The sequence below is a fragment of the Vigna unguiculata genome, chromosome 11 (genome assembly GCF_037176805.1).
Source record: "Vigna unguiculata cultivar grain cowpea cultivar isolate G323 ecotype 2 chromosome 11, ASM3717680v1, whole genome shotgun sequence".
Classification (NCBI taxonomy): domain Eukaryota; kingdom Viridiplantae; phylum Streptophyta; class Magnoliopsida; order Fabales; family Fabaceae; genus Vigna; species Vigna unguiculata.
In genome coordinates, this window is record NC_140802.1 from 4,984,063 (window position 1) to 5,094,248 (window position 110,186).

General features: G+C 30.7%; 6 protein-coding genes, 2 long non-coding RNA genes and 3 pseudogenes across 10 annotated transcripts in view; 3 read left to right on the top strand and 8 right to left on the bottom strand.

The window, feature by feature from the left end:
• LOC114168857 (MLP-like protein 43) overlaps positions 1 to 1,295 on the bottom strand; it is a 6,669-nt gene extending 5,374 nt beyond the window's left edge. The window contains exons 1-2 of the mRNA XM_085669052.1: positions 1,038 to 1,295; positions 575 to 594 (exon numbers count right to left, since the gene is read on the bottom strand). Coding sequence (XP_085525178.1) covers positions 575 to 594; positions 1,038 to 1,224 — 207 coding nt within the window. The 5' untranslated portion in view covers positions 1,225 to 1,295. The remainder of the gene's footprint in view (positions 1 to 574; positions 595 to 1,037) is intronic.
• Positions 1,296 to 15,446: 14,151 nt separating this feature from the next.
• Positions 15,447 to 17,246, top strand: LOC146880905 (zinc finger BED domain-containing protein RICESLEEPER 2-like). Its single transcript, XM_085668918.1, has 3 exons — positions 15,447 to 15,538; positions 15,655 to 17,181; positions 17,237 to 17,246. The coding sequence occupies exons 1-3, from the start codon at positions 15,447 to 15,449 to the stop codon at positions 17,244 to 17,246; spliced, it is 1,629 nt and encodes a 542-aa protein (XP_085525044.1).
• A 36-nt stretch (positions 17,247 to 17,282) lies between these two features.
• Positions 17,283 to 18,212, top strand: LOC146880906 (uncharacterized). Its single transcript, XR_014986201.1, has 2 exons — positions 17,283 to 17,675; positions 17,770 to 18,212. It is a non-coding gene; the product is annotated as an uncharacterized LOC146880906 (long non-coding RNA).
• Positions 18,213 to 23,593: 5,381 nt separating this feature from the next.
• LOC114170657 (MLP-like protein 43) lies at positions 23,594 to 24,346 on the bottom strand. The gene is made up of 2 exons (XM_028056180.2): positions 24,097 to 24,346; positions 23,594 to 24,003 (listed from the first exon to the last, which is right to left on the bottom strand). The coding sequence occupies exons 1-2, from the start codon at positions 24,281 to 24,283 to the stop codon at positions 23,711 to 23,713; spliced, it is 480 nt and encodes a 159-aa protein (XP_027911981.1). The 5' UTR covers positions 24,284 to 24,346; the 3' UTR covers positions 23,594 to 23,710.
• An 852-nt stretch (positions 24,347 to 25,198) lies between these two features.
• LOC146880907 (uncharacterized) lies at positions 25,199 to 38,181 on the bottom strand. The gene is made up of 2 exons (XM_085669482.1): positions 35,391 to 38,181; positions 25,199 to 26,159 (listed from the first exon to the last, which is right to left on the bottom strand). Exon 1 carries the CDS (start codon positions 36,697 to 36,699, stop codon positions 35,539 to 35,541), a length of 1,161 nt encoding a protein of 386 aa, XP_085525608.1. The 5' UTR covers positions 36,700 to 38,181; the 3' UTR covers positions 25,199 to 26,159; positions 35,391 to 35,538.
• A 138-nt stretch (positions 38,182 to 38,319) lies between these two features.
• LOC114169158 (MLP-like protein 43) lies at positions 38,320 to 40,727 on the bottom strand. The gene is made up of 2 exons (XM_028054197.2): positions 40,499 to 40,727; positions 38,320 to 38,779 (listed from the first exon to the last, which is right to left on the bottom strand). The coding sequence occupies exons 1-2, from the start codon at positions 40,683 to 40,685 to the stop codon at positions 38,499 to 38,501; spliced, it is 468 nt and encodes a 155-aa protein (XP_027909998.2). The 5' UTR covers positions 40,686 to 40,727; the 3' UTR covers positions 38,320 to 38,498.
• Positions 40,728 to 44,062: 3,335 nt separating this feature from the next.
• LOC114169030 (MLP-like protein 43) lies at positions 44,063 to 45,825 on the bottom strand. Its single transcript, XM_028054041.2, has 2 exons — positions 45,573 to 45,825; positions 44,063 to 44,531 (listed from the first exon to the last, which is right to left on the bottom strand). The coding sequence occupies exons 1-2, from the start codon at positions 45,757 to 45,759 to the stop codon at positions 44,242 to 44,244; spliced, it is 477 nt and encodes a 158-aa protein (XP_027909842.2). The 5' UTR covers positions 45,760 to 45,825; the 3' UTR covers positions 44,063 to 44,241.
• A 1,154-nt stretch (positions 45,826 to 46,979) lies between these two features.
• On the bottom strand, positions 46,980 to 50,958 carry LOC114169040 (MLP-like protein 43; annotated as a pseudogene). The gene is made up of 2 exons (XR_014986260.1): positions 50,732 to 50,958; positions 46,980 to 47,450 (listed from the first exon to the last, which is right to left on the bottom strand). The product of XR_014986260.1 is annotated as an MLP-like protein 43 (transcript).
• A 25,790-nt stretch (positions 50,959 to 76,748) lies between these two features.
• LOC114169457 (uncharacterized) lies at positions 76,749 to 78,268 on the top strand (annotated as a pseudogene).
• A 4,080-nt stretch (positions 78,269 to 82,348) lies between these two features.
• LOC114168997 (uncharacterized) lies at positions 82,349 to 84,657 on the bottom strand. The gene is made up of 2 exons (XR_003600808.2): positions 84,125 to 84,657; positions 82,349 to 82,676 (listed from the first exon to the last, which is right to left on the bottom strand). It is a non-coding gene; the product is annotated as an uncharacterized LOC114168997 (long non-coding RNA).
• Positions 84,658 to 86,637: 1,980 nt separating this feature from the next.
• On the bottom strand, positions 86,638 to 87,840 carry LOC114169095 (MLP-like protein 43; annotated as a pseudogene). Its single transcript, XR_014986393.1, has 2 exons — positions 87,605 to 87,840; positions 86,638 to 87,109 (listed from the first exon to the last, which is right to left on the bottom strand). The product of XR_014986393.1 is annotated as an MLP-like protein 43 (transcript).
• Positions 87,841 to 110,186: the final 22,346 nt, after the last annotated feature.

Here is a 110,186-nt window from a genome sequence, read left to right on the forward strand (position 1 = left end):
AGAACAATAGAGTCAGAATACACTGAAAGCCCTAACACATAGAGGGAGAGGTAGAGGGAAAATTCTGTTCACGTTTTTCATAGAGCTGTCGCAGTAAATTCGGCGCTGCGGATTCGTTCACCGTTGGATCGGGCTGAAATTTTTACAGCAGGTTCGGAACTCATTGCTCTTCATTCTGACCGGTCGGATCTTTGATACGAGGTCTGAGTTGGGAGATATTAATTTCGCACTGCAGCAGTGATTTGTAGAGGTTTTCCTCTCTTGTTCTTCTCTATTTGAAAGCTTTGTTGCTTTGTTATTTGGTTGGGTGTTGGCACTAATTTGTGCTATTGATTAAGACTCTTTTGTACTCTTGTTGATCATAGTGAAGCTATTTCTTTGGTCTGGACGACTCGTGGTTTTTACCCTTGATTTGAGGGGTTTTCCACGTTAAAAATCTTGGTGCCTTTATTTGTGCTTTTGGTGGTTTATTATTGCTGCTCTTTGATTATTGCTCCTCATAGATTCTTGCAAGTTAGGGGAAATTATATCCGCTGCATTCTCTGGTATATTGTTTGTTATTGTTTTCCCCATCACATGTTACTGTCTTACCGTCTGTTGTTTCACAAGCAACCACAACATTATGTAAGAAACCAAAAGCAACATGATACAGTAGTTTCTAATTTATTGACAAATATATATATTTTACATATTTGGAACAAATTTGCCTAGATATTACCAATATGAACAAAATACAAATACTAGACATGGAATAATATAACAACTTAAAAAGCAAAGTATGAATAATCCACACAACTTCTTCGTATTTTTTTTCTTCAAACAAAGTCGTAAAGGGTCATAATAACTTTAATACTAATTTTTGAAAAAGCATGACGACTTCACAATGAAGTTGTATAAAATTCTTGTGACTTTGCTTTTGAAATCGTCATTTGTCCACACGACTCATGACCAACAAACACTTTTTTTACTTGTCCATTTTTATAATATTTGAGTGAATTTGCCCCAATAAAAAAAAACTTAATCATAAACTTAATTACCGACGATATAGGTCCAGTGTTTGACGGAATCATTGGCATGCCAATCATCACCTTGATGGAGTTTGGCTCCATGAATTTTATGAGTAACGTGTTGAATATGGTGAAGTTGGTTTGTGTAGGTGTGGAACCATTTTTCTGCAGTTGCATGGACTGGAAGTTCAGTGCTGAGTTTTCCAGCAAGTGACATTGTGAAGATTTGAAGAAACAAATAAGAGAGGTAAGGAATGAGATAATGTGGAGAGGGATGAGAAACTCACCTTAAATAGAACAATCTCTTACCATTAATGCCTCCAACTGCAAAATAATGGAATTAATTATGATAATTTTGAGCTTTTGAAGAAAGCAATTATGCCTTGCCAAATATAGTTGATTTTTAGCATGGGGAAGTAATATTAATGGTTTCAGGGTTAAGTCGATATAACTTAGGAGAATGCTAACCGGTGCTCTAAGGACACTGGTTAAAGAATTATTAATGTGTATTGGTACTATAATTTTTACATTGAAAACTCAAATAATTAAATACATTAATTAAAATAGTATAAATGCATATTATAAATTTTTTAAAGACAAAAACATCCTTTTAATTTTTAGACAATATTTTTTTGATACAAAACAAAGACTTTGGAATTTTTAAAGTTTCCACTCAAAATTTACACTTTAATTATTATTTTTTATAATTTTTGATGTTCAACACTATTTTTTTTTCATGATTTTTTGTTAATTTAAACTTTCTTATGTTTAATTAATTTAAACATTAAAATATATTTATTTTATTAATTAATTATTTTTTAATTTTTATTGATGAATATTAAATAAAATATTAAACACACATGTACAACATTTATAGACATTTTTGTCCTTTAATTTAAATAAAATTACATTAATAGTTGTTAAGTCAGATTTTAGTTAATATCATATTTAACTATGTACTTTTGTAAAATTTCGTGTATATTAACTATTCTTAACCGGTGTACAGCAGTTAGCAAGACTCTATAACTTATTAGGTAACAATAACCTCTTACCATTTTCTACAAAGCCAACTACCTAAACTAATAATAGTAAAAACACTTTCGATTATAAATAATTTTTATTTATTTTGTAAATGATTTTTATTTATTTAATTTAAAAAATGGTTAAACTTAAAAAGAAACCTGTAAGTAAGTAAATAGTTAAATTAAAAAAAAATCATATAAAATTAAAGAAAATATATAAACATTAAAAAAAATTTATATAATTAAAAAAAACTATGATAATATTATCTATTAATTTGCCAAAAAACAGTAAGAAATTATCAAAAGTAAAAAGATGAAGTTAGTACTGACTTAACCAATTTAATTTTATTTAAGTTTAAAATACATATTAAGTGACAAAATAAACCTAAAATGATACTAGAATTATTTATTCAAATTAATATTGATCTATGAAAGTTAATTTTGTTTGTTTTTAATATGTTAAAATTAATCTTAGTTTTTGTTGACCGTAATTTCGTTTTAATTTTATATTTATCTTTATTTAACAGTGTGTGTCGACTAATATAAAATTAATACAATTTATTTTTAATATTTATTAAATTTAGTATAAATTTAGTTAATATTAATTTTTATTTTTTTAATAATTATATTAATTTAAATTAGTTTTGATTAAATTAATACAATCTTATTTATTTTTAATATTTATTTAAATTATGTTAATTGAAATAATATTATTATATTTTTTTAACATTTCTTTTAGATTGTGTTAGTTAGATATATACTTTTCTTAAACGGAATGCATAATATTTGTTTCTTAACAATACAAATTTCTTGCCATCCACTCTAATTAATTGAAATTCTGAACTACAATTTCCATTAGCCACACAGACTGATTGTATTCCCTCAATAAAATTATTCCATTTAATTATCACTTATTTTAATAAAAATAAAATAAATGCAGGAATTTAATTTTTCTTAAACAGTGGCACAAGGACAAGGGCAATGGCATTCGCCTCAATACTTTCTACTAAATATATATCATATCCTTTTATTTACCTTTAATTATCGGTTGTTTTAAAAATGAAATAAATAAATAACTAAATATGATATAATTTAATTTTCGCTAAACAGTTGCCCTGTCATTCTCCATACTTTAATTCAAGACATGTCACTTTATCATAATAAATGAAACAATACAAAACTATTTCTATCAAATAGAAAATGCATGGAGTATGTTAAAGCCTTGAGACTTTTGCTTCACGTGAAATTATTATTTTTTTAACTTTATCTTCTTTTTCCTTTTATTATTATATTCTTTTCCTCCATCCCTGAAAGCATGCTTCTATTTGTCTTAACCTTCTTTTATATATTCTCTCTAAAACTTTAACTCTTCGATGAATCTCTTTCAAAGCCGACCTGTTAGCAATTTGGATTATATATATATATATATATATATATATATATATATATATATATATATATATATATATATTAGTAAATAATTAAATGTATTAAAGCCATTATATTATTAGCTAAAGTATTTAAGTGATCTATTTAATTAAATTTATAATTAGGGAGATAATAAAAATTCGTACTCAGGAGTATATGTGGATAAAACCTACAATAGGTAGTAAATGAATATTGTAAATGGATACCCGCGGATAACGGGTACGTGTATTTTTTATACTCACATGTTAACGGGGCGGGTACGGGTATCATAGTATCCGTACCCATGGATACTCGTACCCGCTATACTCTAATTTAAATTATAAAAAATAAAAAAGTATGATTAAAATTACCATATTGATTTTGAATGAGTTATTTTTTTATCAATTGGTTTTAAAAAAATTTCATTACTTTGTAAACTGTCATTCAACACTATTTAAATGGGTTATTTGGACATTTTTTAAAATTTATGAATGTTATGTATTGTATTTTATTTGAATTTACGATTAAAATATGTTATTAAATATTTATTTTTATTTTTTTGTAAATACCCATGGATATTAAAAAATTATGTGAGTATCCATATAATGGATACTCGACGGATATAGGTACGGGTACGGAGAAAATATTTACCCGTTGACATCCCTATTTATGGTTAAGAGCATATACATGTTATGATATTGTTAACTTATTGGCAAGTGTACCAATTCGTTTCAAGTAGTAAAATGGTAGTCCAAGTGTCGTTTTTTCAAGGGATTTGTGTTTGTTAATCTACTTGTGATTATTTACTAGTTTTAGCAATTGTGAAAAACATTTTTAATTCAATGTAAAATAAAGCATGCAAAATTATAAAAATGAAGATGTGATTCGGTAAAAGGCATCATTAGGACTGGATTTAGTACACAATATAAACATCTCTATGTACTCACATTCATGTTAAAAGCACACTTACTCTAATCCCTTAGAAGCAAGTTCTAAATCATATGTTAAAACTTTAATTCCTTAGCCATTTTAGCATACAATTTGCATTAAGATCACATTTCTAGAATGACCAAGAGATAATGTCTATTCCTAGATCATAACTCTTGGGATGTTCTATCCATGTCTAGTTCCAAATTCATTTTCCAATGATTTAGTAACAACAAATAACATGATATTCCTATCATACACATTAATAATCAAGATAGAACAATTGAATACGAAGGAGATTATATTGCATAGGAAAAGTCACATAGTGTATGAATTCATTACATCCAATCCTAATGAAAATAGAGATTAGCTACTCCTAATCATCTAGAACATACAGATTTGATGAATTCGCACGAATAGATGGAAGAATTCGTTGTAATTTCGTCCATAAGGTGCCTTTGACCGAAGCTTTCGAGTTTTTTCGCGTTTCCACAACAAAAGAACTATCTCTTTTCCTTTGATTCTCAAAACTTAACCAACCAGAACTGTTTGCTCGCTGGGTGAGCCCTATCTCTCGCTGGGAGAGAGATCACTAAACTGCCACACAACTGCTATGTCTCGTTGGGCGAGACAAACTTCTCGCTGGGCGAGACAGACTTCTCGCTAGGCGAGTAAGGGGGCTCTGGCTGGGCGAGATGGTCCTGACAGACAACTTTGTAGTCTTCCATTTTCCTATACAATTACCTATACAATAATCTAATAAAAGAAAAATACTTCTAAGTAAACAAAACACAAAATACTAATAAACTACCTAAGAAATAAACACCAAACACATGAAATAAAGACAAATAAGAGAGGTTAATAAGCTTAAATACCAAGTATTTATCAAGCTTATAAGATATATTAAATGTGTAGATGGTAGCAATATTCTAATTTGATGAATGGGCCAAATTATGAATATTGAGATTAAGTAAGTAATTGATAGAAGTTACATAAAGGGTTATGGTCCCCATCTGTGAGCACGTTGCGTATTTATTCCTGCTCCTTTCTCTCCCTCCGATCAGAAGAGAAAATTAGAGGAACCTTCAAGTGCTCTATAGTTGGAAGACCAAGTACCATCTTTTCCATCTAATGTTCCTAATAATAAGGTACACTTTTGCTTCTAGTCTTTTGAGGGTTTGGGAACTATTTAATTATTTAGAGGGTTTATTATTTTGATGTTTTCATAAACCAACATATCATGCCACAAGAATTCCGATTTGAGACATGATTTTATTCTTTATTGGGTTTGGCAAGGGCTAGAGTAGAACCCTAAAGCTGGGGTTTCCTCCATGAAACCAAGTGAAACAAAGCAAGATAATCACTGCAATAGGAGGGAAAAAACCAAAATCGAAGAGTGGAAGAAGAAAACAAGTAAGATCTGAAACTGTTTGTTCATTGATTAAGAGCAAAGAAAAATCCCTTTGTGTTTACAAGAGAAAAACACGCGTCTTACAGGAGAAAGGAAACCTATCTTAAATAGGTTTCACATTAACAGAAGATAACCACAAAACGATTACCTTGACTAACCCTAACCTACTCTAACATCCCCCCTCAAGTCGGACTATGGATGTTCAGTAGTCCAAGCTAGGAGGTGATGGTGTGATACTAATGCCGATGAAGAACCTTGGTGAAGTCGTTGGCAAGTTGCTCTTCAGAATGGATGGGAAGGAGACGAAACAGATTAACTTGCACCTTTTCATGAACAACGTGGCAGCCGATGTGAAGGTGCTTTGGGCACTCATGGAAGCTCTAGTTGTGAGCGATGTGGTGAGCGGATTTGTGACAACAGTGTGGGTTGGTTGGATGTGGAGATCGTGAAGAAGATAACTACAACATTGGATCTCGCAGGCTGTAGTGGCAAGGGCACGATATTCTACTTTTGTAGACGACCTAGAATCAATTTCTTGCTTCTTGGATTTCCAAGATATAAGAGAGGAACCTAGGAAAATGTAGAATTCGGTGGTGGATTTCCTTGTGTATGGGCATGTCAGAATCACTGAAACCTTTCAGTTGAATGTTGTTGTCAACAACAAAGAACAACCCCTATGAAGGGTTGGTCTTGATGTACCATAGGATGTGCTGAACATCAGAGTAATGGTTGACATTAGGAGCCTACATAAATTGGCTAAGAAGGTGAATTGGAAAACACAGGCCAGGTCTAGTATTTATGAGATATAAAAGCTTCCCTATGAGTCTTCTATAGATGGTAGGTTCTTTTAGAGGTTCAACAACAGTATCATATAGAGCTTTTGTGTCTTTAAGGTAGGGGGTTGAGCATGGTTTGCAACCCAACATTCCAGTGTGACTCAAAATATCAAGAGCATACTTACATTGCATAGGTGTATGCCTTTCTTAGATTTTGCAACTTCAAACCCGAGGAAGTATTTGAGATTTCCTAGATTCTTTATCTTAAATGATTTGTGTAGGAGAGCTTTGATGTGTTCAATAGTTCCCAAAGAGTTTCCTATTAAAATGACATCATCTACATATACAAGGATAGTTATAAAACTACCAGATTTATTCTGTATAAAGAGAGAGTGGTCAGATTGAGATTGAGTGAAACCAATAGAAATTAGAAAGGATAAGAGTTTGTCAAACCATTGTCTACTGGCTTGTTTTAGCCCATGGAGTGATTTTCTCAGTCTACATACACGTCTATGCGTCTCTAGGCCTGGTGGATGAGTCATATATACTTCCTCATTTAGATCTCCATGAAGAAAGATATCGTCTACATCTAATTGATGTAAATGCCAATTTTTGGTTGCTGCAAGAGCAAGAAGGAGCCTAACAGTTGTCAATTTTGCAACTGGTGAAAAAGTGTCTAAGAAGTCTATCCCTTTGAGTTGGGTGTATCCCTTTGCCGTTAGTCTTGTCTTGTGTTTGACTTTATATACCCATTTGCAGCCTATAGTAGTCTTTCCATTTGGCAATTGAGCCAAATCCCAGGTTTTATTGATTTGTAAGGCTTAGATTTCGTCTTCCATGACCTTGATCCATTCAAGCTGAGTGCAAGCTTCAACATAAGATTTTGGTTCATTAGTAAAGGAAATGGCAAGAGTGAAATTTAGTTGTATTTCAGATAAAGAATGGTAGGAAAGAACAATTGATATGGGATACAAAGTTTTGAGATTATTTTTGAAGTGTACGGAATTGTGAATAGAGTCAGAACAATTGACCTGATGATGATAATATTTAAGAGAGTTTGGAATGCGTCTGGCTCTTTCAGAGCTTCTGATCTGAGTGGCGTTTGTGGTGATCTCTAAAGGTTGTTTAGAAGCATTGGCAGGATTACTCTCAACATGTATGTCAAAATCAGTTTGGTCAGTAGAAACAATATCATTCTCAGTGCTAATGTAGTCATAAAAATCAATGTTGTTGGGTTCACTGTTTCCAGTTTGGTTTGTGCTTTCACTATTTTTGTAAGGAAAAATGTTTTCATAAAAGAAAACATTTATATTTACGAAAATTTCTCTAGTCTTAATATCTAAGACTATGTAGCCCTTAATGCCAGTTTCATATCTAATGAAAACACCTTTTCTAGCCCTAGCATCAAACCTGGTCCCATTATTTTCCAAAGTAGAAGTATAACAAAGACAACCAAAAACCTTTAGATGAAGAAAAGTAGGGGGTTCATTATGAATGATTTCATATAGACATTTGTTTTTCGAAATAGGAGTATGCAGTTTATTAATTAAATGAATGGCATGAGTGATAGCATATGTCCAATAGGATTTAGGCAAGTTAGATTGAAATATTAGACTACGGGCCACATTTAAAATGTGTCGATGTTTTCGCTCAACAATGACATTCTGTTGTGGGGTTTCCACACAACTACGCTGATGAGTGATGCCATTTTCGTGGTAAAAATTAACACAGTTAAACTCAGGCTCATTATCAGACCTTATGGTTTTAACAATTTTCCCATACTGGTTTTTAACATAGGCAATAAAATTCCACAGTAAAGTGCTAGCTTCACCTTTTGAATGTATCATAAAAGCCCAAGTATGTCTATTAAGGTCATCAACAATTCTTAGGAAATTTTTGTGACCATGGACAAATATAGCAGACATGGGACCCTATATATCTACATGTATAAGGTCAAAAACAACAGTAGAAGTAGTAGAGTTGTGAGAAAAAAGGAAGTTTCTGATGCTTAGCATGATGACATATATCATAGGTAGTTTTATTCAAAAATTGTATCCTAGTCTAAAGTGCCACAAATCAATATTGTTCTTGATACAGTTTAGAGCTACATTAGGAAAAACAAAATCCTTATGATTGGTAATAAGAGTTTGCAGATAGTAAAGACCATTAATGAACTTAGCATGTCCAATCATCCTCAAGGTAGAATTGCTTTGAATTTGGCATGTCTTGATAGAGAAAGTTAGAACACAATTCAAGTCCTTAATCAAGGTTTGGACATATATCAATTTAAAAGTAAAATTAGGGATATAGAGAACATTAAAGATAATCAAATTTTCTGAAAATTGCACTGTTCCAACAAAGTGTGCAGTAATAATGGAAGAATTAGGTAATTTTATGCATATAGGCTTGATTCTGTGAAAGGTAACAAAATGATCTTTGGTGTATGTGACATGGTCAGTAGCACCAGTGTCAAGAATCCATAAATGTTTACCTTGTTAGGCAACATGATTATTCACACCAGAATCCTTTCTCTGTAGTTGATTAACATTGTGTCCTGGTTTGTATGTGTGCTCAATGATTTGAATGAGTTTTTGTATCTACTTAAGAGTGAATCTAGCATAATCAAGTTTAGCATTCTGAGTCACATTTTGTGTGGAATCCTCTTTGATGTTAAGATTGCATGCAGATTGATTGTTGCCTTCCTTATCTTGGTTAGCAAGATCTTGTCTTTGTTTGATCCAGAGTGGATACCTATGTTTGGAGTAACATTCGTCAATTGTGTGGTTCATCTTATGGGAATAGGAACATTGTTTTCCAACATTGGGATTTCTCCCTTTCCCTCTATTTTGTCCTCTCTAGCCATTTCCACGTCCCTGCGATCTCCAACTACCATGTTCAGACTGCTTGTAGCCACTTTGATCTTGTTGTCTCCAACCATTCTATCTATCAGCAACATTAACAACAGTCTTATTTTCATTGTTGTATCCAGGACTCCCAGTAATCTATCTTTCTTGTTGTATTATAAGGGAGAAAACACAATTGATGTTAGGGAGAGGTTCCATCAACAATATTCGAGTCCTCACATGATTATAGTTATCATTCAATCCTTTCAAGAAGGAAATTACATACTGTACTTCCCTGTATTTCACAAAAATTCTAGAAAGATCACATTTGCATTGAATATCGCAATTGCATTGTGGTATGGGTCTCAAAGAGTCCAACTCCTCCCCATAGAATCTTCAAATCTGTGAAAAATTGAGTGATTTCCTTTCACCTTGACGAATGGAGTGGATTTCTTACAATAGGTCAGAGATTTTGAAATAATCTCCTTTAGAAAATCTCTCTTTTAACTCTTCCCAAAGGTCCTTGGCGCTCTCAACGTAAATCACACTCTCAACTATGTGTAGATAAAGTCTTAGTGATCGAAGATAGAACCATCATGTTGGCTATTTCTCATGCATCATACATTGGATCCTTCCTATTAGGAACCTTGATATTGCCATCCACAAATTTAATCATGTTTTTGGAGACAAGACCACATTTCAAACTTCTGCTCCAAAAAGAGTAATTTGTCTCATTGAGCAGCTGACTAACAAGAACTAAACCAAGGTTTTCTCTTGTATATAGATAGTAGGGACTGCAAGGATTTAAAATCTGATATGCTACCTTTTTTTGTGCAGAATCTTGATCTTTGTAACTATTGTCTGCCATTGTTCAATAAAGCAACAAGATTGCAAGAAGGTGAAAGAGAAAGCAACGGAAACCAAGGTAGGTCATGCACCTGATGCCATATTGGGTTTGGTAGGGGCTCAAGCAGAACCCTAAAGCTGGGGTTTCCTTCATGAAACTAGGTGAAACAGAGCGAGAGAATCACTACAATAGGAAGGAAAAAACCATAATCAAAGAGTGAAAGAAGAAAACAAGTAAGATCTGAAATTGTTTGTTCATTGATTGAGAATAGATAAATACTCCTCTTTGTTTACAAGAGAAAAACATGCATCTTACGAAAGGAAACCTATCTTAAATAGGTTTCAAACTAACATAATGTAACCACAAAACGATTACCTTAACCAGAGGCGGAGCTATGTGGGGGCAAGGAGGGGCCCCAACCCCCCCAAAATTTTGATTTTTTTAATTTATATATATACATATATATAATATAAAAATATATTTAAAATTTATTAAAATTTTTAAATTGAAGATAATATATATTTGAAATTAATAAAAATTAAATTTTTTAATTCTTTTATTTAAACATAACATTTAATGTAAATATATAATAAAATATAAAATTAAATATAATAAAAAATAAAAATATTTATGTTTCATTTTTCTTTTGGTTCCTGTTTTTATTTAAAAATTAACACTAGAATTAGGTTAATTACACCAACAAAGCAAATCATTCCTATTAAGAATCTCAATTTTAATAAAAAGATCATTGATCTGTTTCGAGAAATTTAACGAAACTTATCGTAAAAGACCGAATTACATCCGTTTTTCAAAAATCGAGACCAAATTGAGACTAAAAAGAATTGGAGGACCAACTTAACATTTTTAAATGAAAACATAAATAAAAAGAGTAATTAAACCAAATATTTATTAACATAATTTTTATTTTCCTTTTCATTGTCTTTTTAGTTTTTTCACAAATTGTAATAATCTTCCACTCTCATATGTCTTCTTTTTGTTTTTAAAGAAAAAGAGTTAGAGATAAACTCATTATATTTCTCATTTATCCTCTTTTTTTCCGTCTTTTGTCTTACTTGATAATGAAAACGTTATTTTTTTTACTCTCATGAGCTTTTTGTATATTCTTTTTTTTATGAATATGGAAAAAAATAATAGTGTATTATGTATTAATAATAATGAATATATATATTTTTTTAATAATTATGTGTCTTAATTTTTTATTAGATTATGATCAATTATTTTTTGGTATTATTTACAAGAAAGGTATATTGATAAAGAATGAAAGAATAAATTAATCGTTTAAGAATGATGAAAAGGAAATTAATTATTGACTAAAACAAGATATATTCAACTTCACATATTTTAAAGCATTATACTAATGATAAAAAATGTTCAGTTAAAGAAGTTATCTTTTGAAGCATTATACTAATGATTGAATCTAATGATCTCAAAATTATATTAGTTTGACCCCTCCTACGTTTTTGGTCAAGATCCGCCACTGACCTTAACTAACCCTAACCTATTCTAACATTCTTGAAGAATATATGAGAACTCAAGGAATAATATTAATTAAAAATGACGTGAAATTATTAGATTTATTAGATTTATAGACAGTTAATTTATAAAACAAAAAAGTCAAAGGAAAGAGATTTTTTCAAAATTAATATTAATATTAATTCTTTCTTTAATAATAAATACATATAATAATCACAATAACTATATGTTTAATTATTTATTAACCGAGTTTAAATAAAAGTAATGAAATTAATTTTTTTTGTATTAATATTAGCTTTTTATTGAACTAAAAAGTGAAATATTTTAGTACTTATTAAAGCTAACTATATTTTGACCCTAATCTTACTAGAAAAACATTTACTAATTGAAGGTGTAAGTGTGATTCATTGATTAAACATCGAAAATCCCTAACTTTTCTCTCATGACATGTATAATTTCCACACTTTCATCCACGATTCTTATACAACTCTCACCGTAAAGTTGATTTTATTTACAAAAGAATTATCATAGTTTTTTCAGTATCATTGGAAAGCGTTGTAAATAACTCCTTTTGTATTAGTGTACTTAATATTCGTATTTAACCTTTAAATTGCTTCTTAACAAGGTGAACATTCACTTAGTGTAGTGTTTTTGAACTATAATCGATTTAAAGGTTATTTACATCCACGATTATAGTTCCATTAGCCACACAAACTGCACAAGACATTGTAAATAATACAAAATTCTATGATGTAGATGTTAACTATTTTTTTCATCCTTGTCATATGTGTGAATTTTTTCTATCAGTAAATAAACAAAGCATTTAAAATAAGGCCAGCTAAATACAAATATAATCGTATAAGACAAGGCAATTTACTGAGTTTAAATTATCTGTTGAGTTTTTAATATTTTAAAATATAATAATATTGATATATTAAAAAAAATTAATGTATTTTAAAACATTAAAATTATAGTACATAAATATATTTTAAAAAATCAAAAAAATAAAATAAATAACACATAACATAAAATAGTATCTAGATTAATTAATGATAATGATTTAATTTTCCTCGCCACATAAGGGCACTAGCCTTCTCCATATACTTTTTAATGAAAACATATCAATTTATCACACTAAATGAAACCATCCAAAACCCTTACCATCAAGAGGAAACATTAATGATGACGACATGTGTGGTTATTAGAAGCCTACTTCTTAATAATTTTAATGAAATTCATCAAAACGATGACATATTCTAATAAAAGAGATCAGAACACAATGTGACTGTGCTCGAATCTTTCGATATGGGATGCATCAATGAACTCGAGCTTAATTTATATATAAAAAATTAACACTATTTTTAACACAAAATTTTAAGATAATAAATTTATTAATTTAAGACGATAAATTTATTAATAAATTTATTAATTTTGATGGTTTATTTTTATTTAATACCAAACTTTGTCCATATTCAGCTGTGTCATATCTATATGTCTCTTTTCTTACTCTCTCTCAGTGCGCCTTGTGCTTTTATTAGCAAATTGTAAATAGTTAGCAACTTTATCATATAAACCCTTAGTCAGAAAATTCACGCATTTATGAACTACAAATTGATTCGGTGCTGATAAAAAAAAAAGAAAAATTGATTTGGTGGTGCGGTTTTCGGTGGTTCTTTCGGTTTCTCAACACCCTTATCTTGAAAACATTGAGGTAAGAGAAACCAAATCTACCATTTATTTTATTAGATAAGGACGAATTTAAACCACTTGTAGTCCTTTTCTTTTTCTGTTTGTTCTCTCTATTAAATCTAAAATTTCATAAAATATTATATGATGTGATTTGTTTTTATGTTTCTATTTGTTCCCTCCATATTTAAGTTTATGTTCGATATCATGTATGTTAATTATATGTATTGTTTTTTCTTTATATATGAATGTTTTGTCTTCAAAATTTTGTTAAAGATATTCTTTTATTGGTAAAAATATTGAATAATATGAGTGCCGTGATCCATATACAAAAAGTAATATATATATATATATATATATATATATATATATATATATATAAAATATTTCTTAGAGACTATGTCTTGTAAAAAACTCTTGAAATATTTTCTAAATATCGTATAATAAGAACAAGAAGTAATACTTTTAATCAAAGTGGAATTATATATAAGTATATATTTTTTTCAAAATTTTATTCTAGATACATAATACTCTTTCTGTTTTTATTTATAGGAGCCTGATGGGAAAACAACAACAAACAATATACCAGAGAATGCAACGGATATAATTTCCCCTAACTTGCAAGAATCTATGAGCAATAATCAAAGAGCAGCAATAATAAATCACCAAAAGCACAAATAAAGGCACCAAGATTTTTAACGTGGAAAACCCCTCAAATTAAGGGTAAAAACCACGAGTCGTCCAGACTAAAGAAATAGCTCCACTATGATCAACAAGAGTACAAAAGAGTCTCAATCAATAGCACAAATTAGTGCCAACACCCAACCAAATAGCAACGCAACAAAGCTTTCAAAATAGAGAAGAACAAGAGAGGAAAACCTCTACAAATCACTGCTGCAGTGCGAAATTAATATCTCCCAACTCAGACCTCGTATCAAAGATCCGACCGGTCAGAATGAAGAGCAATGAGTTCCGAACCTACTGTAAAAATTTCAGCCCGATCCAACGGTGAACGAATCCGCAGCGCCGAATTTACTGCGACAGCTCTATGAAAAACGTGAACAGAATTTTCCCTCTACCTCTCCCTCTATGTGTTAGGGCTTTCAGTGTATTCTAGGGGTGGCAATACGGGCTTAGCCCGACGGGCCAGCCCGTCAGCCCGTTATTAAAGGAACGGGTTGGGTCAGAATTTTTAGCCCGTGGCCCGTTCTAACCCGGCCAATCTGGCCCGTAAATATGTCAAGCTGCATGACGGGCTGGCCGCAGGCTGGCCCGTAACCCGTGTGTGATGAAAGGCTGGCCCGTGTGATGAAAGGCTAACCCGTGTGTGATGAAAGGCTGGCCCGTGAGACTAAAGTTTTGTTTTGTTTCCTTTTGACGTAGGGTTTTTTCTTTTCCCCCAAATTAGTGACCCACTCTCCACTTCGCGTTCGCACCACTGAACCACCCCAAATCACACCACCACGCACTCACCACCGAATCGGTCTCGCACCACTGACTGGCGACGACGACGACGTGAACCATGGAGGATGACGGCGACGCGCCCCAAATCAGTGACCAGACGCACACCACCAAGCACTCACCACCGATCCACCTCGCACCACTGACTGGCGCCGCGACGACGACGACGTGAGCCATGGAGGATGACGGCGACGGCGCCCCAAATCAGTGACCAAACGCACACCACCACGCACTCACCACCGATCGACCTCGCACCAGTGGACCACCTCGCACCACTGGACCACTCCGACGCGACCAACAAGCAAAGCGAAGAACGTTCTCTCCCACTTCGCGAAGAACCAACAGCGATCATCTCCGACGCGAGCAAGGATCATCATCACGATTGACGACGACGCAGGTTCGTTCCCGATTTTCAATTTTCGATTTTGTGCCCTAATTTCTGGTTCTGCTACTGCCATGGTGATTTTCAATTTTCGATTCCCCTTTCTGCCCTAATTGTTGTGTTCTTTTGCTATTGCCATGGTCTCTGTTTCTAGCAAATATTTTTCGATTCCTCAATTCTGCCATGGAATTGGGTGGTGGCGGCACTGCGTGCAAAGGATCAGATGGGAAAATATTGCTATTGTTATTTGTTTATTGCATTACTGTATCAGTTTGGTTTGGACAATTATCGATTGTGGCAGTGTGTATTGTAATGCTTACAATTGTTGTGTTGTGTTGTGTTATATTGTATATGTCATCTTCAGTTTTTCAGTTTGGGTTTTGTGTGATAGGAACCTCATAAAAATAATGGAAGATTCAGTTAGCAAACCTAATGATGGGGATGTCCATGAAAAATCAAATACTGTAACCGATAGTGTGACTGAGGATAACAAAACTGGTGAAACTGATAAGAAAAAGAAGAATTTATCATCCTCTGATGTTTGGAAATTCTTTACTAAGATTGGGGTTTGTGAGGATGGAAAAGAAAGGGCAAAGTGTAATGGGTGTAACCAAAAATATATAATTGGTGGTGTAAGATATGGTACTTCCCATTTAAAGCGTCATATTGAAAGGTGTACCAAATGTAGATTTGATGATGTGGGTCAAATGATGGTGGACATGCAAGGAAAATTGAAAGCCAAAAAAATAGACCAAATGGTGTCTTGTGAATTGTGTGCTAATTTAATTATTCGACATGGTTTACCATTCAAATTTGTTGAGTACCCTGAACTTAGGACTTGGATAAGTTATTTGAATCCTGAAGCAACTCTTGTTTCTAGGAATACTATTAAGAAGGACATATTGAGAATATTTAAGAGAGAAAAGATCAAGTTAAAGGGTGAGTTGCATAACATTACAAGTAGGATTTGTTTAACCTCGGATCTATGGACATCTTGCATTACTGAAGGTTATATAAGTTTAACAACACATTATGTTGATTCAAATTGGAAGTTGAGGAGCAAAATTCTTAACTTTTGTCATTTCCCTCTACCTCACATTGGATTTGAGTTGTCTAAGAAGATAAATGCATGTTTGCATGATTGGGAAATTGAAAAGCGAATATTTTCTATCACCTTGGATAATGCTTCTAGCAATGATGTATTGGTGAAAACTTTAAAAAATCAGTTGGTTTTAAATAATTCATTGGTTTGTAGTGGAGAGTTCTTTCATGTGCGTTGTTCTGCTCATATTTTAAATTTGATTGTACAAGAAGGGTTGAAGGTACTTGGTGATGCTCTTGATCAAATTAGAGAGAGCATCAAGTATGTGAGAGGTTCTGAAGCTAGAATGATTAAATTTAAAGAATGCCTTCAACAAATAGGGAACATTGATTCATCAAGTGGATTGTGTCTAGATGTTCCTACAAGGTGGAACTCAACCTTTTTGATGCTTCAAAGTGCTGTTAAATACCAACGGGTTTTTGAAAATTTACGCTTAGTTGATGAACATTACAAGTATTATCCATCTGAGGAGGCATGGAAAAGAGCAGAAAAGATCACTGTTTTCTTGTCCCCATTTTATGAAATTACAAATTTGATGTCTGGCTCAAGTTATCCTACATCCAACTTGTATTTTTTTCAAGTTTGGAAAATTCAATGCCTTTTAATAGAGAGTGTGCAAGATGGAGACGAAGTTATAAGAAATATGGCTGAAAAGATGATGGTCAAATTTGACAAATATTGGGATGAATACAGTATTGTTCTTGCATTTGGGGCAATTCTAGACCCAAGGATGAAATTAGTTACATTGGGTTTCTGTTTTGAAAAGGTTGACCCTCTTTGTTGGGAACAAAAGGTGGAGAAGATAAAGGACAAATTGTACATTCTATTCTCTCAGTATTCTTCAAATACTTCAACTTCAAATGCTCAAAAGCGTTCCTTGAGTGATGTGTTATCCTCATCAAACCTATTTGATGTAAGTTATTTACTTTCTTCTAATTTTATAATAATTATTGTTCATATTAATATTCTTTTATTTTGTTTATCATGTTAGGAATTACAACAACGTAAACTTCAACTAGTGGCTAAAACGGGAAAGAATCAACTTGATACATATTTGGATGAGCCAACATTGGATATTCATTTTTCAGTAGCTTTAGATGTTCTTGAATGGTGGAAGAGTAACAATGAACGTTTTCCAGACCTTACTTTGATGGCTAGGGACTTGCTAAGCATCCCGATTACTACTGTCGCATCTGAATCAGCATTCAGCATTGGTTCTAGGATTCTTAATAAGTATAGAAATTGTTTGTTGTCAACAAGTGTGGAGGCAATTATTTGTACTTCTAGTTGGAAGCATGGTTTTTGTGATGGTAAATTGTTTATTATAGATGTCTTTAGTTCCTTTTTATTCTTATACACAATTTTTTATATCGTAATTTTTTGTTTACTTTATTTTGTTTAAAGATTATGAAGACGATGACAAAGACAGAAAAGTAGAGCAGACTTGTTCCATGCTGCCTCTAATGATCCTGGAAGTGATACAGAATGACAATTGGTATTTGTTTCTAATTTATTGAATTGTCTTTTCATTATAAAGCATCCTCACTTATTGAATTGCCTTTTTTTTTAACAGATGTTAGATTGAGTTCAGATTTGTTGGGTTGGAATCAGATTACTGGCCTGTGAATTTTGAATGAGAAGGCTGATTGCAATTGTTCTAAAAGAGTTCCAGCTGAACAGATTACTGGCCTGCTTGTTTCAGCATTGTTTTAGATTTTATTTTGTTTCTTGTAAGGCAAAATTTGTAATTTCCTTTGGATAGTCAAATTAGTTAGTTCAGATTACTTTGTTAGGAGCTTTATTTGTGAAACTACTCTTCAATGCATGCATTTCTGTTCTATTTTGAATCACAGGTATTGCCATTTTTTTTCAAATCACAAGTATACGGGCTGGCCCGTTAGCCCGTTAGCCCGTAACGGGACGGGACGGGCTGTTATTTCTGGCCTTTTTTCTCTTAACGGGCTGGCCCGTTTTCAACGGGCCAAAAACGGGCCGGGCTGGCCCGTTTTGCCACCCATAGTGTATTCTGACTCTATTGTTCTGCCTCTCTCTTTATTTTATAGCCTCCTCTCTACTAGGTTTAAGTGAGACATGGGCTTCTCAAATGTTGGGCCTTTTCTCCACATAGGAAGGGAGCCCAATACCCAACAAATCTCCCCCTCATAACTATATGGAGATAACCGCCAAACCGGCGATCTCACAACAAACTTCAAACTTTCCTCTTGGCAATGCTTTAGTCATCATATCAGCACCATTATCATCTGTATGAACTTTTTCCAACTCCAACAACTTAGCATCCAAAGCATCACGTATCCAATGATACCTCACATCAATATGTTTGGATATAGAATGAAAAGTTGGATTCTTACCAAGATGGATAGCACTTTGGCTATCAACGAACAATGAATAGTTATCTTGCCTAAAACCAAGCTCCTGCAAGAATTTCTTCAACCATAATAACTCCTTGCATGCTTCAGTAATAGCAATGAACTCTGCCTCTGTAGTAGACAACGCTACACACCTCTGTAGTCTTGATTACCAAGCCACAGCTCCTCCTGCAAACTTTATCAAATAGCCCGAAGTGGACTTTCTGGAATCAATATCCCCAGCCATATCTGAGTCTGAGTAACCCATCAAAGTAGGTTTATCACCTCTAAAACAAAGCTTCATATCAATTGTACCATGAAGATACCTCAAAATCCATTTCACAGCATTCCAATGCTCTCTACCTGGGTTTGACAAAAATTGACTAACTGTACCAACAACATGTGCAATATCTGGTCTTGTACACACCATCGCATACATCAAACTGCCCACCGCAGATGCATAAGGAACTCTACTCATATTGGTCTTCTCAACTTCATTTGAAGGACTCTGTTTAACACTCAGTTTAAAATGAGTAGCAAGAGGAGTACTCACAACTTTAGCATTTTCCATCTGGAATCTCTGCAACACCTTCCTAATGTATTGCTCTTGTGATAGATAAATCTTCTTTTCTCTCCTATCACATGAGATATGTATGCCAAGAATCCTTTTAGCAGCTCCCAAGTCTTTCATGACAAAAAACTTGCCAAGTGTCTTCTTTAACCTGTCAATTCTGGAAATATCTTTCCCAACAATAAGCATGTCATCAACATATAATAACAGGATAATAAAGTCATCATTAGAAAACCTTTTAACAAAGACATAATGATCAGAAGTAGTCTTCATGTAACCCTGCTCACACATAAAAGACTCAAACTTCTTATACCACTGCCTTGGAGCCTGCTTCAAACCGTATAGACTCTTCCTTAGTCTACACACATAATCTTCCTTGCCTTTAACAAGAAAACCATCAGGTTGCTTCATGTATATCTCTTCCTCCAAATTACCATGAAGGAAAGCTGTCTTCACATCCATCTGCTCAACCTCCAAATCAAGAGTAGCAGCTAAACTTAGCACAGTTCTGATGGATGACATTTTCACCACAGGTGAGAAAATCTCATTGAAATCAACACCCTTTTTCTGTCTGAAACCTTTCACCACTAATCTGGCCTTGTACCTTGGAAGCGTAGAATTTGAATCTTGTTTCACCCTGAAAATCCACCTAGTTTCCAATGCCTTTTTTCCCTTAGGCAATTTCACCAAGTCGTAAGTGTGATTATCATGCAAAGATTTCATCTCATCTTGCATTGCATCCAGCCACTGTTTCTTCTCTTCACTATCCAAAGCCTCTTCAAAACACTCAGGTTCTCCACCGTCAGTCAAGGTTATGTACTCATCACAGGAATACCTTGTAGAAGGTTGTTTCTGTCTATTAGACCTCCTGAGTTGGACTTGAGGTGATTCAGGTATATCACCAAGATCGTCATCATCATCATGTTCCTCTTGAGCATCATCAATTGGAACCTCTACTCCACTTCCAAACTGTTGATCATCAACATCACCATGTTGCTCATTGTCTTGAGCTTCCGTTTCAACATTCTCCAAATTGTGAGCGGGCAACCTCATCGGATTACCATCAGTGAGATTACTATCTTTCTCGGGTGTGGTCTTCTCCACCTTATCAATGTCTTCAATGGTCTGGTCTTCCATGAATTGTACATCATGACTTCTAACAAGCTTCTTCTCAACAGGATCATAAAACCTGTAGCCAAATTCATCCTCACCATAGCCAATAAAGATACATTGCCTTGTCTTTTTATCTAACTTGGATCTTTCATCCTTAGGAACATGAACAAATGCCCTGCAACCAAAGACACGCAAATGATCATAGCTAACATTCTTACCAAACCAAATTTTGTCTGGCACCTCAGTATTCAAAGCAACTGCGGGACTGAGATTAATAACATGCACAACTGCAAGCAATGCCTCTCCCCAAAAGTGCTTAGGCAACTTTGCTTCCGAAAGCATACATGTAACCCTTTCAACCAAGGTTCTGTTCATCCTCTCCGCTAGACCATTCAACTGAGTAGTTTTAGGAGGAGTCTTCTCGTGTCTAATACCATGCTACCTGCAATAAACATCAAAAGGTCCATGGTACTCACCACCATTATCACTACGGATGCATTTCAGCTTCTTGCCTGATTGCCTCTCAACCATAGCATGAAATTCCTTGAACTTTTCAAGTACTTGACCTTTCCGCTGAAGAGCATAGACCCATAGCTTCCTGGAACAATCATCAATAAAAGTAACAAAGTAAAGTGCACCACTAAATGACTTTACCTTTAATGGGCCACAAACGTCAGAATGCACCAATTCAAGCAATTCTGACTTCCTTGAGGGTGGATGCTTCTTAAAAGATACTCTGGTTTGTTTACCAGCCATGCAATGAGAACATTTCTCCAATTCTGCATTTCTCAATCCCATAAGCACATCCTTTTTAGCTAAGCAGTTAAGCCCTTTCTCACTTATATGACCAAGCCTTCGGTGCCACAAAGATGCCTCCATATACATAGCATTTACACTGTCTTTAGCAACCAAAGCTTTAGTCCAATACAATTTAGATTGTTTCTCCCCTTTGGCCATAACCAAGTTACCTTTAGTGAGCTTCCATTTACTAGAACCAAAGTGATTGTCATAACCACAATCATCAAGCAACTGCACAGAGATTAAATTAAAACGAACATCTAGAGCATGTTTGACTCCTTTAAGCAACAACTGCAATCTCATGTTGGTTTGCAGGCAAACATCACCAACACCAATCACTTTAGACTCACCATCATTACCCATCTTCAACACTCCAAAATCACCAGAAGTGTAAGATGTGAAGAACTCCTTCCTAGGTGTAACATGCAGTGTAGCACCACTATCAATAATCCACATGCTCTCATCAGATACAAGATTAACGGACTCAAAGTCACGAAGAAGAACAAGATCACCATCTGTAGCAGTAGTGACACGATCATCATCATGATCATTCTCTCTCTGTTTGCCCTTCTTGTCTTTGTTCTCCTTTTTCCACTTAAAACAGTATTTCTGAATGTGCCTAGTTTTATGACAAAAATGACACTCTAAATTCTTGTATCTTGACTTGGACTTGTTCCTACTCTTCTCTCTACCACCTTTATGTTCCTTTTTCTGACTTCTCCCCCTAGCTTCTGTAACAAGCATCTCAGACTGAGATGAAGAACCATGTGCCTTCCTTCTCATCTCTTCATTAAGAGCACCGCTCTTTGCCATCTAAAAAGAAACAACACCATTCGAGGCAGAGTTCGTAATTGAAACCCGAAATACCTCCCAAGACTCTGGTAGAGTATTAAGCAACCATAATCCCATAACTTCGTCATCAAACTTTATGTCCATTCCTGACAATTGATCTAGGAGCCCTTGAAACTCATTTAAGTGATCAGAAATAGAAGAATTCTCCCTGTACCTCAAATTCATCAAGCAATTTAACAAATACAATTTATTATTGCCCGACTTAGAAGCATACAAAGACTCAATCTTCTCCCACAAAGCTTTGGCATGTGTCTCATTAGCAATATGATTATAAACATTATCTTCAACATATTGCCGAATAAAACCACATACCTGTTGATGCTAAAAGTCCCATTCTTCTTCAGACATAGAATCTGGCTTCTGTGTAGTAAAGACCGGAAGATGCAATTTCTTGACAAATAATAAATCTTTCATCTTGCCCTTCCACAAATGATAATTTGTACCATTCAAAGCAACCATCTTTGCATTTGCCTCCATCATTCAAGCAAGTAAATATAGCCCAACCAAGAGCTCTGATGCCACTCTGATGGGGAAAACAACAACAAACAATATACCAGAGAATGCAGCGGATATAATTTCCCCTAACTTGCAAGAATCTATGAGGAGCAATAATCAAAGAGCAGCAATAATAAATCACCAAAAGCACAAATAAAGGCACTAAGATTTTTAACGTGGAAAACCCCTCAAATCAAGGGTGAAAACCACGAGTCGTCCAGACCAAAGAAATAGCTCCACTATGATCAACAAGAGTACAAAAGAGTCTCAATCAATAGCACAAATTAGTGCCAACACCCAACCAAATAGTAACGCAACAAAGCTTTCAAAATAGAGAAGAACAAGAGGGGAAAACCTCTACAAATCACTGCTGCAGTGCGAAATTAGTATCTCCCAACTCAGACCTCGTATCAAAGATCCGACCGGTCAGAATGAAGAGCAATGAGTTTCGAACCTGCTGTAAAAATTTTAGCCCGATCCAACGGTGAACGAATCCGCAGCGCCGAATTTACTGCGATAGCTCTATGAAAAACGTGAACAGAATTTTCCCTCTAGCTCTCCCTCTATGTGTTAGGGCTTTCAGTGTATTCTGACTCTATTGTTCTACCTCTCTCTTTATTTTATAGCCTCCTCTCCACTAGATTTAAGTGAGACATGGGCTTCTCAAATTTTGGGCCTTTTCTCCACATAGGAAGGGAGTCCAATACCCAACAGAGCCTAATTAGAAGTCATACTTGTTTATTTTCAAAAATTTAATGTATAAAATCTTTGCAATTAATTAATTATTTCCAGTCAGATATCATTAACTGAAAAGGTATACAAACAATTAAAAGATTAAAAAAGATAGTAAAGGTGGCAATGATAAGATTTAGAAAGAAATACAAACTTATAAGTAGCTGTAATAATAAATCAAATTAACAACTTTTAAAATTTGAAGGGGATGATGATATGTGATTTTGAGTATATTATAAATAGGAAAATATATAGAAGAGTATTATTAATCATTTCACGATCATAATTATAATTCAATGAAAAAAAAAAAACAGACCAAAGATATCCTTTTTATTCAACCCACATCAAACTTCATACAGCAACTCAAGAGTTATTACATACATGAACATTATCTTTGGCCACATCCATCTCTGAGTTCTTATTTTCTGGCATTTTTCTCATCAGCCTTGAGAAGATGAGCATCAACATCTTCAGTGAGATGGTCATAGAATTCCAAGTACATATATGGGGGCTGAACATCCTCACTCACCTTCTCATATTCAACACTCCATTTAATTGCACCACTTCCATCATCCTTCTCAATGGCTTCAAAGATTAGCTTATAGACCTTATATTTAGCATCAATGGCTTCACCAAAGATCTTGAATGCAATTCTTTTTTTCTGCTCATCAACGGATTCAATTCTTTCATGACATGTTTCTACCCTACCGTCTGTTGTTCAACAATAGTAATTAACCAAGATCGTTAATAAAAATATATTGTGAAAGAATATTTAAGCATAATTGAATTTAAAAAGTTAATTACCTACTGTATAAGTCCAGTGTTTGACCGAATCATTTGCACGCCAATCATCACCTTGATCGAGCCCGGCTCCATGAACATCACCAGAAACGTGTTGAATATGGTGGAGTTGGTTTCTCACCGTGTGGAACCATTTCTCTGCGGTTGCTTGAACCGGAAGTTCAGTGCTAATTTTTCCACTAAGTGACATTACGAAGAATTCAAGAAACAAATAATAGAGAAAATGAACGGGATGATAATGTGGAGAGGGGGTGAGAAACGTTCCTTAAATAGAACAATCTATTACAATTATCTACAAGTGACTAAATTTTTTCTTTATATTTATATTTAGATTTTTGATTCGTTTTGATTTTTTGATTTTTTTTAATTTAATTAAGTCTCTAATTTTATGAAAAATATTTAATGTGATCCTTTTTATTAAATTGTATTAAAATTTTGTTTAATTAAGTCTCTAATTCTTTCACATAATTTGGGTTAAATATGTTTTTGGTCCCTCAAGTTTCAGTGAATTTTGGAATTAGTCCCTCTTCGAAACTTTATACCAATTTAGTCCTTCATCTTTAGAAATGCGTGGATTTAATCCTTTCTACCAAATTTTATGAAGTTTATTTGACATTTTAAACGCATTTTATGATCATATTTGAGTTAATATTGAAGCAAAAATGTGTCAAATGATGTAAATAATTCAAATACGATCATGAAATGTGCTTGAAACGTCAAATAAACTTAACAAAATTTGGTTAAAAGGACTAAATTCATGCATTTTTTAAGATGAAGGACTAAATTGGACAAAATTTTTGATGAGGAACTAATTTCAAATTTCGCTGAAACTTGAGGAACAAAAACAAATTTAACCCATATAATTTAGAAGGGTCACGTCTCAAAATTTTGTTTGTGAAGAAAAGAGTTATCTGTTTTTTTAAGGTGCCTCATGTGAAAATTAGTGATTTCAAGATAGAAAGACAATTTAGATTTTAACACGTTATATACTTAAATTGTTGACACGTTAAACCTCCTAATAATGTTATCAATTTAAGAGAATGCATCATATTGAATAGTTAAAAAAAGTTCAATTAAGTAAAAATAAATATAAGTATGGAAACAAATCAAATAGGTGAACAAATTTCCTAAGTTAAGTCTTAAAATTTCTAATAACAGTATAAGTTTTTAAATAAATGTAAATTTTATATTATAAGTCGATATAGTGGATATAATATTTATAAGGTTGAATCAGATTTAAAGTTTATTTTCGTTTAACTACGATCGTATCAATTAAATTCATCAAACTAATTACATATTCTAGTAAATTCATCAAACTTAAGAGATTTTAGGAAACAATGGGTGTGCTCCACTTCATCCATATTCTGTTGTTTCGTATCTATCTGTCTCTTTTCTTTCTCTCAGTGTGCCTTATATATAGTATTAATATTATCAGCAAATTGTAAATAGTTAGCAACTTTATCATACAAACCCTTAGCCAAAAAATTCATGCATTTCTACAACCCGATCATTCAGTGGTGCGGTTTTCGGTGGTTCTTTCGGTTCCTCAATACCCTTATCTTGAAGGTAAGGAAAATCAAATCGATAATTTATTATAAGATAAGACAAACCAGTTCTATCTTTTTCTGTTTGTTCTCTTTGAGAAATCTAAAATGTCATCTATAATACTCTTCTTTAGTTTTTAGTTATAGGAAGTGATACTTGTTTATTTTCATAAAATTCAATCTACAACATCTTTGGCATTAATTATTTATAGTCTAGATATCATTGACCAAAAGGGTTCTATAAACAAACAATTAAAAGATTAAAAAAAAATAGTATAAATGTCAAATGTAAGATTTAGAAACAAATACAAACTTAAGTAGCTATAATAATAATGTTAGAAATTCAATTGTGAGTTTAAGTCTCATATTGGTTAGAAATGAGAAAATAGAGTGCTATATAAGGATAAAGACCCATAAATCCATTGTCTTAAGATTTTGGATTGAAAGTGGTGTCAATACCTTATGTGGTTAGGCTCAAGTCTCATTGGTATTTGTTTTCCCTAGTGAAACCTTTATGTAAACCTAACAAATAATAAATCAAAGTATCAACTTTTAAAATTTCAAGGGAATAATGATATGTGATTTTGAGTGTTAGTTTTGATGCACCAATATTTCACAACCAAGAGGGGGTGAATTGATTTTAACAAATTTTGCCCAGTTTTAGCACTTTCAAAATTGTTTTGATAAATCCTTTGCTTGTTGAATCAATTGAAATAGTGTGATTTGATGCTTAATATTTGGAGCATTTATACCATGACAAAATAAAGAGAGGAAGAGATAAAGCACACAAAGTTTTTAACTGGTTCGATTCCTAAGAATCTACATCCAGTTTCACCTAGCAAACCACTGTAAGACCCGCAAAATTTAATTAATTAATAAAGGCGGGTGGGAAGATCATTTATGACATTAATTTTTGATTGATATAATGTGGAAAAGTACTAGCTTAAATGGTTGAGTGTACTTTAATTATATGAAAGGACTTGGGTTCGAGTCCTATGTATGCCAATTGTGTGTTATTTAATTTTTAGGCACCCTTTAAATGTTCTGTGTGTTATTTAATTGTGTTATTTAATTGTCTTCTTCAGCAGCGAATTCATCTTCCTCATCAACAATTTGATGATGCTTCAACAGTTTTGTGACCTTTGCGTCCAGACGGGCAACTGAAAGAGTGAGAGCATCCTGGAGAAGGATCATCCTTGAATGTCCACTCATTGTCAGTGAATACAAAACCCATGTGATAAAGAGCATTGAGTTCAATGAAGTTGGTATGAGTGAGCGGAACAAAGATTTCATCAGCCAAATCAAGATTATAATACTCAAATACTTTTGACAAGAATAATGCATAAGGTAAGGGATACATCGGCAATTTTGTGATCTTGATGATGGTGTCACACACAAGGGCAGACCAATTGATTTTGACCCTGGAGTTTATGGCATGCATCAGAAAGATATCCTCTGTTAGAAGTTGCCCATGATTTCCAGCTCTTGGAGCTAAAATCCAACCTATAATGAATGCCATAACACAATCATCCCTCTTCATACCACCAGCTTTGTAGAAGTTACATTTCTTTGCACTAGAAGGATTACACAGTAAGGATTTGTATATCTCCATTTTTCGTAGATTTGGGGAACCAACATACAACTTTTCTCCCCCTAGTTGAAAGCCAACAATAGTGGTCCAGACAGTGTCATCCAAGATTATATTGACCCCTTTCACCCTTGATACCACCGTACCATTATCCTCTCGAGCATTGGCATAGAAAACCTTAAGAAGGTCAGGATAGTAGATACCTCGAAGTTGTACAAACTTTTCCAAGCTTTGATAGGCAAAGTGCTCTTGGAACTGAAACCCATTGTCGCGAAAGAAATCTATGTCGATATATTTCGGATTGATAATGTTGTGATCCTTCCAGTTCTTGACAAAGTTGGCTTGGTTCTTATCATCATTGATCAAGCCATCGAGTTCAGTAGGACGAGAAGTGATTTTGACAGTTGTGCGCTTTATGCGTTTGGGATGCGAGGATGACGAAGCCATTGATGAAGGTGTAGAGATTAGGGTTTATGTGTGGTGGAGAGAAGATGAGAGAAAAATGGGGTTTTAGGGTTCTGAACAGATTTGGAAATTTTAGATTTTGTAGAGAAATGAAGTTTTAAATGAGAAGAAAAGTTTACCAAACCACTTTTGTGCCATACGTAGTTAACTAGGGTACTAATGTAGTCGACTACTTTCGAAATATGCCACAGGAAATATGAAAAATGTGTTGGAAGGGGAAGCCTTTCATCCTTAAATGAAGAACAGTTTTGATGATGTCTACTGATCTAGGATAAAACATAGCTTGGTCCAGTTAGGATATGAATTAGGCAATTAGCTTCTCTTTATCAAATGTATTTCAGGCCTGCTGTGTAATTATGCATATGATTAGTTTTTTAACTAATGGATTAGCTGTGAGTATGGTACAAAGTAAGTGAAAATATACTCACGATAATCGATTAGGTAAATTGCTAATCGAATTAGTGACAGCAAAAACCTTTGTATAAAAGCTGTTTTTGGAATCTGTTTTGGGTTTGGAAAAATTAGAAAGATCACGCAGTTTTCATCTGAGATAGAGCCATCTGAGAGACACAAAGTTTCAGAAGATTCTGCAAGATAACTCAAGTACAGATCCAAGAAGAATTGATGGTTGATTCTACCATGATGGATCTTGCTTGATTCAAGGAGCATCAAGTCAAATCTGCACAACTTAGGTGTATTCGTTTCTTGTTTTGTTTTCTATATTTTTGATTACAGTTGCTTCAGTGTTTGAAGTGTGGACCTAGGTGCAATTGTGTGGATGCATTGCTCCTAGGGGGAGTTCTTGATTGTTGAATCAAGTTCTTGGGTTTTGAGGGTTAGAATTACATAGGTGTGCTTGTAATTCTTGGAACCTTTCTGTTTAGTGGAATCCTCCTAAGTGTGTTACTTAGGAGAAGACTGGATGTAGATTCGCCTTGAATTGAACCAGTATAAATTGTGTGTCTTGCTTCTTTCTCTTCTCTCACAACTTTTCTTAATTGAGTTAAAATAGTCCATTAACCTAGAACTGCGAAATTGATTAATTGAGCTTTAAAACCTAAAGATTTCTTCAAGATTCATCTTAAACCAGATAAAAGCGTGTTAATCAATTCTGATCCCCTTGTGGTTAAGAGTATTAGACAGATCTGTTTTTAACAATTGGCACCAGAGCTGGTTAATCACACGCTAATCATTAGAAAGATCCTGTTATGTCTAATACATCTCAAACCTTTGCTGAAGGGGCATCCATTAACAGGCCCCCTCTGTTTGCTGGGGAAAACTATCCCTTCTGGAAAATTCGAATGAAAATCTTTCTTGAATCAATAGACAAAGGGGTATGGAATGCTGTAGTTAATGGACCTTTTCAACCCATTAAAGTTGTGGAAGGCAAAACTGTTCTTAAAGAGTTCTCACAGTGGACTCTTGATGAAAATAAAAGGGCACACTATGATGTTAGAGCCAAAAATATTATATCCTCTGCACTAACTTTGGATGAATTTTACAGGGTATCTGTGTGTGAATCCGCCAAAGAGATGTGGGATGTTTTGGAGGTCACCCATGAGGGCACGGATGAGGTAAAAAGAGCAAGGAAGAATACTCTCATTCAAGAGTATAAAATGTTCAGAATGAAGGCTGGAGAAAGCATATGTGATGTACAGAAGAGATTTACACACATAGTAAATCACCTCTTAGCTCTTGGCAAGATCTTTGACAAAGAAGAACTAAATATCAAAATCTTGAAGAGCTTAAATAGGACATGGCAGCCTAAAGTTACAGCAATTTCTGAATCTAGAGATCTCACTAGCATGAACATAGCCACTCTCTTTGGAAAATTGAGGGAACATGAATTAGAGCTTGGAAGACTCAAGGAAGAGGAGGATGGAGAAAAGAGGCACACTATAGCCTTGAAGAGTGCTGTAAAATCTGCAGCAAAACTTAAGAGAGCAGAATCTGCAGATGACTCAATTGATGGAAATTTTGATAGTGAAGCCTTGAGTTTAATGGTAAAAAGGTTCTCTGAATTTTTGAAGCTTAAAAATATGACTAACAACAGTTGTGCAGGCAATAAGAGACAGTCCAAAAAGCAGGAACGTTCTCCAATCTGCTATGAGTGTGGCAAAACAGGACACATCAAACCAGATTGCCCTGTACTCAAGATGAAACAAAAACCGGAAGAGAAAAGTGAGGCAAACAAGCATAAGAAGAAAAGGAAAGCTTACAACAGTGACTCTAGCTCATCCAGTGAATCTGACAGAAGCATTGAGGAAGAAACCAACCTCTGTCTTATGGCTGGAACAAGCTCTTCTAAGAGCAGTGTGAGTAGTTTTAACTCCAATGATGATGAAAATAACTATTATGAATTACTTGATGCTTTTAATGAATTGCATAAGGAAGCCACAAAATTGCAAAAGTCAAATAATAAGCGTAGAGGAGAAATTAAATGGCTTGAAGGTAGAGTAAAACAACTAGAAGAGGAAAATGAAAATTTGATAACAAGTCTTGAAAAACTAGAGAAATCTAAGAAACACTCTAGGTCCAAAGATGACACAAGCTCTCCCCAATGTGAAAAATGCCCAGGACAGCTAGAAAAGATAGATTACCTAATGAAAACTCTCTCAAAATTCACTTTGGGAAGATCAAACCTTGATGCGGTGTTAGGATCTCAAAGGAGTGTGCTTAATAAAGAGGGAATAGGTTACAGTGGCAAATCTAATCCATTAGGCACCAGAAGTTTTCTAGATATGAGTAAACCAACATCTATTATCTGCACTTACTGTTCTGAACCTGGCCATTTTTCTAATTCCTGCTACTTTAAAAATTGTGGGGTTCCTAAAGGAGAGTACAGATGGGTACCTAAAGGAACACCTCAAACCACTAACATGAAAGGACCCAAGTTTAATTGGGTACCTGCATCTTCTCTTTAATCTTTGTTTCAGGTGTGTCTTGATGCAAGGAAAACAATGTAGCTTTTATATAATGGATGCTCAAGACACATGAAAGGAGAGGTGAAGAACTTCTGCAGGATATCTTACAAGCCAATTATTGGTCATGTTACAAGAGGTGATAATAACAAAGGTCAAATTTTAGGCATTGCCAAGGTGAAAAGTTCCTCTTCTATTTTATGGCTGTCTGCACTCTGATGTTAACCTGTGCTACTGATTTCACCTGCTGCGTTGTTAGTATTGTCATACTTTGTATGCCTACTGTGTTCAAACTGTGTAGCTGTTTGCCTAACCTTGGCCTTAATCCATTATCGTGTTATGTCTGAAGCTTAGTCTGTGTTAAGTTCTGCATCTTTTACTTTGCTGCGCTATTTAGTTGTTTTCTTTCCCTGTCCCATATTGAATATGTCTTTTTGCTACTGTCCAAAAAGGGGGAGATTATTTTGCCACTGCATTGATAGGCTATACTGATAGGGGGAGCATAAAATGAAAGTGATATCTGTTATATGCTTATGTTGTTGTTTGCCTTGTGTGCTTGTACTGTGTCCTGCTGTTGTTGTTTGCTTAATGTGCTGCAGGTAGGCTTATCTCAGTCCATGTTTTGGACATCATCAAAAAGAGGGAGATTGTTGGAAGGGGAAGCCTTTCATCCTTAAATGAAGAATAGTTTTGATGATGTCTACTGATCTAGGATAAAACATAGCTTGGTCCAGTTAGGATATGCATTAGGCAATTAGCTTCTCTTTATCAAATGTATTTCAGGCCTGCTGTGTAATTATGCATATGATTAGTTTTTTAACTAATGGATTAGCTGTGAGTATGGTACAAAGTAAGTGAAAATATACTCACGATAATCGATTAGGTAAATTGCTAATCGAATTAGTGACAGCAAAAACCTATGTATAAAAGCTGTTTTTGGAATCTGTTTTGGGTCTGGAAAAATTAGAAAGATCACGCAGTTTTCATCTGAGATAGAGCCATCTGAGAGACACAAAGTTTCAGAAGATTTTGCAAGATAACTCAAGTACAGATCCAAGAAGAATTGATGGTTGATTCTACCATGATGGATCTTGCTTGATTCAAGAAGCATCAAGTCAAATCTGCACAACTTAGGTGTATTCGTTTCTTGTTTTGTTTTCTGTATTTTTGATTATAGTTGCTTCAGTGTTTGAAGTGTGGACCTAGGTGCAATTGTGTGGATGCATTGCTCCTAGGGGGAGTTCTTGATTGTTGAATCAAGTTCTTGGGTTTTGAGGGTTAGAATTACATAGGTGTGCTTGTAATTCTTGGAACCTTTCTGTTTGGTGGAATCCTCCTAAGTGTGTTACTTAGGAGAAGACTGGATGTAGATTCGCCTTGAATCGAACCAGTATAAATTGTGTGTCTTGCTTCTTTCTCTTCTCTCACAACTTTTCTTAATTGAGTTAAAACAGTCCATTAACCTAGAACTGCGAAATTGATTAATTGAGCTTTAAAACCTAAAGATTTCTTCAAGATTCATCTTAAACCAGATAAAAGCGTGTTAATCAATTCTGATCCCCTTGTGGTTAAGAGTATTAGACAGATATGTTTTTAACAAAATGCGTGACTAGTTAACTAGCAAGTTGACTATGTTATGCAGAATGAGAAAAAACTGGTACAGTGGTGACAATTCTGATGCAGTATAAAAGAAATAATTAACTACAGAGTTGACTACGTAATGCAGAAACAGAAAAACTGGTGCAGTGGTGATAATTCTGGTGCAGAATAGTTAACTGTATTTACTGTAGAGTGCAAAATGTGAGGTAGTAGCTATGTAGTACATGTAAAATCAAATATCCCAAGTTCATTTCGAAGAACATAAAATCTTTCTCTAGCGAAAGGTTTAGTGAATATGTCAACCAATTGATTATTTGTGTCAATATATTCAATTTTGCATTCTCCTTTTGCAACATGATCCCTAATAAAATGATGTCTTATTTCTATATGTTTGGTTCTAGAGTGCATGATTGGATTCTTTGTGAGATTTATAGCACTAGTACTATCACACCTAAGAGGAATGTTGTCTAAATGAATACCATAATCTTCTAAGTGATGCTTGATCCAAATGGATTGTGCACAACAGCTTCCTACAGCAATATATTCTGCTTCCGTGGTGGAAAGTGCAACACATGCTTGGTTTTTAGAATGCCATGACACTAATGAACAACCTAATAAATGACATGTTCCATTAGTACTTTTTCTATCCACTTTACAGCCACCAAAATCAGAGTCACTATATCCCACCAATGATATGTTAGCCCCTCTAGGATACCATAATCCTAGACTTTTAGTGCCTTTTAAGTATTTCAAAATTCTTTTTATAGGAGTTAAGTGAGACTCCTTAGGATATGATTGAAACTGTGCACAAACACACACACTATGCATGATATCCGGACGACTAGCGGTTAAGTAAAGTAGAGAACCAATCATACCTCTATACTTTGTTTGATCAATACACTTACTTGATTCATCAATATCTAAATAGCAATTAGTGGCCATAGGTGTTGAGGATTCCTTGCAACTGTCCATAGAGATTTTCTTTAATAATTATGCAGAGTACTTGGCTTGGTGGATGAATATACCATTCTTAACTTGCTTGATTTGTAGTCCAAGAAAGAAGGTTAATTCTCCCATCATAGACATCTCAAACTCTTATTGCATATTTGTAGAGAATTCATTGCAGAAAGAAAGATTAATGGATCCAAAATTGATATCATCTACATAGATTTGTACAAATAAGAGATCTTTATTGGATTTTTTGACAAATAATGTAGAGTCAAAATTACCTCTATGGAATTCACTCTTAATCAAGAATAGACTAAGTCTTTCATACCATGATCTTGAAGCTTGCTTTAAACTATATAGAGCTTTCTTTAGTTTGTAGACATGATTTGGAAATGGAAAGTCTTGAAAACCAGGAGGTTGTTCTACAAATACTTCTTCCTTGATGTATCCATTCAAAAAAGCACTCTTCACATCCATTTGAAAGAGTTTAAAGTCCAACATTGATGCAATGGCTAGAAGAATTCTTATGGCTTCTAATCTTGCCACCGGTGCATAGGTTTCATCATAGTCAAATCCCTCTTCTTGACTATATCCTTTGGCTACAAGTCTTGTTTTGTTCTTCACAATGCAGCCACTATCATTTAGCTTGTTTCTAAACACCCATTTGGTTCCAATAACTTGTTGATTTTGGTATCGAGGAACTAGATCCTAAACTTCATTCCTTTTGAATTAGTTTAGCTCTTCTTGCTTTGCAAAGTACCAATTCTCATCCTTGAGTGCATCATCTACTGTCTTTGGCTCTATTTGGGATACAAATGCCACATTTAAACATAACTGACTGAGCTGCTTCCTTGTAGAGATTCCCTTTGACATGTCTCCTATCATATTGTCTAGTGACATGTCCTTTGGTGTAGTCCATACTTTTGGCAGATCATCTAGTTGACTTTGTAGTTGACTATCTATGGCTGTATCAACAGTTTTCTCTTCAATCTGAACATTTTGAGGCTTTTTTGCTAAATCTCCCTCTGTCTCAAGAAATTCATCGCTTTTTCTAGGTTCATGCATGTTAGTACATGTTTCCAAACATTCATCAAATGCAACATGTATTGATTCCTCAATAGTTAAAGTTCTTTTGTTGTACACTCTATACACTTTGCTAATGAGAGAGTAACCCAAGAATATACCTTCATCAGCCTTTGAATCAAATTTGCCAATGTTAGATTTGTCATTGTTTAATACAAAGCATTTGCATCCAAAAATTTTCAAATGAGAGATAGTTGGTTTTCTTCCTTTAAAAAGTTCATAAGGTGTTAATTTCAAAACGGGTCTTATCAATACTCTATTGAGCACATAACATGCAGTACTTACTGCATCAGCCCAAAAATATTTTGGCAAATTATTTTCATTCAACATGGTTCTTGCCAATTCTTTCATGGACCTATTTTTCCTTTCTACAACACCATTTTGTTGTGATGTTCTAGGTGCAGAAAAATTGTGTGAGATCCCATTTTCTTCACAATATGTTTCAAAAATAGCCTTTTGAAATTCACCTTCATGATCACTTCTAATGGATTTATATCTTAAATCTTTCTCATTTTGTATAACATTGGCAAATTTTTTAAAGACTTTGCATGTGTCATTCTTAGCAGAGATAAAGAATATCCAAGTGTACCTTGAGTAGTCATCTACTAGAACTAAAGCATAATGATTTTCCCCAATGCTACTAGTTCTAGAAGGTACAAACAAATCCATATGCATTAATTCTAATGGATTAGATGTTAGAAACAATTTGCTTTGATTTGAAAGAGGTTTTGACTTGCTTTCCTTTTTGACATGCATCACATAGCCTATCTTGCTCAAATTTAATGTCAGGCAAACCATTTACCAATTTCTTTTTAGCTAGTTTGTTTAGATGTGCCATGTGAATGTGTGCAAGTCTTTTGTGCCAAATCCATGGATCATCTTTTTTAACAAATAAGCAAAGAATGGATTTGAAATCAGAATTTTCAAAATCAACCATGTAGATATTTTGAATTCTTTTTCCAACAAGTACTACTTCATTTGATGATGCACAACATATCAAACAATGATTTGATTCAAAAATAACCTTCAGCCCTTTATCACACAATTGACTTATACTAAGCAAGTTATGTTTCAGCCCTTCAACTAACAGTACATTTTCAATGACAGTGGAAGAAGAACTTGTTACCTTGCCTACACCTAAAATTTTACCTCTGTTGTTATCACCATAGGTAACATGACCACTTGCTTTGTATGATATTTTGCTGAATTTCTTTGCATCACATGTCATATGTCTTGAACAACCACTATCCAAATACCACATTGATTCCTTGGCTCCAAGACTTATCTGCATAACAGTTTAAAGAGATGATGCAGGTACCCAATTGAATTTGGGTCCTTTCATGTTAGACAAAACATTTGAATTCTTGGCTATCCATTTATATTTACCTTCAGGAACACCATGATTCTTAAAGTAGCATTTATTTGATGTATGACCAGGTTTGTAACAATAAAAGCATACAATAGAAGATGGTTTACTCATGTTAATGAATTTCCTTGACTCTAGTCGACTACCTAGTTGATTTTCGTGTTCTGCATATCTTTTGCCTTCTCTGTTCGGTACACTTCTTTGGGAACCTAGTATAGCATCTAGATAATTTCTTCCTAGAGTGAATCTAGTTAATGTACTCATTAGATATTTGATTCTCTCTAATTGTTTAGAACAATTTTCACAATTAATCACACTCTTTTTGCAATTACCACTTTTATGCTTTTCAATATTTTCAAGCTCAGTTTTCAACTCTTCATTTTCTGTTTCAAATTGTTTTAATCTATTTTCAAGCCACCTATTTTCACCTTTATGTCTATTATTAGAGTATTGCAACTTTCTAGCCTCTTCATGCAACTCATTACATACATCAAGTAGTTGATAGAACCTATTTTCATAGCTTTCATCAGTGGATTCAAGATTACTTACACTGCTGGTAGAGGATTTTGTATTAGCCATCAAACACAGATTTGTTTCTTCTTCATGGCTTTCACTTGAATCACTAGAGGTGTTGGAGTCATTCTCCTCCCAAGAAATATATGCTTTCTTCACTCCCTTGGACTTGCTTGTGGCCTCACTTTTTTCCTCCAATTTCTTTTTGATCTTGAGAATTGGACAATCAGGTTTGATATGACTAGATTTGCCACACTTATAACATGTTGGAGTGCTAGGTGATGACTCTTGCCTCTTGGAAGAGAATTTTCTATTTCCTGCAGCGGTAGATTTTGCATTAGACTTATTTTTATACTTCAAAAATCTTGAAAAGCGTTTTACCATCAGATTCAGTGTTTCAGAGTCAAAATTTTTATCTTCCTGATCTGCCTTTTCTTCAACTCTATTGGTTTTGCTTTTGCTGATATTTTTTGCAGCAGCTTTTAAAGCAATACTTTGCCTTTTCTCTCCTTCCTCTTCCTCTTTTAGACGTCCAAGTTCCAATTCGTGTTCTCTTAATTTTCGGGTTGCCATACTCATTGTGGTGATATCTCTTGATTCAGAAATTGTAGTAACCTTAGGCTACCATGCTCTATTCAGACTCTTCAGTATTTTGATATTCAGTTTTTCCTTTTCAAAGACCTTTCCCAAGGCTATGAGATGATTCACAATATGAGTGAACCTTTTTTGCACATCATAGATTGTTTCTTCAGCCTTCATCCTAAACATTTCATACTCCTAGATTAATGTGTTCTTTCTAGCTCTCTTGACTTCATCTGTGCCTTCATGAGTTACCTCTAATACATCCCACATTTCTTTGGCGGATTGACAAATTGATACCCTGTAGAATTCATCCAATGTTAGTGCAGATGAGATTATATTTTTGGCTCTCACGTCATAATGAACACATTTATTTTCATCAGGAGTCCAAGATAAGAAATCTTTAAGTATAGTTTTCCTTCCTCAATTTTTGTAGGTATGAATGGACCATTAACAATAGCATCCCATACACCTTTATCAACTGATTCTAAAAAGATCTTCATTCTGATTTTCCAGAACGGATAATTAACTCCAGAAAATAAGGGTGGTCTGTTTATTGAAGCCCCTTCAGAAAATGTTTGTGAAATATTGGCCATCTGTCAGGATCTAGTCAACTATGTATTCGACTAACCAGCTCTGGTGCCACTTGTTAGTTTTGATGCACCAATATTTCACAGCCAAGAGGGGATGAATTGGTTTTAACAAATTTTGCCCAGTTTTAGCACTTTCGAAATTGTTTTGATAAATCCTTTGCTTGTTGAATCAATTGAAATAGTGTGATTTGATGCTTAATGTTTGGAGCATTTATACTATGACAAAATATAGAAAGGAAGAGATAAAGCACACAGTTTTTATACTAGTTCGATTCCTAAGAATCTATATCCAGTTTCACCTAGCAAACCACAACTAGAAATTTTTACTATATCTCAAGAATTTCAAGATTTACAAATAGACTTGATAAATCTAAACTCTAAGATAAAGGAACACACACGCAAGGATTCCACACACTTGCTCAAACAAACACAACAACAAGGCTATCACACACACTTGCTTTAGACAGAAAATAATAGAAACAAACAGTTTCAAACTGTATCAAAACACAAGAACAAAGCCTATAAAATGGATTGAGTACACCTTTTCCAAGATTGAAATTTCTTCATCTTGCCAAGTCAAAATTGGATGTGTCTTGATGGAATTCTTCAAGAGGACCTTCCAAGATAGCTCCAAGAACCTGTTTCACACTTCTCTTCCTTTCTTTTGGTTGAACAACTCGATTTTTAGAAAGTGCAGAAACTGTTTTTATATAACAGCTGCTATTAGGCACGAACCTAGTTGACTACATTAGTTGGCTAGTCAACTATATTATGACAGAGTCCAACACCAAGTTCCAGGATATACGTAGTTAACTATATTAGTAACTTAGTCAATTATTGGGACAACAAATTGATATTTTCAAGATATTACATACATATCATATTAACCAATGTCATGCTATTATGGACATCATAAAAAACTTAACACATCACACATGCATACATTTAATAGCAATATTGAGTACATTATAAATAAGAAAATATTTAGAAGAGTATTACTAATGATCTCATGATCATAATAATTCAATGAAAAAAACAACAGACCAAATATATCCTTTTTATTCAACACCTTATATATTTAACATATATAACACCCACATCAAACTTCATACACCAAACTTCACAGTTATTCTACACCTTATATAACATAACACCCATATCAAACTTCATACACCAAACTTAAGAGTTGTAGTACATACATGAACATTATCTTTTCTCGGCCTTAACAAGATGAGCATCAACATCTTTAGTGACATGATCATAGTATTCCAAGTACCCATATGGGGGATGAACATCTTCACTCACCTTCTCATATTCAACACTCCATTTAATTGCAGCACTTCCATCATCCTTCTCAATGGCTTCAAAAGTTAGGTTAAAGACTTTATATTTATGATCTATAGCATCACCAAAGATCTTGAATGCAATTCTTTTCTTCTGCTCATCAACAGATTCAATTGTTTCATGACATGTTTCTACCTTACCGTCTGTTCTTTAACAAGTAACCATGATCATTAACAAAAAAATGTGTAAGAAATATAAAAGAATATGTATTGATGACCCGTTTACTATATTAGTGAAAAATTGTAGTAAATAGGACAGATATTATAGTTGTTATTGATAATTTTATTAATCACTTTGACAGTTTCAATATTTTAGTAAGGGCAAGCATAACTACATTCATACACTTTTTCTGACAGTTATATCCGTTGACGATTATTCATGGATTTCTAATTCATTGGTAGATTTTATCCGCAGATTAATTATCAATGAATTTTATCTATTGAAAAAAAAGTTTAAATATGTTTTTGTTCCTCAAATTTTAGTGAAATTTGAAATTAATTCCTCTTCAAAAAATTTAACCAATTTAGTCATTAGAAATACATAAGTTTAGTTCTTTAAACTAAATTTTGTTAAGTTTATCTAACATTTTAACTCAAATATTATCATAAAACGCGTTTGAAATATCAAATAAAATTAATAAAATTTGGTTAGAATGACTAAATTCACATCTTTCCAAAGATGAATGACTAAATTGATCAAAAGTTTCAAAGAGGAACTAAATTCAAATCTCCCTGAAATTTGAGGGACCAAAAACATATTTAATCCTTGAAAAAATGATAAAACCAATATATTTTCGTGATTACACACAAAAATAACCGTAAGTAATATACAATTTTTTTTTGTAGTGATATGTAATTAAGGACTCATTTATTGTTGTGACAAATTGTAATAGACCTTGTACATAAATATTATTTGAGAAAAGACCAGAAGGTTTTACACACATAGGACAATTATTATAACAGTTGTTCAAAGTTCTAATAATTATTTTGACAATTTTAATATTTTATTAGGGCAAGCATCACTTGTACATAAAGTTTTGTTTTTCTTAAAAGGATTAGAACACTCTAAATATTCTACTATTATATTTATATTTTCTTGTTAAAAAGAAAATAAGAAAAATAAAAAATAAAAAAAGGTAAGAGAAAAATACACTACTGCTGGATCGAAAATTGAAAAATGGAGAGACTAATTTCTCACAGTAACTTATAAGTTCTCGTGAACAGAATTTAGTAGTACTTACCAGTTTATTTGTATTACAAATACATTTGTATATGTTTTCTTTATTTTTTTTGTCTCTAAACAATAGTACTTTTCATATTTCATCTCGCTATATCAGCTTCATTTAGACTCTACTTTGGGTTAATTTTTGAATGAAGGCTTCATATAGAAAAAAAAAAGTAAAACAATAATTAATTACATATATAGGTGAAACTGAGTTTGAACTAATATTAAACATTATTAATTTAGATTCATTTTATGTGGATAAATACTTTCGTGATTAAACACATATAATATGAGAAAAGGAACTAAGGCTTTTTTATAAACTTCTCAATAGTTTCTTAAAAATTGCTTTTCAACAATACTATTAAAAAATAAAAAATAAATTATATTCATAATATGTTAGCTTATTCAACAATTGAGTTCACTCTAGGATAGCTAATTTCGGCAGATATCATGAGAATTACATAACTTATTTATTTTTGTTCTTTAAATACCTGTTGAGGAGCTTAATTCAAATAAGATAATAAGTTTGTTCCGATAAATTAAAATTAACTAATGAATAGGAGTTAGATTATGGAGTTTCTTTCATTTTGTTTTGTCTCAAAATATTTAAGTATAATTAAATTTAAAAGGTTAATTACCTAGGGTATAAGTCCAGTGTTTGACGGAATCATTGGCATGCCAATCATCACCTTCATGGAGTTTGGCTCCATGAACTTTATGAGTAACGTGTTGAATATAGTGGAGTTGGTTTGTGAAGGTGTGGAACCATTTTTCTGCAGTTGCATGGACTGGAAGTTCAGTGCTGAGTTTTCCAGCAAGTGACATTATGAAGATTTGAAGAAACAAATAAGAGAGGAAAGGAATGAGATAATGTGGAGAGGGATGAGAAACTCACCTTAAATAGAAAAAATCTCTTACCATTAATGCCTCCAACGGCCAACTAATTGAATTAATTATGAGAATTTAGAGCTTTTGAAGAAAGCAATTATGCCTTGCCAAACATAGTTGAATTTTAGCATGGCCAAAGTAATATTAATGGTTTCACGGCTAAGTCAACATATAACTTATTACGAAACAATAACAATTAGGAAACTAATTAAGGACATTTGGAACTAGCACACTACATTTTGTAGGGAGAGTATGATTCAATTGTACATAAGATTCAAATATAGAGTAATTTGTGTCCAATGTGTGCTTTGAACGAAGAATCAATTCAACATTTATGCTTTATGCTGAGTTTAAAGTGTCTAATCAAGCATGGAATTTATGTAACAAATGGATAGAAATAGTAATAGCTAAACATAAAAAAATAGTGCAACATTCTAACTATCGGTAATTGAATTTTTAAAATCCATCATTAAGGGTGTGTTTCTTTGGGGGTATGGATTTGGAAGAGAGTATGAAAATAGATTTGTGTGGATTTGAGTAGATGAATTTGTGTGTTTTTTTTAATGGATTTAGGGGGTAAAGTGAGTGAACTTGAAGATAAGTTTTATGAAAATTAGTGAAAAAATTGATTGATGTGATAGATAAAATAAATTGTAAAAATAGACAGAATTAGAAAGTTGCCAAAATACCCTTGATGGAAAAAAAGAATGATTTTGTAATTTGATGTTATAAAATTAATTATAAATAATTAATACGAATTAAAAAAAATATATTAAAATTATATGAAATTTTAAAATAAAAAATTTAAATTTTTATGAATGTGCAAAAATATTTATACAGTTAAAATTAAAAAAAAAGTTATATAATTAAATTTTAAACAAAAGTTAAAAAAAAAACACACACAACACCGGTTACATAACCTGTGTCACTCTCCTCTTTGTAAAGACACCGGTTACATAACCGGTGCCATGCACACACACACAATGTACCACACCAGTTATGTAACGATGCATATACCCTTGAATGCACCACCATTCATCCGCCACATGTATGAGCTTCATCCCCCACCACACCCCACCACCTCTTTCTTCTTCGTTCGCCACCGCAGTCCACCACCTCCTTCATCTTCCTCTCCCACCACACCCCAGCAAAAAGCTACATGGAAAGGAGCAATCACGTGTTTAAAACGAGGGACAATTTCGTAATGTTATACGAAATATACGCAAATCACCTTAGTTTTGGGTGGATGGATTAAACCTTCCACCCCCCAAATTCGCACTCTTATTTCACTGCATATCGCAAGAAAGGAACACGCTCTTTGCATGAAATTCGTGCTCGCAAATTCATTTGAACAATGCAATCCATTAAAACGAACATTGCATAAGTGATTTTTTTAAAATTCATCATAAAGTCAACGTGTTAGTTTTTTCAATAAATCTAACAAAATATTTGTTATAAATTAATTGAATATGAGTGAGAAGAAAAAGGAAGAGGAGGAGGAGGAGAAGAAGGAGGCCACAATGGCAATAGCAAAGGTCATATCTATGTATACATACATATATATCATATTATGTGATTATTTTAAATAACTAGTTTATCATATGTGAACTACTATAAAGTATATATACGTTGTATCACACTAAAAAAATATGAAGGTTTGGGACAGAGTTATCCATATCACAAAGTACCAAATTTAAACTATGACAACCACATGGAGTATAAAATGGTTTATGATTAATATCAAGATTTTTTTTTTTTTTTTTTTTTGCACACCTTGATGTTTTCTTTTTCTATTAGATCTATTATTATATCCTTGTCTTCTAAGATCATTAATATCAAGTCCAACATTTTTTAATTCATCTATAATAGCATTGAAAAGACCTTTTCCACCTGGATCATCTACTTTTTAAACTTCTAAAACAATACAAATTAACTTGAATTCAAGTTGATGAAATATCCATATACCATAATACAAAAGATATTTGTTGTTGATGACTTATATTTGGAATACAATCAAGTAAGATTTCATAATATTTTGTATCCCTAATCTGTTTTATAAATATTTTAATTTCACTTGACAAATTAATCTACTTATTTTGTATATTATGCTCAATATTCTTCCATTGACTCGGATTATATATATATATATATATATATATATTCATTAAGATTATAATCATTATCTAGTCTCTCGATCTCTACCTCACTATCATGGTTTTGAGAATCAGAATTATCCTCATGACTAATTACTTTACTTTCTTTATTGTTGTCTTTACCTATATCTATTGTCTTGTTGATTTAAAGAGCATTGACCTATGTTTTCTGAAAAAGCAAGGATTTTATCTATTTATCCTTAAGTCTACCCTGTATAAAAGTATATAACAGGAGCATAAATGATGTTGCTTGTGGTTAAAGAGAAGATAGATAAAAATAAGTTGTTTTAATTTCCTAGTATTTTATGGTGTATAGTATATATTTATATTATAGTTTTGAAAACTTGAAGTTCCAATGTCTTGTATATTATATATGTATACAAATATTGTAAAATATATATGTTATATAGTTGTGAAAAACACGTTAATCTTAGTTAAAGTGTTTATGATTCATGCACTAATATTTTTTATGTTTTTATCCTTCTTTCATCCTTGTTGGCTCTTTTAGTTATTTTTACATTAGGTTTTGACTTAGTGTCATTATATTTGTGTAACAGAAGAATAAGATTTTTGGAGGACTTTCAATTTTTTTTAATCTGTATATGGATTGAAAGCACTTCAAATACTTTCTATATTTTAGTTCTTTTATGCTAATAAAGAAAATATATAGTTACACACAAACACATATCTGTTAGTATAATTTTAAATGAGGATACTTTTTTTAGTATAACGAAGTAATTTGTATGTATAATTGGAATCTAGAGTTTAGGATTTAGAGCAAGTAAACGACATATTATGTACCCACTAGTGGAATCCGTGGGTAATACCTTACCCACAAATGATTTGTAGGTAAAGTAGAGGATATATTATGTAACCATTTTTTTTTTTTGAAAAACTTTACTATGTTCACATTTTTTATACGAATTTTTAAAAAGATAGTTATGGAAAAAAATAAAATAGAAAACTTATGTAAATAAAAAAATTTGACAAATACTCAAAGAAAAATCTGTTTAATTATACATTAATACTAAAACCGTATTTACCAAAATTATCAAAATATGTAAATATACAATTTAATTATCCCTTCTTATCTATCTCGGCTGTCGTATCGCGTATTCCATATTAAAAAAAAAATTAAAAGAATATTATGCACCGACAAAATTGAATGAGAAAAGCAGACCAAAGATATGTTTTATTCAACACCTTAATACCTTACTGACATATATGACCCACTTGGATCTTGAGTTATTACACAAACTAAAAGTATTAATTACATTTCTCTCCACATCAAACACATACATACATGAGCATTATCTTTGGCCACACCCTTTTTTGAATTCTTATTTGGTAGAATTTTTTTCAGCCTCGACAATATGAGCATCAACATCCTTAATGACATGGTCATATAATTCTAAGTAGGCATATGGGGGATGAACATCCTCTCTCAGCTTCTCATATTCAATGCTCCATCTGATAGCAGCTTTGCCATCATCCTTCTCAATGGCTTCAAAGATTAGCTTCAGTGGCTTATATTTACCTTCCACAGCTTCACCAAACATCTTATATACTATTCTTTTGTTCTCTTCATCCACCGATTCAATAGATTCAAGACACGTTACTGTCTTACCGTCTGTTCTTTCACAAGTAACCACTCGTTAACAAAAATATTGTGATGACTCATTTACTAATTTCATCAAAATATAATTTTAGTTTGTAACGAGGTTTACACTCACTTATATATTGTAAATAAACAATGATATTTTGACAATTTTGTCTTACAACCTGATATGTCATCTTTTGATTTTAGAATATAGAGGAATAAGTGTTAAAAAAATATTTTTCATTGTAAATTTATCTTATTTCTAGTCTATGTAGTATTTTCAACATATCTCATACATTGGAACATATACATATCAAACATAAAACTAAACTTTATAGTCGATAACAATCTGGAAGTGAGTAACACAATAAACTCCACGAATATTATATCTTTCTATAATAAGATTTGGATAACTCTATCACCATCTTAAAAATTAAACTTCAAGTTTAAAGTAATCTTACAAAAAAGTTTGCACCAATTTATATATATATATATATATATATATATATATATATATATATATATAAATTATAAATTCATTTTAGTTTTAGTTGATGCGAGATTTTCAACTCGGATCCTTTAGTTAAATTAAGTTTTGTTGATAAATGAATCTCGCTAAATATTTTCTTCACTTGATAAAAATATATGTGAAAATATATATAATGTAAGAAAATTAATTTGGGTTTTCATAAACTTATTATCAACAAATCCATAAAAAATCCTTTTCAACAATAATATAAGAAAAAAAAAACAAGACAAAAAAAATTATATGCATGAGTAAAACTAGTTTATTGTAATTTACATTAGTTATCTTGTTTTAGCTTATTCAACAATTGAGTTTACCTTCTAGGGTATAGTTAATTTCGGCATATATGTAATAAGAATTAATTATTTTATTTTATTTTCTTATTCTTTAAATAAATACCTATCGAAAAGTCTAATCCAAATAGCATTCTAGGTTTGATCTATATACAATAAAATTAAGTAATAATGAATGAGTTAAGTCATGAAAATCTAGCATTTTGATTTCTCTAAAATATTTAAACACAAATTAATCATAAACATAATTACCTAAGGTATAAGTCCAGTGTTTGACCGAATCCGTGGTATGCCAATCATCACCTTCATGAAGTTTGGTTCCATGAACTTTAGCAGCAACATGTTGAATATGGTGGAGTCGTTTTGCGTAGGTGTGGAACCATTTCTCTGCAGTTGCATGAACTGGGAGTTCAGTGCTAATTTTCCCAGTAAGTGACATTGTGAATAATTCAAGAAACAAACACCAGAGGAAAGGGATGAGATACTACTGTAGAGAGGGATGAGAATCATTCCTTAAATAGAAAAAAATGTTACCAACTTCTTCAGCTGCCAACTAATGAAATTAATTCAGCATTTATTATTTTTCAACAAATAAATTCTGCCTCTGAATGGGTAGTGAATGCCTAATTTCGATTTCTTTTAATTGTAATATAATCAACACGGTAGCTAATTACTTAAACTTATAACTATGACAACATAATTAATTATCTTTATATTTTAGATTTAATTAATCGGATATGGTATTGACTTTGTTTATATGTAAAATTTGATATTATTATTAAAAATGTGTCAATTAATTCTAAAACAAATTTCAGTTAATATTATTATTTTTATTTATAATTTTTATTACTAAATTTTAATATAAACATACGAATACTTGATTTTGTAAATTATTTTAATATGCTTTTGTGTTGTTTGTGATGCACCGTAGATTTTGGCAGTGATTGAATTCTTGCGGTGGTGCGGTTTTCAAGATTTGACTTCTTGTCAAGAATCTTAATTTTTTGTTGGAACCCGTGTGACACATACCAAAGACAACTTAATACACCAAAAGTTTATTACTTGATATTGTTACTAATAAAATAAAAATAAATAAATGAATTATTAGCATCATATTTTAAAGGGATAGACAAGTTCTGATTCTTGTCAATAATCTTAACTTTTTGTTGAACCCGTGTGACACATACTAGAGACAACCTAATACACCAAAAGTTTATTGTTTGATATTGTTATTAATAAAATAAAAATAAATAAATAAATTATTAGTATCATATTTTAAAAGAATAAATAAGTTCTCATACTATAATTTTAAGTTTAATTTAATTTTATAAAATCAATTTATTAAATAAAATTTACACTTATTTATATATTATTATAAATTGATTTTATTTTTTATCGACGTAAAACTTTCGATTCTAATTTGAGACAACACTGTGATCCTTTATCAAAAGGAGAAACGTTGTATGTGCAAACCGGAAACGATCCACACCTAAAATACCAAACAGCAGAGAATATATTTGCAATATGTGCATAACATTGACTTCCGACTTCCTTATATATTTCAACTGTTATATTGTGTATTCTATATAAAACAAAATTATTTAGAAGAATATTATTGGTGATTATAGGATTCTAATATATTGTACCGACAGAATTCAATGACAAAACAAAAGCAGACCAAAGATATCCTTTTATTCAACACCTTAATACCTTATTGACATATATGACCCCCTTGGATCTTAAGTTATTACACAAACTATAAGTATTATATTTCTCCACATCAAACACAGCTACTTGTAATACATGAGCATAATCTTTGGCCACTCCCTTCTTTCAATTCTTATTTGGTGGCATTTTTTTCAGCCTCGACAATATGAGCATCAACATCCTTAATAACATGGTCATATAATTCTAAGTAGCCATATGGGGGATGAACATCCTCTCTCAGCTTCTCATATTCAATACTCCATCTGATAGCAGTTCTGCCACCATCCTTCTCTATGGCTTCAAAGATTAGCTTCAAGGGCTTATATTTACCATCCACAGCTTCACCAAACAGCTTGAATACAATTGTTTTCTTCTGCTCATCAACCGATTCAATAGTTTCGAGACATGTTACTGTCTTACCGTCTGTTGTTTCACAAGTAACCCATCATTCACAAAAATATTGTGAGAGAACTATAGAAGAATATGTAATTGATGACTCATTTACTGACAATATTTTGGCTTAATGGTTAGATGGAAGGAAAGAAAAAGAAAAGTCATAGGTTCGATCTTTCTTAATAATTTTGAGAAATAAAATTGGTTTAATAGGTTCATTTAATTATACGTCTTGAGTATGAGATAAAGATTAATGAATAGTCTGATAGCAATCCAAAATCTGACTTAATCTTAATAAGGTTTGTATTCACTTTTATATATATATATATATATATTATAAATTTGTCTTAGTTGATGTAGGATCTTGAACACAAATCTTTTAAACACTACTTAAATTAAGTTTTGTTGATATATAAATCTTGCAATGTATTGTCGTAACTTGATAAAAAGAACATATAATGTAAGAAAATTAATTAGTGTTTTCATAAACTTATTATTAATAATTCCACAAAAGCTCATTTTCAACAATGATACAAGAAAATAAAATAAGAAGACTAAGGGATGGCAAATAAACCCGCTTTCGTGGGTATTATCTGAACCCCTCCCTCTTTTAACCGAGAATTCCTGCATTGAATGTGTATGAGTTTAGAAAATCTTTGACTTTTTCAATTGGATACGAGTATGGAGAATCTCCAACTTTTTCAATTGAGTACGAGTATGGAGAATCTCCAACTTTTTCAATTAGGTATGGAGGTATACATATATCCCCCTCGTCCCCATCTTCATACCCCACAAAATACCTTCACCGTTTAAATTAATAAAATATTGACAGTTAATTAAGTAACTCGACATAATATATATATATATATATATATATATATATATATATATATATATATTACACACTTTCTATTTTTTATTTCTTCTAATTGTTTGGTTTGTCATGAAATTAAATTCATTCATATCTTCAATATATTTTTGATTTTATCATAACCTTTATGCAATAATGTTCAAATGATGTATGTCAATTAAATATTTTTATGTCTCACATTTGAATATTTATATCTTTTTTTAATATTTTTATTTATTGTATATTTTTCTTTCGCATGAGAGTGTTTAAGACTCTCAATTTAACTGTTTAATAGCATAAACCTTTCATTTACCCGGTAATATAAAAAATTTATCTTATTTACTCTATTATTATTAATTCTTGTTTCATTTAAAGAACTATTTTGTTTCACTAAAAAAAATTTGTTATTTCTCAATCATTGTCTATGTTGATATTTGAAAAGTTTTCTTAGATCTCTAAGGTATTTTTCATCTTATCATACCCTTAGTTACATTTATTTTCCTTTATTCGATTTCAGTAAATAGTATGTGAAGTTTTTTCTAAGACAAACATTTGATAATTTTTTCATATTTTTATTTGTTGTTTATTTTTATCATATAGAATATTATTTTGATATATTTTATATAATTATTTTTTATTTTCTAAGTCATTATCAATCATACTATAGTTTTGTCACTATAATTGTATAAATAAATTTTATTTACTATAATAGAAAAATTTAATGCAATTGCCATGAATTTTTTTTATCACCATTCAACATATATTGAAGTTCAAAAGATACAAGATCTATGTTAAAATTTTATTATTATTATTAGTTTAATATTTGTTCTTTACTTGATTTTAATCAAGTGATGTATTATAATTTTTATTAGTGTATAGAAAAGATATTCATTCGAATTTAAAAAATTAAAATAAACAAAGATTTAAAATATATTTTAATTTGAATTTTTTTTCTTTTATATTGTTTTAAAAATATTTTTAAATTTTATCAATTAGGTTCCATTAATGTTTGCAAATTTAATAAATGTTTTGGTTCTCATGAAATTTTATTTGGTATTCTAATTTGAAATGTATAATTTCTCTCTAAATATTTAATATCAAATAAACAACCATCCACTTAATATTGAATATTTGATAATATTATGTTTCCTTTACCGTAATTTTTTATTATTTTATAAAAAATAATTAATATTGAAATAGTAACAAAACAATTACGGGTATGGGTACGACAATATACCTGTTACCATGTGGGGATGGAGATGAGGCAAAAGTTTGATACATGTTGTGTTTAGGTATGGGGATGATGATGAATTTTTTTATAGGGATGGGTATGGGGATAGCGAAATGTTCCCGTCCCATCCCGTTGTCATCCCTAAAGAAAACTAAACAAATTGCAGTGCAAGAAAATATCTCATTAAGAACTAATTTTAGTGAGCAAAATTTGTCAGTCACAATAGTGATCAATTAAGATACCAATTTACAAAAAAAAAATTGTTGGTTACTAAAATAGTCACTATTATGAATCAAAAATTATAATTGTTCTTTAGATTGGTTTTTAAAATTTAGCTACCAAAGTTTTAGCTACAAAAGGAACTTGGTCACTAAACATTAGCTACCAAAGTTTTTTCTAGCAAAGAAATTTGTTTCTGAATTAGTCTCTAATTAATTAGTGACTAATTTAGCAACCAATTATAATTTTTTATTTTATAAATTGGTATCCAAATTGGTCACTATAGTGACTAACAACTTTTAGTTACTAGAATTGGTTTTTAATGAGACATTTTCTTGTAGTGTTATATGCATGAGTAAAACTAGTTTATTGTTATCATTACAAGAAAATTCTCCATTAACAACTAAATTTAGTGACTAAAAATTGTTACCCACTATAGCTACCAATTTAGATACAAATTTATAAAGTAAAAAATGATTGGTTATTAAATATTCACTATTATGAATACAATATTTTAATTGGTCTCTAAAATTTAGCTATAAAAATTTTGACTTCCAAAAAAAATAGTTTATTAATTAATTACTAAATATTAGCTACCAAGATTTTAGTTACCAAATAAATTAGTTTCTAAATTAGTCTATAATTATTAGTGACTAATTTAGCGATTATTATTATTTTAAATAATAATTTTTTATTTTTTAAATTGATATTTAAATTCAACACTATAATAACTAATAATTTTTATAGTATTGAACTTAAATATCAATTTACAAGAATAATTATTTAAATATATAATATAGTTGTTAAAATAATAATTATTTTAACAATCAATAATTTCATGACTTAACTCATATCCATTACTTAATTTTAATGTATACAGATCAAACTTATAAGGCTATTTGGATTCGGCTTTTATATTGGTATTTAAAGAATAAGAAAATAAAATAAAATAATTAATTCTGGCATTTTGATTTGTCTAAAATATATAAATTTAACTATAAACATGATTACCTAAGGTATAAGTCCAGTGTTTGACCGAATCATTGGTATGCCAATCATCACCTTCATGGAGTTTGGCTCCATGAACTTTTCCAGCAACGTGTTGAACATGATGGAGTTTTTTGGTTAAGATGTGGAACCACTTCTCTGCAGTTGCATGAACTGGGAGTTCAGTGCTAATTTTTCCAGTAAGTGACATTATCAAGAATTCAAGAAACAAAGATAATTTAGAGAGTAATGAGAATCACTCCTTAAATAGAAAAAATCTTACCAATTTTCTTCACCTGCCAACTAATTAAATTAATTCAGCATTTACTGCTTTTACAGAAATAAATTCTGCCTCGTAGAAATCAGTTCTACCTATAGATGGAAAGTGATGTCTAGGGTAGTTCTTTAATATAGTTAATTGTTGATGATTTTTAATATGGTGTGGTGCCTACACAACTAATTGTTATATACCTTTTAATATGGTTGATTGTTTCCATTTACAATGCGGGATGATCCCAAAACTAGTTACTTATGGTTTTTAATATAAATATAAGGTATCTAGTATAAGAGATTACTTATACAAAATACTCTACATATTAAAAAAAATACGAAACTAATATTTTGGTATCAAGTAAGAAAGAGAATGACAGAGGACTATCATTTGAATATATATATATAAATAAAAGAAAAACTCATAAGAAAAACATTTACAAATCAAAGGATCTATGATAAGGTCAAAAATCAAAACACATGTCCTTAAAACTTATAATGTTCCATAAAGGAGGGAACTTAAATAGCATGAAGATCATGAGAATATTTCAAGAATAATTGTTAGGAAAATTAGTTTATTTCTATGTTTTTGGACTTTGGACATTCTTCTAGAAATTAGTTTGTGTTTTTATGTTTTTTTGGGTTTGGACTTTCTTTTAGGGTTTCTAGGTTTTCTTAAACTTATGTACCTGTGTATAGAGGTACTAAAAGCTTATGTAAACACTTTTGAGTCATATTATACACATTTTCATTCTTTGATAGAGGATTTTCTTGTATTAGAACTCTAATTCTTATCAAAGATTAACATCTTTTGGGTAAATCTTCACTTGACTTATCAATATGCTAGATTGTGGCGTCTCCCATCTCTGTCTTATTCTGCGTTTTTCTCTGATTTATTTGTGTGTGTCTTTTGAGGATTCAAATTTAGAAATGACCATATTATTTCTTGGATAGGATTGTATTATAAAGAAATACCATTTTTTTCTTTAGAATTGAACAAAACGTGTGAGAAATGAGAACAAAAATAAAGATTTTTGTTTAATTTTTTTTTTCAAAAATAAAAAAGAAAATGTGAAAGAGTGAAAGATGAACATAAATGAATATAATTTTATGTTAAAAAATATATATTAATGAGTTTCTTACTCTTTATTATATTTAATTTTATGTTTTACTACTTATTAACATTAAATTATGTGTTTATAAAAAAATCTACCTAATTTAATTTCCAAAAGTTCTCATTATACATATAAAGAATTTTAAAGTTTTGGGGTCACCGACATCTTCCAGCCTCCAAGAAGATCCGCCCCTAACTGGAAATGTTGTGTTTTAGTGGTGGATTGCTTATTATTCTAGTTTGGTGTAGGTTTGATTCGATTTGGTGGAGGTGCTAATTGGATTTTGCATGTACGTGATGTTCTTCGTGTTGGCAGTGTTGGGTTGGTTGGGTGTTGAATCTCAATTCTTGATTTGGTTGGGCTTATGTTTGCTTGGTGATCGGTGTTGGTTCCAACATTTTTGGAGTGTGGCTGGTTGGAGGGATATGTATGGCTTCTTTTTTAGGTTTCATATCTCTTGGGGTTGCTTACAGAATTATGATCCAAGAAAATCATTTTCCTCAAAATCATCACAAAAAGGTATATTTGTTTAAGTTTTTAATAATGCGTGTGATATTCTTTTGTTTGAATTACTTTTTCCTTGTTTGAAGGAGATATGGTTTATGTGCAACTTGTTGAGGATGTTTATCTTGTCAGTTTAGAGAAACGCAAAAATCATTTACATGTGTATATTTTGTTAGCAAAAAAAGGATAAACTACTTACACTTGAAGCTTTGTAAGAAATTTTGTTAACAAAAAATTAATTTTAAAATTTACAACGCCATTAACAATGACAAGAACAACATTACACTTTAATTCTTTTATTTATTTTCTTTTAGTTTAGATTCAGCCTTACCAAGGATTTAATCGACTCTAAATTAGACATTCTTTTATAGTAGAGTCTGTCTTAGAGATAGCTTAGTTGATGGTACTAGTGTTTACATATGGTCGACTCTAATTTTTTATAGTTTTGCGTTGTATTGACTTGGAATGCTTGGAAGACGCTATAGTGTTGTTTTTTCACTATTAGAATTCCCCATTGGCCGACTCTAATTACTTGTTTTCTTGTAATGCAAATAGATAGTGGAAGGGCTTAACCAAACAAGTAGTCATCTTACCATAGAAAATACAAACCCAAATTTTAGTAATTTTAATGCTAACAATGTTTATAAATAGAACATTGATGAAAAAGCTTAGTGTAACATCATACCAACTACGGTATACAAAGCTTGTAAAATAGTTCATGAGACTTCAGAGGAAGCCATACCCAACATCATAGTGTTTGGATTTATTTGACAACTTAAACGATGGTTGATCAATATCTCATAAAGGACCAAAAATCAACAATCTTTTTAGCCATTAAAATAGATGATAATGGTGAGCCAATTTCTCAAGGGTGAAATTATCCCAAATGTTCTTAGCACATCAGTTTTTATCATAGTCCAACACTTCATAGGAGATTCATCCTTATGGAAGGATAGAGCTGTAGAATTATTGTCAAACCTTAAGGATGTTTTCGTTGAGTGAATTTACTATTGAGAAGGATTATCGTAGACGGATATAAGCAAATTCTTTACATTCCAATCTATGAATTTGAGAAAGAGATAAAAGGTTTCAATTAATTCCACTTTTCGGGATGTATTCAATGTTAAATGAGGTTTATTTTAATTTTATTTTATTTTAAACAAGTAATTTTTGACTAAAATATTACAGGAGCGGTGATTTGCAAATTACTTATAAACTTTCATAAACTTCACTTTCAAATCCTCTCATTTTAACTTTCAAACCCCTTATAAAGAAACAACACAAAATTTACCTTCAAATTCATCCACTAATTTCCCTCCATCCTCTCAAAGATATACAAGTGAGAAACCTTGATGGTGTGTTTGGATGAGGTAATTTAAGAGAGTAATTTATTTATTTGGAGAATTTGAATTTTTTTCAAGGAAAATGATATGTTTGGATGAGGAAATTGAAATTGAGGAATTTTAAAAAGGTTTCAAAGGACTAAAATAATATAATTTGAAATTCACTTTAAAAAAGAAGGAAATTGAAGTTTTCCAAGTTATAGAATACCTCATTGGTTAGAAAAAAAAAGAGTTTACAGGTCTTAAAATACGAGTAGGGTCAGGTAGAAGGTCAAGTAGGGTTGGCCTAGGTCGAAAGTTGAGTCGGGCACTCGGGTTAGGTCGAAGGTCGTTCCAAGTCGACTCGAGACGAGTCGAAGGTCACGCCGAACCGACTTGAGTCATGTTGAAGGTCGAGCTAAGCAGGCCCGAAGGTCAACCTAGGCTGAAGGTAAAGTCAGGATAAAGGTTGATCTGGGACGGTTCGGACCGAAGGTCAAGTCGACCCGAATAAGTTCGAAGGTCGAGTCAAATCATACCGAACCAAAGGATAACTTGGGTCAACCCAAGCCAAAGGTCGAACAGGGCCAAACTAGGCCAAATGTCAAGTCGGGCTAATTCAAGCTGAAGATTGAAGTTAAAGTTAGAGTTAAAGGTAGAATTGAATTCATCACAAAATAAAAATAAAAAAAAAACTTAAAATTTAAAATATTTCAATTACTTCATCAAACTAATTATAAGAGATTTCAAATGATACAAGGACAATTTAAACTTTTAACCTTTCTAAAAAAAATATTTTTAGCCAATTTTCCTAAATCATCATAAAAATAATGTAAGGGATAAGATTAAAAGTTTAACCCAAGATAATTTTATTCCTTAATGACCACGTTACTTATGGACAATTAATCTTTCCTTTTTTCAATATTTTACACACACACACGTACATATATATATATATATATATATATATATATATATATATATATATATATATATATATATATATAACATCTCACTTAAATATCACTTACTGATAACTGAGTTCAAACGAGAAAATCAAAACAATTTCTCCTCAATCTAACTATTGTAACAACTTTAAATTATAGTTGAAAAATATTTTATATTAAGTAATATTAACTTCAAAAGAGTTGGATTTTCCAAAAATTCTAAAGGCCTAGTGAAATATTACCAAGATAATCAAAACCCAAAGTAGATGACTAGTTAAGAGAATAAGGATTCTCAACTCAAATACTCACAAATTAGGTTTAAAAAATTAAGGATATATTTGAACAAAAATAGAAACTTGCCAAATATTAAATTCTATTGGATAACATTAATCTTAAGTTAGGCAGAATACAATAAAGAGAGGCGTAAGAAAACTAAGAAGAAAAGAAAAAGGAGAAAGTTAGGGAGGAAACATAAATAGGACAATTCCATGATTCATATATATTATTAGAGTTTTGACTTTATGTATTTATGTTTTTGACTTATGGAATTAAAGTTGACTTTAAATATATTAATTTTGTTTAAATTTATACCTTGAAATTAACTTATTAGAGTTTGATTTTTAGAAAGATTAATTTTATTTATACTAATATTTTATAATATAATTTTATTTAAATTATACCGAAAACCAGTTAATGTAATTCAAAAACATTAATACAATTCTAATAGTTTAAAAATTAACGCTACTTGTATTTTAAGTAATAACTAAAAATAATAATGAATTTAAAAAAAGTTAAAAAAAGTGTCCCTAATTAATACACCTTAATTACAAATAATCTATAGATACCTTACAAATAGGAATACATAGTTTTCTTCTAGATATAGCTAATGTATTATTACTATATCTGTATCATCTCATAATTTCTTTGTTAGGACCATCCATTTAAATGTGTTACCCAAAAACACATACTATTTAATTATTACGTTTGATTATTACTTATTTTAGAAATAAAATAAAGGGGATGTAAATTCGATTATTCTTAAACGGTGCCATAAGGGCAATGGCATTCTCCATACTTTTTATTGAAGATATATCATATGCAATAATTTAATTTTCAGTGCCATAAGGGTACTGCCATTTCCCAAACTTTTGTTGAATATATAGTTTATCACTTTAAATGAAACGACACAAAACCATTAATATATATATATATATATATATATATATATATATATATATATATATATATTGCTTTGTTGTTAAGAACTAAAAGTGATATTTTTTAAACAAATTGTTGTTAAGTATTTTTGTTTAGACTTTAGTCTAGATATAAAGTGTTTATCATAGTAGTTAGGAATGATAACGGGGTGGGGTGGGATAAGGACGAGTTTTGTTATTTTATATTTATTTTCGTATAAAAAATTCATTCTCATTTTCATATTCAAATTTAACGAGTATCAAATTTTTATGTCTTATCTCCATTCCTATTGGGTAACAAGTATAATATTGTACTCATACCCGTACTCGTTTTCTTACTAGTTCAATATTAATTTTAATTATTTTTTATAAATAATAAAAAATTATGGTAAAGAAAACATAATATTATTAAATATTCAATATCAGGAGGATGGTTGTTTCTTCGATATCAAATATTTTGAAATAAATTATAATTGTTTACATTTTAGATTAAAATACCAAATAAATGAGAACCAAAACATTTATTAAATTTGCAAACATTAATGAAACCTAGTTGATAAAATTTAAAAATATTTTTAAAAAAATATAAAAGGAAAAGAAATATTTAAATAAAAATATATTTTAAATGTTTGTTTACTTCAATTTTTTAAATTATAATGAATCTCTTTTTTATACAATAATAAAAGTTATAATACATCACTTGATCAATATGACACAAAACAAAAATGACGCAAAGAACAAATAATAAACATAATAATAAAATTTTAACATAGATCTTGTATCTTTTGAACTCCAATATATGTTGGATGGTGATAAAAAAAATATTCATGACAATTACATTAAATTTTATATATTGTAGTAAATAAAAATTATTTATACAATTATAGTGAAAATATTACAGTATGATTAATAATGGGTTAGAAAATAAAAAAAATAGTTAGATAAAATATATCGAAATCGTATTCTACATGATGAAAATAAACAATAAATAAAAATATTAAAAAATTAACAAATGTATGTCTTATAAACAATTTGAGAGACTATTGAAAGAAGTCATACAAAGAAAAACAAATGTATAATTAAATGTATGATAAAATGAAAAATACCTTAGAGATCTAAAACTTTTCAAATATCAACATATATACTCAATGGTTCAGAAATAACAAAAATTGTTTTAGCGAAACAAAAGAGTTTTTCAAATGAAAAAAAAATTTAATAATAATAATTAATTTTTTTATATTACCTAAGTTTATGCTATTAAACACTTAAATTGAGAGTCTTAAACATTCTCATGTGAAAGAAAAATATACAATAAATAAAAATACGAAAAATTAATAGAAATATTCAAATGTGAGACATAAAAAAAATTTAATTGACATACATCATTTTAACATAATTACATAAAGGTCATGATAAAATGAAAAATATATTGGAGATGCGAATGAGCTTCATGACAAACCAAATAATTAAAAAAATAAAAAATAGAAATTATATATATATATATATATATATATATATAGTTACTTAATTAATTGTGAATATTTTAATAATTTAAACGGGGAGAGAGATATGGCGATGATGGGTATTATGGCGGATATATGTATATTCTCATACCTAATTTAAAAAGTCGGAGATTCTCCATATCCATATCCATACCCAATTAATGCGAAAATTCTTCATCAAAATGAGAATGAGTTCAGACAATATTTATAGAAACTGATTTATTTGCCATCTCTAATGGTAGCCTAATTATAAGTTGGGTTGTTTATTTTTATAAAATTCAATCAATATTATCTCTAGTATTAATTATTTATATTCAAAATTAATTGAAAAATGTGATATTAAAAAAATTAAGAGGAAAATGATATAAAGGGCAATCGCAAGATTTAGAAAAAAAAAAAAAAAGATTTAGAATTAATTTCAGTTACCAATTAAATTAAAAATTTTAAAATTTATATCAATATACAAGCTGAAAACGATTATTGTACCTCAAACTTCGTAGTTATCGTAGTACAAACATAAGCATATCCTTGGCCACACATTTTTGTTTGTTACATTTTCTTCGTCCTTGACGAGATCAGCAGCATCATCTTTAATGCTATGGTCACGGAATAGAACCATATGAATCACATGAAGATGAACATCGTCATTCATCAGCTCAGTGATGGATTTCAATCATTATTTAAAAAAAAATTTATTTATAAATATATAAATTTGAAAAATATAAATATATTAAAATTAAGTTTTAATATTATTTTTTATCTTTATATTTTTTGTCAAATCAACGTCTTCCCAATTTAACTATTTTAACAAGTTTTAAATATAACTTTTGAATTAATTTTATAAATATTAATTTTATTTATGATGTTATTTTATTTAAATTATACCGAAATAAATCAATACATTCCCAACTAGAGATGACGGATTGGATACAAATAGTTCATACCCACAAACTGATCCATAATAAAAAATCTCCTTATTATTTTATTATCTATTTCATTATTTGTGAGGTACTAGTTTAAAAAATATTTGCAAACTTTTTAAAATTTGTGAGTACTCACGAATATCCTTATATATTTAAAAAAAATATTTTATAAATTTTTAAAATAAAATTTAAATAAAATTATGAAAAGATATAAAATAAAATATAGATTAAATTAAATTAAATTTTAGTTCAATTTAATCTAATAAAATATATATTAAATTAAATTTAATAAAATATAAAATAAATTTTAATTTTAATTTTTTATAGATAATTAAATATTCATAAATACAAATAGTATGATACTCATATTTAACCGTTTATGAATGGATAGTAAAATATTCCATGTCTATAATTATCAATTATTCATCGTAGATTTTATCCACAAATAGTCACCTACACGAATAATTTTACATCAACAAATCAATCAAATTAAACCAATAAATCAATTACCATGAAATAGTATCTTACGAAGAGCCTTAAAAGAATAAATTTAAAAAAAATTAAAATCTGTCCATGATACACCTTACAAAATAGGAATACAATATATATATATATATATATATATATATATATATATATATATATATATATATATATATATATATATATATATATAAACTACTTATATGCGATCATGTCATAATGTCTATGTTAGGGACCATTCACTTAAATGTGTTGAGATTGAAATTAAATGTTGCCACAAAAGTAGAAAGAAAATCATGATTTAGACGTCAACTAATTTTCTTAACTATCTTTAGTATGTGTCACTTTAATAACAGCAAATAAACAGTGCCGTAAGGGCAATGGAATTCTCTGTGCTTTTTATCGAAGATACATCTGTAGTTAAAAACATATTAAATTATATAATTTTTTTATGTTTTTAATTGATGATATAATTTTTAATTAAATAAATTAAAATAATTATTATTTCTGTACGGGAAATTGTTCTATTATAATTAATAATGAACATTTTATTTATAGTATTCGTCATTTAACTTATAATATTATTATACATATACATATTTAAAATAATATTGTTCCGATCCTATCCAAATTTGTCTGGCAACCATTGTTAGAAACAATTGCTACATTTTTAAGGTATTGTCCACTTTGAAGGGTGAAGCTCAGTCACGATTTTGTCTTTAAAAAGCGTCTCGGAGGTTGGAAAGATGAGGAGTATTTAAACTGACTCCTAAGCTAGTGGCGGATCTTGAACCAAAATTTTTGGGATGCCAAAATTTTGGTTGAATTACTCTTTTGGTCTATTTTTTCATCCAAAAATATTATATTGATTATCTAGTTTTTTAATCTCAAATTGGTCCTGATTTTTAAAAATTGGTGCAATTTGATCATTTTTGTTAAATATTTTGAAGCGAAGAAATGAGTTTTTATCAAAATTGACAATGAGATTATGTCAGTTACATCAACAAAGAAAACCATCATTATTTACGACTTCAATTTTTATGAAAAAATCTTGATCCAATTCACGAAATTTAACAAAAATAAGACCAAATTGCATTATTTTTTTAAAAATTTGGAATCAAATTGAAACTAAAAAAATTAGAAGATTAACTTGATATTTTTAACCGAAATAAAAACCAAAAGAGTAATCTCAAATCTTTTATATAAACTAGTAAAAATATTGTATTTATTTTTGTATGATAATAAAAAATAATAAAATTATTATTATTATAATTATAAATTAAATATAAATAATTTTTATTTTACTATAATTAATTTTCATTTATATTAATTAATTTTAAAAAAATAAATTAAATAAAAAGATAGTTAAAAATATTAAGAAAATAATTATTTTTATTTAAAGTATTTAAAAGGCCAAATTAAAAAAATAAATGTAGATAATAAAAAAGTATATCTTATGCATTAATATATTAGTTTTTTAAAATAGAAAATATATAAAATATTAATTTAAAAAAATATATATTTTAAAATATATAATAAATTATGTAAGTATAAAAAAAATTGGGGGGAGGGGGGGATGACCCCCCTATGTCATAACCTAAGTGTGTCGTTGTCCTGGGACTTAATGTGTATATCAGAACAAGCCCGTAGTCGAGGGCAAAGGGAGTTGTCGTCGTCCTCATAGATGACGCTAATGTTCCGATCCGATCCAAGTTCGTCTGACAGTCATCGCTAGGAATAACCACCACGTTCCTGAGATATTGTTCGTTTTGGAGTAGTGTGGAACTCCGTCACGATGTTGTCCTTAAAAGACGTCTCAAAGAGTGAAAAGAGGATGAAGTATTTATATTGCTTGATCTTGACTCCTAAGAAATGTGAGACTTATTGGATGTACAAAAACAAATATAAAATAGGATTATATATAAAAATGATTTTCTATTTAAAAAAACTATATATACGTATTAAAATAATAAAAAATGGTAACCGGTTAAACATGATAAACCACAACATACTAACAAATTAAAAAAATTCAACTTAACCTACCAAAATTTTGATTAATGAACAAGGTAGCGATAAAACAAAATCCACTCTCCACCACAACTCAAAGAGTGACATAATAAATGCAAAACCATTACCATATGTATAAGGTGGAATCATCAATGCTTACGTACATGGCTAAATAATTTATACGAATATATAGTTTACAAGAGGGGACATACAACACGTACGAAAATAAATGAAATGACAATTTGAAAACATAAAAATAAATAAGTTTAATTTTTTTTTTCCAAAAATATCAAATTGATCATTCAATTTTTTTAAATTTCAATTTGGTTCTTATTTTTAAAAAATTAATACAATTTGGTCATTTAATAAAAAAAAACTAAATTACATCAATTTTTTAAAAATCGAGACCAAATTTAAACTTAAAAAAATAAAAGATTAATTTAAAATTTTTGAACAATGATTAAAAGAATAATTAAACCAAATAAATAATAATATATGTGCGAATGTGATTACTGAACAATATGCGGTTCTTTTTTCTTCTATCAGATATCAATATATAGCTCGTAATAATGTAATTATTGTTTATCATTTAATTATACTGTAATATGTAATATTGATATCTTCATGTCTCAGTCAATAATCATATATATATATATATATATATATTTATTGAAAATAATTTTGATATAATTTAAAAAAAATAATTAAAATATTATTCTATTGTTACTCATGTTTTCATAGACTTTCAATTGTATGGATTAATGTTATTTATGGTTAACAGCTATATTTTGATTACAATTTATTCTTGTGTCTCCATTTTTTACCTATAAATACCACCTAGTGCATGGAAAAAGACAACAACAAAGAGAACAAACACTATGGTTTTCTTAAAAGTGTTCTTATTTTCTTCTACTATCTCTTAAAACAGTGGTGTTCATAAGGTTCGGAGATCCTTCGCTGCACTCGATCGATCTGACGGGTTATTGTGCCTTGGGAGAGAAACGCATATGATTTGAAACACATATGATTATGTATTGTGTATTTGTACTGCCTTGTGTAGTGGGAACATTTTTTCTCTAAGGATAGCGTTATACGTGCCTTAACCCATGATATTTTTACTCCTTACCTTAATTATTTTTTATCTACTATTTATTATTGTTATAATAATTATTGGATTCTTGATTAATATTCTTTGATTCATATACATGTCACTATTATTATTGTTCTAATAATTATTATTATAATAATTTTATTATTAATAGTATTATTTGGTATGATTATAATTAAATTAGCCTCAACTAAGCCTAAAAATTTATGTGTATAATTGTTTTTATTTTTATTGGTAGCAATAAATTAAATTACGGATAAATAAAGTTCTGGCTCACTAAATAATTTGTTGTGATGTCTAAAGCTAATGTTTTTCCTTCTATATTAATTTATGATTTAATATCTTATACTCTTTCAATTGATAGAAATGTTCTAAATCATGAATATATTTTAAGTGTTTTGTATGAAAACAATTATAAAATATTTGTCATACTAAAACTATTATTGAGTTATAAAAAGCTATGCATTTGCAAGGAAAAAAGTTTATCTTGATATTTATATAAAAAAATGACCAATAATATTTTTTTATCATATTGATGAGTTTAAAAATATTGTTTATGACATGAAATTAAAATGAATTATTTTAATTAATATTATGTGAATGCTGATAAAAAAAAAAATCTTCATATCAAAAATTGAGGAGATAATCAAATAAAATTAAACTTGTCTTCTAGAAATTACCTTATTTTAAAATTTCATGTTTCTGAATTTAGAAACTTCCTTGTTGCTCTACAAGGTTATAAGTGGTTTTCGAGTGCAATAAAATTATTAATTCTAGACATGTATTTTGATTGGTAAATCATATATTTGTGATGACTTGGTTGAGTTAAGTACTTTTATCTTGTAATAAAATATCTAGTAGTTCTTATTTGATTATCACATATGTTGAAAGTATTGATATATGACATGCTATTATTATAATTGTTGATAAGTTTGGTTAGAGACCATTCAAATTATGAAATTTTGAGGTACAAAATTAATTAAAAAGGAAAGTGATGAATATATATGTCTTTAGAAATGAGAATTCATGTCTTTATAAATGAGTATTTTTGTGTGAAACTCATAGTATTATTCATTAAGTAACATATTCATATGTGCTAATCTAATGGTGCAGCGAAAGAAAAAAAAATGCTTTGATATGGTAAATGTTATTCTACAAGTTCTAGCTTGCCTAACATTATATTAGTGAAATTTTATATTCTACTTATCATATTTTGAACACAAAAGATTGTGATAAAACTTTTTATGAGTTATGAAAGAAAAAAAGAACAACATTTTAAATATTTCAAAGTGTGGGGGTGTCTTGTAATGGTTAACATACATGTGAATAAAAAGAAAAAAAATCTTTGGTTATATATTCTGAAGTGAGTGAAAATATACCTCTAGTATTAATTTTCCATGTAGTGATAATATTATTTGTGTTTCTTCTAGTTATGGCAACATGTCCAATTTTTTTAGATGATTGAAGGATATATTAATGTAAATTGGATATTGATTCTGGTGACATAAAATCACCTACTGGTTATGGTTATGTTTTAACTTTGGGTGGAGGTACAATATCATGAAAATCTGCTAAACAAAATGTTGTATCATGATATACCATGGGACCAAAGATTCTTGATGTAAATAATAGTGTTGCTCAAGACAATATTTATTATCTATATGATTTTTATCATTATTAAATAAAAATATACCTCCTATTACATTGCATTCTGACACTCAAGTTACTCTATATATAAAGCTTATAGCAAAAATTTATTTAAAAAAAAATTCATAGGAGAGTGAGACATAAATTTATTAGAAAGTTATCACTCATGTATTAATTTTCTTGATTTTGTGAGGTCAGAAAAAATTGCAGATCTGCTTATCAAAGGGTTGATGCATCAACAAGTATTTGAGATGTCGAGGGGAATGAGATTATAACCTATAAATTAGTTGCAACAATGGACACCCATCTCCGCATGAATGTCGATCCCATGGAATGGAGTTCAATGGGTAACAACAAAGTTGTTGTTGACTAAAGCACACCAATTAATTTGATTAAATTTTATGTCTGATTCCTATGACGATGTGTACTACAAATTGTGGCAATAAGTAGGTTGAGGTATATGCATTATTATGCTTATATATTATTTTTTTAAAATACCTCTTAATAAACCCAATGACGGGTGTGAGTCACAAACCATCCTTTGAGGGTTTACCTAGTGAGTGTGATGGTAGGGCTACCATTATAAGACATGGGCAAGTCTCTAAGTGACACTCATGAAACAAGATACATGTGTAAGGCTGTAACGTGTACCCACTGATTATAACCTATAATAAACACCGATATTGTATGTGTTATTTACTAAAACCCAGTCACAGGGGATATAGCTCAAGACAATCAAGTCTCTGCATTTTCACGGGTGGAAGTTTATAAGCACTAAGGCTCAAACCTGGAAGGTCGTAATGTGCACCCACTGATTAGAACCTATAATGAACACCGATATTGTATGTGTTATTTACTAAAACCCGGTCATAGGGGATGTAGCTCAAGACTTAAGTCTCTACATTTTCTCGGATGAAATTTTATAAGCACTAGATGTAAGACTCAAACATGGAAGATTCCTTACGCAAAACTACAATATTTTTGTTTTAAAAGATAATATATTTTGTTTTATTTTTTTTAAATTATGTGGGGATTGTTGGAAATATTAATATAATTTAAAAAATAAATAATTAAAATATTATTCTACTATTACTCATGTTTTCATGGAATTTCAGTTTTATGGATTAATGTTATTTATGATTAACGACTATATTTTGATTACAATTTACTCTTGTGTCTCCCTTTTTTACCTATAAATACCACCTAGTGCATGCAAAAAAGACAACAACAAAGAGAACAAACACTATAGTTTTCTCAAAAGTGTTCTTATTTTATTTTCTATACTATTTCTTAAAACAATGGTGTTCATAAGATTCAGAGATCCTTCGCTACACTCGATCGATCTGACGGATTGTTGTATCTTGGGAGAGAAACACATATAATTTGAATCACATATGATTGTGTATTTGTATTTGTATTGTCCTGTGTAGTGGGGACGTTTTCTCTCTAAGGATAACGCTATACGTGCCTTAACCCAAGATATTTCTACTTCTTAACTCATTTATTTTTTATCTATTATTTATTATTGTTATTATAATTATTAGTTATTTGATTAATATTCTTTGATTCATATATGTCACTGTTATTATTGTTCTAATAATTATTATTATAATAATTTTATTATTAATAGTATTATTTGAGTAATATTTTCTAATTATATATATATATATATATATATATATATATATATATATATATATATATATATATATATATACACTAAACATATTATGTTTTTCCTTTATTCAATAAATGCTATTACCTATTTTTAATAGTTTTTGATAAATTTTAGAACAAGAAAACTCATCATCTCTTTTATTCATGGCCACCCATATATGTACATATACACTCAACTAAATAAAATCAAAAAAATATCATTTCTAAAGATATTGATAAAATAATTTGTATAATTATGTTCATCAAATAATATTATCATAATATGTACGGAAATAGACTAAGAATATATTTTCTAATGAATAATAAAATAATATTCATAATTATATCACCAAATAATGTCCATCATTATCTTCATAGATAAGATAAGAGTATGTATCCTAATAAAATAAATAACCATAATAATAATATCTCAATTATTTTAAATTGTATTTTTCTCAAAGCCTATGTAAGAATGTTTATTGCTAGTTGTACCTTTGTAATATTTTAAGGTTGTTTTGTAAAAGCTAAGGGTCTTTAGAATTTAGGATTCTCACACGATAAAACATAATAGAGCACTAACCTTGATCCATGAGAGATCATGTGAATATGTGTTCTTCAATATATAATCATGTGTGCTCTTCAATCACCGTTTCCCAATCTATCTCTTTGCCTTTCTTTTTTCTTCTCACACGTTTTTGATGGGTTATTGTGAAAAGAACCTTATGGCCAGAGACAAAACCCCAAATCCTTTTATAAGCCAACGTCCATCAAGTTGGTTTTTATTTTATCTTATCTTTATTTTATTTTATTATCACTTCTCATAATAATAACTAATAAGTCTTTAGATTTTATTAAATCACAATTGAGTCGTCCATCATAATATTTCAAATGAGTCACTAATAGAATTAATTCGTCAATTAATTCTAACATTCTCCCACTTGACTCATATGATGTCATAACATTATGTGATTTAATACATAAACATAATGCGCATTAAAAGACCTTGCATAAATTGGTTCCATCATTATTCATAATTAAAGATACAGAAATAATAAGAGTGATGGCGGTCACACATCATTTGGTCGACATGATCCCTTCCATATACTACTATATCATCCCTTTCTCCTTAATATGACCTTAAAAACTAGAAGTCCATAATGGGTTCAAACATAATGTCATTTTACAAAGCAATAACATAACATAATTTGTTTTCTTCATCATAATTTACATGCATAAATATAAAGAAGAAAACACATATTCAAAAATTTATACATTAAGGAGCTCAGAGTGTCACATAAACATTAAAAACATTAACATTCAATATTTAACATTCACTAGTAGACATAATGTCCATATTCTTTACATGACCAGCATATAATTTGGGCGGTAACCCTTTTGTTAAAAGGTCAGCAATCATAAGATCTGTGCTAATATGTTCTATTGACACTATACGTTTTTGAACTTCTTCTTTAACGGCAAAGTATTTCAACTCCATATGTTTAGCACCTTTAGAATACTTGTCGTTTTTAGAAAAGAAGACTATTGCGGAATTATCACAATAAAGTTCTGCAACCAATTAGCCTGAATTGTGGCCTCAAAGCATGCCACAAATTCAGCCTCCATGGTGGATACAACAATGACAGACTGCTTCGTACTTTTCCATGAAATCGCTCCTCTGGCTAAAAGATATACATAACCAAATGTAGACTTTCTTGTATCCACACAGCCGACAAAGTCTGAATCTGTATAACCTATCACCTCAAGGTGATCAGATTTTCTATAAGTAAGCATGTGATTCTTTGTTCCTTGTAGGTATCTTAAAACTTTCTTTGCAGCTTTCCAATGCTCCAGACCTGGATTACTTTGGTATCTACCAAGCATACCAACTGCAAAGCTAATATCTGGCCTCGTACAGGTTTGAGCATACATCAAACTCCCAACAACATATGCATAAGGGATATTTTCCATTTGTTTCTGTGCCAAATCATTCTTTGGACATTGCATGAGACTAAACTTGTCTCCTTTCTGTATTGGAATGGGAGATGCTGAACATTTATCCATTCTGAATCTCTCTAAAACTTTATTAATATATGCATTATGAGACAAACCTAATAGTCCTTGTGATCTATCACGACATATTTCTATTCCTATCACATAGTATGCCTCACCCATATCTTTCATTTCAAAGTTATTAGAGAGAAACCTCTTAGTCTCACTTAATAGACCAAGATCATTAGTCGCAAGCAAGATATCATCAACATACAGAATCAGAAATATAAACTTACTCCCATTGACCTTCAAATATATACACCGATCAACGGTGTTTTCCTTACATCCAAAGGACACAATAGTATCATTGAACTTTAGATACCATTGCTGAGAAGCTTGCTTAAGTCCATATATCGATCTCTTAAGTTTACACACCATGTGCTCATTTCCTTCTTCAGCGAACCCCACCGGTTGGTCCATATAGACATCCCCTTCTAAATCTCCATTTAGAAAAGCAGTTTTAACATCCATTTGATGCAACTCAAGATCATAATGAGCTACTAATGCCATGATAATTCTAAAAGAATCTTTCTTATAAATAGGTTTCCTTATAGTCAATGCCATCTTTTTGAGTAAAACCTTTGGCAACAAGACGGGGCTTGTAACGTTCAATATTGCCTTGAGAGTCACGCTTAGTCTTAAAGACCCATTTACACCCAACTCTTTTGCATCCTTCTGCTAATTCCACAAGGTCCCATACGTCTTTATGTGCCATTGATTTAAGCTCATCTTTCATGGCATCTAACCACTTATTAGAATTATCACCATTAATGGCTTCTGAAAAAGAAATTGGATAATTATCAATACTTAAGTCATTTTCTGACTCTTGTAGATAAACCACATAGTCATTCGAAATAGCACACTTTCTATCTTTGTGAGATCTTCTTAATACTATTTCTTGTGGTTGTTCTACTATTGGTTCATTGTTAACCTCGGGATCATTAATTTGTAGTTCTTCTTGATTGTTGAGTTTCTACAACATGTGGAACAACAACTCTTGATAAAGAAGTACTAGTTATAGGAACTTGTACTCTAACTTCCTTAATCTTCATATTTTGTGAAGCTTCACTCCCACTGGTTTCACCATTCTCAATGAACCGAGCATTTCCAGTTTCAACGATTCTTGTACTATGGGTAGGACAATAAAACATATACCCTTTTGATTTTTCTGGATAACCAATGAAATATCCACTAATTGTTCTTTCATCCAATTTCTTTTCTTGCGGATTGTATATTCTTACTTCTGCCTGACAACCTCAAACATGCATATGTCTCAAACTGGGTTTCCTACTTAACCATAACTCAAAAGGAGTCTTTTGAATAGCTTTACTAGGAACCATGTTCAACAAATACATGGTAGTCTTTAAATACATGGTAGTCTTTAAAGCATACATCCACAATGATACATGTAAACATGAATTACTTAACATACTCCTAACATATCCATTAAGGTTCGATTACGCCTTTCTGATACACCATTTTGTTGTGGTGTGCCTGACATTGTGTATTGAGCACAAATACCATGTTTCTCAAGGAACTTAGCGAACGGACCAGGGTGTTGTCCACTTTCATCATATCTTTCATAATACTCATCACCTCTATCAGACCTTATGATTTTCACCTTTTTGTCTAATTGACTTTCCACTTCATTTATATAAATTTCCAAGGCATTTACTGACTGAGATTTCTCATGCAATAGATAGACATGTCCATAACGCGAAAAATCATCAATAAAGGTGATGAAGTACTTCTCTTTATTGAAAGAATTTATATCAAACAGACCACATATATCAGTGTTTATGATTTCAAGAAGCTAAGTGCTTCTTGTGACTCCTTTCTTTGGGTGTTTAGTTTGTTTTCCTTTAATACAATCCACACACACATTTAGATCAATAAAATCTAAATCCGGAAGGATTTCATTCTTTACTAATCTTTGCATTCTTTCTTTGGAAATTTGTCCCAAACGTTTATGCCACAAGTAAGCAGATCGTTCATCCACTAAACTACGTTTAGTGCCAACATTGTGATGCAAAGTCATAAGAGTTTCAACATATAAATTATCCAAATTCAATTCATATAAACCATCATAAAGTGTACCAAATCCAATCATAAAAGTACGCTTAAACAAACTGAAACAACCATTCCCAAACTTAAAAGAATATCTAGCAATATCAAGCTTAGACAAAGAAATTAAATTCCTAGTGATACTAGGTACATAAAAAGTATCCATAAGGTGTAAGTGATATCCAATGTCGAGGATTAGACGATAAGTCCTGGCCGCTTCCACTAGAACTTTCTCTTTATTGCCCATGAAGACAAACTTCTCATTTGGGTTTATGGTTCGAGTTGTAAGAAATCCCTGGATCACATTAGAAACATGAGTCGTACATCCAAAATCAATCCACCACGTATTATGGGGAACTTCAGTTAAGTTTGATTCAAAACATACATAAGCATTATAATCACCTTTCTTTTCGAACCAAGCTCTACGCTTTATGTAGTCCTTCTAAAAATGTCCAGACTTCCCGCAAAAATGACAATTGTCATTTTTCTTCTGGATTTTGGTTGAGGACTCATCAATCTTTAGTGATCCTTTACCCTTTCCATGTTTCTTAGCAACTTTCTTTCCAACAGCTCCTTGATTCTTCACATATTGAATAGAGTGGCTTTCTAAGTTCTTCAGTCGGATCTCCTCCTGAACTAGCATATTGTGCAATTCATGCACATTCCACTTGTCTTTCATGGTGTTGTAGTTCATCTGGAACGGACCATACTCAGACGGTAATGAGTTCAGAATGAACTGCACGAGAAAACCTTCATCCACTGCCATTCCTAGAGACTTAAGTCTTGTTGCGATATTTGTCATCTCGATCACATGCTCATGCATGGTACGTGAACCGTCAAACTTCATAGTGGTCAACGTAAAATTTCACAAATTTCATAAATCCTTTTGCGTCATCGGTTTTGGGAAGAACTGACTTTATATTGCTTGCTATGCTCATTCTCATAAACATTAAGCTAAGTCTGTTTGATCTTGCCCAAACTTTGTAATGGGCTTTCTCTTTATTGCTACTGGCATCCGTGATAGCAGTCGGCTTTTCAACTTGAAAAGCTAGATCAAGATCCAACACACCTAAGTGAAATTGGACTTGCTCACTCCAGTCAAGGAAATTCAACCCATTAAAGACTGGAACAGACGAAGTATGCGAGTGTAAAGATACCGGAACAGAGACTGCAATTAACACATGCCTAACATTAATGCTTTGAGTCATAAAACTAAACGTAAAAACAAATTCAGATATAAACAATCATTCTATGCATATTAATGTTCTCCTTTGGGAGATCCACTAATACACAAACATAAACATAATGATGCTAATCATATTATAACATAATTGATAATTAAAATATGCATAAACTAGAATCACCTACTACCTTTGGGTATATAAGTATATAAATAAAACTAGTGACACATACAAAATTATCTACAATCATATTCATTAATTATGAGAATAATTAATCAACCTTTGGGCGATTCTTAAATGCCTTATAATTAATGAATTTCAATTAACCCATAAATTTAATTATTCATAATTTAGCATCCATACTATGGGTAATTGAAATAAAAACATTAACAATTTGAAATCACATAAACTTTAAAATTTTGACCACTTTAGTGACTAACAAAATTTATCATACTTAATTTCAAATAAATAAATACACATTTAATTGCTATAAACTTTATATAGCATCCTCATTAATTTTAATTTAATAATAACAAACATAAATATTATTACAAATTAAAATAAAATTATTAATTATTTATATAAATAAAATAATTAATATTAATTTTATTGGTGACGTAAACAATTAAAAAATCCTAATAAACATCAATTATTCGATTTCGAAAAAAAAAGAAACAAACACAACCCATTCACCTTCGTGCGTCAGTTGAGAATGATTTTCATTCAATTAATAATATCATTTATTGCAATCATAACACACAATTCATGCTGCATCAGTTTATATATCAATGACATTAATATTCACGTAATGGTTCACATCACTCCATTCATTATATTTGATTCCAAAAAAAAAAAAACAATTGATGCATTCACGTAAAAACCATATCATGTGACTTCACGCATGCACTATTCAAATCATGGAAAAAGATGAATCTCCTTTGACAGTTCAATTACGCACGTAACGGAGAAGCTTGATCCAAAAACAGTGACAACGTTTTAACATGCGACTTTATCCAATCAAAAGAGAAATGATTATAATTTACATGAACGCAGCAGAAAACAATTAAAACCGCTATTTATAATATTAGGGGAGAAACACCATATAATAGGATAATCATAAATCCTACAACCTTGCTCTGATACCACATGTAAAAACTAAAGGTATTTAAAATTTAGGATTCTCACACGATAAAACATAATAGAGCACTAACCTTGATCCTGTGAATATGCGTTCTTCAATATATAATCATGTGTGCTCTTCAATCATCGTTTCCCAATCTATCTATTTGCCTTTCTTTTCTCTTCTCACACATTCTTGATGGGTTATTGTGAAAAGAACCTTATTGGCAGAGACAGAACCCTAATCCCTTTTATAAACCAACGTCCATCAAGTTGGTTTTTATTTTATTTTATCTTTATTTTATTTTATCATCACTTCTCATAATAATAACCAATAAGTCTTTAGATTTTATTAAATCACAATTGAGCCCATCATAATATTTCAAATGAGTCACTAATAGAATTAATTCGTCAATTAATTCTAACATGTTTCCCTGCGGTCAAAGTTGAGGCATGTTGTCGAGAACATTCCGAGGACTTTACTTTTCTAATAACATCACTAGTGCATTTTGGATTTTCTAAGTTGGACTTCATGTCTCAGTTACAGTAGAAACGAGGCATATAAACATGCAGTGACAATTTTGAAATTTATGCCATGTTTTATGCTTCGGTTACTAATTCAGTCGAGGCAGAACAAAATCTTCTACCTCGATTTTGAGAGACCTGAGGCCTAATGTCCTTCTAAATTTTTCCACTTTCTTATTGCTTCGAATTTTAAATTTTAAAAAAAGGTTTATGCCTTAGTTATGACTGACCCAAGGCAGTATAATAGATATGCCTCGATTTCCAATTGAACCGAGGCATAAGTGGGTTAAAAAACCCAAAAAATCAGAATAAGTTTCATCTCCTCTAGTGTGCGTGAACGTGAAGAAGAACCTCTCTACTTCTCCAGTGCAATCCTATGACCCACCATGGTAGACTCCGCTGCCGTGCCCACCTCCTTCGCCTGCTATCAGGATTACACCTCCGAGGATGAGCTGTTACGCCTCCGACAACGACAACAGTAGTTGCGCCATATTTGTTCGTGCATTGTGGTATTTTTTGCATTTTCGTTTTGTGATTTGAATATATTTTTTTGGGTGCTTTTTCTCTATTTTTTGTTGTGTTTTTGTTGCAATATAATGTGGTGATGATTAATTTTTCGGTTATTCCATTCCCTGTTTTCTCCCTTTCTCTTTTTGCATTTTTGCAATTAGGGTTTGTTCTTTCTCCATTTTTTGCTTTTTCTCCTCGTTCTTCCTCTTCTTCTTCTGTGTTTTTTTTTTCATTTATTTTTTTGTTGCCGTAGATTTGTAATTGAGAAAGAAGAAGAAAAAGAAGAAGAAGAATTGGATGGGGTGTATGATCAGGTCCTCAAGTGAAAATATGAGGCTTTTCGTGTCTCTTTCTCTTTGCTTATTTCCTACACCAACAACACTTTCCCCGTTGTTAGTTTCTTTCTCCTTTCTCTTTTTCGCATTTCAAACGTTAACAATAGGTTTGGGTGATTGTTCAGTTCCGCTAATTGTAGAAATTCAGTTACATTCAATTCTCCGTAGACTCGAGGTAGAAAAATTAGTTATGCTTTTTATTTTTTAATTTTTAATGTCGATTAGGTTTCAGTTATTCTTAGAATCGAGGTAGTAGCAGTTGGATATGCCTCGATTTTCAACTAAGACTAAAAGTTGACCCTTTTTTGCCCCAATCTTATATGCCTCGATTTTAGAACTGGGACAGAATAACAAAAATAACCGTTGTAAAAAGCCTTTTCTACACTGGTGAATGAGTAACAAAATCCTTAAATTTGATCGATGAAATTTTGTTTCTCATTCTCCTTCGCATATTTGTCTCCATTTTTTTTTCTTGCACCACCATATCAACTCTACGTGGAGATACTACCACACCATCCACACCACTTATATTGGCTCCCTCCCTCATTTTCATTACGATCTCCACACATTTTCATTAGCAAATCCCTTTTCTAACATTAATGCATGCACTTTCGTATCCAAATAATAAATAAATAAATAAAGTCCATCGGTTGGTTCACCTGATACAATCAACATTCTCGTCCGACAGTCTTGTATTACACATAATGCATTATTAAATCGAACGATATAATTGGAAGCATCAATTAATTAATTGTGATATAGAAATTAAGTTGCAAGTCAATTGAGGCACAAATATTATTAAGATGTAAACCACCATCCAAAATCACACTACCCTCCTTCATAGCAATGACATCCTTTCCATTGGACAATTCAACTTGTATGTTTATGTTGAGAATAATTCAAATGTGAGTCAAATATTTCACATTAGATAAAATAGAAAAAATTAAATATTATATGAGAATAAAGACTCATACAATCATTGGCTTAATCTTTTGAATTAAAAAATGTGAAATATTTTATATATATAGTACAAATATCATAAACCACCACACAATTTCTCAATAACTATATATAACAAATGAAAATATATATAAACCCACCTTTATCTCTATTGTTACTACTCCCTGTTGTGGATTGTGGCTTTATTGGCATATATAGATGCATTGTTTGTGCCCCTACCATGCCCACCAGTCGGGAAGGGCATGAAGCTAAAAACAAGAGCTTGCATCGTGTCCACACCTCTGTGCAGTGAGTACGTTTAGATTTAGCTTGTGCATCTGATGTAATTCTAAATGTTCATACATAATTATGTTATAAATAAGCTAAGAATATATTTTCTAGTTAAATAAATAATTATAATAATAATATCTCAATAGTTTTTAGCATTGATAAATTTGAAAATTCTAAAAGAAAATTATTACTTTTATTCGAACATAAGAAGTGTTATATGATATGCACTATTATTCTAAGGAAATATAATATAAAACATTACAATTAATATTATTACATTATTATCAATAAATTTCAAATAAAGATTATGCAAAATTTAAAATGAAAAATATAAATTATATCTATAAAATAATTTCCATCAGGTAAGTCGAATTACAGTTAGTTATACTTATGAAATTCAAAAACATATTCAAGATAACTCAAGTCATAATTTAATATATAATTACTTTCATGGGATGTTATATTTGCGAAATTTGACAAAAAAAAAATTGAATACAGAATTGAACTCTTTATATAATTAATTGAGTATTATAAATAGAAAAAGTATTTAGAAGAATAATACTTGTCATATTATGATGCTAATTTCAAACCGATAGAATTCAATGAGAAAAACAGATCTCTGGGCTAAGTTGTATTGAGTTTAGTTAGGTATATTGCTACATTGGCGTCCTATTTAAGTATCCTTGTCTTTTAAACATAGCTATACCAGACCATGACCATGTGATTATTATCATACGCCCATGAGGTGGATTCTTTAGCTATGTTTTTTTTTTATCTTTAAAGTCACTATTAGAAAAATACAATTCATTAGAAAAATGTAATTTAGCTCTCCAAATTAACTATCAAAATAATATCATCGCAACTTATGGTTGAAATAGTCACCGAATAGTAATAGTCGAAGTAATAGTCGAAAATTAGTCACTAAAATTGCCAATGAATCAATATACAGTAAAATTTATTGCTATAGCGACAAAAATAATTTAGTTTCTAAATATAACATTTTAGCCACCGATCAGAATAAATTTTATCGTGTAAAATATATTTAATATGATAATTAGGTCGTTAAAACATTATTTAATATGTAATGTTTTTGTCACCGATTTAATGATGAAAATAAATATTATTTTAAAAAATATATTTAATATGGTAATTAGTCACCGAATAATTTTCGGTGACTAAAACATTATTTAATATCTAATATTTTTGTCATCGATCTGTGACTAATTTAGTAATTGATTTAGTTATTGATTCGGTCACTGATATTATCACAAATTTAACAATTATTTGAGTTAGATACAAATTTAACTACCGATAACTATTTAAATTAAATTAAAAATTGTATGTATTAGCCGCCAAATTGGCGACTAATTTGATGGCTAGGGGTGTTTGTAACCAATTTTACTTATTTGACTAAATTGTTTTTTTCTTTTGTAGTGCAAACCCTCGTTCAACATATTATATACAAATGTTCTAGTTTATGTCGTTTTAGTAATTGATGTAAACATGGTTTGATAGTAATGCGAAATAGAAAATTGGTTTAAGAACTATGATGAAATTTCGGTAAGCTAAATGACTTGATGATATGCTACTCATGCATTCGTACTGTAGACTATACGCTAATTCAAATAAGAAACATGTCACCTTCTCGGAGTTAAAACAATGAAGTGAAAACAAGTGGAAGTGGCACGTGACTTGGAGGTGACAATGGTTTGAGTGAGAAAATCAGAATTATTTACATTCTTATCACAAGTTAACTTTCAAGAATTTCTCTGAATTTAGAAAGGAAGGACACTTGGTAAGGAGAGGCGAAAAGGAAGAAGTATACACGGTTAAAATTATCTATAGGAAGTTGAATGATAATTGTAGTGGAGAAAATTGTGTTTTGATTTTAATTCCTTGTCCATGCCGATACTTTCATTTGCATCATGTCAAAGTAATCAATTAAATTGCCCATCCAATGGTGACAGCCGCTCGATGCTTAACGGTCAAGATCAAGTCAAAACGGTTACTACAGAATAGTTTCTTTTTCTGTCTTCTGTACCAGTATATATTTCATATACTTTTCCTTTTCTTAATCATCAGTTGTAACAATAAAACATTTACTTACTCACATTACAAAATTTAGTTTCGTTTTCTTCTCTTTCATGTTCATGGCTCTCGTAACTTTTCAACCCTTACGCAATGTCAAACAACACCTCTATCCACAAGAATCAGGTTAAATAAGATGGTATCAGAGCTTTTCTCTTGAAGAGCTCTGCTGTGCATCACTCTGATCTTTCACCCTCTCCTTCTTTTTTCTTTCTGGTTTACTCTGTATTTTTCGTTTTCTCTTTCTCCCTTTCTTCACCATGGCGTCGCAAGATGATTCCAAGATTGTTGCTGGAAATGGTGATTTCAATGCTCCGCACAGTTTTCTCTACCTCCATCCTAGCGAGAATCCAGCGATTTCTTTGGTTTCACCTGTCCTGGAATCTCACAACTATCATTCGTGGAGCAAGTCGTTTGCCACTGCCCTTAGTGCGAAAAATAAGGTCGAGTTCATTGATATACACATCAAGCCTGGAAGAGATGCAACAATATGGTTGTGTCTTGGTTAACCCATTTTGTTTCACCTTCTATCAAACAGAGCATACTATGGATGGATAAATCTGAGGATATATGGAGAGATCTTAAATCCAGGTTCTTTCAAGGAAACCTCCTTCATATATCTGAATTGCAATCGGAAGCTTCTTCCCTTAAACAAGGAAATGCCTCTATGATTGAATATTTTACCAAGATGCGAGTTCTTTGGGATGAACTAGATAGTTTTCGCCCATATCTGATTTGCAATTGTTCAGCTAAGTGTTCTTGTGATCTTGCTGGAATTTCTCATCAAAGGAAGACGGAGGACCACGCTATGCAGTTTTTTAGAGGCTTGAACGAACAATACAGTAACATCACTTCTCATGTTTTAATGATGGACCCAATCCCATCTATTTCAAAGATCTTCTCCTATGTTGTTCAGCAGGAAAGGCAAATCGGAGGACACAATTTCTTTAATGGAGTCGAAGCCAAGATTAATAGCACCACTGTCACTTGTAGCTATTGCAAGAAAGCTGGTCACACCAAGTCTATCTGCTATAGGAAGCACGGGTTCCCTGGCAGCAAGAATAATGATAACAAAAACACAAGGTATGCTAAAAAGGTTTGCTCCTTTTGTGGTCGCAATGGGCATACAATAGAAAATTGTTACAAGAAGCATGGCTTTCCACCAAGATATAAAGCAAGCAACAAGAACAACGTTGTGAATAGTGTGGACACTATTCAGGAAGCTAAGAATGAATCTGGTGTAGAAGACCAAGATTTTAAATTGTCACAACAACAATATCAAGCTCTCATGAGTCTACTGAAGCAAAAAAGTGGTAATGGCACTGATAATGTATATGTTAATCAGGTTGGTCCTATTGTTTCCTGCAGCATGAACCAAGGTAAAAATAATTGTTTCTCTTTGACTGGTTTGAACAATCATAATAATTGGATTATAGATTCTGGTGCCACAAATCATATAAGTTGTTCCCTTTCGAATATGATTTCTTCAAAATAGATATCACCTATAAATGTTAGTCTACCTGATGGAACAAAAGTTCAGACTACACATTTAGGTGTTGCTAAGATTTCTGAAAGTCTATACATAAGAGATTTTCTTTTCATCCCTGCTTTTTCATATAACTTGATATCTATCTCCAAACTTGTTTCTCATTCCAAATACTCTGTTATTTTTAGCACTAACACTTGTGTTATCCAGGGCAAGATGTCAATCAAGAAGATTGGTATAGCTGATCTTCAATCAGGATTATACATACTAAAGGGAGATAAAGAAGCTGGATGAAATCTCTCTTCACGGGTTTGCAACAGTACTGTAAGTCAGAATATTTGGCATATGCGGCTTGGACATCCTTCTCGTCAAAGAATGGCTATTCTCAATAAAAGGTTCTCATATATAAGTCTTCCTGACACTACAAGTTGTGATGTTTGTCACCTAGCTAAACAACGTAAATTGACTTTTCCTGTTAGTACTTCATATGCTTCCTTTATTTTTGATCTTGTGCATGTAGACATTTGGGGACCATGTACTATGACTTCCATGAACGGTGATAGATACTTTCTTACTACTGTAGATGATCATTCTCATTTCACTTGGTTGTATATCATGAAAAATAAGGCTGAAACTCATGTCCACTTAATCAACTTTATTTCCATGGTTAAAACTCAATTTTAGAAAAAGGTTAAAATTATCAGAACAGATAATGGTTTGGAATTTAACATGTTGCAATTCTTTAACACTGAGGGCATCATTCATCAAACAAGTTGCATTGAGACTCCCGAGCAAATGAGTTAGTTGAAAGAAAACACTAACATATTTTAAACGTCACTCGTGCCTTATTGTTTCAATCAAATTTGCCTCAAAATTTCTGGAATTATGTTGTCCAATATGCTGTAACTTTAATAAACTGTTTGTCCACTCCTTTTCTTAAAAATTCTAGTCCTTTTGAGATTTTGCATGACCATTCTTTCAATATGAATCAACTGCATGTTTTTGGATGCTTGTGTTATGTTTCTACTATATCTGCCAATCGGACTAAGCTTGATCCCAGGGCAAGATCAGGCTTATTTCTCGGACTCAAACAGAATGTAAAAGGATATATTGTGTATGATTTAAAATCACATGACATTCATGTTTCCAGAAATGTAGTTTTTTATGAAAGCCAGTTTCCTTTTAAAACTCAAATTCATGCAAACTTTCCTAAAAATGACACTACTGTTTCTATTCCTGAACAAACAAATACTTATGATTTAGATCTTCCTCAAGCCATTATACCCAATAATGACTGTGATACTGAAAATGATGTTGTTCACAATCAAAAATGATATTGATCATACTGTTTCCAATGAATCTGACGCAACTCATCTTGAACAAACTATTGATTCTGGTATTGAAGATAATTTTATGAGGAGATCTAATAGGCATAAAATTGTTCCTGCCTATTTAAAATATTTTCACACTTCTTTTATAACTAAGTCTGATAGTAAATCTAGATATCCCATTAATGCTTATGTTTCCCTAGCAAGGCTATCTCCTTCCTTTAGACAGGTTATCTGCTCCATTGATTCTCATGAAGAGCCTAATTCATATGAAGCTGCTTTTCAACACAAGCACTGGCAGACAACCATGAGTGAAGAATTGGCAGCCCTTCAACAAAACAAAACTTGGACAGTGACTTCTTTGCCCAAAGGGAAACGTGCTATTGGATGTAAATGGGTATACAAGGTTAAATACAAAGCAGATAGTAGCATAGAACGATATAAAGCGCGCTTGGTGGCAAAAGGGTACACACAAAAAGAAGGTCTAGATTACTTACACACCTTCTCACCCGTAGCCAAGATCATAACCATCAGGTTAATTCTTTCCCTAGCTTCTATACATAATTGGCACTTAAAACAATTAGATGTTAATAATGTTGTTTTACATGGTGACTTAGATGAAGAAGTTTACATGCATTTGCCTCCAGGTTTTCATGAATATGATAAAAACCTTGTCTGTCACCTTCATAAGTCTTTATATGACCTTAAACAGGCTAGTAGGCAATGGTACTCTAAGCTTTAAGAGTTCTTATGTTCCCATGGTTATAATCAATCCTTTGCTGATCATTCTCTGTATCTTAAATTTAATGAATCCCGCATCACTGCCTTGCTTATTTACGTTGATAATGTTATCTTAGCAGGATATGATATAGATGAGATCAATGCCATTACTGATTTGCTCAACTGCACCTTTAGAATTAAAAATCTAGGAAACTTAACATATTTTCTTGGTTTTGAGATTGCAAGGAACAACAAGGGCATTCATTTATGTCAGCGGAAATACACCCTAGACATTCTAAAAGAGGCTGGAATGCTTGGATCTGCTCCCATGCCAACACCTATGAATTTTTCCAGACACAAGAGCACAAACATAGGAGAACCTCTCGCCGATCCTACCCCTTTTCGTAGGCTTCTTGGCTGTCTTATATACCTCACGCACACTAGACCAGATATCACCTTTGTTGTTCACCACTTAAGTCAATTCATCGCAGCCCCTACCACCTTACATCATCAAGCATCCATGAGGATTCTGCGTTACTTAAAGCATCATCCAGGACAAGGGATCTTCTTTTATTCCACCAGTAATCTTCAATTGAAAGCCTTTTGCGACTCCGATTGGGCTGGTTGCCCTACAACAAGAAGATCTGTAACTGGCTACATCATATACATTGGCAACTCTCCTATTTGCTGGAAATCCAAAAAGCAACAAACTATCTCTAGAAGTTCTTCTGAGGCAGAGTACCGCGCTATCGCTTCAACTACATGTGAGATTCAATGGCTCCATCACCTTATGTAAGACTTAAAAATTGATCACCAACGACCCTTCATTCTTTACTGTGATAATTTATCAGCAATACAAATTGCTTCCAACCAAGTATTCTATGAGAGGACAAAGCATATAGAGATAGATTGCCATTTGATAAGAGAAAAAATCAAGCAAGGAGTCATCAAGCTCCTCCATATCAATACTCAACACCAACAAGAAAATATTCTGACTAAAGCTCTCTCCCCTGTTGTTTTCCACAATCTTATGACCAAGCTTGGGCTCCTCAACATTTACACCCAGCTTGAGGGGGCTATCAAAGTAATCAATTAAATTGCCCATCCAATGGTGACAGTCGCTCGATGCTTAACGGTCAAGACCAAGTCAAAACGGTTACTGTAGAATAGTTTCTTTTTCTTTCTTCTGTACCAGTATATATTTCATATACTTTTCCTTTTCTTAATCATCAGCTGTAACAATAAAACGTTTACTTACATTACAAAATTCAGTTTCGTTTTCTTCTCTTTCGTGTTCATGGCTCTCGTAACTTTTCAACCCTTACGCAATGTCAAAAGACACCTCTATCCACAAGAATCAGGTTAAATAAGACATCATACGTAAAATTTCATTTGCATTATGGATCTTTGCATTTGCATTTATGAGTAGACAAACGTATTAAGTGGAAGTAATTTGCAACAATTACTTTTGTAGGCCTTTATGTATAGAGGATTTCAACGTGAAGAAATGTTGACACTAACCCATTCCAATGTACACATCTCATTATTAGGTATTGTTTTTTTATCTTGTAAATGGTTACACTACAACAAATTTCCAAATTTGCGAGGGAATAATCCCTAGCTAATCCCTCGCTGATCCCTAGCAAAACGATTTAGCGAAGGATTAGCGAGAAAATAGCAAGGGTAATGAACTGAAGCTAAATTATAGGTAGCTAATTAGCCAGAGAATTACTCCATAGCTAATCCCTAACTAATCTATAGCTAATCCCTAGCAAAGTAGGTGTAGCAAATCCCTAGCTAATCCCTAGCAAAATGTTTATAGCAAATCCCTAGCTAATCCTTAGCAAACTAGTTGTAACAAATCCCTAGCTAATCCCTAACAAGCTAGTTGTAGCAAATCCCTAGCTAATCCCTAACAAAATGTTTGTAGCAAATTCCTAGCTAATCCTTAGCAAACTAGTTGTAGCAAATCGCTAACTAATCCCTAGAAAACTAGTTGTACCAAATCCCTAGCAAATTGTTTGTAACAAATCCCTAGCTAATCCCTAGCTAAATGTTTGTGACAAATCCCTAGTTAATCCCTAGCAAACTAATCCCTTGCTAAACCCTCGTTAATCCCTAGCAAAGTGATTATAGCAAATTAATACCTAGCTAAACCCTAGCTAATCCCTCGCCAATTGTAATACTTTATCTCTAGCTAATTTCTAACAAAATCGTAGCAAATTACATTAGACCAAATTGTTTCATGCTCTTATTATTTTTGTACCTTATAAAATAGATTTAATTATCAATATTACTTAAAAATATAATAAATCTTGCCAACCAATTTATATGAAACATTTCAAATTTATCACATTCAAAATAGTCAAATTTAAGAACATAGTGAAAGTTTTTAAGCATCACAAATAAATCAATTGTTAACATACATGATTAAAATTAAAATAAAACAACATCATCTTCATATTTTGTTCTCCCCATGTTTCTTGAGTGACTGTGGAGATGATATCTTTAATGCAGAAAATAAAGGCCGCAAATTACCCAACTGCTAGGTCTTGATAATCTTTAGATATGCGGGCAACTGCAAAGTCACCTTGGTCGTCTCTTTCCACTTCCATTTGTAAGCTACAATCGTAGAATCCAGGAACATGTCTCACCTGAAAAGGTCAAGATACAATAACTTAGTACTACAAAAATGAGAAATTGTTTTAAATAACAGGAAGGAGAAATTGATCTTCAAGTAATCCACCTTGCATTGTAGCTGACTTTTCTGGTCAGGGGCAGTAAGCCATTTAAAAAAGAGCCAATATGGAATGCACGCGTCCTTTTGTCAAAGGAAAAGTAATTTCTTGAGACAAAAACTATATTGTTTTTTCTTCCCTATGTTTGTTGATTGATGTTAATGATAACATATTTAAAACAAAAATAATTGATGTTCAAGCAGCCAAAACTAGATCATAAACGATTAATCTAAAAATTCCATTAATCAGATTTAAGTACAAAAGGGATTTGCACCAATCAACTTACATGAGATAAGTTAGACAACCCTTCAACATAATAACAATGAAGATGCAATGGAAATCACATATTATTAATGACACTTCTCAATAATCTTTGTATTTTTAATTCTTTAACCAATATACCCATTTGCCTTAAATTAAAGAAAAGATAAGAAGAGGTGACACAGACAGAACCTATTAGAAAGCCATTGGGGGAGAGATCCTCTGCCGACATAAGGAAGTTCCCAGCCGCAACATTCACAAGTATATCAATCCTTCCAAAGTGTTTAAACGTTTATTCCACCACCCTCTCTGCATCCTCTTGCTTCTATAACGCTCATACTAGTGTCCAATCCTAACTATACCTTAGTTGCTATTATCCTAATTCTAAATTGAACACTACTTTTTAATTAAAACTAAACAACGGGAAGAAAAGTATTTAGTTCAGAAAAATTTAACAATGGTGAAGAGTTGGAAGAATGTGCAGTTGTAATGTTAAATAAAATATTCCACTTTTGCCGTGTCCATGTAATTTTTCAACAGTTCCAAAGGCAGTAGTAACTTCCTCCCCTTAGACATAGAAAACACTAGGTCCCATACATTTCTCCAAAATTTTGGTTACAAGATCACTTAACTCCTTCACAATCATACTTGAAGTAATCATGAAAGAAATAACCTTAATTTATACACCTGCAATTGTTTTCTCAATGTAGTGACATAACCTAAGGTGTTTTTGGTTGCTTAGTTTAGTTTTTGGTCTGTTTCGTTTTTCTCCTAGGTAGCTAGATGATATGTGACTTAGATTACCTATTATAGCTCCCTCCTTTACACCATTACAATTCATTTGTTTCTTGGGATTTTAGCTACTCCAACAATGATGTCTTCTGTGGTGGAAAAAATGGCAAAGATATACAAGTCACGGATCATGCAAACCATGCAACAATGTATTGTAGAAATTTTGTTTAAGCTTTGGATAGTTTGAAGAAAACACTTTAACTAATTAAATTTGAATCATATTTTCCCAATGTAAGAAGCTAACAGAGCATGCAATATTGCGCAATGTAAGAGGTATACTGAAAAAGTACAAAAATAATTGAAGAACTTACATGAAGACGAGCCACAATGTAATCGAGAATCCAAAGAGGAAATTGATCGAAGAAGCCACCACAATCACTTTCAGCGTCATCTTCTTAGCACCACAATCCAATAATAGAAATGTTTGGATGAGTTGCCAAAGCACATCACGACTGCATCAACACCATTCCTATAGCTCTCGCCCTTCGTACACTCACCCAATCTCAAAAATTCCAATTATTAAGGTTTGAAAATGTGCCAAGTGAGGCAGAGGAGAAAAAAGCAGTTCTAGAGGAGATCGATACAAATCTTTGGAAGGCCATCGAAGACGCAAGCAGAAATTGAGGGTTTCAGAGAGAGGAGTCTGAATAGAGATGAAAAGAGAAAGAAGTGAAACGACGATGTGGGAAAGGAAAGGGGAAAAGAAGTTCAGCTGACGCGACTCGTGAAAGGCAAGGGGAGAAGTTCAGTAGCTGTGGTGCCTTTTTGGATGTCATTCCTTAGCACCGGGAAAAAAGGTTGCTAATCTAATTAGATACTGCACATAATAATAACGATACCACTATTAGTAGTTTTAAACATAAATGCAAAAGTAATACTTCCATATTTTAGTATACATTCTATTAAATAAGTTAAATTTGACATTTAAATTTTATTTAGAATAACTCAAATTAATTTTTATATTTCAATTTTGGTATTGTATATAAAAATAATTTTTTTATACATATTAATATATCTCCAAAAATAAATTTAATAAATTTTCCTATATTTTTAATATTATACGTATATAAAAAGGTACTCTTTATTTCTATTCTTAATAAATTCGAAACTAATATAAAATAAGTATAAATATATTTATATATTTATGTTTTTAAAAATTTCTTTAATAAATTTTTTTTTATAGAATAATTTGTATATTATTTTTTTAATAAGAAATTCTATTTATTGGTTTTGGATTAGGAACAAAATCATTTTATAGTTAAAACCATAACTAATGAGCTTCAATTTAACTATCATATTATGTTGTATCTAATCCCTAACTAATTAGTTACACTTAGCTACCATATTATGTATCTAATCCCTAACTAATTAGCTTCAAATTAGCTATCATATTAGGTTGTATATAATCCCTAACTAATTAGTTACAATTTAGCTACAATATCTATGTTGTGTATAATCCCTAACAAATTAGCTACAACTTAGCTCATATTTATGTTGTGTTTAATCCCTAACTAATTAGGGACAGCTTAGCTACCATATTTATGTTGTGTTTAATCCCTAATTAATTAGCTACAACTTAGTTACCATATTTATATTATGTCTAATCCCTAACTAATTAACTACAACTTAGCTACCATAGTTATGTTGTGTTTAATCCCTAATTAATTAGCTACAACTTAACTATTATATTATGTGGTGTCTAGTCCCTCATTAATTAGCTACAACTTTGTTATAATATTTGTTTGTTGCTAATTTGTCTCTAATTAGCGAGTAAAATTTCGCTCGCTAATTTACCTCGCAAATCATTAAATTTCTTGTAGTGTTAGTGTGGGGTTTGGTTCTGTTGATGAATATAATTGTGTTTTCAAAGTGATTCTTTAACTCATTCTCATTTGAATTTTGGTTGAGCTATCATTCATATTCTAGATATATGTATAATTCAAGTTACTTGATGATATTGTATTTTGTAAAATGGTTAGAGCACTCGAACTATTATACGCTATTATATTTATTATTCTTTGATGATAAAAAAAAAATGACAATGACTAAGTTATATTCATTGTATCCAAAAGTCAATTCCCTTCGGATCTTATAAGTTTTTAAAGAACATCATTTGTGTTCATATGCAACCTAAAAGAGTGAACGTTATCTTGTATTTATTACAATACATAACATCCATTTTAGTTAACAACTCTGTGATCTTTCAATCACACTCTTTTCTAATCAAAAGTGCTTCATCCACGAGTGATCATTGGCAAACAATACTCGTGTTTCGACCAATAGTAACTATGTTCCAAAAATACTCTATAGTTTTAGTAAGGAGTGGTTATTGTGATACTCAAGTTTTATTTAGGAGTGGCTGTTGTCCAACAATGTTTGGTATTTTATATCATGAGTAACTATATATCAAAATAACACTCGGTTTGTTTTAGCTAAAAATAACTGAGTCTAAACAATACTCATTTGTATCTTCATAAAATATTAGTTTATTATTAGAACTGGTTCAAGATGATCAAGTCTTAGTTTACAAATGAACTAATATAAAATATCTAATGTAAATCCTTCTTTTCCTCAGTCGTTTACATAACATTTGATTGAATTTAGGCCGAAAAAAAAGTAAGAAATTTTATAGACTAAGTTTATGACAATTTTGAGAGATCATAGAAAAATATGCATGTATGAAAATTGACAAAAAGTTTGAATACACAATTGAATATTTGTATATTTAACTTTTTTTTATCATATATAATTGAGTATTATAAATATAGGAAAAATATTAATACTAGTCATCTTATGATGCTAATTATATACCGACAAAATTGAATAAGAAAAAAAAAAACCAAAGATACCTTTTATTCAACACCTTCTTGACATATCACACATATGCATCTTAAATTATCACAAACACAAACTAAAAATATTATTATATTCTCCACATCAAACATCACAGCTAACATAGTACATACACGAGCATTGTCTTTGATCTCTTCCATGTTTTTCAACTCTTATTTGCTGCCATTTTCTTTAATTCTTGAAAAGATAAGCATCAACATCTCGAGTGACACGGTCATATAATTCCAAGTACAGATATGGGGGACGAACATCCTTAGTCTGCCTTTCATATTCAATACTCCATTTAATTGTAGGACTACCAGGATCATCCTCAATGGCTTGAAAGGTTAAATGAAACACATTATATTTATCCTCGATATCTAGGCCATGGATGTTGAATTCGATTGTTTTTTTCTCTTCATCAACGGATTCAATAAATTCAACACATTTTTCTTCCTTACCGTCTGTTGTTTCACAGGTAAAACCAATCATTAATTAACAAAAATATGTTGTAAGAACTATAGAAGAATTAATATATGCATGTATGTAATTAATTGAAGGGTTAAACATGTTTTTGGTTCTTCAAGTTTCAGTAAATTTTGAAATTAGTCTCTCTTCGAAACTTTATACCAATTTAGTCTTTCATCCTTATAAATGTGTGAATTTAGTCCTTCTTATCAAATTTTGTTAAATTTTAAACATATTTTATTAAAATATTTGAGTTAACATTGAAGTGAAAATATTTCAAATGGTATAAACAATTCAAATACTATCATGAAATGCACTTGAAACGTCAGATAAACTTAACAAAATTTGGTTAAAAGAACTAAATTCACACATTTTTAAAGATGAAAGACTAAATTGGTCAAAAATTTTAAAAAATGACTAATTTTAAATTTCACTGAAACTTGAGGGACAAAAACATATTTAATCCTTAATTTAATTATAAACTTACTTACCTACTATATAAGTCCACTGTTTGAGCGAATCATTGGTGTGCCAATCATCACCTTGAATGAGTTTGGCTCCATGAACATCATCAACGATGTTTTGAATTTGGTCGAGTTTATTTGTCATGGCCTCGAACCATTTCTCTGCACTTGTGCGGACCGAAAGTTCAGTGCTAAGTGTTCCGCTAAGCGACATTATGAATGAATGAATGAACAAATGAGAGAGGAAAGGAATGGGATAATGTGCAGAGGAGAAATGAACCTTAAATAGAACAAATATCTTACCAACATCTCCTACTGCCAGCTCATTGAATTAATTGTGAGCATCAAGACATAAATTTTGGCTCTAAATACAAAGGATACTTGTTTATATATAGATATATTTTAGGATTAAATATGTTTTTTGTCTCTCAAATTTCAGTAAAATTTGAAATTAGTCCCTCTTCAAAATTTTTGACCAATATAGTTCTTCATCTTTAAAAATGTGTGAATTTAGTCTTTTTAACCAAATTTTGTTAAGTTTATCTGACGTTTGAAGTGCATTTCATGATAGTATTTAAATTGTTTACACCATTTGACTATTTTCGCTTCAATGTTAACTCAAATATTATCATAAAATACGTTTAAAATATCAAATAAACTTAACAAAATCTGGTAAGAAAGACTAAATTCACGCATTTTTAAATATAAAGTACTAAATTGGTATAAAGTTTCGAAAGAAACTAATTTTAAAATTTACTGAAACTTTAAGGACAAAAACATATTTAATCCTATTTTTTAATATGTTATGGTTAATATAAATGATTACTTATGTTTTAATATGAACTGATACTAGCATAACTTATTTCCTAAACATAACCCAAGGCAATACTATTAATATGGTGTAATGTCTAGTATGATATCTTGTTTATATATATATATATATATATATATATATATATATTATCAATAATAAAAAATATATTGTTTGAAATGTTTGAGTTTCATTTTCCATCGTGTAGTTCCTATTGGGAAGACCTTCCAATGTTTTGCTTCCTTTGTTGTTGAATCCTTGCACCATTTCACTTTGATTCCATAACCCACGCGCGAATCTGATTATAATAATAAAAAAAAAATCATTAAAAACAAAAGTATATAATTCGGCCAGCTTTTAATAAAATAATTTTATTTGCAATTTTAACGTGGTGTCGGTAATTAAGAACCAACTCTTCACTCCATTTGACTAATAAAAAAATAATGATATTTTAATCAATTAAAATAATAAATTAAAAGTAAGTTAAAAAAAATAATCAAAATATCACTGTAAGAAAATCGCATATGAGGTATTTGCGTGGTCCACGTCACCGGACCAACACCATCTTGCTTTTAGATTTGGTTTTGAAATTTTGGCATCCCATTCTCGCCAACACCAAATGCCAAACATTCTTGCATATTATTATGTCTAATGTAAGTGATTGCCATGGTGACTTTAATATACTATTATATTTAACATGGTTGTTGCTTATGATTAATATCTCTACCACAATTAGTTTTCGATGCTTAAAGTAACAAACTTGTTATAATTTTTAGAATGATTAAATATGTTTTTAATCCTTAAATTTGGATGTAAAATTGAAAATTATTTATATCTCAAATTTTGATATATTTTGTTTTCTAAAATTTAAAAAATAAATAAATATAATCATTTTAATTCAACGACATCAAAATTTTTTTTTAACTTGTTAAGTAATATTTCAAATTAGCATTTGAACTTAAACGTGTTAAACAGTTGAAGTGTCAACTAAAAATGTATTTAACATGTCAACAGAATTTAACACAATTAGATTAAATGGACTATATCTATTATTTTTAAAAATTGAAAATCAAAATATATTAAAGTTTGGAATAAAGACAAATTCTAATTTCATCACGTTCAAGAGACAATGTATTTAACCATTTTAAAAATATGTTGTGGACCATATAACTAGTTGTTTATGTTTTTGTTTTTTTAAATAATGTGATGCCTTAATATAAATATTATATACATATAATTATAAAATGTGAACAATTATTCTAAACTGTAAATGGAAATATTACATTGCTGATAAATTGAAATAAAGACTCTTCAATATTTTAAAATGTACAAAAACTATATTAGATTAAGAATCGTAAAAAATTAAATTTAGTTCTATAAACTTATCTTTTTAAAATTTTTTATTAGACATGGTGTAAATTTTTTATGTGTCTCTTGAAAATCCACCATTTATTGGTGTGAAACGAAAGATAGATCTTATAATTTGTTGGTGTGAAACGAAAGATACATGTTATAGTATTGTTGTCCCGAGAATCACAATATATATAGAATGAATCTTATCTGGGGAAGAGGATATTATGTGCTTTATTATTTTCTTGATCACATAGATTGAGACTTTATACCTATCTTGCTCTACGAAAACGGGTACGAATACAACACGGACACGGACACGAAGATACAGATAAATTAAAAAAATATAAGATACAAGATTCGATATGTATATACATGTTAAGTTTGAAATTGTCAACTAACACGTGTCAATTAACACAAAAATAAATTTAATCTATCTATCTAATCTAATATACAAAAAGTAGTTATAATATAAGATTTCTTACTTATTTTAATTCTCAAAATTAGGGATGGCAACGGGGCGGGGCGGGTACGGGTATCATGATCCCATCCCCATCCCCATAATAAAAATTCATCCACATCCCCATCCCCAAACCCAACGGGTATACAACTTTTGACCCATCCCCATCCCCACCGGGTAACGGGTATTTTCTTATACCCATACCCATTTTTTTATTGTTCCATATATCAATTAAATATTTTTTATAAAAAAAATTTAAAAATCACACCAACGGAATCATGATACTATCAAAATATTCAATATTAAAATAACATACTCTTTTTGATTTTCATGATGTCAAATATTAAGAAAAATATTATAATAGTATAAATCTCAAATTAAAGTATCAAATAACAACTAAATAAAATTCAAATAATTATATAAAAGCTAAAAAATTACACATTACTAAAATTTTATAATAACCAAAATATTTATTAATTTTACAAATGATCAGTGGTTTCATTTGCATTCGATCCACCTACACATAGAAAAAAAATGAAAAATTAGATATGATATAATAATTGAAATTGAAAATTTTAATTACTAGAATATAATGTACCTTCTTCATCAGATTCATTATCATAAAGGAGTAAAGATAATTAAATGTGTGACCCAAATTTGAGAATATCCATTTGAACATAACATAACGAAAAAAAAAATGTATAATTAAGATTATGATAAAAGGAAAAGTACCTTGAAGATCTGCTTAAACCTTAAAGAACAAGCCAAACAATTAAAAGAGAGTAAAAAAGTGTATAACCAAAGTAACAAAAAGAAGAGCTACAAAATAAGAGTCAAACATTTTCATGAAAATAAATAAATAAATAAAGATAATCAAATGTGTAACCTAAAAATTATTTCATAGAATGAAATTGAGGAACACCTATTTGAACATAACCATGTACAGAGAATAAAAATTATGTAATAAGAAGAAGAAAAATTACCTTCAAAATTAAATCTTGAAAAACAAACCAAACAATTGAGAGAGTAAACAAAGTTTATAACAAAAAACAAAGAGAATGAGAAATATGTTATATATATATATATATATATATATATATATTATATTATATTATATTATATTATATTATATTATATATTATATTACTATGTATATATATATTATATGTGTGGATATGTTATGTTTATATATATATATATATATATATATATATATATATATATATATATATATATATATAATTATTTATATATATTATATTATATTATATATTATATTATTATTACTATGTATATATATTATATGTGTGGATATCTTTTATATATATATATATATATATATATTTTTATAGATATATATTTATTTTAAGTATATATTATATTATATTATATAATAATATAAATATAATAATATATATTATATTATTATGTATATATATTATATGTATATGCGTAGATATTTTATGCTTTTATATATATATATATATATATATATTTCTTTTAAATTTTTATAAATTTGTAATGTTATAAATTTGTTTATAAAAGATCTCACTAGTTAAATGATTAATTTGTTTTATACGTATATATTATATATATTATATTATATTATTATGTATATATATTATATGTATATGTATATTATATTATATTATATTATATTATATTATATTATATTATATTATATTACATGTATATGTGTAAATATATATATATATATATATATAAAAGTATATTTTATTTATATGTATATATACTATATTATATTATATTATATTATATTTTATGTGTAAATATATTATTTATTTATATATATTTTTTAGGTTATTTAATAAATTATAAATAGTTTAGTAATTTAAGCGGGGACGGGTATTTGGGCAGGTATATATATATCCCCATCCCCATCCCCAGTTGAAAATTTCGGGTATTACCCATACCCATACCCATACCCAGTCAAAGCGGGGATTCCCTGTCAAAACGGGAACGGGTTCGGGTGATACCCACGGACACGGATTTATTTGCCATCTCTACTCAAAATCATATAAAAGATAAAAAAATATCTTTCAAATTAAACATAATATTTTTTACCAATATCATACAAGTGTTTATATATGATACATATCGAACACGAAACACATCGTTTATAAAACGTCATAACTTTAGAAACGTGTCGGAACATCGTAGCTTTAGAGAGTGAGAAATTAAAGAAAATTTGTATACAATGGCATTTTCCATACTTTTTATCGAAGATATTTTATATTCAGTAATTTAATTTTCCTGAAACACTGGCCTTCCCGTACATTTCATTGATATGTCAGTCTATCACAATAAATGAAACAACACCAAACCAGTACCATATATCAAGCCGAATCGTCAATGGTTACGCACGCGGCTAAATGATTTATAAGTGAAGTCAACAAGAGGGGCCATAGAACACCTAACAAAAATAAATGGAATCACAATTTGAAAACACAAAATTAAAATAAAGTACTTGTGCAGTAATGATTACTCAAAAAATAACGCATGGTGTTTTTTTTTTTTCTTCAATTTCCATCTGTCAGATATTTGATTTAGCTCATAATAATGTGATTATAGTTTCTCGCACAAATTTTAAGTAATGAGATGAAACTCAGACCCTCAACCATTGTTAACAAATGGCATTGCTACATGATGTTACAGAACATGATGTTACAGAAGTTGAGATTAAACATCTAAATAAAGAAAGAAGATATTGTTTAATGATCAAATCACATGGATATATCAAGTTGTAAGAAGCTAAACGAAGTTTTTGCATCACTAACATATGCAACTAACCATCCTAACATAAGAAACTTTATTACCAATGATATTTTTGATGAGTCAAGCATTAATGTTTATTAGAACATGTTTTACACAAGTCTTTCAAAAGACAATAAATCTGATAAATTACACTATTTCATCTACACACAATTGAGAATTTCAACATTCTTTAATATAAGTTATTCAATTGTAATTTGTTATATATGTTCTATCTCGAATTGTGATAAGATAAATATATGTATGTGATATTTATATGTTATGTGATGATTTTAGAATAATCAATCTATCATTATATATATATATATATATATATATATATATATATATATATATATATAAACTCTTATTTGATAATAGGAAAAAAATAATGTTGCATGCAAAGAGATGGAAAAATGGGTCATCCCAACCTGTTTTGATCCATCTCGCTATATACCTGCAAAATTCGGTCTGAACCAAGCCAGTCCAACTTCACAAAATAGGTTGAAAAGTTGAACCTGTCTTATTACTGGGCAGGTTGGCTGATGATTGTTCTCAACAACCATTTCCTAGCAACGTATAGTAGTATCAACAAGTGTCATATCCATATGGATTTAACAAGTATATTGGTAGTTTGATTTTTGGGTTTTTGGTTTTGATAAAGAGCGCAAGTAAAAATAGATAGTAGTAATTAGATAGATTGAGTGGAGTAAGGGCTATGAATTGATTTCATCTCATCTTCTTCTACTACATCACTACCATCTTGTTTACTTACTATGCAAATCATTCAATGTCTTGGGAGTAGTCTTTCTATGTAGATCTAGGTTCATTCCTGATACACTAGAACCTAAGAACTTCAAACCTAGTGTGATTCCTCAACTTCTAGTAGAATGAATCCTTATACTAGTGCAGTAAGGGCTTTTGGCCCCCGTTATTTTCGTCATTATGCCTCGGTTTTAGACCTGAGGCATATTGGGATGAGACTAAAAGGAGCCTTTTGGTCTCGGTTGCAAAGGAACCGGAGCCATATAGGGACTTTTTTGTTTTGGGTATATGAGAACCGAAGCCATCTTCACGCATCCAACCATGGCAGATTCACGCACCAGCCACCATTCGCGCATCCAACCTTGCGGACACCACCATCTCTGCCACTGCGAAAGCTCAAGATTTACAACCAAAATGAACCACGCAACAGCAACCACACCACACCTCAGCGACGCAACCACCGCAACAGATCCATTCATCACCGCGCTTGGAGCAAATTTGCACCAGTTTATCTCGCACGATAGCTTCACGACAGCAACACTTCCATTGGCGAACAAAGGCAGCGAACCACCATTGATGCAGCTTCACCGCGAGCCTCCACGCGTGAGCCAGAAACCGATCTGCAGCAACGAAACACCATGGACCTCGCCTAAACCATGGCAGCGGAGAATGCAGCTGCAGTCACGGCAAAAGCAACCAGTCATGGCAGAGGAAGCACCTGCACACGCGAACCTGCATCTGCACCACGCTCACGGAGAGGAGAAAAATTTGGGTCGGCGTAGAGAAGATGAACAGGTGCAGGGTTCGCGAATTTGGAACCCTAAATAAGGTCTATGGCCTTGGTTCCATTAATAACCAAGGCATAAAGTCGTATAGGCCTCGGTCCTATTCCACCCGAGGCTAAAGCCTCTACTGTCAGTGGAAATTTTGAAATTTTGGGGAACACTGATGAGTTATAGGTCTTGGTTGAGTGATAACCGGAGCATAAAAGCTCTTATAGGCTTCGGTTGGATAGGGACCCAAGGCAAAAAAGTTCAAAAATTTTCAAAAAGGCCACCGCGTCCTTATAGGCTTCAGTTCCGCAGTAACCGAAGCCTATAAGGCGAGTTAAAAACGCGATTCTGCACTAGTGTTACTTTAATGTGCAAGACTCGTTGAATGAATCCTTGCCATGTTCAGGACCGTTTCATCTAGCATCCTCTCTCGTTACTAAATAAGCACCAGTATAAGTGTGATAACTTATTCGACCTTAGTTTGAGACAAGTCTTTCAACTCAATCCAAACTAATGAAATAGGATGAGTCGTTAATTCATCCACACAAGTTGAGACCAGTCTTCCAACTCAATTCAAACCGGTGAAATAAGATAAGTGATCAAGTCATCAGTAAGCATAAATAAAACCACAAACAATTGAATAAAAGCAAAGATAAATACCCAAGAAGTAGAAGTATATAGAATTATAATTGATTACATCAAACCTAGACACGAGGGAGTTCAACTACTCATAAAATATTACAATGCAATTATAGCAACATCTACACATAAGATTTACACTAAGAGCATTTCCCTTGTGTCTCAAAGACCCTATTCTCTCCTACTGCTACATTTGTAACACCACTCAATGTCTAGAATGAAGACATAAGGTCTTTATTTATAGGAATTTTTTGGTGGTGCTCAACCACAAGGGTTCTTCACAAGCGGGTTTCCTTTTCCGCTCAACCCCTTGTCCTGGTGCTTAGCATTTGATTTTTCCCTCTTGGGAGGGTTTTCTTGGCTACTCAACCTCAAGGATCTGTGTCTAGGTTTCCTTGCAAAAAAGGTTTTCTCATGAGGCTCAGCTCCATTTGTTGTGCTCAGCCATAAAGTCAAAATATCTTGTCCTGTCTTTTCTATTTCCATGACGTAGCTTTAGTACTATAACTCAGCTACATACTTGATATTTTCTCTTATATTTACTGCAAAACAACAAAATATCATTAGAATTCATAAAATCTCTTTCTTAATACCTTATTTTTTATCTTGAACTTAATGAGGTTTGTTTTATACACAAATAACACCATTTGATATATGATAAGTGTCAATTTTAGATGAAAAATTTACTTATTCTTTACACTTATCATTGGCCCACTAGTTTTTTTTTTTTGCACTATTTTTCATGTGCCAAAGTTTTGTCTCCAACATCCCTCATTGACAAAGCATTAAAGTGAGAAAAAAAATGCCAGAAACTTCCATAATTTGATTTGCAAAACCATAATTCCAAAAATCCCCATTATCAAATGCATTTAACTGCAGTTCATTCAAATTGAAATCAAATTTGAAATGATAAACCATAATTTGACCTAACTATAACTCAATTAGGAACTATTGAAATCAATTGAGACTATTCAAGAATCTACCATAATTCCCAAACTCCCCATTTTTTAACCCTAATTCCCAAATTACAACCACCACATGGAGGATTTAGTGAATAACACACTGATGACGAAGACAAAGATGACAAGGAGAATGGTTGACTTTGCAAAATCAAGGGAATTGTCATTGTGTGCCTCGTCTTCTGATCTCGTTCCCCCACGCATTGTGTGGTGCATGACGTTGCGACCCTCCTTTCTTGAACTCGCATGGTGGTGGTTGCTGCTGACGGTGTTTTTGTGCGGTGGTGATCGTTGCTCGCTCGTGACGTTTCTCTGTTATGGTGTTAGGTTTCGTAGGGGTGGTTTTGGGTTTTGGTACAATAGTGGTGGTGTCCTATGAGTGACTATATGAGTGATTGTGTGGTGGTGGTGGGTTTTGTTTTGCTTTCTAATATTATGTATGATGAGATTAGAAAGCACAACACTCACTACTACACATTACAACATCAACATGCCTTTTCTTTAAGAAAAATTGATTGCGGGTTGGTCCAGCTTGATATGTGGGCTGTCCTGATGGGTTGGCATCTTGTGCAAGCCAAGCTGCTTCGAGCTAACAGATTGACATCTCTCTCCCGGACGATCTTTTTTTTAACGAGATGGTGGACTGATCCGTTGGGCTTTACTCATTTTGTTACCCCTACTTGCAAGTACTAATAATGGTACAAACAAAAGTATAAATATATTATGTTATCTTTTCTTTTATTTTAAAGGCTTAAATATCTTTTTCGTCCTCATTTTCGTAGTGTTTGTTGCGGATGATCCTCATTTTGACAGAATGTTTAAAATAGTCCTCATTTTTATCGAATGTTTAAAATAGTTCTTATTTTCGCAATTCGTATTTTATTTGGTTCTTTTCTGTGACGCCGTTTAAATCAATAACAAAGCATTGTAAGTACACACAACACACTCCCAATGCAACGTAATACAAATAGTGTCACTTGTCCAGTGCTTCGTTACTGATTTAAACGGCGTCACAGAAAAGGACCAAATCAAACACGAATTGTGAAAATAAGAACCATTTTAAATATTCGGTAAAAATGAGGACCATTTTAAACATTATGTGAAAATGAAGATCATCCGCAACAAACACTACGAAAATGAGGACAAAAAAGGTATTTAAACCTATTTTAAAATGTATTCATACTTAGAAAGTTCAAGAAATATTTACATTGAAATGTATTTTATACTATATACAAGTACATTAATAAATGTATGATTATAAATATATTGGTGAGGAGTATAAATTATATTAAATGGGAGGATGGGTCATTTAAGTTACATTGCATATGTTAAAACTTGTCTAGATTTGTGTATTTTCTGTGTGCTAACATTTATAACGGCTGTTCGCACAAAAATAACATTCATTAAATTCTTATAAAAATCATATAAAATTTTTAAGCAATTCATATGAATATTCTTTTAAGTTGTCATACACTTTTATTATATAGTAACTAGAATTGATTTGTCTTAAATATTGGCTGTCATTCACTTTTATCTTATATTAACAACTAAAGGTAATAATTTGAAACAAGGGGAGTTATGCACTGTTAGTTTACATTTTAGTCTAGATATAATATGTTGAACTGATAAAATGTCTTGAAAAGTTCCACATCACATAGAATAATCAAAGGATGGGTGTTAGTGATTATATCTCAACTCAAAGATATTTTGAGCTAGTGTTTGACTTTTATTATTCTCTTGTAATACAGTGTTTTGAGGAGTAGCGAAATTCTTGCTCTGGAGGTGTGGATGTACTTGGAGTCAAAAGGTTGAGAGTGTTTTTTGTGTGTTATACAAATTTGCACATAGTGATTATTCTCTGCAATCGTGTTTTTTTTTTCTGTATTTGGAGTTTTCACGTTATATTATTGTGTTCTTTGATTTTATCTTATTTCTTTGTTATTTCTTTGTTAATAGCTTGACTTTTGGGGTAAAGATGCTAATGTTTTTAATTGATGATGCGTTATTTCCAACATAATACACTATCTGTATTTATTTCTTTGTTTATTTTTACAAAATTCAATCTATAATATGGTGTATTAATTATTTGTATTCAAACTAGCATTAATTAAAAAAAGTGATATTAATAAAATAAAGAGAGAAATATTATAAAGGACAACAACATGATTTAGAAAACAATATATATATATATATATATATAATTATATATATAATTATATATATAATTATATATATAATTTAAAATTAATTTTAATTAATAATTAAATTAACAATTTTTAAATTGTAAACAAATATACGAACTAAAAATGATCATTGTACATCAAACTTTAGAGTTATTGTAGTACAAACATGAGCATATCCTTGGCCACACATTCTTGTTTTGTTAGCATTTTTTCATCCCTAACAAGATAAGCAATAACACTTAATTCTTCTCATATTCAATACTCAATTGCAGCATTGTCACCATATCCTTCTCAATGGCTTCGAAGATTAGGTTCAACACCTTACACTTATCCATTTATATATCTTCACCATAGAGCTTCAACATAATTGTTTTCGTCTGCTCATCAACGGATTCAATGGTTTCAAGACATGTTACTGTCTTACGTTGTTTCACAAGTAATTACCACAAAAATATTATGTAAGAAATCTATAATATTATGACCCATTTTCTAATTTAATGACAAATATACATATGTAGAGTCTCTATAATTGTCTTCTTTTTTAAAACTTTGGTCTCTAAACAATAGTAATTTTCTGTTTTTGTCTTTCTATTTGCTTCATTTAGACTCTATTTGAATTCCATTAACAATATTTTTAATGTAAGTAAAATTCGTAAAGCATACTAAATAAATGTTTTAAATAATAAGTTCATGTATTTAAATTATTTATTTATTAATGAAACATATATGACATTATAATATTCAATTGGCAGAAATGTATTTAAGTGAATTTTATTTGAGCATTTAAAAAAACTACTAAAACAAAATATTAATAAAATGATATTAAATATTTTTAGAATTTGATTTACTTGTTTATAATTTTTTTATTCAAATCTAGAAAGTTTAACTTAACTTTAAAAAATCTTCATTTTTTAAAACTTATACTTTGTCACTCATCTAATTTTGTTTTTTAAAATAATTAAATTTATTTACAATAATATTTTAGTATACAGTTTTAATTAATTTATACTCTAAAATTAATCTTTTATTCAAATTAATATTTTATAAATTTTTTTAATTAAAAAATATTTGAAAATATTTATGAATACTATACAATACAATTAACAAATATTTGTTCATAGTTACCCCAGATAATAAAATAGATGATGAAATAAACTATTTTAAATGACGTTATCTACTGTTTAAATCATATGCAGTAACTTTTTTTTTTCTTGAATAGTGCCATGCCACATAAGGGCCCTGCCTGAAGATTATCAATTTCTCACAATAAACATAAACCATATAAAACCATTGGTATCAAGGGAAAACATCAACGAAACATGGTTAAATAATTATAAGAACAACGAAACGACATGGTTAAATAATTTATAAGAACAATTCATATGAGGGTCATATCCAAAATATAACATCAGGGTCATATAATTCCTACAAAATATTACACACCACACCGGTATAAATTCCGAAACTAAAAAACAAAAGAAAACAAGTCATCTCAATAAAATTATTTATGCTATATTGATAGGTTCTTACCATACAAATCATAGATGTTATTTTCCTTAAATAATTTACTTAAACTTACGCTAATATCTCATAATAATGTGATGATTGTTAATCCCACAAAGTTTATTTGGAATCAATTACTTTAGTAATTATTTAATTATTTTGTAATATTGATATCTTTGATGTCAATGAAATATATATATATATATATATATATATATATATATATATATATATATATATATATATATATATATATATAATTCAATGAATAAAAAATTTTAAAATTAAATATATTTCACTACTAAAAAAACTCATATTTCCTGTCAATTTTGTTTTGAAATTTATTTTATAAGAAATACTTATAAATTTTATTATAAAAAAAATTGCAGGAAAGTGCTGCCAATTTTTTTGTAAAATATTTTGTATAAAACACTTTTCATAACAAATTTCATAAAAAATATTTACAAATTTTATAATTTTGTAGAAATAATTACCTATGATGGAATTACCTACCAATTAAAATTCTTAGAAAAAAATAGTAGGAAAAAGTCTTTTCTTGCAAAATTTTTTAACAAATTTGCAAGAGAATTCCCATGTAATATGAATATTTTTAGTAGTGTTTCGTGTTAAATTATATATTAATTTAATATTTGGTTCATAATTTAAAGAATAACTTTAATGTAAAGATTCTAATGTGATCATTATTAGAATATAAGTTATTAAAATTATGGGAATTATTTTAGACTTATTAAATTAATTACCTCACTTCTCACTTCATAGGGGTATTATAGTATTTTATTAAAATTTTAAAATACTAAAAGAAAAGTATGATGGTTGCTTTCTGAGAAGTGGTAGAGTTTTTATGTTTCAAAGAGAGCGTAAAGAAAAGTGACTTTGACTGTAGAAGACTTTCTACTTGGTAATTCTATATCATCAAGAAGCCATTCTAGAGAAGTAAGAAGGAAAAACATATTAATTAAGTGAACTTTGCAATGGATCCGGGTAAGTTCTTGAACTCTTCTAATAATATAATTGTGAGAATCATAATTCCTAAACGTTCCTCCTCTATGATAGAGTAGTTTCTTAAATTGATTAGAAAATGGAAATTACATAAAAGTTTTTACATTGTTATCAAAGCCAGGTTTAGGAATGATTTTAATTTGAAATGTGAATTATAGTTTTGACTGTTAGAAATGGTTTTAATTTGAAATGTGTACGCATGCAGCGAGATTTAAAGAAGCATTGAATTGAAAACCTTTTAAATTATGCAACATGAATTTGAAAGCTTTTACTGTTACAAATTCTTTAAAAGTGCATTGACTTACATGTATGGCATAATGGTTTGCTTTATGGTTTATTTGCTATTGCTAATTTCACTTCGATAAAGAAAATTCAATTAAGTTGAATTTCGGGTGATTTGCAATTATAATAGAAATTTAAAGTTTTGCTATTCCACTGTTTTCTAAATTGCTCATCACTGTTTAGAAGAATGGACATTGTGCAATGTAGTGGTTTAAAAGCTCAAAGTTAGAAATTAATTGTATGGTAAATTTGTAATCATCAAAGGGATCAAATTTTACGTTTTCATTAATTCTAAAGTAAAGTTGAATTACGGTAATCACCCATGAAATAAAGGATACCAAACTATGGATATATTAATTGATTTATGGGTTTATTGAAAGTTATTGTTATAAGACATATATGGATTATCCAAAGGTGAACCATTGCTTATAATGATATTAATGTGAGACATACATTTAATATACTTAGTAAATATGTTTGCATATCCAAAGATAGCATACATGTAGACTTGAGTATGATTGATTGTCTATTAAAGAACATCTTTTTTTTATCATCTTAATTGTATGATATATGTCAGTTTAAGCATTACCCAAATGTGAACTTAAATGAATGACTCATGGTATTTGTCAGTTTAAGCGTCATCCAAAGGTGAACTTAAATGCATTACTAGTGTAGTTATTTGTCTGAATCCATTAAATTTATCAAAGCATTAATGTGTGTGAGTTTATATTTTTTTCTACAACTTCCATGAATATGTGTGGTCTGGGCAGTGGTGTGATCAAGTTCAATGGCTTGAACTATGTTGATTGGTATGAACAAATCCAGTTTCAATTGAGTGTGTTCGATTTAGATTTAGCCATAGTTATGGATGAGATGCCCCCAGCCATCAATGAGACCAATACAACAGATGAAAAGACTCTTTATGAGGCTTGGCAAAGGTCTAACCGACTATGTTTGAATTTGATGCGCATGACCATGGCTGAGAATGTGAAGCCATCTATGCACAAGATTGAAAATGCAAAGGAATTTATAAGGTTAATCAAGGAGTATTCATAGTCGGACATTACTGATAAGTCCATTGTGGGAACTCTCATGAGTGAGTTGACAACCAAAAAGTTTGATTGGTCACAGACCATTCATGATCATGTAACAGGGATAACAAACATAGCTACAAAGTTGAAGTCAATGGGAATGGAGGTGAATGAATCCTTTCTGGTACAGTTTATTATGAACTCTCTTCCTCCTGAATTTGGTCAGTTCCAAGTGAATTATAACACTATTAAAGATAAATGGAACTTTCAAGAAATAAAAGTCATGTTAGTTCAAGAGGAAGGAAGGCTCAAGAAAGTAAAGGATCATTCAATTCATCTCATGACTCATGATGGTTCTAGCTCTAGCAAAACTGATCTAGGAAAGAAGAACAAGAAGGACAAAGCCCAAATGAAAGTTAATGAGGGCATAATCAAGAAGGACCATAAATGCTTCTTTTGCAAGAAGGTGAGTCACTTCAAGAAAGATATTTCAAAAAGGAAATCCTGGTTTGAAAAGAAAGGTACATTTTATGTTTCTGTAAGTTTTGAAACAAATATTGTTGAAGTGCCTAATAATACTTGGTGGTTAGGTTCTTGAGCTACTACTCATGTTTCTAATATTATGTAGGGATTTCTTTTAATCCAGCCAATAAAAGAAATTGAAAAGTATTTATATATGGGGAACAGAATGAAGGCACAAATAGAAGGAATAGGGACTTACAGATTGATTCTAGACACTAGTTATTGTCTAGATCTTGAAAAGTGTCTCTATGTTCCTGGTTATGCTAGAAACTTGATTTTTGTTGCAAAGTTGGATTGTTTAGGTTTTAATTTTAAGATTGCGAATGGTGTTTTTTATTTGTATAGACATACGTACTATTATGGTTCTGGTACTTTATGTGATGGATTATACCATTTGAATCTTAATGTTAATTTTACTAATTCCCTGTTTAATGTTGAACATGTTTCTAGTAGTAAGTGCAATGTACAAAATGAAAATTATGCTTTCTTATGGCATCAAAGATTGGGTCATATATCCAAGGAAAGGATGATGAGGTTAGTGAAAAATGAAATCTTACCTCAATTGGATTTTGGTGATTGGGATGTATGTGTTGATTGTATTAAAGGTAAACAAACTAAACACATATCAAAGAATTCTGCCACAAGAAGTAATGAACTTCTTGAATTAATACACAGATATTTGTGGTCCATTTGACATTCCATCTTGGAGTGGTGAAAAGTATTTTATCACCTTTATAGATGATTTTTCACGTTATTGTTATTTATATCTTTTACATGAAAAGTCTCAATCAGTGGACATCCTAAAGGTGTTTATTGATGAGGTAGAAAGACAATTAGATAGAAAAGTAAAGGTTGTGAGATCTGATAGAGGTGGTGAATTTTATGGAAAATCCACTGAAAGTGGACAATGCCTAGGTCCATTTGCAAAGTTTCTCGAAAGTCAGACTATTTGTGCACAATATACAATGCCCAATACTCCACAAAAAAATGGTGTAGCAGAAAGGCGAAATCTTACTCTCATGGATATGGTTAGGAGTATTTTGAGTCATAACAATGTTCCTAAATCTTTGTGGATGTATTCATTAAAGATTGTTGTTTATCTTCTTAACAATGTTCCTAGTAAAGTAGTTCCTCTTTTGAACTGTGAACTGGAAGGAAACCTAGTTTAAGACATCTTCACGTTTGGGGATGTCCGGCAAAATTAAAGATATATAATCCACATGAAAAGAAGCTTGATGCAAGAACCATTAGCGATTACTTCATTGGCTATCCTAAAAAGTCAAAAGGATATAGGTTCTATTGTCCTAACCATAGTACAAGAATAGTTGAGTCTGGTAATGCTAGGTTCATTGAGAATGGCCAATTCAGCGGGAGTGAGAAATCATGTATAATGGACATTCAAGAGACTAACAATAATGTTTCTACACATGTCTCTTCTCAAGTTGTTATCCCTCTTGTTGTATCACAGTCACACAACATACAGAGACAATAAGTTGATGTTCCAACACCACAAAATGAACATATAGATAATGAACCAAGTGACAATGTGCAAGTCACTAATGAGGAAATGGTACACAAGAAGAAATATTAAAAAGGTCTGTAAGGCAAAAGAGACCAGCTATTTCAAATGACTATGTGGTTTACTCTATTGAACATGAATGTGACTTAAGCATTGATGAAGATCCAGTCTTAGTTAAACAAGCCATGGAAAGTTATAATTCTGAAAAATGGTTCAATGCAATGAAAGAATAGTTAGAGTCAATGGATGACAATCAAGTTTGGGATCTAGTAGAATTGCCTGAAAGTTCTAAACAAGTGGGTTGTAAATGGGTCTTTATGACCAAACGTGACTCAAAAGGCAATATTGAAAGATATAAGGTCAAACTTGTTGCCAAAGGTTTTACTCAAAAGGATGGCATTGATTACAAAGAGACATTCTCTCCTGTTTCTAAAAAGGACTCTTTGAGAATTATTTTGGCTTTGGTGGCTCATTATGATTTAGAGCTTCACCAGATGGATGTAAAGACCGCCTTTCTAAATGGTGACTTAGAGGAAGAAATATATATGGATCAACCTGAAGGTTTTGTTTCCACAGGAAAGGAAAATATGGTGTGTAAATTAAAGAAGTCAATATATGGACTAAAACAAGCTTCTAGACAATGGTATATCAAGTTTAATGATACCATCACGTCATATGGTTTTGTAGAAAACACCATTGATCGGTGTATCTACATGAAGGTTAATGGGAGCATGTTTGTAATTTTAGTCCTATATGTTGATGATATTCTACTTGCTACTAATAATGTTGCCATGTTACATGATGAAAAGAAATTTCTCTCTAATAACTTTGAAATGAAAGATATGGGTGAGGCATCCTATGCGATAGGAATAGAAATATTCTGTGATAGATCACAAGGATTTTTGGGATTGTCTCAAAAATCATATATTAACAAGGTATTAGATAGATTCATAATGGATAAATGCTTTGCTGGAATAATTCCAATTCAGAAAGGGGATAAGTTTAGTCAAATGCAATATCCTAAGAATGATTTAGAATGAAAGGCCATGGAGTCAATTCGTTATGCATCAATGGTTGGGAGTTTGATATATGCTCAAACTTGTACTCGATCGGATATCATTTTTGTTGTTGGTATGTTAGGCCTATATCAAAGTAATCCTGGTATGGACCACTGGAAAGCTGCAAAGAAAGTTCTTAGGTACTTACAAGGCACCAAGAACTATATACTCTCACCTATAGGAAGTCAGATCATCTTGAAGTGATTGGTTACTCGGATCAGACTATGCAGGATGTATGGATTCAAGAAAATCCACATTTGGATATGTTTCTCTATTGGCTGGAGGAGCAATTTCTTGGAAAAGTGCAAAACAATCAGTTATTGCTACTTCCACCATGGAGGCTGAATTTGTAACATGCTTTGAGGCTACTGTTCATGCTTTGTGGTTGCGGAATTTTATCTCAAGGCTTGGTATTGTTGACAATATTGCTAGACCATTAAGGATTTATTGTGACAATTTTGCAGTTGTTTTCTTCTCTAAGAATGATAAGTACTCGAATGGTGCAAAACATATGGATTTGAAGTACTTATCGATCAAAGAAGAAGTGCAGAAACGTAGAGTGTTAATTGAGCATATTGGTACAGATTTAATGATAGCGGATCCATTAACTAAAGGCTTATCACCCAAAACATTTATTGGTCATGTTGAAAGGATGGGTGTTATGGGCAAGTCCTTTTTATGAATGTAATCTGGTATATATACATTATTTCAATAATGCTCTCTTTGTTTGACACTTGTGAATTCAATTATAGTTATGTTTTTGTTCATTTATTTGTCATTCACAATTAAAAGTATACATTATTGTTTTGTTTATGTGGAATGACAGGATGCATCTTTGAAAAGAAAATAAAGATACATATTATGGTATAATTAAAGTGAAATTGAGTTAGATGATTTGTGATACATGGAAGGAACCATGTTGTTGAATAGCTTGCAACCGCCATGATCCATCATCCAATTCAATTATTAAAGAAAGTTTACTTGATAATTTCAATGAATGGATTGCACTTAAAGTTTAATATTGGATCTTCAAGTCATCACATGTACCAAGTGGGAGAATGTTAAATTATATATTAATTTAATATTTGGTTCATGTAATTTAAAGAATAACTTTAATGTAAAGATTCTAATGTGATGATTATTAGAATATAAGTTATTAAAGTTATGGGGGATTATTTTGGACTTATTAAATTAATTTCCTCACTTCTCACTTCATAGGGGTATTATAGTATTTTATTAAAAATTTAAAATACTAGAAGAAAAGTATGACACTTGCTTTCTGAAAAGTGGTAGAGTTTTTACGTTTCAAAGAGAACGTAAAGAAAAGTGACTTTGACTGGAGAAGACTTTCTACTTGATAATTCAATATCATCAAGAAGCCATTAAAGAGAGGTAAGAGAAGGGAAAACATATTGATTAAGTGAACTTTGTAATGGATCCAGGTAAGTTCTTGAATTCATCTAATAATATAATTGTGAGAGTCATAATTCCTAAACGTTCTTCATCTATGACAGAGTAGTTCCTTAAATTGATTAGAAAATGGAAACTACATAAAAAAAATTTACATTTCAAACTTTAACAAATTCTGTTAAATTTTAATAAATGCTATTAAATATTTAAAATACTTATTTAAAATTTATTGAAATGTATATATTATAGATAGAGTTCCACTTATAAAATACTTATTTTAAAGGTCATTGTTTCGGGTGTAAGGACCAAACACCTACTAATACCACTTGAATTCTACTCTTTTCTCCTCGATACTTCCTCTCTAAGCAATCTGCTGAATCTTCCACTCCACACGATCTTCTTCTTTGTCCGATCGGTTGAACAGACGATCGGTGTACCTGTCTAAAAGGCTCTGATGCTTAAGTCAGTTTAGGGATCGATCGGTCGATAAGCGTAACTGCTGTAATAAATGCGGAATTAAGATCCTCACCAACCTACCTTTGGGCCCTATTTATAGTTTCTGGTATGGGCCTATGATTAGGGCTCCTTAATCACAGCCCAATGATCCCTTAATTGTGATTACTGACTTGTTTAATTTTAATTAATCCGGCTGACTCTTCCAGGTTTTCCGTTTGGCCGATCGACCGATGGTCGCTTGGCCAGACGGATTATCTTTTATGAGTTAGTAGCTTTAAGCAATGAAACGTATTTAATCCGTTTGACCGATCTACCGATGGTCGCTTTTATGGGCAAGTAACCTTAAACAGTGAAATGTTCATCCGTATGGCCGATCGACCAATGGTCACTTTTATGGGCAAGTCACCTTAAACAGTGAAATGTGTTTCATCCGTGTGGCCGATCGACCGATGGTCCCTTTCATGGGTAACCAACAATCAAATGTGTTTCATCCGTGTGACCGACCGACCGAGGGTCTGTTTAGTATACAAGCCCTCTCAGTCTTGTTCGATGGACTGGTGGACCACACAATGTCGATGGACCGATGGGCCATACAGTACAATTATATTTCTAAATGATTGACAATAAAAATATGCATGGACACTACATCGGACTGAAATAGAAATATTTACATTTATTTCTTAATCATATGCTATAGTCTAAATACTCAAATAAGAAAAAGAAACTGCAGAATAAATGAGTAGATTTACTGTCAAATATTTATTTTAGTTAGTAGCGAACATAAAACTAACATAACTAGTTTTATTTAGCAAAAAGGTTAAAAATAGTTAATATTCACATAAAATTAATTAAGTCAACTGCATAATATTAAACGATCTTTACTGGTGTCAAGTACATTGATGTTAATCAAGTAACATGAATATTTATTTATTAAAAAATATTAAAAATAGTTAAATCGATTTTGCCAATAACAAATCATTTAAAAATTATTTTATATTTTTTAACTTTTAAAAAAATTACTTTTTGCGTGATCCTAATAATGTAACAATTTGAAAACACTAATATTTTAAACTAATTTAAAATATATTTTGTATTGTAGTAAGTGATTGACATGGATCAGGTGCTTTATTCCACTTAACCATTATATTCTTGTTTCTATTGGAAGTGGTGCACACATTAAATTCATCACATCACCACCTCGTTAATGCGTTTGTACGTGTTGGCGAAGATTTGACAATGCAAACCTAATTATAATAACGAGACAAAGAATAAATATTTAGGTATAATTTTTTTCTAAGTTACTCATTTAATATCTACATAGAAGTTGGTATATATTTAACGAAACATAACATTCATTTATATATATATATATATATATATATATATATATATATATATATATATATGACTTAAATATATATCTTCAATTTCATTTTGTATTAAGTTTTCATTTTATCAAATTTTGTTCAATTTTATCATTTTTACTAACAGTATTTAAATAGTTAACATTTTTAAAAGTACATGTCACATGTCAGTTTCTGGTTTTTTTAATTTTTTAAAATTATTTAAACAAAAATTAATTTCAAAAGAAATTGTTCATGTATCAAGTCACAATTGTGACATGTGTCAATACTAGTGCCACATGTCATTTTGTGATTGTATTATTATTTTTGTTCAATTTAATCTCAATATTCGTTACTTTTGTTCAATTCAATCTTTATATTCGTTATTTCTTTTAATATAATCCTAAATTTTATTAAAATGGAATAATTTAATTTTTAAAATTGACATTATTATTAGTTGTTTTTGAAATTCAATTATAAATTATTATATTTAATCATAAATTGAATATAATTCTTAGATTCAATTGTTAAATAGAATATAATTACTTAAATATTATTAAAATTTTAAAAATATATATTAACATTTGTAAAATTGACATTTAAATATAAAATATTTAATATTTTTATTGCATTTTAGATAATAAAATCTAAAATATTTATTGCATTTTACAAATGTTAGTTTACTTTTCAAAAATATTTTGAATATTTAATATTTTTAAATATCAATTTCAAAATTATTTTAGAATATAAATATTAGAAAAAAACATTTAATAATTATATTCTTATAATACTATAAATAATTATATTCTATTTAGCAATTAAATATAAAAATTTTATTAAATTTATAATTAAATTTAATAATTTATAATTGAATTTAAAAAATAATAAATTCAAATGTCAATTTTAGAAAAAATATCAACATAATTTGTATAAAAGATATTAAATTTGGTGTCAATTTGAAAGGGACAAAATTGATTTATTTTAACAAAATTTGGGACTAAATTGAACAAAAATAACGAATATACGGACTAAATTGAACAAAAATAATAATATTACTACAAACTAACATGTGGCCCTAGCATTGACATGTGGCACAATTGTGACTTGACATGTGGACAATTTTTTTGAAATTAAAAATATTTAAAAAAATTATTTTTTAAAATTAAAAAAAAAAAAGATGACACGTGGCATTTACTGTTAAAAAATGTTAAATATTTAAACACCATTAGTGAAAAGAACCAAATTGACCAAAATTTGACGAATACATTTAAAATAATCTATTTAAATAGTTTTAAATGACAGTTTTACGAGATGGAGATTTTCTTCAAATCAATTGATAAAAAATAATTTATTCAAAATCAATATTTTAATATTTTAATCATGTTTTCTTAATTTAAATTGTATTATAGCATATACGGGTATTCATGAGTATGAATATTATTATACTCGTACCTGTCCCGTTAACATGCGAATGCAGGTATAAAAAATACGTGTACCTGTTATCCGTGGGTAGGGATGGCAAAAATACCCGCGTCCGTGGATATCCGCGGATAAAATCTGCGACGGATAGTTACTACCCGCAGGTATTTATTACCTGCGGGTAGCGGGTAGCGGATATTTTAATACCCGCTTATAAACGGGTCGGGTACGGGTATCATACTATTCGTACCTGCGGGTACCCGTTACCCGCAAAAAAATAAAAATAAAATTTAATTTATATTTTATTAAGTTAAATTTAATTAAAATTAAAATT

What these genes read in the sequence shown, in the direction of transcription:
- LOC146880905 (XM_085668918.1), top strand. Translation starts at nt 15,447, where the DNA reads ATGGAATTGGGTGGTGGCGGCACTGCGTGCAAAGGATCAGATGGGAAA. An exon ending in TGCATTACTGTATCAGTTTG is followed by an intron (nt 15,539 to 15,654) that starts GTTTGGACAATT and finishes TTTGTGTGATAG; the next exon opens with GAACCTCATAAAAATAATGG.
- LOC114170657 (XM_028056180.2), bottom strand. Translation starts at nt 24,283, where the DNA reads ATGTCACTTAGTGGAAAAATTAGCACTGAACTTCCGGTTCAAGCAACC. An exon ending in ACACTGGACTTATACAGTAG is followed by an intron (nt 24,004 to 24,096) that starts GTAATTAACTTT and finishes GTTGAACAACAG; the next exon opens with ACGGTAGGGTAGAAACATGT.
- LOC146880907 (XM_085669482.1), bottom strand. Translation starts at nt 36,699, where the DNA reads ATGAGTATGGCAACCCGAAAATTAAGAGAACACGAATTGGAACTTGGA.
- LOC114169158 (XM_028054197.2), bottom strand. Translation starts at nt 40,685, where the DNA reads ATGTCACTTGCTGGAAAACTCAGCACTGAACTTCCAGTCCATGCAACT. An exon ending in ACACTGGACTTATACCCTAG is followed by an intron (nt 38,780 to 40,498) that starts GTAATTAACCTT and finishes GTTAAAGAACAG; the next exon opens with ACGGTAAGGTAGAAACATGT.
- LOC114169030 (XM_028054041.2), bottom strand. Translation starts at nt 45,759, where the DNA reads ATGTCACTTACTGGGAAAATTAGCACTGAACTCCCAGTTCATGCAACT. An exon ending in ACACTGGACTTATACCTTAG is followed by an intron (nt 44,532 to 45,572) that starts GTAATTATGTTT and finishes GTGAAAGAACAG; the next exon opens with ACGGTAAGACAGTAACGTGT.